Source organism: Erinaceus europaeus, chromosome 2 (genome assembly GCF_950295315.1).
Source record: "Erinaceus europaeus chromosome 2, mEriEur2.1, whole genome shotgun sequence".
Taxonomy (NCBI): domain Eukaryota; kingdom Metazoa; phylum Chordata; class Mammalia; order Eulipotyphla; family Erinaceidae; genus Erinaceus; species Erinaceus europaeus.
The window spans coordinates 51694813-51838991 of NC_080163.1; the positions used below are offsets into that span (position 1 = coordinate 51694813).

General features: G+C 38.3%; 2 pseudogenes; both read right to left on the reverse strand.

Annotated features, from left to right (window-relative positions):
• Positions 1–37195: 37195 nt before the first annotated feature.
• LOC103123320 (transmembrane emp24 domain-containing protein 4-like) lies at positions 37196–91679 on the reverse strand (annotated as a pseudogene).
• A 44081-nt stretch (positions 91680–135760) lies between these two features.
• Positions 135761–136622, reverse strand: LOC103123309 (trafficking protein particle complex subunit 1-like; annotated as a pseudogene).
• Between the last annotated feature and the right edge of the window lie 7557 nt (positions 136623–144179).

A 144179-nucleotide genomic window follows, 5' to 3' on the forward strand; every position in this document is an offset into this window, starting at 1 on the left:
TTTAATAAATTTTCTGTCAGAATGGTCTGTTGTTTTTTGTTTGTTTGTTTTGAGAGAGTGGGATGTTAAGGTCTCCTATTTTTTTGTTGCTAGCAACGTACCTTCTGAACACTTTCAGAAGCTTTACAAATTCATTGCCCCTCCACTTGGAGCACAGATGTTAGTTATAATGAACTTCCCCATCCTTACCTTTGGTTTTATTTAACCAAAATATATAAAGAGCTCAGTAAATTCAGAATCAATAAAATAAACAATCCCACTAGAAAATGTGGTGCTTGGGCCCCAGATCAAATTGATGGGGTTTTTCAGTTAACCATATTTATATACTTTTTCCATATTTGGGAGCCGCTCTCTTCCCTGATCCAGATTCCTACTCCTATTTCCAACTCTGACACCATCTCCTCAGACAATACCTTTGGCCTATCTGCATGTTACAGTACACAAGGACCCAAATTCAACTGCCCCAGTCCCCACCTGAAAGGGAAAGCTTCATGAGTGTTGAAACAGGGTTGCAGGTGTCTTTCTGTCTCATCCCCTTTTCATCTCCCCTTCCCTTTTCAATTTCTGGCTGTCTCTATCCAATAAATAAAGATAATGAAAAATTATTTTTAAAAAGAAAAAATATCAAATGGCTATGCTATGGTTATAAAAAGGGAAAATTTATAACACAATTTCAGAGTCTCTTTACCATATGAGTTTGCCGAGGGTTTTTGTTATCATTTAGTAAGTATTGCAAATTCCTAAGAAGGTATCAATACATGTATCATTCACCCAGATTATGTGAACATAAGGATTTCAGCACAACACAACTTGGAAAAATATTGCAGCACTGGACATAAAGTTCCCAGGACAGAGAATAGGCAGGCAAAACCTGACCATGCCTCTTACCAACAAACCACTGAAACTAACTCCCCACTTTCTCATGTGCAAAATGCCGTATAATTAGCAAAATAGACCTAATTGAGTTAAATGATATTTCTTTCTTTTAATTATTTGTATTTATAAAATGGAAATATTTACAAGACTATAGGATAAGATGGGTACATTTCCATACAATGCCCACCCTAAGAGCTCCATATCCAATCCCCTCCCTTGATAGTTTTCCTATTCTTTATCTCTCTAGGAGTATGGACCCAGGGTCATTATAGGGTGCATAAGGTGGAAGGTCTGACTTCTGTAATTACTTCCCCTCTGAATATGGGCATTGGCAAGTCGATCCATACTCCCAGCCTGTCAGGTGAGATTTAAAAAAAAAAAAAACTTATTTATTACTATTTATTCCCTTTTGTTGCCCGTTTTTTTATTGCTGTAGTTATTATTTTTGTTGTTGTTGTGGATAGGACAGAGAAAAATAGGACAGAGGAGGGGAAGACAGAGAGGGGGAGAGAAAGATAAACACCTGCAGACCTGCTTCATTGCCTGTGAGGCGACTCCCCTGCAGGTGAGGAGCCGGGACTCAAACTAGGACCCTTAGGCCAGTCCTTGCGCTTTGCGCCATGTGCACTTAACCCGTTGTGCTACAGCCTGACTCCTGAGATTTTTTTTTTAATTCAGTATATAGCTAGGTCATCAAGGGAATCTCCCAAAGATGTTAGTTTCCTTTTTATTTTTGTACCGATGTGGTTGAGAAGGCTGAAAATGTAGTTAGATATCCTATACTCTATAATTTCACCTATAGAAACAGTCTGTTGTGTGACAAAATATCTCCATTCTTTCACTGGAGCCAGTTCATTATGTGAGGTGACTTTAAAAGACTTTCTTCCTATAAGAAATGCTATTCCATCATGATCTTGATATTTCTCTGAATATAAAACTAATGTTTGATATTCTTCTAATATCTTGTCTTATAGTTTCACACTTCCTTTGACATAAGACCTTTACTCTGGGAAGCATTTAACAAGTTCATATCTATCATTCCACAGATTTATAAACTCTGCAATGCTTCAGTATTTTCAAAGGCTTTATTTTTAATATATACATACATGATGCTTTTATCTCTCTATATTACTTTATATTAAATTGATTCAATCATATATGAACTTGTTAAGTGTCTATTTCACTCTTCACTCAAAAGCTCTCTCTGTACATTACATGTTTTCATTTCTACCTTCCACTTGCAAAAAATTTGGTAATTGTTTCCTTAGACTCCTCCATAAGGTCAGTATTTTTAATCATTATTCTCCTTTAACCCAGAGAGCTTGTGTAGTTTGTCCAGAGTTATATAGTGAGTTAAGGACCTAATGAGACTTAAGTCCATGTCTTCCAAGTCTAGTATGGTATGCAGACACCAGAAGAAAATAATTGCAATTCAGTAAATATTTATTTAGTATTTAAAATATTTCAGGCACATAACATGAGATGGTATTGCTCTCTCCCAAATAATCTTTTTATTGATATTCCTCAAATGGCAAGTTTGCTGATATCATCTGCAAAAACTAGCTCACAAATGCTTAATTTCAAGGAAGAGAAGTCCTCTAATACATAAGAAGAAATGTGGTGAGAGGAACAATGAAGTGTGTGCATAATTTCATAGAAGCTATGTATCTGTGTATCCTGTTTTGGCTCTGGCTTTCAGAGAAGAGATCTTACTCTAGCAATGAACCAGTTGACCTAGCCCATTCATCATAACAATTACTTCAGTCATTTATTCCAGAACAATAGTTTATTTCCCTTTATCACTATTTCTTTTAGTTCTGACATGTGACATAGTAAAATCTAAGAATGGCAAAGTTATGTTCACATCCATATGCCTGTATGGTATTTAAAGATTTGATATTTAAAGGGCTTGACATTTTCATTACAACCAACCCCTATGAAATCAATTTGAGGGTCTAAAATGGCAGGCCACTCCCTTGCCTTATGTGTTAGTTAGATGTGCAGTGAAAAATATACCTTAAAGTTTATGTTGGCATTATTTCTGCAGTGTACGTCTCATTGACCAAAACAAAGCTCTTTAAAAATGAAGACAGAAAAAAGACCTGTGGTTCTCTCTTCTGCTCTGTTAAGGCAGGCTGAGGGACAACATCACAAAAAGAAATGGGTTTGAAAATTGCTGATGCATCCTTTATCACTGCAATTTCCACAAGGTTATAAAAGTCATGCTTGGATAAAATCTTGAAAGTGCCAGAGCAATGATCTAAGAAATGAATGCATATAAGCCTTCTCCATTTTAAATTACGAACAGTGGAACTGGAATTGAAATGATATCACTGCTGAAGAATCTAAAATTAAGTATATGATTTTTCTAATTTGTATACAACAGAACAGTAAATCATTTTATGGACTTTGCACAATCAGTTCAAAACACAGTTGCTAAGAACTTTCAACTTTGCTAATGTTAGTTAGAACTAGTGAGTAAGGGTCATTGCTTTTCCATAATTTTGAAAAGTGTTCTAATATACTCACTGGCGCCCAGAAGATACTTTTTTTTCTGTTTATTTCATGTGTAGGCTAAAACAAAAAACTAGGTTGGGCAACACAGTGGGACACCAGATACAGCACATACATTACAATGTAATAAGGGTCTAGTGCTCAAGTTATGGGTTTCCACCTAAAGGGGATAGGCTTCATGAGTGGCAAAGCAGTACTCTAAGTGTTTCTCTGACTCTCTTTCTCTCCTCTTCTATCTCTTTCTCTCTGCATTTCTCTCTCTCTCTCTCTCTTAAATAAAAAATAAATGTCTGCCAGGAACTGTGAGTTCATCGTGCAAGCACCAAACCCCAGAGATAACCTTGGTGGGAATTAAAAAAACAAATAATTACAATTAAAAAAACTAAGGTTTGTGTTCCATGTTTAAAAAAATTCAGGTAAGAGTTGAAAGATACATTCTTTCTCTTAGAGTCAGCTGGGAACAAATTCCTTCTGTGGAGTTCAAGGCAATTAACTTGGTCTTGACCTCTTAGAAACTGTAATGAAATATCTGCTTTAATGCTCATGTGAAAATAAGGACACAGCTACTTTTTCAAGGCCTCAGAGATAATAGCTCAATGGGTGAATAAAAGAAAATTTAATATATTTTTACCTCTTTTCTGGCTCCTTTTGGTTTATATTTCATGAGCATTGGAGTCTATAAGGGACTCAAGTGCATAATCACAGGAAGTTTACATGAAACAGAAGGAGGCAGAAGTTATAAAAATGTAGCTGTGTGTTGGGCATTATGCCAACTCCCCTGCATTGCTTGATGCTGTGGTCTATTTACATAATCATTGTTTTGCCTGAAAGATCCCCACCATGTTATCCCCTCAGGGTATTGCTAATTCAGTTAAAACCATCACAACAGTTGTTAAGGACTCTTTTACCTTCCCAGCATGACTTTTGCCTCTCTCCACCCCCTTTCCTAGCCATTTCTGTTTCCAACTTGCCACTTCCAGTTTTTACCCCACTGCTGTTCCTAGTTTTGCTCTCTTTCTCTTCCATGTCCCAACCTGCAGAAGACCTGGAGAAGGGCTGGCATGCATAGTGGGAGGTGGCCATTTTGCTAGCTACACGTGGCCTAAGTCCACTGTGATCGCACCCGACTCTGGGGTGTCCGCATCAATAAAGAATTATATTGCCACACCGCCATGAGTGCCTTGTCTCTCTCTCCAGTGAAGCTAGCCTGACAGCTGTGGAAGAGAGAATTGAATTTTTTTTTAAGTTTTACCTTAAGTTTTTTTTTAAGTTATGGAGTGAGTGACATGTATTACATAAATACAGCATATTATTAATTTTTGAAATAAAGACATTAAAAGATGAGTGTCAACTGTAATCTCATTTTTAATCAGTAGTAACCACTGATCCATTTGTGAGGGGAGATTTTCTATGTATAGTTTTTACTTACCAGTTCAGAGTCTATTCACATGGTTCTGTAATCTGTATATTCAATAATAAGATTTGATCTTAGAACAGCAGAGATGGTTTACTGTAATAAAGAAATTTCTTATAGCTGAAAAAATTGAGAGACAACAAGAGAGTATGCACTTTATAGTCTAATGGAGGATTAAGTGAAAAAAAAGAATAAGTTAGCACTATTATTTTAGACTTGTATCTAACTGCAACTATAATTGTTTATTTAACTTTTGAGAGCATAAATAGATGAAAGAATAGTTACTTAGGCAATAAACAAGGTCACATTTATTAAAAAAAAAAAAAAAAAGCTAGATCTGGCAGACCAGATTAATCCTCTAATTAATTCAAAGTCTCCTGAGGTATGTCTACCAAATACCTTGAAGGTAAAATATGCAGTATAGTAGCTACCAACCACTTAAAACTATTTAAATATTTTTAAATTTACTATCTACTTCTAAATACTGGACACATTTCAGATGATCAATAGATACATGTGTTAAGTGGCTATAGCACCATTCAAAACAGATTACAGAATATTTCTGTCATCAAAGAACATTATATTATGTTGGGATTATCTCATTAACAATAAAAATATGTTGCTTTAAGCCTACATTTTTCACTCATTTTTAATCTTCATTAAATCATATATTTTTTTCAAGATGGGAGAAATAAAGAACATCTCCCACCTCCCATTCATCACTAATTGGAAGTGTTCAGCTACTAAACTATCTGTAATACCAGAAGAACGTGTCTAGCTTTATATATCGTCCTGCCATCATTCATGAGTCTTTTTTAATTCAGGAAATAGTTGGCGTTGGATTATTCTTACTCTCATTTATCCTTGCTTAAAATTCATGGAGTTACCTGAAAGCCTCCTTGCCTGAGTAGATGGATTGCCTTGTGCTCAGTGGCATCCAAAGACAGAGGAATGCTTCAAGCAACCAATATCCCCTGTGCAAAGTTTATTGATATGAGAATACAGTTATGGGCTTCAATGAATGAGGTAAATTTTTGAAACCCTTGTTAAAGAAAAGATTTATAAAGGCCATTTCCTGCTCAAATGCACATATTCCATCAGCAGAAAGCTTTACTACATAACTCAGTGTATCTGACAGCATCACTACAAATTATCTTGACCAGTCATGTAAGAGGTGTCCAGGGAGCCAAACCACAACCTCACCAGCAGGTATGAAAAGAGTGGAATACTGACTTTGGAGGGATGGAAAGGCAGTGAGTCCATGTGAGGAATTGCCCATCAGAAATAAAAGGATGGCCTTGTCAAACTCTCATCCTCTTCCAAAAAGAGTAGGCTACTGGAACAAGCCTTTTTGCCAACAATAGGGCTTTTAAATTCCTGAGACTTGTAAAGCAATGCTATGAAGAAGGAAGGATGGAAGGAAGGAAGGAAGGAAGGAAGGAAGGAAGGAAGGAAGGAAGGAAGGGGAAAGGGAAGGGAGGGAGGGAGGAAGCCAAGGAGGAAGGAAGGAAGGAAGGAAGGAAGGAAAGAAGGAAGGAAGGAAGGAAGGAAGGAAGGAAGGAAGGAAGGAAGGAAGGAAGGAAGGGGCCAAATAGTGAAGCATCTTGTTAAGCACACACAGAAACCCACTCCTTGTCTTTTGAAGAAAGTCAGCAATGTTATTTTTATGAGTGGTCCTGATTAGTAAACAGAGCAAGGATAAGTTAGTTATGAGCAATGAATAAAATACTATTTCTTCAAATGGCCCAAGACAAATAAGGCATGGTGAAAAGAGACACCAGAAACTATCTTGGGGAAAAAAATGAGAATAAAGAATTATAACAAATAAATGCAATGTATGGATTGAGTTCTTTACTTCTTACTAAAGATTTGATAATGGTCTACAAAATTATAAGATTTCAGGGGTACAGTTTCACAATGCACCCACACTAAAGTTCTATGCCCTCCCCTACCCCCACATTAACAGCTACAATTATAACAAAGTCTTAGAGACAGCTTGGTTACAACCTTTTATTTTTTTAAAGGTCATATGATTTAACTATCTATATTCCACATATGAACAAACCCTCTGGTAACTGCCATTCACCTTCCCTATATCACTAAGCATAACCACTTCCAGTTGTAACCATCTTCTCCCAAAGGGTAGAATATTATCTTTTTTAACTGCAGAGTAATATCCCATTAAATATCTGACCCATAAGTCATTCACCTTTTTTTTTTTCAAGCACTTGTGTATTTATTTTGGACAGAGACAGGGAGAAATTGAGAAGAATGAAGAAAGAAAGATACTTGTAGCACTGTTTCACTGCTCATGAAGCTTTCCCCCTGCAGGTGGGGACAGGGAAGGTGAACCCCAGTCCTTAAGCATGGTAACATACACTCTATAGGGAGAGATACCTCCTAATCACCTCATCAGTCGATGTTTAAATTCCCCAACTATTGTGAGTCATACAACCATAAATACAGGGTTGCAAATGTCCCTCATAGAGTTTTCATGTCCTTTGGATATGTAGCTAATTATATAGCTTTCTACTTGTTGACATAGTAAAAACATCCATGGGTAAGTAATAAAACAATACTGTACTAGATGTTGACAAAATGTTACCAGTTTGTACATAGTGTGGTATGAACAAAAAAACTGTTGAGAATTGTTTTATAGATTAGCTCAAATAATCCTTACAGTTATTTAAAAGGTTCTTTGATAGCCCCACTTTAAGGATAGGGAAATAAATCACTATAAATAAATTTAAAGTCTCAGGTTAAACAAATTATATAACATCATAGAGCTAGTAATCAGGAGCTGAGATTTTAATCTAAACCATATAAAACTGAACCACTACACTTAGACAAGGTTCCCAGTGATCAAGATATCTTACATCAGGAAATAAGCATTATATAGACATGTGTCCCTTTTTACTTTATGTCATATATACATTGGGAGAGGGTTTTATTTTCAGTAAATATGCACAAAAACTGTAAAGGTAGTTTGATTTGAGAAGAGAAAGTGAAGTATAAGATAGTTGGTTTTTACTAGTTCCTGTCTTTACTGTGTTATATTTAACCTCCTACATGACTGAGTCTTATATCAAGAAGTATATAATTTAGCTCTTGAGATAATGGGGGGCATTTCTGTATACCTGTTAATAATTTTCTGACTAAAAAAAGAAAAGTTCTAAATTATTGCAATTTTTTAAATTTTTATTTATAAAATGAAAATATTGGCAAGACCACAGGGTAAGAGGGTACAAGTCCACACAGTTCCTACCACCAAAAATCTGTATCCAGTCCCCTCCCTTGATAGCTTTCCTATTCTTTAACCCTTTAGGAGTATGGACCCAGGATCATGATGGGGTGCAGAAGGTGGAAGGTCTGGCTTCTGTAATTGCTTCCTCACTGAACATGGGCATTGGCAGGTCGATCCATACTCCCAGCCTTTCTCTCTCTTTCCGTAGTGTGTCAGGGCTCTGGGGAAGTGGGGCTCCAGGACATATTGGTGGGGTTGTCTGCCCAGGGAAGTGAGGTTGGCATCATAGTTATTGCAATATTTTCAAATCAACAAATTTGAATTAAATGTACATATGTATAAACTTAATTAAAATGAAATTATTATGTTCTACATAAAAGGAGACTAATAAGTAAAAAAATAATAATATTTTAGGACTCAGGGATCAATATACAAGTGTGAAACCTACACATTCTTATAAATTTTGCTAGAACACACATCAAATAAATAACTATGTCATTTAAATATCACTTCACATTTCTACCAGGGTATGCTCTCCATGAAAGCAAGCCAGATTTTGTTCCCCAAGGTCATCTCCTGCAACTACCACCATGTGGGCACTCAATAATTATTTATTTTTTTAGTTTTTTATTTATAAAAAGGAAACGTTGACTAAACCGTAGGATAAGAGGGGTACAACTTTGCACAATTCCCACCACCAGGATTCCATATCCCATTCCCTCCCCTGATAGCTTTCCTATTCTTTAACCCTCTGGGAGTATGGACCAAAAGTCATTGTGGGGTGCAGAAGGTAGAAGGTCTGGTTTCTGTAATTGCTTCCCCACTGAACATGGCCTTGAAAGGTCTATCCATACTCCCAGCCTGTCTCTCTTTCCCTAGTGGGGAAGGACTCTAGGGAAGCAGAGCCCCAGGACACATTGATGGGGTTGCCTGTCCAAGGAAGTCTGGTCGGCATCATGCTAGCATCTGGAATCTGGTGGTTAACAAGAGAGTTAACATACAAAGCCAAACGATTTGTTGACCAATCATGGACCTAAGGGCGGGAATAGTGCAGAATTATTTCTTACATCTGTTAAATCCATCAGACTAGAGGGCATTTATCCTAATGATCCTCCCCCCCCCTTTAATCTTTACAATGTTCTATCTGTGCCTAAGTGAAGTTAGTCTCATGGTGTTTAATATGTAGCTCATTGATAAAATGTAAATTGTAGCTCTTTGATAAAATTTCTAGCAAGGAATTGGGTGGTGGCACACCCAAGTTGAGTGCACACATTACCATACACAAGGACCCAGGTTAGAGCTCCCAGTCCCAATATGTGGGGGGAAGCTCCAGGAGTGGTGAAGGAGGTCTGCAGGTATCTTATCTTTCTCTCTCCCTCTCTGAACCCCCCTCCCTCTCTCATTTTCTCTCTATCCTACCAAAATATAAATAAATAAAATAGAAGGGGAAAAAAAGTAAAGCGCTGCCAGGAACAGTAGATTTTCAGTGCTGGCACTGAACCTCAACAATAACCTTGGTGGCAATAAAAAAAATTAAATTGGGCAGGGGTAGATAGCATAATGGTTGTGCAAAGAGACTCTCATGCCTGAGGCTCCAAAGTCCCAGGTTCAATTCCCTGCACCACCATAAACCAGAGCTGAGCAGTGCTCTGGTAAAATAAATAAAAAATTAAATTAAAAAAATACTAACAAGCAGGCTTCTCTTTGATTCTTAAATGTTTTAGGGGAGTTTCTTGCTTGTTAAATATTTCATGACCTTATTCAAATTGAAGAGATATGTTAACTTCTTAGAAACTGAATTTTTAATCTCTTTCAAACTTGCTTTCTCTCCAAAAGAAGAGTCTTAGTAAAAGTCCAATATAGGGTGGCAATGGCTTCATGTAACATTTGTGGGAAACATAAGATTAGTGAGGTCTTGAGAACAGTCACTAAGTTGAAATGCCTTTTTTTTTCTTCCAACAAACTTTCTCTATGAAACCTTGACTATCAGTAATTGCCACATTTAAGGCCATCTAGAAAGAAATGGGGGCACTAAGGCTTCACTTTTCTCCCAAAAGTCAAACAGCTCATAAAGTTGGTCATTGAGTTCTTTTATGAGATAGGAATTTTCTTCCAGTCCACTTTTCTGTCTGTGAATAGGTAGGGCAGTGAAATTTCAATTTGACGTTTGAGTGGCTGCAGGATGGCAACACTAAGATGCACTCCAAAAACTAGGAAATAAGAAAGATTGAATTTTCCTACCACAATATAGAATCTACAAAAAAAGCAGAATGAAAGAAAGCAGAGTTTGACCGAAACGGAAGATAAGAGTATAGGGCACCAAAGACACACAGTTAGCAAGTTGCATAGTTCAGACTTTTTGAGCACAAGAAGCTCATGTGCCAAGTTCACATCCATTATTGCTATGATACAGACCCACTGAAATACCGATAGCTCATTATCTTCCTATAGTAGACATGGATGCAAACTATCTCCATAACTTAATGTCTAACAACTAGAAAGATCAATTCAATTTCTAGCTTTAATCATATGCTCACCAAGCAAACTGCAAATAATTATTCCGTTTCTAGTGTGCAACTCAATGGTGAAATACAAATACACTGATAAAAAGATTTTGTCTCTAAAATTTTATTTAACATAAAGTAATAAACTGTATTCTGCTCTCTTATTCCTTAGTAGTTTGTGAATTTAGTTCAATGGATTGTCTCCCCAAGACTCTGCTTTAGACCATAGCTAATTATTGTCACCCTTTGAAGGGATCTGAAGGACCATCTAGTTTCTTTAATATGAACCATTTTCTTTGTAGTGATTTGCACCTCTTCCTCCCACAAAATTAAATTGAGATTGAGTACACTTAAAATTCACTGGGTATATACTAGAGCTGCAGTGAGGTCTTTTTATAGAAGATAAAATAATTCAAATTGCTTGGACTTTTTGTCAAATCATGTTTCTAAGAGCAAAAGTGTCAAAAAATGTCCAATTTCATAGGATCATTAGTGACCAAAGAGTTCACACAGAGGTGATTTTAGTCATAGAAGAATCAGTAAATTTAATGAAGGTGATAAAAGGCTCTCAAAAAAAAACCTTTAATTGCATTAAATTCTGAGATGGGTGTTCACATTGAGTTGGATTTTCTCTCTTCGAACCCACACACTATTTGCAAGTACAAGTTCATTTTGAGGCCAATGAATTCATACAGAGCTCAAAGAGAGTTTAGATAATCACAAAACCCTTTGTGAATCAGGTCAATAAATTTAGCAGTGGATCGTTTACATCAGAATGACAGTCACCTTTTAGGTGAGTTTTGTTTTGTTGTTTTTTTTTTTAGAACACGTTCCCTTTAGAACACGTTCTCACTCCCTGGAAATCATAGAACATCCGATTTAGAACATCTGATTTAGAGATGGAGGTCAGTGCCTTAGGTTTTCTTAGATCATAAAATCTGAGAACTGGAAGGAATCTTTAGGAATCATCTAGTCCATTCACACACTCAAACATAGAAAATTTTGGGATATGAAGCAGTAGGAAGTGAAGCCAGGAGAGTTTTATTCTCAAAAGTATTTAGTTTTACATTGGAGATAGCAACTGTATATTGACTAGATTATAAAGAAAGGAAAAAACTTTTGAGGTAAGATGCTATTTCAAAGAAATCTTATCCAGGGGGCCAGGTGGTGAAGCACCTGGTTGAGCACACATGGTACAGTGCACAAGAACCCAGGTTCAAGCTCTCAGCCCCCACCTGCAGGAAGAAATCTTCACAAGTGGTGAAGCAGAGCTGCAGATGTCTCTTTGTCCCTCTCCCTCTCTATCTCCCCCTTCCCTCTCAATTTCTGGCTGTCTCTATCCAATAAACAAATAAAGATTTAAAAAATATTTAAAACAAAAGAGATTTTATACAGCGGTGAATTACTTCTACCTGTGGCTAAAATTCTGTTGGACTTATGCACATTCTTCTACTCTGTGTTGATGGGAATGTCTAACACTTATTTGGTACCATTCCTAAGATGTGAAAATATGTTCAGAGATGGAAAGGGTCTTGGCACATCACACAACTTTCATTAGTAACTACAAGACTAGAACCCACATACTGCATGTGTTTTCTGCAGTGCAATAGGATGCTTCTACACTTAAGCCACTTGTTCACAATTGCTCAGCTAACAGAACACTTTTCTCCAGATGATCAGGTGTTTTCAAAAGAGAAGAAATTTCAGTATGATAAATAACTTTTATTATAGTCACTCAGTACTTCTCAGGGGTGAAAAATAAGGTCCATATATAAGTACCAGCATTCTAGATCATAAGGAATTTGTTCACCCAGGAAACAAACAAACAAACAAAACTCTCCAATAGAAAAAAATGGGGGAGGGGAGTCAGACAGTTACATAGCTGATTAAGCACATGCATTTTAATGCATAAAGACTCTGGTTTAAACCCGCAGTCCCTACCTACAGGGGGAGAAGTTCACTAGAGGTGAAGCAATACTACAGATTTTCTCTTTCTCCATCTCTATCTCCCTTTTCCCTCTCAATTTCTCTCAGTCTTGTCAAATACATAAATAAATAATGCACATTTTTTTTAAAATCCCCACATGTACACTAGAGTTTGCAGTGAGTATCCCCCTAACACTTCCTCTCCATTATTCCAAGCTTTGGGTCCATGATTGCTCAACAATTTGTTTGGCTTTGTATGTTAACTCTCTTTTTAGTCACCAGGTTTCAGATGCCATCAGGATGCTGTCCAGGCTTCCCTGGACTGAAGACCCCACCAATGTGTCCTGGAGCTCCGCTTCCCCAGAGACCCACCCAACTAGAGAAAGAGAGAGGCAGACTGGGAGTATGGACTGACCAGTCAACGTCCATGTTCAGCAGGGAAGAAATTACAGAAGCCAGACCTTCCACATTCTGCAACCCACAATGACCCTGGGTCCATGCTCCCAGAGGGACAGAGAGAGGGAAAGCTATCAGGGGAGGGGGTGGGATATGGAGATTGGGTGGTGGGAATTGTGTGGAATTGTACCCCTCCGACCCTATGGTTTTGTTAATTTATCCTTTCTTAAATAAAAATTAAAAAATCCCCACATGTGATTCATAGATCTCCTGGGTCAAAGTTATCAGTAAGGTGTGTTAAATGTGCAAACTTCTAGACCTCATTCTACCTGCTGGTTCAGAACCTCTGGGAACAAAGCTCAGGAATCTACATAGTTCACCACTTCCATCAGGTGATTCTTATATACTCTGAGGTTAGAAAATTATCACTTTACACATACAGAGGAAGAGAAAAAAACAAGCATGGGTAAGATGATAAACTAACACCTTACATTTACAAGGCTCATAAGGCAAAGCATATCGAGATCCAACCTGGGTTAAGCAATAATCAGGACAGGTAGAAGAAGAGAAGGTAGTTCATTTGAAGATGAGGAAAATGAGGATGAGCTGACCAAATGGATTTTAAACTAAACTGTGAAAAATGGAGGAAGGAAATCCATTCAAACAAATACCCATAAAACAACAACAGCAGGTGTTCAAGAAGCACAATATGAGAGACAGGGGCGGAGATACAGAGGGCAAAATGTCATGTGTCTGCCAGTCTCATTTGGCCTCTTTTTCTTTATACAGAAATTGGGAGTAATATTACTTCATTTTTTATTCTTTTAATTATTTTGTTTTATTTATTAGAAAAGGAAAAATTGAGAAGGAAAGAGGACATAGAGTGGGCCAGAGAGGCATCTGCAGCACTGTTTCAGTGCTCAAGAAGTTTTCCTTCTAAGTGGGCTTCAATCTGGGTCCTTGAGCATTGTAACATGTATGCTTACCATGCTCACTTTCTGTACCACTTCCTGGGCCCCTACTTCATATTTTAAAATGAGTTTCACAAAATATAAAGTATAAATGCATGTATAAGTACATGATATTGTTATCATTATGCTACCAATTTTCAAAGGCATTCTCTATTTTTTCATGACGTACATAAAAACGAAGAACAAGAAAAAAATTTTCTATAAGGAACTAACTAGGTGACAAACTAAACTGAAACAATTTTAACATGCAGTATTCTTTTTGGAGATTTTATTCCTTTATTTATTTCTGCTGAGTAAATTATTAACTTGTAACTCTGTATAGGTTTCTGGTGTAGAGCTTCTTACAAAAAAAAAACAAACAAAACTATATACATCATGCCTCTCCCACCAGTCCCCATCCACTACCTATCTGCCAATACCCATTTCAAGCTCTTCCTAATGCTCTGGGGGGGTTGGGGTAGAGAGAGATAGCATTATGGTTATGCAAGAAAATTCTCAGACTTGAGGTTTAAACCCTCATACCAACACAAACCAGAGCTGAAAAGTAGTCCTGTAAAGAAAAAAAAAAAAAAAAAAAAAAGCCAGGCAGTGGTGCACCTGGTTGAGCACACCCATTACCATGCACAAAGACCCAGGTTCCTTACCACTTTCTCACCTCTTCATTTCTCTCTGTACTATCAAGTAAAATAGAGATAAAAAGTAAAATTAAAAAGGGAATCGGCGTTAGCGCAGTGGGTTAAGGGCAGGGAAAGGACCAGTGTAAGGATCCCGGTTCAAGCCCCCTGGCTCCCCATCTGCAGGGGAGTTGCTTCACAGGCAGTGAAGCAGGTCTGTAGGTGTCTATCTTTCTCTCCCCCTCTCTGTCTTCCCCTCCTCTCTCCATTTCTCTCTGTCCTACCCAACAACGACGACATCAATAACAACAATAATAAGTACAACAGTAAAACATCAAGAGCAACAAAAGGGAATAAATAAATAAGTAAATAAAATAAATATTAAAAAAACAAAGTAAATTTTTTTTTAATTAAAATTAAAAAATGGTCACTTGTAGTAGTGGATTCGTAGTGCTGGCACCAAACCTCAGTTATAAATTTGGTGGCAAAACTAATAATAATAATAACAAAAACATCTGTTATATCAGGTGATAAGATTTCATGTGTGTGTGAGAGAGAGAGAAAGAGGGAGAGAGAGAAAATATGTAGTGTTTCATTGTGTAATTTACTACATGACTTGTGTCTAAGCACCTGCTATCAGAATTTGGATATTTTCCCATATTATAGCTATTATAAATAGTACTACAATTACTATAAGGCTGCATATATCTTTGTGAATTAGTGTCTTCATATTCTGTGGAATAACATTCAGAAGTGTGTACTAGAGACACAGTATTTCATCTCCTTCCATGCTACTAGGATTCCTCGACTGGTAAATATCTCTATGGCAATATTCAGGTATTCAGGTAGCAACTTCCAATTCATCTTAGTTAATTTTCACTGATATCTGAAAAATAAAGTCTCTATTCCATTTTAGATGAGATAGACTCACAGTCATGCTGAAAAAAATGAGTAATGCAGAAAAGAAGAAAATAACAGCCTCATGGATAAAAGGACAATGTTTAAGATTTGGAACCACTGTGTCATTCTGTACTTAAGTTTACATTTTATGTGAAATACTATGATGTAAACCACATAGTAAATATTCAATCTCTGGTAAGTATTATTGTTCTCAGGAAGAAGTTTTTTGTTGTTTGTTTTTGTTTTTTTAATTTTTATTTATTTATTTTTAATTTAAGAAAGGAGACATTAACAAAACCATAGGATAGGAGGGGTACAACTCCACACAATTCCCACCACCCAATCTCCATATCCCATCCCCTCCCCTGATAGCTTTCCCATTCTCTATCCCTCTGGGAGCATGGACCCAAGGTTGTTGTGGGTTGCAGAATGTGGAAGGTCTGGCTTCTGTAATTGCTTCCGCACTGAACATGGGCTTTGACTGGTCTATCCACACTTCCAGTCTGCCTCTCTCTTTCCATAGTAGAGTGGGTCTCTGGGGAAACGGGGCTCCAGGACATATTGGTGGGGTCGTCTGTCCAGGAAGTCTGGTCGGCATCATCCTGGCATCCGGAACCTGGTGGCTGAAAAGAGAGTTAACACACAAAGCCAAACAAATTGTTGAATAATCATGGACCTAAAGGCTGGAATAATGCAGATGAAGTGTTGGGAGGTAGTCACTGCAGACTCTTGTGTACTTCTGCTTTCAGGTATATATTTTTCCCTGGTTTATGGACACGTGTGAACATATGCTCTATCTCAGGGGACCTAGTCTAGGTTTGGGGACTTTATTGGGGAGTGGACCACCTGGGATGGAATTAGAGAATACTATGAAAGGAAAGGTCTCACCCAAGTAATGAAGCTGAAGGGTTGTCATTCCACACCTGAAGTCTCTGGACACAGTCTGAGGTGAATCATGCTGGGGTGGCACTCGTGTTGATTAGTTTGCGATTGGCGAATGCAATATTATTTGATATGAATTGGGAGAAGCATGCAGGAAAGTGGGCCCCACCCTAAGGTTCCAGGGCTGGGGGAAATATAGGCTCTATAGTGGAAATGTGAGGTTCCTGCTGTCTTAGGGTTCAAGAAGACAATGGTTATTGTTATCATCACATTATTTGGTAATTGGGTTAACTTTGAAAAGTCCCTTTATTAAGGTTTGCTGTATAATACCCAGCATCTTGTATATAGCTGTGCTACTGGTTGCCTCTGTTCTACCTGGTCTAGACTTTTGAGAGAGTCAACATATCAAAAACTCAGCCTGTGTATTAAGAAGACTTAGTCTGTGTTTTAAAAAGTTCTAGACATATGATCAATTTTCCCCCTCTCATATTAGTTAAATAGTGGTTTATATGACTACACTTTAATAGGAGTGTACATAAACACCATTCCCACCAACAAAAGACTGTGTCCCATCAGACACACCCACCCACCCCCTGTTTTTGTTTTTTAAGGAACTTTGACAGCAAAGTCTACTCAAGACAACTAGCATCAAAACTGGAAAAATGAACCATTAAGGTCTAGATTTGTTTTACAGTGACTACAAAGGGAACTCAACTGGTAGAGGTTAGGACTTTTGATGTCTGAAATTTCTGGTTTGAACTCTGCCATTGAACTTACTGGAGAGGTGTTTTTCTTTGTCTGTCTTTGTGTGTGAAATTCTGAATCTTTAATATGAAATAAAAATTCAAAAATGATATTATTTTCTAAATAATTTTGAAAAAAACAACAAAAGAATAGACATGATTTTTCTGTTATACACTGCAAAAATACCCTAATGTAGAACTGGGGGAAGAACACAAGAGTAACACAACCAGAGGTCCCAAGTTCAATCCCCAACAACATTACCATATGCCACAGCTAAGTAATGCTCTTAAATCTATCTAAGACTCTCTCTGTCCCCTGTATTTCCTCTCTCTAATAAATATGAGCATTTAAAAACTTTTCTACTAAAAAGTCTGAGTGTGAAACAACCAGACTGGTAAACAGTTTCTTTTATCTCCTGTCACTCTGGACCTAAATGTCATTCATACAGATCAGACCTATCCTTGGACTAAGACAATTTTAGATGAAAAACACTGGCTTCTATTTTCTGGTATTTCTATAATAAACTTATATCAACTGTACTATAAAAAGTTGATTTAAAAGTAATAGAAGAAAAGGAATAAAACTGGCTTCAAATAAAAAAAGTATTTCTTTTTCTCTGCTCTCCTAGAAATATAGGTGAATGAACTTTTTGAAAAAGTGGGTACAAGATAAGTCTGGTAAGATTTTTTACTTATTTGCAAGAAATAAAAATAAAACCATATGACAAGATGGATTTAATTATATGCTCTAATCAATATCTACCCTCTATAGAAAATTCTGCTCAGTCTTAACTATAGTGCCTCATGTTGGTTTTTGGTTTATGACAACCTATAAAAATTTATCAGAATAAATTAGAGGAACAGGGCAGCCTTTTTGTCAGAGTATAGTCAGATAGAAATCATCTGCCAAATACAGTGTTCCTTCCTTTTTCAAGACCCCCAAAACATTGCCACCATCTGACTTGCAAGAATGTTCACTCTTATAACAATCTGTGCAGAGAGAAGGCAGTGTAATCAAGGAAAATCCCTACCAATTTGGCTCCTTTCCTAAAATCCATCTGTGTATAACAACTCCCCATGGCAACTGTAAAGTCATCAGCAACCAGGAGAGTTGCTCAGGCTAAAAGAAAACTCAAATCACTGAATTGAGAATTATAGGACAATAACATCAGACTGGCCACAGAAGATTTAAAAGCATCCAAGTTATAAAACATAGAAAGAAAAATCTTGTGTTATTTCATGCTTATGAAAACTGACATACCTACCAACGTATGCCAGTTCCCTGCCCCTTTCTTTTGTTTCAATATAAATACCAAGCAACACAAACGAATTCTGTTTCCTAAGATTGTTTGCTAACTGAAGACTAGATTAGTTAGATATCTGAAGAGCAGGAGGGAAAGGGATACTTAGTCCCTCCACGGCTTTAAAATTTCACTGGTGGGGGTCAGGGCGGTAGTGCAGTGGGTTAAGCCCACGTGGCACAAAGCGCAAGCAAGGACTGGTATAAGAATCCTGGTTCCAGCCCCAGCTCCCCACCTGCTGGGCGGCGAGGGGGTGGGGGGTGCTTCACAATCAATCGGTGAGGCAGGTCTGCAGGTGTCTATCTTTCTCTCCCTTTGTCTGTCTTCCTCTCCTCTCTCCATTTCTCTCTGTCCTATTCAACAACAATGACAGCAATAACAATAATTTTAAAAGGCAAAAAAGGAAAAATAAATAAATAAAAGCTTCCAGGAGCAATGGATTCAAGACGCAGGAACCGAGCCCCAACAATAACCCTGCAGGCAAAAAAAAATTGAAAAACAAATTTTGTTGACATGGGAGTCAGGCGGTAGCACAGCAGGTTAAGCGCAGGTGGCGCAAAGCGCAAGGACCTCTGTAAGGATCCCAATTTGAGCCGCTGGCTCCCCACTTGCAGGGGAGTTGCTTCACAAGCGGTGAAGTAGGTCTGCAGGTGTCTTTCTCTCCCCATCTCTGTCTTCCTCGCCTCTCTCCATTTCTCTATGTTCTACCCAACAATGACTACAACAGTAAAACAACAAGGGCAACAAAAGGGAACAAATAAATATTTTAAATGTTTTCATTGGCCACAGGAAGACAAAGCCAGGTATCACAGAGTTTTTTTTTTACACTGAAACCTTTTGTTCAACTGTTGGGAAAATAAGCCTCTCATCTTTCCTTCATCATCCTCCCAACCTCAGCTTACTGATCTTGTCATGCTCGCTATTTCAGGGAAGAGCATTTGTTCACAACAGAGACCTGAGATAATTTCTGTTGCTTGCGTCCTCTAAATACTTATCACTGATTTTTACTTCTGTTCACACCGCCACCATCACTAACACGGTCTCTGCCCAGTCAGCTCTTCATTTCTTTCCTGGATAGCTGTGGCTGCATCTATAATTTGGCTCTGCCTCCAGTCTTTCTCTCCTGCCTCAACCTGTACCTCCTCCTCAGTCTAAAAACCATAGCAATGCTTCTTTAATTATCATATTTTAATGGCTTTTCCACCATACTCTAAATAAAGTCACAGCGCTGAAGCCACATCTTTTCCATGCTCCCACCACATCGAATCTCATTTAATTCCTCATGCACACCAGGCTTTTTCTCAAGTTCCCACACTATGTTCCTCTGCCCAAAATATTCTCCAGCCCCCTCTTCACCTGCTAACTCCAACTCATCATGAATTTGCAGCTTAGTTATCATGTTCTCCAGAAAACTTCCCTGACCACTTCATTACATGCAGTTAGCATTCCTATTATGCTTTCAAGATTCTTTTTACTTCTGTAACAAAGCATTTGCCTTACTTTATTATAAATGTTCCTGTGGTGTTTGTCTTCTCAGACTGCAAGCATTATTGTAGCAAGGTATCAAAGCTATCCTGTTAAATCTTACATCTTAACTCTTAGGAAAAGTTCAGGAATAAGTGAATAAATTTAATGAATTATCCAAAATTATCAGTGACCTGGTATTATAGTATATTTAAGCTTTTGTAGTTTTGGCTTTGTGAAATTTAGGAGAGGTTTAATCGCTAATGTTAAGTGATTCATTCAGTGACTATTATATTAAATGTTTGGATGCAAATAATCACTGAATATTACTTTATAGTAAAAGGATAGTGTGTTTCATTGCTTAATCCAAGAACCTATCCTGGCAGTAATTTTTATAACTTCATTTTTAAAAAATGAAATTATGGAGAGTCAGGCTGTAGCTCAGAGGGTTAAGCACACATGGTGCAAAGCCCAAGGACTAGCGTGAGGAATCCAGTTCAAGCCCCCGTCTTCCCACCTACAAAGAAGTCACTTCATAGGTGGTGAAGCAGGTCTGCGAGTGACTATCTTTCTCTTCCCCTGTGCCTTCATCCCCTCTCTCCATTTCTTTCTGTCCTATTCAACAACAACGATATCAATAAAAACAACAATAATAACTACAACAATAAAAGACAACAAAAGCAACAAAAGGGAATAAACAAATACATAAAAAATGAAATTATGTCCTTTCTTTTTTAATTTCTTTATTGGGAAATTAATATTTTACATTCCACAGTAAACACAATAATTGTGCATGCATAACATTTCCCAGTTTTCCATATAACAATACAACCCCCACTAGGTCCTCTGTCATCCTTTTGGACTTGTATCCTCCACCCCCACCCCCACCACAGAGTCTTTTACTTTGGTACAATATGCCAACTCCAGTTCAGGTTCTACATGTGTTTTCTCTTCTGATCTTGTTTTTCAACTTCTGCCTGAGAGTGAGATCATCTCATATTCATCATTCTGTTTCTGACGTACTTCACTTAACATGATGTCTTTAAGCTCCAACCAAGATGGGCTGAAAACAGTAAAGTCACTGTTTTGTTTTGTTTTTTAAAGTCACCGTTTTTAAGAGCTGAGTAGTATTCCATTATGTATATATACCACAACTTTCTCAGCCACTTATCTGTTGTTAGACACCTGGGTTGCTTCCAGATTTTGGCTATTACAAATTGTGCTGCTAAGAACATATGTGTACACAGATCTTTTTGGATGGGTGTGTTGGGTTCCTTAGGATATATCCCCAGGAGAGGAATTGTAGGATCATAGGGTAGGTCCATTTCTAGCCTTCTGAGAGTTCTTCAGACTGTTCTCCACAGAGGTTGGACCAATTGACATTCCCACCAGCAGTGCAGGAGGGTTCCTTTGACCCCACAACCTCTCCAGCATTTTCTATTGCTACCTTTTCTGATGTATGACATTCTCACAGGAGTGAAATGGTATTTCATTGTTGTCTTTATTTGCATTTCTCTAACAATCAAAGACTTGGAACATTTTTTTATGTGTATCTCAGCCTTGTGAATCTCTTCTATGGTGAATATACTGTCCTTGTCTTCTGCTGATTTATGGACAGACTTATTTGTTTTCTGTGGTTGAGTTTGGCAAGCCCTTTATATATTTTGGTTATTAGCCTTTTGTCTGATGTATGGCATGTAAAGATCTTCTCCCATTCTGTGAGGTATCTCTTGGTTTGGGTAGTGTTTTCTTTTGCTGTGCAGAAGCTTCTTAATTTTATGTAGTCCCATAGGTTTATACTTACCTTAGTCTTCTTTGTAATTGGATTCATTTCGTTGAAGATATCTTTAAAATTTATGCATAAAAGTTCTGCCAATATTTTCCTCTAAGTATCTGATAGTTTCTGGTCTAAGATCCAAGTCCTTGATCCACTTGGAATTTATTTTTGTGTTTGCTGAAATACAGTGGTTCAGTTTCATTCTTCTGCATGTTTCAATCCATTGTTTCCAAGACCATTTGTTGAAGAGACTCTGCTTTCCATATTAAATACTCATTTGTCAAAGATTAGATAGCCATAGATGTGGGGACTTACTTCTGGGCTCTCAATTCTATTCCACTGGTCAGTGTGTCTATTCATGTTCCAATACCAAGCCATTTTTATTACAGTGACCCTATAATACAATTTGAGATCTGGGAGTGTGATGCCTCCAGTTCTGTTCTTTGTTCTCCAGATTGTTTTGGCAATTCTAGGTCTTTTCTGGTTCTGGATAAACATTAGTAGCATTTGTTCTATTCTCCTAAATAATTTGGTTTGGATCTTTATGGGAATAGCATTAAACCTGTAGATGGCTCTGGGTAGTATATTCTTTTTGATGATGTTAATTCTTCCAACCTATGAACATGGAATAACTTTCAACTTCTTTGTGTCTTTTTCAGTTTTGTTGAATAGTGACTCATAATTTTCTGTATACAGTTCTTTCACTTCTTTAATTAGGTTTATTCCTAGATATTTTATTGTTTTTGTTCTTATAGTAAAAGGAATTGATTTATGGATTTCAACTTTTTCTAACTTAGTGTTTGCATAGAGGAATGCCACTGACTTTTGAATGTTATTTTTGTAGCCTGACACCTTACTGGATTTCCTGATGATTTCCAAAAGCATCTTGCTGGATTCTTTAGGTTTTTCTATGTATACTATCATGTCATCTGCAAATAGGGAAAGTCTGACTTCTTCTCTTCCAATCTGTTTGTGTTTAACTCCTTGCTCCTGCCTGATTGCTATGGCAAGAACTTCCAACATTATGTTGAATAATAATGGTGATTGTGGGCAGCACTGTCTAGTACCTAATCTGAGTGGAAATGCTTCCAGTTTTTCACCATTGAGTATCATGTTGGCTGTAGGTTTGCTATATATAGACTCCACTATCTTCAGGAATTTTCCATCTATTCCCATTTTTTGTAGTGTTTTGATCATGAAGGGATGTTGCATTTTGTCAAAGGCTTTCTCTGCATCTATTGATATGACCATGTGATTTTTGGTCTTGCTTTTATTGATGTGGTGGATCATGCTGATTGATTTACATATATTAAACCAACCTTGCATGTCTGGGATAAACCCCACTTGGTCATGATGAACAATCTTTTTAGTATACTGCTGTATCCAGTTGGCTAGAATTTTGTTCAGTGTTTTAGCATCTATGTTCATCAGAGATATTGGTCTGTAGTTTTCTTTTTTGGTTGTGTCCCTGTCTGATTTTGGTATCAGAGTGATGTTGGCTTCATAGAAGCTGGAAGGGAGTAGTATTTCAGTGTCTTCAATCTTCTGGAAGACTTCTAAATGTAGATGTATTAACTCTTCCTTGAATGTTTTGTAGAATTCATTTGTAAAACCATCTGGTCCAGGACATTTATTTTGGGGAAGGGTTTTGATAACTGTTTCAATTTCATTAGCTAGATGGGCCTGTTTATATTATCTAGTTCCTCTTTATTTAATTTTGGAAGTTCATAGGTATCGACGAAATCATCCATTTCTTCAGGGTTCTTTAGCTTGGTGTCATATAGTTGTTCATAGAAGCCTCACATGATATGTTGAATTTCTGTGGAGTCTGTTATGATATCTCCTCTTTCATTTATGATCCAATTTATTTGCGTCTTTTCTTTTTTTGTTTTGTGAGTCTGGCTAAAGGTTTGTTGATTTTATTCACTCTTTCAAAGAACCAACATTAACTTTCGCTGATCTGTATGATTTTCTTATTTTCAATGTTATTTATTTCTGCCCTAACTTCAGTGATTTCTGTCCTTCTGGTTGCTTTAGGGTTCCTTTGTACTTTTTTCTAGGTCCTTGAGGTGTACAATCAGGTTGTTTATTTGTTCTTTTTCTATTTCCTAATGTGTGCTTGTATGGCTATGAACTTTCTTCTCAGTACTGCCTTAGTTGAGTCCCAAATATTTTGATAGCTTGTGTCTTCATTTTCATACAATAGGTCTCTGTTGTTGCTTTCAGTATCTCCAAATCTCTTTTTGAGATCTCTAACTTCTATTTTAGTTGTCTCTAATGCATCCTCAATCTTGCTAATTCTGTCTTCAGCCTCATTTAATCTATTCTCTCTCCCCTCTTCATATGGTGCTTTCTCTAGTAAAGTTACAGATCTTAGATATAGGCTAGGGCCTTCAGGACTGGGTACATGTATACAAATATCCTTAAGTTAGGAGCAACCATGTACCTCAAAGTAAAAGTGCTTATATCCCGGGGGGTTCCCAGAAGATGGCGGACTGAGAAGCTGCTAGTGGCTTGAGCTCTGACCACATCTTCTGGAAACTGTAGAATTTTCTGCCTTTAGTAGGCCAGTCAATAAGGGGTCCTAGTGGTGACACCAAGGATGTGACTATAACTTAATTTGGGTTAAAAAATAGAGTAGAAAAAAAAGGAACAATTTTTTTTTTCTTTTAAAATTATTAATCACACATCCTCCCCCCCCCCCAACCAGTCCCTGGGGACCAGCTCCTAGCAGGCTCCCCTGCTGAGCTTCTTTCTTTACCAAGATTCCTGTCCCACCAGGGTGTATCATTAATTCTAAGTCTATACCCTTCTGAAACCTCTGGCCTTTTTTCTTTCTAAGTAGCCAAAAAACCCCACCTCACCCCGCATAGCTAATTAAATAATTAAAAATAAGTAAATAAAAAAACTCTTTCCTTTCACTGCTCTTTTATGACTATTCTTTTTCTTATCTTTCTTTTTTCTCTCTCTCTTTCTTTTTTCTTTCTTTTTCTCATTCTTGTCATCCTTTCTTCCTTAATCCTACAGCGTGCAAAGCCACAGGCCCCAACACCACACCACCAAACAGTGTGCTTTTTTGAATTCACTGATACACATTTGGGAATTATTTTGGGGAAGAATTCTGACTCAGAGTAGACTCTCATTGCGAGTATCTTTGCTCAACTCCCCTTCCTCCTTTAGCTACTCCTAAAATATACAGTGGATAGTAAATTTCTGTAACTGTCTATTTCAGCTAACCTTGACTAGTCCTGAGGTGTTTTTTTTCTCTTTCTTAACAATCAGCTGCCTCTGATCACGAGGTTTGAAGTAATCTGGGTTTTTTTTTTACTCTGCTCTATTTTATTATTAATATTATATAAAGGCATATATCTTCCCCCCTTTAGGTTGATCAGAATTAACTCTTAGGGTATCTTTCATTGCTAGGATAGTGGGCATCTTATCTATAGTGAGAGGAACTTCTCTTGTTACTCCTACCTCCTCTACAGACTGTCCCCTCCCTCTTCCTCCTAGCTAATTAAAAAAAAATTAAATTTAATTAAAAATAAAGTAATCCAAAAAAAAAACTTTCCTTTCACTACTCTTTAATTACAGCTCTTTTTCTTATCTTTTCTCTTTTTTCTCTCATCTCTTTTTTCTTTTTTTATCTTGTCATACACTTCTTCCTTCCTTCTTTACCTTTCTGAATTTGTGAATTATTTGGGGGAAGAAATATGACTCAGAGTGGACTCTATGTGTGTATCTCTGCTCTAGTTCCCTTTCCCCTCTTGTTACCCCTAGAATATACAGTGGATAGTAGATTTGCATAGCTGTCTATTCTTGCTATCCCTTCTTTCTTTTCTCTTTCTTCTTCACTGGGATTTGGTTACTATTTTTTCATGGACTGGAAAAATTGCTTGGCTAACTGGTAACGATTAAATTGCTTCAATACTTGCTTCAGTTGCTACTGTAATTCCTGAGATTGGTGAGTGAAATTGTCATAAAGGTATTTAGTATAGTGTTGCTTGTATTCAAGACACAACAACTGAGGAACAACAGAGCATAAAAATAAGAAACATATAAATCAAAAAAATGGGTAGATCAAAAACAAATAAACCTGCTACTACAATGAATGAAGACAAGAGCCCAGAAGAAACTACAAATCAGACAGAAGTAAACATAGATAAGAAAAGTATGCAAGCAATAATAAACTTATTAATCACAGAAATGAAAACAACATTGGAGGAAAGGAATGGCAGTATTAGGGAAACAACAGTTGAGACCCCCAAGGAAAATACTGATTATATTGAGGCAATTAGAGAACTGAAAGCTGAAATAGCTGTAATGAAGAAAAAAGCTGAGGCAAGGGAAAGCAGACTAACAGAAGCAGAAAACAGAATTAGTCAGACAGAGGATGAGTTAGAGAAAACTAAGAAAGAGGTGAAAGAGCTTAAAAAGAGATTGAGAGACACTGAAAACAACAACAGAGACATATGGGATGATCTCAAAAGAAGTAACATTCGTATAATTGGCCTGCCAGAGGAAGAAAGAGAGGAAGGCGAAGCAAACATTCTAGAGGAAATAATAGAAGAAAACTTCCCAGACCTGGATAACAGAAAGGACATCAAGATTCAAGAGGCCCAGAGAAGACCAAATGGAATCAACCCAGACCTGAAGACACCAAGACACATCATAGTCACAATGAGAACAAGTAAGGATAAAGAAAGGATCCTAAAGGCTGCAAGAGAGAAACAAAAAGTCACATACAAGGGAAAACCAGTAAGATTATCTGCGGACTTCTCCACTCAAACTCTAAAAGCCAGAAGAGAATGGTAAGAAATCTATCGAGCCCTGAATGAAAAAGGGTTTCAACCAAGGATAATATATCATGCTAGATTTCACTCAAACTAGATGGAGGGATCAAAACCTTCTTAGACAAACAACAGTTAAAGGAGGCAACCACCACCAAACTGGCCCTGAAAGAGGTTCTAAAAGACCTCTTATAAACAAGAACATCACTATAATACTTGTAATATATCAGAGCAAACAAAAAACAATTTTTTTGAACAATGGCACTACAATACATTAAATGCATAATATCAATAAATGTCAATGGCTTAAACTCACCCATCAAAAGGCACAGAGTGGGGGATGGATCAGAAAATATAACCCAACCATATGCTGCTTGCATGAATCCCACCGGTCACAACAAAATAAACACAGACTTAATGTGAAAGGATGGAAAACTATCATACAGGCTAACAGACCACAAAAAAGGGCAGGAACAGCCATTCTCATCCCAGACAAGATAGATTTTAAATTAAATAAAATAATAAAAGATAGGCAAGGACATTACATAATGATTAGAGGTTCAATCAGCCAAGAAGACTTAACAATCATTAACATCTATGCACCCAATGAAGGGCCATCTAAATATGTCAAGCACTTACTGAAAGAATTTCAAAAATACATCAATAGTAATACAATAATAGTGGGAAACTTCAATACCCCACCCTCACACTTAGACAGATAACAAAGCAGAGAACCAACAAAGACACAAGAGAATTGAATGAAGAGATTGACAGACTAGACCTCTTGGACATTTTCAGAGTCCTTCATCCCAAAAAACTGGAATACACCTTCTTTTCAAATCCACATAACACATACTCAAGGATAGACCACATGTTAGGCCACACAGACAGCATCAATAAATTCAAGAGCATCGAAATCATCCCAAGTATCTTCTCAGACCACAGTGGAGTAAAACTAACATTTAACAACAAACAGAAAATTATAAAAAGTCACAGAATTTGGAAACTAACAACATACTCCTTAAGAACCACTGGGTCAGAGACTCACTCAAGCAGGAAATTCAAATGTTCCTGAAAACAAACGAAAATGAAGACACAACCTATCAAAATATTTGGGACACAGCTAAAGCAGTACTGAGAGGGAAACTTATAGCCATACAATCACATATTAAACACCAAGAAGAAGTTCAAATGAATGACCTTACTGCACACCTCAAGGACTTAGAGGAAGAGGAACAAAGGAACCCTGAAGCAACCAGAAAGACAGAAATCACTAAAGATAGAGCAGAAATAAACAACATCAAAGATGAATGAAGCTAAATGTTGGTTCTTTGAAAGAGTAAACAAAATTTACAAACCCCTAGCCAGACTCACCAAACAAAAAAGAGAGAAGACTCAAATTAATAGAATTGTAAACAATGGAGGAGATATCACAACTGACACCACAGAAATCCAGAGAATCCTGTGAAACTTCTATAAAGAACTACATGGCACCAAGCTAGAGAGTCTGGAAGAAATGGAACAATTCCTAGAAGCATATGCCCTTCCAAAACTGAACCAAGAAGAACTACAAAATCTAAATGCACCAATCACAGACAAATAAATTGAAGCCGTTATTAAGAATCTCCCCAACAACAAAAGTCCTGGACCAGATGGCTTCACAAACAAATTCTTCAGAACTTTCAGAAAACAGTTAGTACCCATACTTCTTAAGCTTTTTCATAAGATTGAAGAAACAGGAATACTCCTTTCCACCTTCTATGAAGCCAACATCACCCTGATACCAAAAGCTGATAGGGACAGAACAAAAAATGAAAACTACAGATCAATATCTCCGATGAACATAGATGCCAAAATATTAAACAAGATCTTGGCCAACCAGATACAGCAACATATCAAAAAGATTGTTCATCACGACCAAGTGGAATTCATCCCAGGAATGCAAGGCTGGTTCAACATCTATAAGTCAATCAATGTCATTCACCACATCAATAAAAGGAAAGCCAAAAACCACATGATTATCTCAATAGATGCAGAGAAAGCCTTTGACAAAATCCAACAGCCATTCATGCTCAAAACTCTACAAAAAATTGGAATAGATGGGAAATTCCTCAAGATAGTGGAGTCTATATATAGCAAACCTACAGCCAACATCATACTCAATGGACAGAAGATGAAAGCATTCCCCCTCAGATCAGGGACTAGACAGAGCTGTCTACTGTCACCGTTACTCTTCAACACAGTATTGGAAGTTCTTGCCATAGCAACCAGGCAAGAGAAATAAATTAAAGTAATACAGATTGGAAGTGCAGAAGTCAAGCTCTGACTATTTGCAGATCATATGATAATATACATAGAAAAACCTAAAGAATCCAGCAGAAAACTACTGGAAGTTATTAGGCAATATAGCAAGGTATCAGGCTACAAAATCAATGTACAAAAATCAGTGACATTTCTTTATGCATACACTAAATCTGAATTAGAAAACATCCAGAAATCACTCCCATTTACTGTTTCAGAAAAATCAATCAAATTCTTAGGAATAAAGTTGACCAAAGAAGTGAAAGACTTGTCTGCTGAAAACTATGAGTTGCTACTCAAGGAAATAGAAACTGATACCAAGAAATGGAAAGATATCCCATGCTCATGGATTGGAAGAATAAATATCATCAAAATGAATATTCTCCCCAGAGCCATATACAAATTTAATGCAATACCCATCAAAGTTCCACCAAGCTTCTTTAAGAGAATAGAACAAACACTACAATCATTTATCTGGAACCTGAAAACACCTAGAATTGCCAAAACCATCTTAAGGAAAAGAAACAGAAATGGAGGCATCACACTCCCAGACCTTAAACTATATTATAAAGCCATCATCATCAAAACAGCATGGTACTGGGAAAAAAAATAGGCACACAGACCAGTGGAACAGAATTGAAAGCCCAGAAATAAATCCCCACACCTATGAACATCTAATCTTTGATAAGGGGCCCAAATAATTAAATGGAAAAAGGAGGCTCTCTTCAATAAATGGTGGTGGGAAAACTGGGTTGTAACATGCAGAAGAATGAAAATGAACCACTTTATCTCACCAGAAACAAAAATCAACTCCAAATGGATCAAAGACCTACATGTCAGACCAGAAACAATCAAATACTTAGAGGAAAACATTGGTAAAACACTTTCCCACCTACACCTCAAGTACATCTTTGATGAATCAAACCCAATTGCAAGGAAGACTAAAGCAGAAACAAACCAATGGGACTACATCAAATTGAAAAGCTTCTGCACATCCAAAGAAACTATCGCACAAACAAAGAGACCCCTCACAGAATGGGAGAAGATCTTCACATGCCAGACATCAGACAAGAAACTAATCACCAAAATATATAAAGAGCTCAGCAAACTTAGCACCAAAAAAAGCAAATGACCCCATCCAAAAATGTGCAGAGGATATGATCAAAACATTCACTCCAGAGGAGATCCAAAAGGCTAACAAACATATGAAAAACTGTCTAGGTCACTGATTGTCAGAGAAATGCAAATTAAGACACACTAAGATACCACCTCTCTCCTGTAAGAATGGCATACATCAAAAAGGACAGCAGCAACAAATGCTGGAGAGGTTGTGGGCACAGAGGGACCCTTTTACATTGCTGGTGGGAATGTAAATTCTACAGCCTCTCTGGAGAGCAGTCTGGAAAACTATCACAAGGCTAGACACGGACCTTCCATATGATCCAGTAATTCCTCTCCTGGGGTTATACCCCAAGGACTCCATAACACCCAACCAAAAAGAGGTGTGTACTCCTATGTTCATAGCAGCACAATTCATGATAGCTAAAACCTTGAAGCAACCCAGGTGCCCAACACCAGATGAGTGGCTGAGAAAGCTGTGGTATATATACACAATGGAATACTATGCAGCTATCAAGAACAATGAACCCACCTTCTCTGACCATCTTGGACAGAGCTGGAGGGAGTTATGTTGAGTGAGCTAAGTCAGAAAGATAAAGATGAGTATGGGATGATCCCACTCATCAACAGAAGTTGAGTAAAAGGATCTGAAAGGGAAACTAAAAACAGGACCTGACCAGATTGTAAGTAGGGCACCAAAGTAAAAACCCAGTGGTGAGGGGTAGACATGCAGCTTCCTGGGCCAGTGGGGGGTGGGAGTGGGTGGGAGGGATGGGTTACAGTCTTTTGGTGGTGGGAATGGTGTTTATGTACACTCCTAGTAAAATGTAGTCATATAAATCACTTGTTAATTAATATGAGAAGGGGAAAATTAATTGTATGTCTCGAGGTTTTTCAAAACACAAACTGAATCTTTTTAATATATAGGCTGTGTAACTGATATGCAGACTCTTTCAAAAGCCTAGACCAAGTAGATCAGAAGCATCCAATAGCACAGCTATATACAAGATACTGGGTACTGTACAGCAAACCCTAACAAAAGGACTTTTCAAAGTTAACCCAATTACCAATTAATGTGATGATAACATTAACTATCGATTGTCTTTTGGAACCCTAAGACAGCAGGAACCTCACATCTCCACTATAGAGCCTCTACTTCCCCCAGTCCTAGAACCCTTGGATAGGGCCCGCTTTCCCATATGCCTCTCCCAATCCATATCAAATAATATTGCGTCTGCCGATCACAACCTAACCAACGCAACGATTGCCACCTCAACATGCTTCAGCTCATACTGTGTCCAGAAACGTTATGTGTGGAATGACAACTCTTCAGCTTCATTACTTGCGTGAGACCTTTCCTTTCATAGTATACTCTGATTCCATCTCTGGTGGTTCACTTTCTAACAAAGTCCCAAAACCTAGATATACACCAGTTTCTGTGAGAGAGAGCATATGTTCACACGTATCTGTAAACTACTGCAAAATATATACCTGAAAGAATAAGTACACTAGAGTTTGCAGTGAGTACCCCCTTAACACTTCCTCTCCACTATTCCAAGCTTTGGGTCCATAATTGCTCAACAGTTTGTTTGGCTTCGTATGTTAACTCTCTTTTCAGTCATCAGGTTCCAGATGTCATCAGGATGCCAGCCAGGCTTCCCTGGACTGAAGACCCCACCAATATGTCCTGGAGCTCCGTTTCCCCAGAGACGCACCCTACTAGGGAAAGAGAGAGGCAGACTGGGAGTATGGACCGACCAGTCAACACCCATGTTCAGCAGGGAAGCAATTACAGAAGCCAGACCTTCTATTTCTGCAACCCACAATGACCCTGAGTCCATGCTCCCAGAGGGATACAGAATGGGAAAGCTATCAGGGGAGGGGGTGGGATATAGAGATTGGGTGGTGGGAATTGTGTGGAGTTGTACCCCTCCTACCCTATGGTTTTGTTAATTAATCCTTTCTTAAATAAAAAAGAAAAAAAAAGAATTCTTCAAAATCAATATATATATATATGTATATATATATGTGTGTGTGTGTGTGTGTGTGTTTATATCCTGCTGTGATTAGACTACTCCAATGAACTCAGCATGCAAGTTGAAAGTCCTAAAGAGAGCTCCATAAATAGTCTAATTAAATATTTACTACTTAGGCCTAGACACCTCCTCTCATACACTCTATCTCACTTCCCTTAATCATTCTCTCTACTCAATCAACTACCAAAAGAAAGTAACATATATCTCCTAATCTCTTCTGACAACATCAGCAATCCTGTCATCCTTTGATAATCTTTAGAAGAAACACTACAAACAATTGACCAGAAGAGGTACTGGCAAAAAATGTATATAAACTAAAGGAAAATTATTGTCCCTATGACAACCTTTATTAGAATCGTCAAACATGTAAATGCAGTACAACTTAAGGTTAACTTAGAGCCCACTAAAATTCTAGTATATTACTCCCTATCTTAAGGACAGACCCCATAAACTTAAGACCAGTTTGGATATAACATGTGACACTCAGCATGTTAACATCTGGGAAAAAGTCAAAGCTACTCAGATAAAGAAAAGACTACAAAAGTTGGGTAATAGAAAAAGATTGGTTCAATTAATGATGGCCTTTTTGGTTAGTATGAGGCCAATTTATAAGCTGAGTCCCTACTCAGGGAATCCTTGGATGCCAAGATAAAAATGATGGGCCTAGACCACTAGTAGATCCCACTGTCCACAATCACTGGTCACTTCCATCAAGGACATCATCATAACCCTTTTGTGGGCCTCTTTAGGACTTTGCACTCACTATAAAGCAACAATGGTAGGGACTGCATCAGTCTATGAAGGCAGGCTGGGTATCCTACAATACCATTGCAGAAAAACTGGTCCTAAAATGAGAGCAGCTTAGAATTTTCCCAGCTGTGACCATGGACTGACAGGGACATGGGGCTATATAGGCTCCCGTGCTAAATATAATATATACAGTAATTCCTCACCACTTCATGCTTTGACTTTCATGGCTTCACTCTACTGCAGTTTTTTCAAATATATTCATTAAAAAGTTCATCATTCCATACTCCCAGAAGGTTAAAGAATAAGAAAGCTATCAAGGGAGAGAATAGGATACAGAGTTCTGGTGGTGGGAATTGTGTGGAGTTGTACACATCTTATCCTATAGTTTTATGTGTTTTTTTTTAAAAAAAAAGAAAGAAAGAAAGAAAGGAAGAAAGAAAGAAAGTAAGAAAGAAAGAAAGAAAGAAAGGAAGAAAGAAAGAAAGAAAGAAAGAAAGAAAGAAAGAAAGAAAGAAAGAGAGAAAAGAAAGTTGATGAAAATAGTGAAAATGATACAGCATATGCTTGGTTGTCTGAATCAGTTATACACTCCTGTATTTCAATTAAAATTAAAATGACTGTACGTATGGACTACAGGCCAATATATTTGAGCAACCCTGCAAATACTTTAAGACCAGAAGTGGCAGATCCACCCCCCCTTGTGTGTGTTTGAAATCTGGTGTGGTAAAACCAAGTCAATCAGTTTCTCTCACATGTGCATCTACATCACTACACAAGGGAAGCATCTTTGCTCTTATGTCTGCAGTTTCTGAGAACCTTTGTCTAAGCCCCACAATGGCTCCTAAACCTGCTTCTTCTAAGCCTTCTGACAATGAAACTAAGCACCAGAATAAAATGCTTACCATCCAGGAGAAGGTTAAACTTTTGTATATGATCAAAGATGGCAAGAAAATTATGGAGGTTGCCCACCGTTACTACTTGAATGAGTCTACCATTTGCTCCATCCATAAAGATGAAAAGAATATCTGTGCAAAGGCTACTGTCTCTTTCAACAAGTAAGCAAAGTTAAAGGGATGTTATTTCATGTCTAAATGGCCCTAATAAAGTTAAAAACTGTATTTAGAAGGTCATAAAGAGGTTTTCTATGTTTTACCTATGAAAATATTCAATTTATAAATAAAAAATCCTACTTCATGGAAATTCACAAATCATGGTAGAGTCTGGAACTCATTAACTGAGATAAATGAGGACAACTGTATGGACCCTGGATCACACTGATGGAGTAAACAGTTATTTGAATTTCTATATTTTATTCAAGTTTGGGAGTTACTCTCTACCCTAATCCAAATATATACATTCTCAACTCTGACACCATCTTCCCAGAAAATATTTTTAGTTCACCTTCATGTTAGCTATCAAGCTCAAGCAAAAACTATGATAGTCATGGACCCCTAGGAATATGGATAAAATGGACTTCTTAGCTTCTGTCCACCCTAAGATTCCTGTTCCCATCTGCTCTACTCCTACTTTTTGTTTCCTGTTTATTAATCATTTTGTCCCACTTTATATCTTGCCACCTTTCAGCCACCAATTTTCAGAAGCTACTATGATTCCATCCTGACCTCCCTAGCCAGATGACCTCACTAATGTGTCCCAGAACCTTATTTCTCCATAGCCCTACCCCACTAGGAAAAGTTAGAAACAAGCTGGGAGTATGGATCGACCTGCCAACACCCATGTCCAGCAGAGAAGAAATTATGGAAGCCACACCTACTTTCTGCACCTCATATTCCATACCACACAAAGGGGTAGAAATGATAGTGGAAAATAACCAGAGGGCTCTGAACTCCAATTCAATCAAGATCTGGAGAGAGGAGAGAAAAATAGGAAGGACATTTTGAAGTAGAAGTAGGTGGTGGAGGTGTGACTTAGAAAAAGAATATATATATATATATATATATATATATATATATATATATATATAGAGAGAGAGAGAGAGAGAGAGAGAGAGAGAGAGAAATGATAGTCAACCTTGGGAAAACTACCACAGTTTCCAATGGAGGGAATGGGGATAAAGAACTCTGGTAGAGGGAATAGTGTGGGATTATACCCTTATTATCTTATATGTTTTTTAAATCACTAATGAAACTTAAGAAAAAGAAATAAATATGTGTTCTATTCCAGATTTAAATATGGGATTTGGCACAAGACTATCTGACCCATGTAATTATAGTTCTCATTTGAGGTCAACTATCAGGGTAAGTATGAGAAAAATGGATCCAAACAGAGTGAACCTGATGACTACTGATGAAAGCATATGATTCCTTCTGAGAGGGAGGTGGGAGAAAACACTGCATCTCATCTAGTAAATATTATTTATTGTTTAATTTAGGCTTTCTGGTGTCTACAATTACCCAGAGCCATATACAGATAATGCAATACCCATCAAAATCCCACTCAGCTTCTTTAAGAGAATAGAAAAAAAAATCACAATCATTTATCTGGAGCCAAAAAACACCTAGAATCACCAAAACAATCATGAAGAAAAGAAAGAAATGGAGGCATCACAATCCCAGATCTCAAATTATATTATAAGGCCATAAGCATTCAAACAGCCTTGTATTGAACAAAAATCAGTATGCAGACCAGTGGAACAGAACTGAAATCCCCATGCTAAACCCCCACACCTATGGACATTTAATTTTTGATGAGGTGGCACAAAGCATTAAGTGGAGGAAGAACTCTTCGATAAATGGTGCTGGGAAAACTGGATTGAAACATGCAGAAGAATGAAAATGAACCAAAGGACCAAAGTCCTGGATGAGAGACCAGAAACTATCAAATACTTAGAGGAAAACATTGATGGAACATTTTCCAACCTAAACCTCAGAGACATCTTTGATGATACAAACTCAGTTGCAAGGAAGACTAAAGCAAAAACAAATCAATGGGACTACATCAAATTAAAAAGTTTCTGCACAGCCAAAGAAACCACCACACAGCCAAAGAGACCCCTCAGAGAACATGTCATATGTGTGTGTGTGTGTCTCATGTGCCATACATCAGACAAGAGACTAATAACCAAAATATATAAAGAACTCACCAAAATTAGCAACAAAAAAGATGACCCCATACAAAAATGGGCAGAGGATATGAACAGAATATTCACTACAGAAGAGATCCAAAAGGCTAGCAAACAAATGAAAAATTGTTCCAGTTCACTGATTGTCAGAGAAATGCAAATAAAGACAACACTGACATACCATCTTACCCCTGTGATAATGTCATTCATCAAAAAGGACAGCAGCAATAAATGCTGGGAAGGCTGTGAAGACAAAGGAACCCTTCTGCACTGCTGGTGGGAATGCAAATTGGTCCAACTTCTGTGGAGAGCAGTCTGGAGAACTCTCACAAGGTTAGAAATAGACCTTCTATATGACCCAGTAATTTCTCTCCTAGGGTTATATCCTAAGGACTCCATAACACCCAACCAAAAAGAAATGTGTACACCTATGTTCATAGCAGCACAATTCATAATAGCTAAAACCTGGAAGCAAACCAGGTGACCAACAACAGATGAATGGCTGAGAAAGCTGTGGTATATATACACAATGGAATACTATACAACTATTATGAACAATGAACCCACCTTGTCTGATTCATCTTGGATGGAACTAAAAGGAATTATGTTAAGTGAGCTAAGTCAGAAAGACAAAGATGAGTATGGGATGATCCCACTCATAAACAGAAGTTGAGAAAGAAGAACAGAAAAAGAAACTCAAAGCAAAATCTGGCTGAATTAGGAGTATGGCACCAAAGTAACAATCTCTGGATAGAGGGTGAGGGTAGATGTTCAGTTTCACTGTGGGGGGGGGGGGGAGGATGGGACATAGACCTTAGGTGGTGGGAATGGTGTTAATATAAACTATTAACTTTTTCTTTTTTACTACAACATGTTTTATTTCACTGAAAAAGTCTATAAAGAACCAAATCTGGTTCCCACAAAGAGAAAATTTACCACCTCTTAAATAAAGGTTCAGGGGAGAGAGGGGGCTAGGTGTGTCCTGCCAGGGTGCTGGCTCTGTCACTGTCTACCTGGCACTATGAGGTCCTGTGTGATGCAAGTCACAGATGAACCAAGATGCTCTCTTTGACCTTCTGGTCCACAGGGAACTGCCATCATAATGACCAGAAACATGTGGATATACAATGCAGAGGGGGCTGCATTGTTGTTTGTAGCAAGTCACAGAAAGAAAATATACAATTTATCAAAAAATAGTTCTAATGCATAGAAAAACATTTCAGTTGACTTGGGTCAAGACCTGCCCTTGTTTTATATTCACAAAGCCACTGAGTAAACCCAGGATTGGTGGTGGGAGCAGTTTAGGAGGGGCTCTTCAGTGGGATATTTCTGTTAACCTGTATTAAGTAGACTGAGAAAAGTCAAAAGAGATTTTTTTTTTCATTTGCTTATTTTGTGATGGGATGAAGGGGAATTACAAGAGGTAAAAGAAGCAAAACTCAGACTAGTGATCTACATCCTTAAGAACCGATGTGAATAAGTGACTGGTCTGAATAGTGTCCTCATGATACCAATGTAACTTAACATATTTTTTTCCATTTTCTTTTTCCTTCAACACTTCTTTGTGGATAAGGTTTGCCAGAAGGCAGAAAGTCTCAAACCATGGAAGTGAAAGAAGGGAAGGGTGAGAGAGGGGACACTACACCAACTTCTTGACCTCAAAGAAACTTTTGAGGTGACGCATCTGCCAAATGCCAGTGAGGATGAGGATGACCAGAGCACTCGCTGTTTGTTGCTCTCACTGGTCAGCTGGAAGTGCTCTTCACAGTACCTTTGGTAGTCCTGCTCCTTCTGGATCTGTTCCACCTAATCAAGCAACTGGCAGGCTTGGAGCTGCAGCTCTGTCAGTTTATCCTTGGCAGCAATCTCTGGGTAGCTGTTGGCATGCTCCCCTGCTGGGGAATTATGCAGATGCAGTCACATCTGCCAAGCTGTCCCCTCAGGCTTTGCCACTTCCCACAATATTCTCGCAGTGTCTTTTTCAACTAATCCTGTCCCGACACGTCACTCCTGGTTGTTGCCCTATAAAGCCCTTCTTCTTCCACCCCTCTTCTCTCTTGCCCACTTTTCACATTGGTGATTAGACGCAAGGGAGGGTGGTCCAGGAGGCGGCCATTTTTGGCTAGCTCCACATGGCCCGAACCACTACACTCTCACCCAACTCTGAGGTGTCTGTGCAAATAAAGATTTGTGTTCTCTCTTCACTCCGGATCTCCTCTCTCTATTCTCTGCGGCACAGCCCAACACTCCCCAACCTGGATGTCTAGGTGCACACACAGTCTGCCTCCAGCAAAGAGCATCATCTTGGTAGAGTTGAGTGGAGGCAGATCTGATAGTCCCCGGGCGTGTGGGAGGTGAAAGTGAAGCAGCTCTCAGGGCCATACTGGTGGGACAGCACCACCTTGTCTTCGGGGTCCTTTACTCCACATGCATGATAAACTCCTATTAACTTATAGTCTCACAAATCACTATTCAATCAAATGTTTCAAACTCTCAATACACAGACCATAGCTTTAAGTATATGTTCCTTCAATCTAAGCACTTAAGACTTCAAATTGGCAATCAGATTGAATTTTAACAGTGGGATCAAATTGTTAATACATTTCTTTTTTTTAAGTATGAATACTTTATTTTTTATTTTTTAAATATTTATTTTTATTTATATTTTATATATATTTTATTTATATTTTATTTATATTTATTATTTATTTTAAATATTTATTTTATTTATTTATTCCCTTTTGTTGCCCTTGTTGTTTTATTGCTGTAATTATTATTGTTGTTGTCATTGTTGGATAGGACAGAGAGAAATGGAGAGAGGAGGGGAAGACAGAAAGGAGGAGAGAAAGATAGACACCTGCAGACCTGCTTCACTGCCTGTGAAGCGACTCCCCTGCAAGTGGGGAGCCGGGGTTCGAACCGGGATCCTTATGCCGGTCCTTGTGCTTTGCGCCACCTGCGCTTAACCCGCTGCGCTACAGCCCGACTCCCTGTTAATACATTTCTAATAATGACTTGTTCTTTGAATATTGACTCTCCTAAAAGCTTAGACCAGGGAGAACAGAAGTGATTGGTGCTGTTCCTTTATAAGATACAGCTATATGTAAATAGCATAAAATGACATAAATTATGGTGAGGTTTGTATGCTACAACAAATACAAAGAATGGGGTTTTCAAAGTTAACCCAATTGCCAAATGATTCAGTTATAGCAATAGCCTGCTTTCTGGTGTTTTTTCCAACTATGACACCATTTCCCCAGACAATAACTTAGGTCACCTGCATATTAGATTTCAGGAGCAGGCAAAAACTAGTAGAGTCATGGACCCCTTGAATATACCTAAAATAGACCTATTAGCTTTTTCCAAAACAGAGACCCCAAATCTTCATCTGAACTATTCCAGCCTTTAGGTTCATGATTAGTCAACAATTTGTTCTGCATTATATCTTTTTCAGCCACCAGGTTCTAGATGCTGTCATGATGCCAACCTGACTTCACTGGGCAGATGACCCCACCAATGTGTCCTGGAGCCCCACCTCCCCAGATCCCTGTCCCACTAGGGAAAGAGAGAGGCTGGGAGTATGGATTGACCTGTCAATGCTCATGTTCAATGGGGAAGCAATTACAGAAGCCAGACCTTCCACCTTCTGCACCCCATAATGGCCCTGGGTCCATACTCCTAGAAGAATAAAGAATGGGAAAGCTATCAAGGGAGGGAATGGGATACAGAGTTCTGGTGGTGGGAATTGTGTGGAGTAGTGCCCCTCTTATCCTATGATATTGTTAATATTTCCATTTTATAAATCAATTTTTGAATAAATAAATAAATTTTTTAAAATGTTAGTTCCAAAGGCATAAGAATGTATTGAAACATCAGTGAAACTGATGAAAAGGAAGCATGGTTTTCCTTCTTTAAGGAGCAGACCATAGAAATAAATAATACAAAGAGACAGCACTTAAGTAACTGAATGACTCAGAGGTCACTTCTGCATTTGGAAAATAAGAATCATTTCTAACCCCAAGATTAGATGTTTTAAAGGTGACAGAAGCAGCAACCAGCCTGCAGTGGCTAAGGGCAAGAAGAGTGAGAACCACTTTCAAGGAGCAGGTTGGCAAGTCTCCCAGGCATCTCTTGCTTTGAAATTTCACTGACCTTAACAGTCCAACCCTGTTGTAACTAAACAATATATGTGATGGAGCTGTCTTGTTAGCTAGCACTGCTCAAAATGGATCTTTTATAATCAGAAATGCTTGTTTTGGGGGGAAAAAACAGGCAGTTGCAGAAATTAATTGTTGTCTGAATTTCCGAGAACTTTCTCTATCCCCCGTAAGAACTTTATTCAGGATGACCAGCAACGATTTAAGAGTTACATTTACAGTTCCTAAAAGGAGACAATAAAACCTTGATGAGGTCTTATTAATTGTTGAGTCATCATCAGGAATAGTGAGTGCTAAGAAGAATTTGGTGTAATTCAAGCAGTACAGAAGCTGTCTAGGTATATATTAACACGGTCTTTCATATTTATAGCTCTAGAAAGCTTATTCCCAGCATTATCTTATTAACCTTCAAATTCCCCTTGGAATATAAGAAGGAGATAAATATTTGACCCATTATATAAATGGAGAAATAGAGGTCCAAGAAGAAAAAGGTATTCTTTGCCCAGAGTTCAAAACAGATTTCTGAGCATGATTTGGCAATATGTTGTTTTACTGTGCAACAAAGTAAGATCTGGACCAATTGCATCATTTATGTTGGACATAATTTTTAGAAATATAAATTCCTGGAATCCTCTTCAGATATTCTGATCTGTTTCTCAAAAAATGGATCTTTAATTATGAATTGAAAACAAAAGTGTACTTTTATTGAACAAGCTCTAGGTGACAGGTATTTTCTCATGACACTAAACAATACCAAAAATCACAATAGTGTTCTTGCCCTAAAGGAGTTCTAAGAGACTTGTATACCACTGTCATCTCTTCTCACCTCCCTAAATTTGGGACAGCACTAGTATATAGCCTAGCTGGCTAGATTAGTGGTACAGTGGACAGTTACCCAATGCTAGTCTCTTTATTTGACCTCTCTATATAAGTGACATGAAGATACAGAACCTTTAAGTAGTAAGTGACAAAAGATACAGTTGATTAAATAGAGTTAAAATTGAGGGTAGTAGCCATAATGAGTAATACTGAAAAAAGCCAGCAAAGGTACTCAAACAAGAAAGATAGATGAGAGAGAAACAGAGATCAATGAGCCTGAGAACCAAAGAAAGAGGTTTTAGCCTTTTACAATGTTCAATTGTCCTCAAAGCCATGCTGCCAAAATTCCATTTGATTCTCTACACAGTTACATATATTGGGATTGTATCCAGAGATGCCAACCTAGAAATGTCAACCTCCCAACCCTAATAATCTGGTGGGACCTTTCCAAACAGATGGGACTACCTAGTTCCAATTCAGATGGTTCTTTCTTTAGCAAAAGTATAGATCCTAGATATAGGCTAGGGCCTATGTGACTATTCAGATGGTGCTGTCTTTAGCAAAAGTATAGATCCTAGATATAGGCTAGGGCCTATGCGACTGTGTACATGTATACAAGTACCCATAAGTTAGGGGCAACTAAATATCTAAAAATAAAAGTGCTTAATAGTCCTCTGTGATCAGATTTAGAACTATTTAGCTCAGTAATCTAGTAGAAAAGCCTAAAGAAGGCACCATAAATTCACTATTCAAATATTTATTACTTGGGCTTAGACACCCTCCTTTCATACCCACTACCTCACTTCCCTCAATCATTTTATATACTCAACTAATTACACAAACTATTAATAGGAATTACTAGTAAGCTACATTTTCCTCTCCTCTCCCCCATAAGTTACATCTTCTAATCTCTTTTGCCAGCATAAATACTATTATCATCCCTTGATAGTCTTTAGAAGGAACACTATATACAATTGGCCAAGAGATATACCAGCAAAAAACATTTATCAACTATCAACTAAGGACAATTATTGTCTTTATGACAATGTTTATTAGAAACACCAATCAAGTAAATGCAGTAAAACTCAAGGTTCACTTAATCCCACTAAAATCCTAGTATAATTTCTATCTTGACCCCAGTTTGGATACAACAAACCAGCCTCAAGGCTTTAACAACAGGGAGAAATCCTAAGCTTGTCAGGTAAAGGAAGGACTACAAAAGCTGGAAAAGGGCAAGAGATTAGCTTACTTAATGATGGCCTTTTTGGTCACTGTCAGGCCACTTCATCACCTGAGGCCCAGTTAGAGAATGCTTGGGTTCCCCCATAGGATCAATGAGCATATACCTATAATAGATCCCTCTCTCTTCCATCAGGGATGTCGCTTCCATCAGGGATGTCATTATAAGCCTTCTTATGGGTTTCTTCGGGACCATAACTTTACTATAAACTGGCAATGGTAATTAAGCAAATCCGACTCACTCAGTTCCATTCTTTCCCATGCTAATTTAGATAATCACCTTCTAGCCAGTTGTTCAAGTCAAGAATCTTGAGATCATCCCTCTTATTTGACTGTTGTATCAATACTGTCTCTTCTATCCCCCTCTGTAATACAAGACCTTCATTTACTATTTATGGAAAGCCCAGATATATCCCTTTCTCAGTCCTCGCCCTTAAGCCTGACCACCCTCCTCTCCACCAGACACCACCATCCCCAAAACTTGTTTCTGCCCAGAAGTCATGGAATCCTTCACTCCTCCCTCACATTGAGCTCTCTGATAGTCCCCTCCCTGGTCCTGACTTACCCCTGTTTGTAGATGGAACTCCCTGTATTGGCCCTCAGGAACAAAGACAGGCTGCTTATGCAGTAGTAACCTTAGATCAGACCTTACATATCTCTAACCTTACATTTGGTGGCCAGAGGATCCTTGGGTTCAGTCTCATTATAGGCCAAGACTGGCTCTTCAAAGCCATTGTGTACTAGACCTTCTGATGGCAAAGAAAGGGAGAATCTGTGTTTTCTTACAAGAAGAGTGCTGCTACTATGTTAATGAATCGTGTCTAGTCGGCAGAATCTCTGGACCCTCACTAAGCTGAGCAAAGACTTCTGATCCAGCTATCTCTCTACTGTCTTCCCCATGGGGTGGTTTCAAAACCCATTAATAACCTAAGTCCTTCCACTGGTGTGTCCTCTACTCCTAATTTCTTTGCTTTTTCTTTTTGCTCCCTACTTTATTAGGTTCACTATGACCCGCATTCAAGAGATATCCAGAGTTAAGGTCAACCAGCTTCTCCTACACTCTTACACTCCCCTGCTGGTAGCCCCCACCCCCAGACCTATTCTGATCTTTAACCCCCACCTCATGTCACCTCCATTCATCAAGAAATAGCCAGAATGACCTCGATGCCCTATATAAAGGTCAGAATGATAGGTCTGGGAGGGCCTGGCCTTTGAAGACATCTAAGGCTAAAAACAGCCATAAGAATGTGGACCCTGCCAAAACCAGTCCATCCCTGGCATGCTTGCCAGGGATCAAAGGGTCAGCAGTCAGCCCTGGAATGTGTGCAGGAGGCTAGCAATTTCGCAAAAACCACAGACCCACCCACTGAACTCTCACCTAAATTCCTTTTTTCCTTGCCTATAAGAATCTCACTCAAGTCAGCCTTAGTGCAGTGGTTAAGTGCACGAGGACCCATGTAAGGTTCCAAGTTCCAGCTCCCGGCTCCCCACCTGCAGGGGAGTTGCTTCACAAGCAGTGAAGCAAGTCTATAAGTGACTATCTTTCTCTCCCCCTCTCTGTCTTCTCCTCCTCTCTCCATTTCTCTCTGTTCTATCCAAAAACAATGACAACAATAAAACAACAAGGTAAACAAAGGGGAATAAATAAATATTAAAAGAAAAAAATAATTTTCCTATCTCCCTTCCTGTGGTCCAGAAAGTGGTGCAGTGGCTAACTCTTAAGCATGAGGACCTGAGATCAATCCCCAGCAGCACATGTACCAGAGTGATGTCTGGTTCTTTCTCTCTCTTCTTTATCATTAATAAATAAATAAATAAAATCTTTTTTTAAAAAATAAAGAATCTCCCTCCCCTGATCCTGGGTGTGACTTCACAGGCCCCCCCACTCTCTCTCAGCACCTGTGAACCTCACCCAGGAGCAGCCAGATAAAGCCCTGCTTGATAATATTCATGGCCTTACTTTTTCTATCAGGTCCCTTTTGCCACCGACCAAACCTTACAGCTCCTAGCCATGACCACAGAATGTGAGCTCAGACCTACAAGGGATGCAGAAGTTACATAGGCTCCTGTGCTGAATATGGGCCCCAGATCAAATCGATGGGGTTTACAGTTAACAATACTTGCATACTTTTCCCATATGTAGGAGCTACTCTCTTCCCTGATCCAGCTTTCTAGTTCTTTTTCCTACTATGACACCATCTCCCCAGATAAAACCTTGGGTCCACCTGCATGTTGTCTGTCAAGTTCAGGCAAAAACTAGTAAAGTTATGGGCCCTTTGGAATATACCTAAAATAGACCTACTAGCATTCTCCAAAATAAAGACCCCAAATTTTCATCTGTAACATTATTGCCTTTAGGTTCATGATTAGTCAACAATTTATTCTGCTTGATATCTTAACTCTTTTTCAGCCACCAGGTTCCAGATGATACCATAATGACAATCTGAATTCCCTAGGCAGACAACCCTACCAATGTGTTCTGGAGCCCCATCTCCCCAGATTGCTGCCCCACTAAGGAAAGAGAGAGACAGTCTGGGAGTATGGGTCAACCTGCCAACATCCATGTTTAGCAGGGAAGCAATTAGGGTTAGGGATAAAGAATAGGAAAGTTAGCAAGGGAGGAGATGGGATATGGAGTTCTGGTGATAGGAATTGTACCCTTCTTATCCTGTGGTCTTGTCAATATTTCCATTTTATAAATAAAAATTTTTAAATAATTTTTAGCTCAAAAAAACCTCTCTTTAGTAAACGGGAGAAGAAAGGCTGAGGATACAGTCTAATTACAGTGGTATCCCAATTATACCTATCTCTATCCCTCTCTTTCTTCTTGAGTTCAATGAAAACAAGAAATGTGACTCACTACTATATATGGCCAGAATCATCTACCACATATCCCATACATAGTCGATGCTTAATAATTTTTATTGAATATGTTTTCTCTTACCTCGAGAAGCTTATACCCTATTATAATTTCAATAATTATTTTTAATATCACATATGCTTCAGACTCAACTATTATCTAAGAGAAAATATTAACTTTAAACAACTAGCAGCTAATAACTTAGAATTTGTTTCTGCAAAGCCTGGCATACTAATACAGGCTGTCAGCCAAGGAACCCAGCAGAGTTGTGCTTAGCAACCAGCCCCTTTGCTATCTATTCTGGTTAGCTATGTCAAAAGTTATCCTAACTTCATTCAATCAATGGATTCATGTTGTGAAAGAAAGATACCGCAAAGATATGAAAAAGTGGAATCAAAGATATGTGTGTTCAGCATCTCTAAAACCTGTTTCTCAATGCCTCCCTTCTTTCCCAGGGCAGCCAGGGTTACACTGCACTCTTGTTTACAACCCACTTGGGAGGGATCTGTTAAGCAGAAGGAAGGTGTTTTTGACCTTCATCTCCCTGGAAGGAGAAATATAGAACAGCTGTCTGTTTACCATTCTGACCTCATTTCCATGACATCGAAATACTCATTTGGGAAACATGAAAAATAGCACTGATTCTTTTTTTCCCCAAAGATGTTCTTAAAGACAATGGACCTTTGGTGAACTGGAGGATTACTGTAATTGCATGGTCACAAATGTCCACTAGGTAGAAATGGAAAGATGCTCAACCCCTCAAGGAAGGAATAAAGTCCATTGCACAATTTATTTATTTATTTATTTATTTATTCATTCATTCATTCATTCATTCATTTTTTTCAATGCCATTGCTTCCACAAGGTTTTTGGCTCATAACAGAGAGATAGAGAAGTGTCTACGTACAAGTATATGTAATCTTCCTCCAGAAACAACTAAAGCTAAGATTAAGATATTAAGGAGAGCAGCACCTTAGTTGATTTGAGTGAGCCCTGGCTGAGCCAGACCACATCACTTCCCCAAGTACAGCGTCCTCTGAGAACTTTATCAGTTCACATATTCCTTAAAGCCTCAATGAAAATGGAAAGAAATTCTAATGTTCTTACTCAATTAATTAACTAATGCCATAAGTCAGTCTTGATCTAAGAACTAATAGTGTTTAATGTCAGTTTGAACTGGAAGACAACATAGTGATCACTGAATCCTTGGCCCTCATTAATGTCAGTTTGAACTGGAAGACAACATAGTGATCACTGAATCCTTGGCCCTCATTAACAGTGGAGGAGAATTAGCCCTACAAGAAGAGAGTAACCTAAGGACATAGCTATTGGCAGAGAAGGAATAAAAGCTAAGATGGACTCCCTTGCTCAGTATTTTTTTTTTTTTTACACCATAGTACATGGCCTCTTTGACTCATCTTGAAAAGAGACAGGGACCAACAGAAGTTGACATCAATTCAAAATAGTGTATCAATGGCTCCTGTGGCCTCTTAGTTAAGCTAGGCACTAGAAAAACACAGAGACAGAAACAAGAAATGTTGGTGAGAATGTAAGGGGAAAAAGGAACCATTTTACACTACTGGTAGGAATATAAGTTGGTCCAACTCTTATACAAAACAGTCTGGAGATTTCTCAGGACACTAGAAATGAATCTACCCCATGACAGAGCAATTTCTCTCCTGGGAATTTATCCAAAGGAAAAAAAAAAACACCTATTCCAAAAGATCTATGTATATCTATGTTCATAGCACAATTTGTAATATACCAAATTTGGAAGCAAACCACATGCCCATTAACAAATGAGTGGCTAAGAGAATCATGGTATATACACACAATGGAATACTGCTCAGCTATTTAAAATGATGAATTGATCTTTCCCTCATCTTGGATGGAACGTGAAGGAATCACAGAAAATGAGATAATCAAAATCAGCACAAATACTGGATGATCTCATTGCTAGGTGAAATTTAAAAATCATGAAAAGAACAGGAAAAAAATAAAAATGAAACTTGGATGTGGTGAACTGCCGCAAAATAAAGAACTCTTGGGAAGAAAGTGACAGGACAAAGCAGAGAGGATGCTGAGTTTCTGGTAGAAAGTGGTGAAAAAGGTCCTAAGGTGTGTGTATATGTTGGGTGGAGTGGTGACAGTCTTTCAGATACATATTATGGAAATATAAGAAATTGTACTCCTGTGTAAACAATTGTAGTATAAACCATTAAGCCCCATTAAAATGATTTTTAAAAAGAGAGAAACAAATAAAAATATAGGTATCTGTCACTACCTTCAAAGAAACTAATTTCAGACACAAAAGGTATGTGTTTCTGAAGAAACGAAGTATTAGAGAATGAATGAGAAGTGATTGTTAGGGGGGTGTAGGTTTGTTGTTTGCTTGTGTTTCTAGGTAATGAAAATGTCCTAGAGTTAGTGGTAATGGTTGTAAAACTTTATGAATAATCTAATAACTATTGAATTATGTATTTAAATGGTGAAAGTTCCAGGATAAGCAAAGCATTTCATTTTTTTAAATCTGTGTTCCAGTGATTGCTAGTGGACCATAATTTAAAAGCAAGAGATGGATTGAAATTCTAAATAGAAAAGGCCAGCTAACAGGTGCCAATACTTCATGGAAAAGACAGAACTTAAAGAAAGGTGGTATTTAAGTAGGTTGGAATGACAGTACCAAAGATATGAGTGCAGGCATTAATAATAGAGATGGTCTGAGGAGATAGGAATTATGTCAAAGGGTTGTCTTCATATATCTTCACAGTAGGAAAAGACATTACAAGACAGATTGCTTTTGCAAATCTTGTTAACATGAAGTAACTCCAGGGCGAGAAGGTGGTAGAGCTCTGCTTGTATGAGACCTATGTTTGATCTCTAATACCACATAAAAGTGTCAAAAGTGTTGCCATGGGCTTTCTCTTTGACTTTTAATTTTAAAAAATTAACTAAATGACTCTAGAATAGTGCTGTAATGTTATAGTTGTAGCTATTACAGCTGTAATTTTTCCAGCAATTCCACAAACAATTCAATCTGAAAACTATATAAATGAGGGGACACATTTTAGTTCTGAATATCTTCAGTCAGGTAGCTGATGAGTGTACCAAGACAAAAATCTTCACAGAATTTTTTGAGTAAAGAGAATGATATATAGTTTAGGTGAAGACTGATTTTAGAGCTATAAAGCAGATACTTCAAGAGGAGTTAAGTGACTATACTGTCATACAATGTAAATATATTTTAAGTTATAGGGTAGGGGAGTCAAAACTAATCATCTAGTTATAGCCTATGAAGGACTGACTCCCCACTACAGAATCCAAAGAATTGTTTAAGGAAAGAAGAACATTTATGGACATGATTTATTTGCCTATCCAGAATACAGTCCCTCTTATTCACATTTCATTTCCCTGCTGTAGGTTATATGGCTCACAATGACTCCAGGGGTGGATATCTGATTCATGCTTGGCCTATGATTTGATTCCCCACACCTTGGCCACAATTCAGTTATGGCCATATGCTTCAAGTCAGTGTGCCATCCTGTAGCTTTTGATCATCCACTTTAGGAGAGAAACATCTTTTTGTACAGAGATTTCTAACCCTACAAATAAAACTATCCTAGAGTTTCTAGGACTCTTTCATAGAAAGGATCACCTGATAAAGGAAGTCAATACAGGCCCAAGAAATGGAGAATCAGATTTTTGGTCACCTGATCTATGTCCCTGGATCCAAGCCTATCTGAAATCAGTGCCTATGTGGAAAGGTCCACTGTCTGGGAAATCCAGGACATTATCTCCTGTTGGTATGCATGAGATCCCTTCTGTTTCATTTGGTTTAAATCCCCCCCTGCTTAACACTATTCTATTTACACAACCACTGCATTCTATTTACATAACCACTGTTAACAAGCACCTCCCTCCAGGGCATTGGTGGTTCAGTGATAGGATTCTCGCCTGCTCCACCCTCTCCTTGTCACACCCTGATCCTCTCCTTGTCACACTCTGATTTTCACCAGTCACTTTTCTCTCCACCCTCTCTATGTCACATCCTGTTTCCACCCTACTTGGCAAGTATATATAAAGACAGCATTGTGAGTTTTAGGGTACTTGAGTTTAGCTTAGCTTGTCTTAGATTGTGCTGCGTCCTGCATGAATAAAGAGATACTGCCTACAGCTCAACCATGAGTCCCTGGTCGTCTGTTACCCGCCCATGAAGCCAGCCCAGTGAAAACAACATAACCCGTCGAAAACAACAATCTCCATGAGAGTCTGAGAGGATAGACCCTGAGCCCCCTCTTCACAGGAGGGGCATCAGACAGGTCCCCAACACAACAACCATGGCTGATGACAGAATTTTCCAGGCCAGGGACTTTCCTGTACATGCTTCCTCATTCCCTTTGAACAAAGGCCATGAATTACCATACATGGCCAACTGAAACTCACTGCAATTACCCTGGTCTTGCTCAACTACTCCCTCACCCCCTGCCCTGAGGTGCTTGTGATTTACCTTAAGAGAGAAGCCTGCCTATGCACGGTGAGCTCATGATCAGATCTTATATGGTAACTTCACCTGATAGGTCTTGACTTAACCCTGTATTGTGTGTGTGACTTGATGGTTATCTTAACTTTCCCTAAGTATATATACTTGCTTGTACTCCCAACAAATGAACTGTTCCCTGAAACATTTCCCAGAGATGTGGTCTCTCTTTCTTCACATGTTCACCCCTGTCCCTTGGGTCTTCTCCTTGCACATCCCAGGCTCCACCTCCATCTTTGTTGCCAGTGGCCAGGGAGGCAGAGGACCAAGAGAGAACCACAAATGCCCTTGATTGTTCAGATAACTGAGCCAGTGAATTCCTTTCTTCCATAGTCATTGTCACCTGCATTTCTATCACTTTCAATAAAAAGTCATAATAAATGCAACATCCACTACAACCCTATGTTTCCAGATGAGGAACTAAAGTCCAGAAAGGGATAAGAATTTAATCAAACCAGTTTTCATAATAGCAAATAGTTGAATCTAGGTGCACATGTAAATACTTTGATTTTGGTCTATTATTTTATTCCTGTCAATAAACATTCATTTCAGAAACAATTAGATGGTCATAATCCATATGTCATGTACAAGCAAAAGCTGTGGTTTACTTGCCTAAAAGTTCATATTTGCCTTCTGCACACTGAAAAGCATCAGCAAACATAACATAATCTCCTGTTTTATTAGTTTGAACTTCAAACTCCTAACTACAGGTCTCACATATCTGACTGGTTTGACCCTTGACTCTCTTGCAACCCCATTTCATAAAGCACTCTCTTTCAGTCACTATGCTACAGGCACCCTGACATTCATTCAGGTCCTTGAATGACCCTCACTCACTCTGTCCTTCCCCCAACCATTGTGTATGTTCTTCCCTCTGACTAAGATGCTCATTCTACACTCCTAGCACAGCTGGATCCTTCTCACATCCAGGTGTTACTTCCCGAAACACAGGTCCTTCTCCTAACACACTTTAGCTCAGAGGTTTTATTTGTACCTGTGGTCATTTGGATATTTATAGCACCATCCATGAGCCATACCAAATTATCAACTGAAATATTAGCACTTAATGCTGCTATCAAAACAGGGGGGAAAAAACTCCTAGATGTATTTAATTTCAAGTCTTGCCTGAGCTTGCTTTGACCAAATGATTTGATGGGCCATTATATTGCCTGCAGGCTGGGATGCCCCTCCCCCATTTTAATTCTGTTTCTAAAATTTTAATTGTATTGTATTTTTACTTTACTCACTTATTTACCTGTTTATTATCTCCCTCCTAAGCCATCTCTGCAGACCACTGTTAAACCCCAGTGCTTGGCACTAGGAATATATTAAATAAATACTCTGGTTGAAGGAAGGAAAAAAAGAAGTTCCCCTTTCCTAATTCAAACTTACAACTTCCTCAGAAATAGGCCTTTATCTTCTTTATCCCCAATATCCCAAAGTCTCACAGTGCTTCCATTACCTCTTAGAAAACCACTACAAGAGCATTTTGAACATTAAGACAGCAGTGATTTCCCAAAGTCATTTTCTAAACCTAAATTGGTTGGCAGCTCATTTTCACCCAACCTGTATCTAGCAAAGTTAGGCAGGTGGCTCCATGCTCCAGTTGCCAGTGGCGATAAGGCCTAAGTGACTGAATTGCCCTTCCGGGTGATTTACCCTGTTATTGTTTTGACATAGCATCATTATATTAATTCTGACATTGGCACTGCTTGCTGCATCAAACCAAGTGTCTTTCCTGCCAGCTTAAATAGCTAAATATTATATTTTAGCCCAAGTCAATTGTATATCTCAAAAGCTAAGTCTTGATAAAAGGTGTATTTAACTTCTCATGTATTTCAGACAATTGCTAAATCAGTAATGCAGGCAGTGTAAGCCAAGAAGCTTGGTCATGTCTAGTCATCTGGCAGATATATCAACTCTTTAATTTACCCAGCCCTTGGTAGGATCCTTTATGGTTGTAAGAGACAAAAATAAATGGTTCAAACAAAAATAGAAGTTTACTGGGTCATTTAACTAAAAACTCCAGGATAGCTATACCTGCATACAGAATTTCAGATGATGTCATCCTCAATTCTCTGCATTCACTTCAAGGCTTTCCATGGTGGCAAAATGGCTGACAGAATTCCCAGGCCTACATACTAGTAAGTCTAAGTGAATGTGTCCATCTTTAAGTTACATTGGCTGTGACTGGATCCTATAGCTATCCATGAAGCAATTACTGTGTCTAGAAGGATATAAACCTATAGAGATATAAACACTCAGACATGACTACTGTGTGATCACATGATTTTGCTTTTACCACCCAAGAGCTTTGAAACAGAATAAAATCTACTTGAAGTTTAGGAAGAGAAGAGGGGATGGATTATTCCACTGAGAAATTAAATACAGTTATGAAAAAAATGGTTAATTGGTTCTAGACTACTACAAAATCAACAGATTTCTGCTATATACCTCAAGTCACATGGCCTATGAAACATTCTCACAATGATGGAAACTGAAAAATAACTACAAAAATACTATTAAACCTCTGCCAAACAAGAAAAATGAAGAGGCAAGAGATCACAGAATACCAATGACTGAGTAACTGACATATTCTTAATTAATTCAGTCTACAAATGTACTTCTGGATAAGCTACTTTTTATCTTACTAAATGTGCTACATACTCACTCTTCATATCCACCAGGGGAAAAAAAAATCTCAGGGCTTGGCTAGAGACAAAAAGCAATGCAACCAGTATCAGCACATTGCTATTCCTCTGAGAATCAATAGAAATAATACTAAAAATGAAAAGTGGAAGAAGAAAGGAGAAATTCTTTCATAAATAAATATAAACTTTTTAAACTATTTTCTTCTATGGATTGATATTGGGGAAGCTTAGAATGTTCCTACTCATGACCACAGAATGTGAGCTCAGATCTACAGGGATGCAGAGGTCACATAGGCTCCTAAGATAATTATGGGCCTCATACCAAATCAAATCAATGGGCTTTACAGTCAACAATATTTATACCCCATTCCCATATTAGGGAGCTACTCTCTTTCCTGATGAAGCTTTCTGGTCCTTTTCCAGCCATGACATCATCTCCCCAAACAATAACTTGGATACACCTGCCTATCAGATTTCAGGCTCAGGGAAAAAAAAATACTAGCATAGTCACAGGCCCTTTGGAATATATATATAAATAACTAAAATATGCCTACTACCTACCTACAAAATGGAGGACCCCCCAACTCTTCATCTGCACTATCCCAGCCTTTAGGTCCATAATTGGTCAACAATTTGTTTGACTTTGTATGTTAACTCTCTTTTCAGCCACCAGGTTCCAGATGCTAGCATGATGCCGACCAGACTTCCCTGGACAGACAACCCCACAAATGTGTCCTGGAGTTCTGCTTCTCTAGAGAGCATCACCCTACTAGCAAAAGAGAGAGGCAGGTTGGGAGTATGGATAGACCTTTCAATGCCCATGTTCAGTGGGGAAGCAACTACAGAAGCCAGACCTTTTACCTTCTGCATCCCACAATGACCTTGGGTCTATACTCCCAGAGGGATAAAGACTAGGAAACAGAGGAGAGGAGGGGATATGGATATCTGGTGGTGGGAACTGTGTGGAGTTGTACCTCTGTTATCCTATGGTTTTTTCAATGTCTCCTTTTTATAAAAAAAAATTAAATGATTACAGAAATAGTTTATCAATGTGAATAACTGACATCACTTTACATGAATAAAGAAATCATGTCTTATCTTTAAAAAAAACTATTTCCTCTATGACTATAGAGCATATAACTTTCATAGATGAAGCTGCAGTAATAATAATAAATAACATAATAGCAGTAGTAAATAAACAAGTCTTCATTTCTCCTAACAAGATTCAGAGCTATGAGGATAATTATAAGAGTCAAGATAAATTCGGGGCTGGGTGGTGGTGTACCCAGTAAAGAGCACTTGTTACAGTGTGAAAGAACCTGGGTTTGGTTCCCACCTGCAGTAGGGGTATGTCACACATGGCGAAGTAGTACTGCAAGTGTCTTTCTTCCTCTTTATCTTTCCTCCCCTTTCAATTTCTCTCTATCCTATCAAATAAAAAAAGTTTTAAGAAAAGGCCATTGGGAGCAATAGTTTATCTGGCAGTCAGGGAGCCCTAGTGATAATCCTGGTAGCAATAAAATAAACAAAATTAATAAATAAGTAAAAATAAAATTAAAATATCAACTTTATTATCAATAAACATTATGCTGGATAAAATGTGAAGTTTATTAGACAATTAAATCAATAGTAAATTCATCTTATTATTCCACAGACTTACCCAGTTTTATCTTCTGGTAATTCCGGAGCATATAAGGCCTCTCCCTTGGAAGTCTGTTCCTTGAATACTTGTAGACAGAAAGGAGATACACAGAAGGAATGTTTTCTGTTAGCAGAGTTTTTCCCAAAAACAAAAAAAGGAAAGGGTCTAATCAGTGCTTAGATAATTCTCCCAAACTCACCAGTCAAAACTGTCACTTTTAATAAAGTGAAGAATGAAAGAGAGGCCAAGTACACCCTAGTAAAGATCTCTCCACATGGAAGAAGCATAGGCAGTAGAATGTTCTCTGTGTCCCAGAAGATAGTATGATCTGTTGCAAGCCAACCATCATATTTCAACTATTATTCCTAAACGCAGACCTTAGACCACTCAGCCATCCTGACACTCAACTACTCTTCCTATCAGTGGAATTAAGATGAAGAGAGAAACGTATTGAAGATTTGGTTATCCACATCTATTTTCAATGACTGAAAGATCAGTAAGAAAATAAGCCTTTTCTCTTCATCACCCAAATAATTAGACTAGCCATTATGCCATATAAACTTGCTTCAGTGGGAATTTATAAGTCCTGCATTATAATAATGATTTTATGTTCTTTGCCATATATAAAACTAAGAAGATTATAGCATGGAAATTCATATGTCACTGAATTCTTTTCTCTTTTAAGTTTTCCTCTTAGTCAGCTGTTTTCTTCAGGGGAAGATGGTGCTTGCTGTTGCACTTTGAGAGTATTCCTATACAAAGTCTACATGATAAATAATGATGAAGTCTCAGCTACTTAAGTGTTTTCTTACAGCCAGCTACTTTTATTTATGAAGAATGTTGGGCAGACCATCATAGTCCACATGTTAGCACAATATTACTGTTAAAGAGGAGGAATCTGTTCACTGAGGAGAGGTTGTTTCACACTGTCCCTACCTTAGAGGCAAGATTTATTCATCCCACTGGAATTGGCATGTATTTTATTGCTACCATCATAAAGGAACATGGCAGTTTTTTTTACTTTTGGTCTATTGCTATTTGGAGATTTTTCTGATATGCATGCTTCCATCATGAAACTTCAAAAAAAAAAAAGCCATAAAAATTTTATAAAGGTTAGCAATTAGATCGTTACATCATCACCTAGAACATCAAATAACATCCTCACCAGTTATGACCCATTATAGTGGTGAAAATCCCAGACTGCAAATCTGTCAAGATTAGGTTGTATCTAAGCAATGCAACTTAATAAAGTTCAAATAACTTGCAAGTAAGACAGACTATCAAAGTGGCTAAATTGTTCATCTCATTTTTATGGATGTGCTAATAAAAGAGGAAATATTCAAGGGTGGAGCCAAGATAGTGACTTGGAAACAACACCTAGTGTGAGCTCCAAAAAAAAGTGGCTTACAACCTGGGATTCTTTGGAGAGGGTAGGGTAACTAGTGAAAGGGTGAATAAAGGCTGGTCAGGGTGACACCAAAAAAGAGTCTTATAACCCACTCTTGGGCTGGCAAACAGAAACCAAGTGGACAAAGAAAGGAAAATCTTTGGCTTCACTATTTTTGAACTCAAGCTCCCCCCACCACCACCCCAGAACCAGCCCCACTGGCGGCTGGCCAGCTGCTCCTAGCAGGCTTCCTGCAGAGCTATCTTCTTTACCAAGATTCTTGGAGCAGCAGGAGTGTCATCCCAAGCCTTTTTCTTTCTCTCTCTCTCTCTCTCTCTCTCTCTCTCTCTTTTTCTTAGGTGGCTGGAGCTCTATTGAGTGACAAAATACCTAACCAATCAGAGCTTCAGCCCTGCCTGGGAAAGACTACATGGAGGGTTTTTTTTTTATATACTTCTTATGATTGGTTGTCTTTGCTCAGGCTGTGTGCAGCCAATCTGAAGTGGTCCAAGTTATAGACTGACTGTTAGGGCTTTTAAATCTATTTTATTTTATTATTACTATTATTATATATGCATGTTCCTTTTCCCTCCTCTTCAAGTTGACCAAAATTAACTGTTGTTGTTTTTACATTGATAGGTGACTGAGTGTCTATCTACTGTAAGAGGAACTTGTTTCTCTCTCCCTCTTCCCTCCACTCTCCTTTATCTCTCCTCCTAGCTATTTTTAAAAAGCCTTTCTTTCCACTGCTCTTTTCTTTTTTCTTTATTTATTCTTCTTTTTTCCTCCTTCTTTTTCTTTCTTAATTCACTGACACTCATTTGTGAATTATTTTTTGTGTGAGGAATATGACTTGGAGTAAACTCTCTGTGTGTCTGTCTGTCTTTTCTATTTTCCTTACTCCTCTTGCTATCTCTAGAACTTAATAGTGGAAAGTAGATTTTCATAATTGTCTACTCTTGCTTTTCATTTTTTCCTTTCTCTTTCTTTTTCCTTTGGTTTTGTTTGCTATTTTTTCTCAGACTGGAGGTGTTGTTTGGCTAATTGGTATTGGTTGATCTGCATCAATCCTTGCTTTAGTTGGTATTGTCATGTCTGAGGTTGTTGGTGACTGCATCTGTGAAAAGTCTTTAGTATAGCATGGCTAGTACACAATACACAACAACTGAAGAATGACAGAACAGAAGAATACAAACCACATCAATAAAAAAAAATGGTTAAATTAAGAGCAAATAAAACTGCTACCACAATGAATCAGGACAGGAGCACTGATTCTCAAACAGACATGCTGGGCCTAGACCTCTAATAAACCCCTCTCCCCAATGTTATCAGCCATCTCTATCAGGAACAACACAATAGAACCCTTTGTGGGCCCCTATAGGACCTTGTCCTCAACTTGTATCAACAATGGTAGAGAAAGTTCCATCCTCTGAAGGAAGGATAAACAACATACTCTATGTTCCACATGAAGAAGATGGTTCCTGAAATTGGGGCAGCTTGGAACGTTCCTACTCATGACCACATAATGTGAGCTCAGATCTATAGAGATGCAGAGGTCACATAGGTTCCTAAGCTAAATATGGGCCCCAGATCACATCAAATCGATGGGGTTTAGACTCAATAGTATTTAAACACCTTTCCCATTGTGGGACTATGTGAAAGCTTGGTAGAGCTTAGGGAAGCTCCCCACATCCTCAGATGGAGGTCTGGAAAGACAGCCCTCTTGTTAGCCTCTCTCCTTAGAGATGAGCCAAGAGGGAAAAGTCTTGCAGACTCAGCTCTCCCTTGTTAGACTCTCAAGTTCACGAAAAGCCTACATTCTCCCCCACTTAGTTCCCCCTGCTGTCAGCCAAATGGTTGCCTGCTTTAAAGTTCTTTTACTCAAAGTTCACACATACACTTCACCTTTTGATCACAGAGGAAGAACACATCCTGTCACACACTGAAAAGCCCCCAAAATCTTATTTCCTGGTGGTCTTTGATGTCTCAAATGCCTTTGGATAATTAAATGCCTGCATCAGGAAACTAATTGTTCTGAACTTTATGTATTGCATCAACTATTGTCATACCAAGCTGACCTTTAAGAAACTTGTAATTTATGACATATTTGAAGAGTGTTCTTTGTTTAAATCTCTATATAACCCAACCCCACCACCAAATAAATGGAGCTGATGGAGTCAGGGAACATAATTCAACAAGTAACACCCTCCAAAGCAAAAGTTCTCACAATTTTCCTGCTATGACAAATGAACAAAATATTCACACAGAAAAACACTCTTGTGAATATGTCTTCACATAAACCCATTTCTATTCACATTCTTTACCTCTCACTTATCAAAATATTTTACATGACTACTTTTTGACAATAAAACTATTCATACACTTCACATTTATAATGATTACAACAACCCTAACATATATATATGTATATATATATATATATAATGACAGCATCATATATATATATATATATATATATATATATATATGACAGAATTACATGTCGACAGTGTTTTAATCCACACTATTCCCACCACCAGAGTTCTGAATCTTTACTCTCCCCACTACCATCCACCACAGTTCCCCTAAATTTTTATACATGGGTCAACCATCTTCTCTACAACTATCTGTCCATATTAATACATAGTTGCCCATTCTTTCTCTGATTCAATCCTCTCTTCCCCTCTAAGCCACTCATAACATCATAGCTACCCCCATATGTCTCCTTTTGCTTCTCTCTCTCTGGGTGCTGATGGAGCTGTAGTGCAGAGTCCTCTTATCTTCATCCTATCACTTTCCCCCCACTGAGAGTAGGTATCAAGGTTGTTTATGGGGAGCAGAAGGTAGGAGTTCTGGCTTCTATAGCTGCTTCTCCACTGAGTTGTTTTTTATAGATTTAGTAGTACCTACTTTCTTTTATGTCAGAATCAATATACTAGTGAGTCATATTAACACTATTTCAAAACATATGCAGGACCTATGTCTGGGTTTGTCTTCTTCCTTTTACTAATCCAGTCACTACTACTTTTGTTATGGACTGTGAAAGCAGCTCCCTAAGGGACCATACTTAATCAATCCCTTTCTCACCCCCTGCCACTTTAAGACAATAGCCAGAGTAATTCTCTACAACAGAAGTGTTATATTACTCTTCTGCTAATCACTTTTCCATGGTCCTCTCATTATACCAATAGAAAAACTAAAGTCCTTGCAGAAGCTCCAAGGTGCTACATAATCTCATCCATTACCCCTCTTCCTCTCCAGTAATCATTTCTCTTACATTTCCCTGGCATTCCTTAAATATTCTGCATGGATAAAAAGAAGAAAGAGAAAAACAGAATTCAAGTAACCGGGGAGATCATTCTTACCTCAATTCCTCATCAATGTATTCTAATACTTAAAAACATAAAAGCTGATTCTTCGCAAATATTAATTTTTTAATATCAAACCCCAGGTTCAAATACCAGTTCTATGACTGTAACTATGTAACTATGTAGCTATGTAACACTGGGTGCATTAATTATTCTAATTCTGATTTAAAATTCATCTCTAAAATGGATATAACTATGTTACCCAATCCACAGGATTACTTTTGAAGATTAACTGAATTAATACACAAAAAGCACTTAGTAAATGGTATCTGAGACTTATAGAGTGTTAGCTGTCATTATAATAATTATTTTAACTCTGAGAGGTATGAACTTTGGATCATTTCAAACATGTAATTATTTTTATATTTCCAATAATTTTCCAATCTCCTCTTGTCATTCTCAATGCTAAGGAAGAATTCATGGCTTCTTTGGTTTAGTTTAAAAGGGAAGGGGTTGATCTGTTTACTTCTTGCCTTCTTATTGGGACCTAATAACCTCAAGGAATGCATATCTTGTCTTAGTTTCTATATAATGATGCTGAGTAAAATGCCTTCATCTCCAAGAGAAACTTCCTTAAGGCTGGCAGACCCCCTTTTGCAGAAGCAATTCAAACTTTGGTGAAATATACTTTGTAATTACTCCTCTAGGAAGAATGCCATGACTATGACCTCTCAGTTCATCACCATCTCTCTTCTGGGCACCCATCCTATTACTGTGCATGTATCCACTTTGTAACAGATTACCCTCCCAAGGACAAGGAAATATAGAGGACATGTCAAGGTGTCAGGCTTTGGGGGACCTCTTTCCTGGGCACAAACTCCTGGCTTACCCACTCTGTTGTGCACCAGATGCAGGGGCCTAAGAGAATGTTCCAGGGCAGCAGGGTGGAGCCGTACAGATCTCTCTCTATGCCTGATGCTAGTGTCATGGCGTCAGAAGACCCAGCGACCTGTCTCATGGGCAATCCGTTTATTGAACAGCAAAGTAGGTTTATAAGGGGTTGTAGGAGGAAGCAAGTTATCCATTCCATATATGGTTTTGGAGAAGAGGGACAAAGAGAAATAGGAAGTTGAGAAAAGATCAGAGCATCTCTAGTAAATGTTGAACAAGGGGTTTAGTTGATAGAAGGGATGAAGGAAGTAGGGTTATCAATGACTAGCAGACAGAGAGGAAATAGATCATGTAGGATTAGAAGGGCCAGAGTGGGTTGATCAGTAAAGAGGATATTCTTGGTTATAGTTTGACAGAGCAGAATAATGATGTGTGGGCCATGTGTGATCAAAGAAGATGGACTTCTATTAACTTCTGCGTAAACAAAACAACTGGTTTGAGAACAAGGAAATGGGCTGCATGCAGGGTCCTTTGTGAAGCAGGGAGGCTTACAGAGGAGACATTTCCTGGTGGTCTTTTTTCCTCCATGCTCAATCTCAAGTAAAGAGAGACTAACAAGAAAGGTCATGCCATCAGACTCCCGTTTTTAATAGGAGGTCCCACACCATGTTCAACAATATCCTCATAATTTCCCTACATCAAGGCACCTTTTGAAGACTCTACTCAATCCAGGGAAAAGTTTCATTTCCTCCCCATCCAAGCAATATGAATAGGAGCTGTAAAATGCATACCTCTCCCCCCACACACACATACGTAATTCTTTGTAATACTTTATTATCTCTCTACCATCCCTTTTTTCAATATTTCAGCAGTCTCAGGTACTCCATCAGCTCAGCTTTTAACAACTTTCAGACAGAAGATAATGTCTATCAAATAATTGGATAAGGGAATGCCTCAGGTACTCTCAATTTGGAGAAGGGTTGTGTAGTAGCCTACATAAAATTTGTGCTTCATAGATAAAGAGGGAGAGTAGAAGAGATTGATATCCCACATACCTCTGCATTACCTCTGTGGTAGACTGAATATTGACTCACCAAAATGCACATGCCCCACCCCAGGAATTTTGAATATTATATATTTAAGGCAAAGGGGAATAAAGATAATGTAAGGAATTGAACATGTTAATCAGATGACATTGAAATAGTGAGATTATTATGTTTTATCCAAATGGATCCAATGTCCTTGTTTCAAGAACAAAGTAGAGAGGTTAAAAAAAAAAAAAACAAAGACACAGAGATTATAGCCTGAGACTATCTTAACTTGATGTTGCTGGCTCTGGAAACATAAGAAGTCGTGAGATGAGGAAATGAACTCTCATAATAAATTGTATTCATCACCTGCAAAAGCAACCCTATAATTTACTACTACTCTCTTCCTACTTCCCCCAGTCACTCTATTCCCTGGACCTCATCTTCTGTCTCAATGAATAAATCCATTCTGGATATTTCACATAAATAGGATCAAAGACTATGCATGTAGTCTCTTATGTCTGAGTTCTGCTTAGCACTTAGCAACATGTGTTCAGAAGTCATCCATACTACAGCATATATAAGAACTTCATTTCTTTTTACAGATGAAAAATATTTTATGTTGTATGTCTATGTCAATTCTTTTCTATTTTTTTTAACATTGTTCCAGCCCAGTTTTTTCAGGAAGGGAGGGGAAGAGAGTAACAGAGACAGATGCACAAACAGAGAGAAAGAAAGAGATCACAGCACTGAAACTCCCCCCCCACACACACACACATGCACATACACTGCCATGGGAGCTGGGTGGAAATCTGGGTCAGCCACAGGCAAAGCAGGCAGACTTCTATAGGAGATATCTCACCAGCCCACTAATATCTATAAGTTGGTGTATGTGGAGGGGGGCATCTTTTTCATGGACCTTTGAATTTAGCAATTAGTAGCTATATATTTCTGTGATTTTTTTTTTATGGGTCAGGGCATCATACATGCACAATGTCTCCTGTCCCGGGTTGCTTCTTCATTCAGATAAAAACAGGGAGCAGGAAAGACACACAGCACCACAGTTTCCCTTGTTGTTACAATATTCCCAAGTGGTATTAAGATTTGAAGCTGGGCTGCACACATGAAAAGACATGCAGCCTGCCCAAGGAACCATTCTTTTGGTCCTGATCATTTTTCATGAAGCTCTTGCAACTAGAAAATAAAGACAACATTGTTTACTTGCATTTTGCTCAACAAATAAACAACAGAACTAGTTGAATGAAAGAATAAGCAAATACTGAACTACAGGAACCTGAACCATCACCACCACACTCCACCCCGCCCCCACCCCACCCCGCAAATGGAAGTAAGGGAAGAAGGGCAACTCTTCTTCTAGATGTAGGAGTTGGCCCTGCTCTCCATTCACTCAGGGACTTTTTCCTCAGTAGTTATCCTCAAATTCTGCAATTTTAAACTTTGGGTATTCTACATTTTGTGCACTATATCAGCTTAGCCAAAATATATCTGGACATCTTGGTTTTTCTGCCATTAGAAACCTCATCCAAAGAGAGCAGAATTATGAAAAAAAAATCCCACTTTGTCAAATGCTAAAATCATGTCTTCATGTAAACATGTAGTGTGTAGAGTGGCCATGGAAAGGCAGGTACAACCACCCAACTTACTTCAGTATAGCACAAATGCTCCCCAACATCTCACTTTAACTCAGAAAATATGCAAGGCTTTTTAAAAAATGTTATTGGGGGGAATTAATGGCTTATAGTATAGTCTTTAACACAAAGGCACAGCCTCTCATTTCCCCTTGATTGGTGTCTAGGAGACACATCAGAACCCTAGTGTCCCTTCACACTCTCCCTTCTCCTCCTTCCCAAAGTACTTTGCTTCGGTGCAAGACACACACCTAGTCCAAGTTTCACGTATGTCCTCCCTTACTGTCCTTTCTTCTTAAGTTCCACCTATAAGTGAGATCTTTCAGTGCTGTCTTTCTCTTTCTGGCTTGTCTCACTAAGCAACAGCTTGGTGGAGAGGCAAGTAGTGGGAGCACAAAGCAAGTCCAACTCCAGGCTTAGGCTGCCAGCTTTTCATGCAAGCTCAGATATATCTAGTTCTCTGTTTTATCTGGAATCAAAGGTAAATGTGGCCAAGTTGGAAGAACAACCACAGCCTGCTGTGCAGAAAGATATGTGAAGGCAAAACCTTTGCCAGCAGAAAAGAGGAAAGAGACTGTCCTGAGCAGTTCCTGCTGGGGAAAGTAGTTTGGGCAAATGAGAGTGGCCTGCTGTTAAATGCAGACACAGTGTTAAGACACTGGTGTCTTGCTATTCTTTTTTATTTACTGAAGCTACAACACTTCATACTTTTGATACAGATCACAGTACAACACAGTGTGAAATGTAGCCTGGGAAAAGTCTTAGTGATACCTAACCATGTTTGAGTGCTTACTATATTAAGGGCACAGCATGAAGCACTGTCTACATGTCAGCTTACTGGATCCTCATAACTAGACTAAGAAGTAGATTTTTATAATTAGCCCCACCTTTTAAATGAGGAAGCCAAGGGTTAGGAACATTGATCTTGATGATTAATTTCTGCTAATTATGGTACACTTGGGACTTGATCCCGGTTATGTCTCATATTTTAAACTCCCATGCTGAAAATGTGTTATTCAGAAGACCTGGTTCCATTACTTCTAAACAAATAGCAACTAGTAACAGTAACGACTGCCTCATTTCATTGTTCTGTGCATCTATCTTTTCATTTATAAAATAGGGAAATTAATATCTTCTCATCCTTATACATGTGTGAAGATGAAGTTGGAATATACATTTTAGAGGGCTATGAAGACACTACAGAAACTCAAGGAAACATATGTAACACATGATTGTTATCATAAAAAATCTTTGTAATTGACAATTTAAAAACTTTCCAGGGTGGAAATTACTATACACATGTATGATCCACATAATTTTTTACTTTGAATGGGGAGGGTTTCTCTAATTAAATTTTGAGAGGAAGAGGTACTTAAGGGTGCTACGTGGTTCTGATATGCCATCTTAGCTATTCCTGATTCAATTCATCAGTTTTAGTGCCCTTGGTAAGAGAAATAATGGTGCACTGCATTTTTCTGGTCCACTGGAGTTAAAGGATACTGTCAAGCCATGACAAAAGGAGTCAAGTGTCAGATTTTTCAAATATGTAATTTAACTGTGTGGTCTGTATCCAATAAAATCATTTTAAAAAAAGTAAATAGACTATTTCCAGAGACAACAGGCCTAGTCTGTCAACCCTCCAGCTTCAATACTCTGATGAGACCTTTAATAGCTCATAGGACTCCTTAGTTCCATTTCAGGTGGGACACTTCCTAACAAAGTCATAGAACCTAGATATAGACCAGGGCCATGAGACAGGGCACATATGCACATGTGAACATGTATGCATAAGTTGGGGAAAAGTATATACCTCAAAGTAAAAGTGCACAATAGTTTGCAGTGACTCAATAAGTACAACAAACAAGAAGAAAGACCTAGAAAAGGACACCAAAAAGTACTTAATCAAATATTTTCTACTTACACCTATATACCCTCCTCACCTACTTCCTATTTCAATTCTCTCTACCACTCTAAGCCTATCTATGTCAGATAAAGTAAGAACTACAGAAGATGGATAAGGGCAAGAGACTGACAGACTTTAATAATGCCCCTTTAGGTCACTACCAGACTACCCCATCATCCAGGACTCTAATCAGGGAATCCTAGGGTTCCCACACAGATATGATGGGACTAGACTTCTTCTAACCACCATCACTGGTCATCTCCATCAGGAACAACATCATAAATCCTCTGTGGGCCTCTATAGGACATTGCCCTTAATGTAGAACAACAACCGTAGGGACTGACCCACTCTCCAAAGGGTGGCAGGGTCAACATACTCTGCCTCTTGAGGTAGGCTGGTCCTGAAATGAGTGCAGCTTAGAATTTTCCTACCTATGACTGTTGGTATGCTTCTAAAACCCCTTCTGTTTCATTGGTTTAATCCCCCCTGCTTAAGACTGTATGCTATTTACATAACGACTGTTAACTAAGCACCACCCTGCCTGCAGGGCATTCATTTAATCCCCACTGGTTCATGTTGTCTTTTTGCTCCGCCCCCTCTAGTACACCCTGATTTGCACCAGCCACTTTTCGCTCCACCCTCTCTACGTCACATCCTGTTTCCGCCCTACTTGGTGAGTATATATAGGATTGTGAGTTTAGTTTAGTTAGTTTTAGTTTAGCTTAATTTGGCTTAGATTGTTCTGTGTTCTGCATGAATAAAGAGATACTGCGTACCACTCAGCCATGAGTCCCTGGTTGTCTGTCTCCCGTGCGTGAAGCTACACGGACATATGACCATGGAATACAAGCTCAGACTGACAGGGATACAGAGGTTAAATAAGCTCCTGTGCTAATTCAAATAGACATGGGCCTTAGGTCATATATATGGGGTTTACAGTTAATGGTATTTTTATACTTTTCCCATATTTAGGAGCTACTCTCTTCCCTGATCCGGTTTTCTAGTCCTATTCCCAACTCTGGTGCCATCTTTCCAGACAGTACTTTTACCCACCTGCATGTTAGCTGCTGGTTCAGGCAAAAATTAGTAAAGTCGTGGGCCCCTTGAAATACAACTAAAACAAACTTCCTAGCTTCTTCCAACATGAAGACTCATCTGCTATTTCCTTACCTTTAGGTTCCTGATTATTAAAGAAATTGTTCTGCTTTTTTTTTTTTTGCACAGAGATAGAAGGAAATTTTATTTTTATTTTTTTTATTTAAGAAAGGAGACATGAACAAAACCATAGGATGGGGGAGGTACAACTCCACACAATTTCCGCCACCCGATCTCCATATCACATGCCCTCCCCTGATAGCTTTCCCATTCTCTATCCCTCTGGGGGCATGGACCCAGTGTCATTGTGGGTTGCAGAAGGTGGAAGGTTTGGCTTCTGTAATTGCTTCCCTGCTGAACATGGGTATTAACTGGTTGATCCATACTCCCAGTCTGCCTCTCTCTTTCCCTAGTAGGGTAGGTCTCTGGGGAAGCGGAGCTCCAGGACACATTGGTGGGGTCTTCAGTCCAGGGAAGCCTGGTCAGCATCATGATGGCATCTGGAACCTGGTGGCTGAAAAGAGAGTTAACATACAAAGCCAAACAAATTGTTGAATTGTTCTGCTTTTTATCTTAATGTTTTTCTTTTTTTTAATTTTTTTTAAATATTTATTTATTCCCTTTTTGTTGCCCTTGTTGTTATTGATGTTGTTGTTGGATAGGACAGAGAGAAATGGAGAGAGGAGGGGAAGATAGAGAGGGGGAGAGAAAGACAGACACCTGCAGACCTGCTTCATGCTTGTGAAGCGACTCCCCTGCAATGGGGAGCAGGGGGCTCAAACTGGGATCCTTCCGCTGGTCTTTGCGCTTTGCGCCACGTGCGCTTAACCCACTGCGCTACCACCCGACTCAGTATCTTAATGTTTTTCATCCACCAAGTTCCAGATGCTACCATGACACCAACCTGACTTTCTGGGGCAGATGACATCACCAATGTAACCTAGAACCTCACCTCCCCAGAGTCCTTCCCCACTAGTGAAAGATAGAAAAGGGCTGGGAGTATGAATTGACCTGTCAAAGCCCATATCTAGCAGAGACGCAATTACAGAAGCCAGACTACATCCCATAAAGATGTCTGGTCCACACTTTCAGAGCGATAAAGAATAGGGAAGCTTCCAGATATGAGGGCGATCTGGGTGTGACATCTGTCACCCTATTGATCGCCAAGGTTGATTCGGTTGATCTGTCTGGCTAGGCGGGTGTCCACTTCCTCCCTCACTGCTTCATGTGCGTCCCTCCCGAAGCTGCGCGCTGGGTCAAAGAGGACGGCCTTCCCGAATAGAGACGGACCCTGCTAGAACCTCCAAACAAGCTCTCAAGAATAGGGAAGCTTCCAATGGAGGGGATAGGATTAGAAAGCCTGGTGGTGGGAATTTCATAGTATTGCACCCCTTTTATCCCACAATCTTGTCAATCATTATTAACTCACTAAGAAGAAAAAAAACACTGAAAATAGAAAAGTAAACAGAGTTACCTAAGATCTTATGTTTTTGAGTGAATGACAACAGTAGACAGTAGACTGCAGATGACAGTGGAGTGCAGCCCACTCTACTCCCCATCCTATTGGTGTGTATAGATTCATCTAAGGCATTCAGTCAAGAAGTCTAACCTAACTCATAGTCCCAGTTCCAGATATCTTATATCTTCTATCTTATTCTAAACTTATCTAAACTTAGTTTCTCAGATTAGACACTATACCAGTGACCCTTTGTAAAATATCAAGTCGAGTTATTATTCTGCTATTGAAAATAGAGAATGTATCTTTAATTTTTCAGTATTTTATTTATTTTAAGGAAAGAGATATTAAGAAAAATAAATAGAGACAGAGCTGTTCTGCTCTAGCTTATGGTGGTACTAATGATTGAACCTGGGGCTTCAGAGTCTCAGGCATGAAAGTCTATTGCATAACCACTAATATCTCCCCAACTTGAGAATGTCTCTTTATAAGACTGATAACTCAGTGACCAAACATCAGAGTTGGAAAACACCCAGATTCTGTGTAAATCAAGCACTCGGTCCTACATTTGTTATATGCTGGCCACATATATTAATCATCTCCATGTTGTTCAGAAATGTCCTGTGAAGTCAGGTACCACCCTAAACAAAGAGTGTTCTGCATTTCAAGAGTGGAGATGATGTCAACAGACTATCTAGAAAATTAATCCACCAACAAAAATCAAGAAGAATATTAGCACAAATGTTATAGTTACTACTTGAATAACAAATTCTTATGTTAAATCCAAAGAAGTGATAATTAGTCCAAATATAATTAACACTGAACTTGAACTCCTGGATCTAACCATAGTATTACTGTATTCTCCTACCACCAGCTGAATTTCAATGTACAAGATGCCTGCATGAAACGTGCCAAGGACTTTCCCATTGTTCTTAGAAAATTTTCAGTGTTCATATATATAGGAAACATTGACAATACCATAGGATAAGAGGGGTACAACTCCACACAATTCCCACCACCAGAACTCTGTATCTCATCCCCTCCCCTGATAGCTTTCCTATTCTTTAACCCTCTGGGAGCATGGACCCAAGGTCGTTGTGGGATGCAGAAGGTGGAAGGACTGGCTTCTGTAATTGCTTCCCTGCTGAACATTGGCATTGAAAGATTGATCCATACTCCCAGTCTGCCACTCTCTTTCCCTAGTATGGTGGGGCTCCGGGGAATTGGAGCTTCAGGACACACTGGTGGGATTGTCTGTCCAGGGAAGTCTGGTTGGCATCCTACTAGCTTCTGGAACCTGGTGGCTGAAAAGAGAGTTAACATACAAAGCCAAACAAATTGTTAAACAATCATGAACCTAGAGGCTGTAATAGTGCAGATGAAGAGTTGGGGGGTCCTCCATTTTGTAGATAGCTAGTAGGCATATTTTAGTTATATTTCAAAGGGCCCATGATTATACTAGCTTTTTTTCCCTGAGCCTGAAATCTGATATGCATGTGGATCCAAGTTATTGTCTGGGGAGATGATGTCATGGCTGTACAAGGAACAGAAAGCTGGATCAGGGAAGAGAGTAACTCCCAAATATGGGAAAGGGGTATGAATATTGTTGACTGCAAACCCCATCTATTTTATTTGGCCTTGGGCTTATATTCAGCTTAGGATCCTATTTGACCTCTGCATCCCTGTAGATCTGAGCTTACATTCTGTGGTCATGAGTGGAAATATTCCAAGCTGCCCCAATATCAGACCCATCTTCCTCAGGTGTAGCATAGAGTATGTTGTCCAGCCTCCCTTCAGAAGATAGAACATTCTCTACCGGTGTTGATCCAAGTTGAGGGTAAGGTCCTATGGGGGGTCCATAAAGGGATCTATTTTATTGTTCCTGATAGAGTTGACCGGTAACAAGGCGAGAGGGCCCATCATGTCTGTTTGGAAATCTCGGGACTCCCAAAATAGGGCCCCAGCTGATGGGGTGGCCTGATAGCAAATAAAGAGTCATCATTAAAGTATGCCAGTCTCTTGCCCTTATTCAGCTTTTGCAGTCCATGCTTGGTTCACTTCCTAACAAAATCCCAAAGCCTATATATAGACCAGGTCCCATGAGATAGAGCATATGTTCACATGTGTCCATAAATTAGGGCAAAATATATACCTGAAAGCAAAGGTAAACAATAGTCTGCAGTGAGTCAGTATAAAGTTCCTAATGAAATAGTATCTAATTAGACTTAGTTACCCTTCTCACCTACTTCCTTTTACAGTTCTCTCACTCACTCCAAATTTTCGGTATTCTAAGTACGCATTACGAAACCCTCTATAATCTGGATGCTGTCTTTCTCTCATGCTTCATATCTTATGTTCCCTGTCCACTATTCCTCCTCCCACTATTCCCCTTTCCTACCATTCACTTCTACCACCATGACATTACCAGACTTGTGTCTTTCCTTTTCTTCAAATAACCCTTTTCTCTCCCTAATATACAACCCCTGACTCACACTTGCTTAGCCAACTCCAACTCTTATTTCTGATCATTATCCTGTGTTACATACAAGCTTCCTAAGGCTGGTGTCTCCCAGGCCACACTTCAGTACCAAATAATACCCTGTTCTCTTTTTACTGGAATCAGTATGCACTGTCAATATCATCGTACACATGTCCAGGCCACAACACAAGCCAATAATAATTTATTTATTCTTCCCTTTCATCTTCTGAGTGTCCCATATGGTGTCTAGTATTGCATAGAACCTATATTCATATTTATTTTTGATGATTTAGATGTGCAGGTCCATTCTGTCTCCACTTGGCATCACACTGAGGTAAGATGGTATCTCTGGGGAGCTTTGTGGTGGTACAGTAGGTTAAGCACATATGGCAAGAAGTGCAAGGCCCGGCATAAGGATTCCAGTTCAAGCCCCTGGCTCTCCACCTGCAGGGGAGTCACTTCACAAGTAGTGAAGCAGGTTTGCAGGTGTCTCTTTTTCTCCCTTTCTCTCTCTTCCCCTCCTCTAGCCATTTCTCTCTGCCCTATGCAACAACAACGATAAACAACAAGGGCAACAAAAGGGGAAAAATAAAATAAAAAAATAAAATAAAATGTTATCTCTGCAGTCAGACAAGCCCCTTGCATTTCTTTAACCTATCCCAAAACCTACTCTATGACCCTTGTTACTGCACAATGGGTATTTGGTACATGCATGCTAAATCTCTTTCTTCCTGAGTTCATGCAACAATAAAGGTTGAAATCCTTCATTCCATTTATGTGAGTATTAGGCTTCAGCAGTTAGGATAAATGTGCTTAATATAAATGAGTATTAATTATTCTGCCTGTGTGGTACAAAGCCTCTAACCAGATGGGAGAGCCTGAGGGTCGCTTGAGAAGATACTCCTGTGATTTTACATTAATCTAAGAATTCAAAGAAAACCTGAGTGTTCACCTGTGTTCTGTACAAGATAAATTGAGGGTCAGTCACGCACCACATAGCCAGGGAAAACATCATTATTCTAGTCATTATTCCAAGCAGCAAATGTTATTGCTCAGCAAGGCATGAGAGTCCTAGTGTCCCAGTTATCTTTTTTCTACCCAAATTGCCCAATTCAAATTAGCTGTATCCAGTGCAACTTAAATGAAAAAAAAAAAAAAAATTCTGCCTGTCAAGTTTCTCAGCTAAGTCGACAGCCTCCACTTTGTGGTTATGATCAGTAGCGAGAAATAATATACATAATGTTTCAGTCCTATTACTGTGTTTATGAGTTTTTAGGGACATGGTCCAAGAGGTAGTGCAGCATATAGAGTGCCTGATTTGCCTACATGAGGGCCTGAGTTTGAGCCTAGCATTGCTTATGCCAGAGTAATATAAATAAACAAACTTAATTTTAAAAGAGTAAGACAAGCTAGGGGGGCTTAAGTGTAGCTCAACAACTGGATCAAAGGACTCACATGTTTGAGGCTCCTAATTTAATACCTGTTATCAAATGTATCAGAGCCAGAGTGGTCCTTAGTAGATCCATGAGCAGGGCACACCACATGCCCCCCCTTTATTACCATAGATGAAAAGCTACAAGTTTATGACTCAACACCATGATCACATAATAAAATGTGCTTAGTCTCCCTATATGAATAAAAAAAAAAATTGTGGCCTAGAGACATAAAATTTCCCATGCATTAGGTCTCAACTACACAAAAAGAAAAGTTAAGAAAAAAGAAAGAGGGGAGAAGGCAGGGCAGTTGGGGGAGGGACGGTGACAGCACACCCTGTTAAGGGCACATAGTATGAAGCCCAGGGGACCAGGGAGGAATTCAGGTTCAATCCACCACTCCTCACCTGCAAGGGGAATATTTCTCAAATGGCAAAGCAGGTATGCAAGTGTATTTCTCTCTCCCTCTCTACTGTCACCATCTCAATTTCTCTCTGTTCTATCCAATAAATAAAAAAAAAAAAAAATGTCAGCCAGTAGCAGTGGATTCATAGTGCCAGCACCCAACCCCAGTAACTCTGGAAGCAAATGGGGGCTGGGTGTGGTGGAACACCTGGTTGAGCTCAGATGTTACAGTGTGCAAGGACCCAAATCAAGCCCCCAGTAGCCACTTGCCGGAGGAAAGCTTCACAAGTGGTAAAGTAGGACAACAGGTGTATTTCTATCTCTCTCCCTATCACTCCTTCCTCTCAATTTATGATTGTCTCTGTCCAATAAATAAATAAAGATAATAAAAAATACTAAATCATTGTTTGAAATGATCAGCTTTAATAAAAAAGGGAGGTGAGGGAGAGAAGGAAGGAGGGAAAGAGGGCATTTATTTTTCTTGAAGAGGCCTTAATTCAGAATCTAACACAAAGTTTCATGTCTGTTGACAGTTTGTTTGCTTAATAACCTATTGTAATCACATAGTAAACTCATATTTGTAATTTAATGACTTTCATATTCCCCCAAGAAGAATATAAGCTCCCTCTGGCCATAGGGTGTGTTTTATGCAACTCATTCATCCTCTCATCACACCACAGGGCATATGATAGGTGCCAGACACACCGCATTTTAGAAATGGAAAGAAAGTTTGATCACTAAATCCAATCCTTAATATTACTGATGAGAAACTTCAGGCTCAGTTAAATAGTTTGTTCAGGTTCAACCATACCTATGGTTAAAGAGTCAGAACCGTAACCACAACGTTTGGGGTCATTACTCAGTATCACTAAATAATACTTCTTGTCTCTGATCTCAAGGAAAGAATCTGTGATACAAAGAGAAACAGAGTGAAAACTAAATACAAAATACACACATGTATAATCTCAGTGACATCACTGGATTTTGTAAAGGACAATAGTTGATCTAGCATCAGGTTAATGCTATGAATAACTTAAATGACTGGTGAACCATTATCCACAATTGGAACACTGTGGACAATAAAGCAAAGATACAGTCAATAGCCAGGGAACACCTAAGAATATACCGATCCAGCTACATCACTGTCCATTATCACCTGCAAACATCTCTCAACGTGTGGGTTAAAATTGGCCTCTCCCTGATGTCACGGAGCTAGAAGAAAAGTGTAAGACAATTCACTATTTATTCAGTGTGTGATGTTTTTGTGAAAACACTTCTCTTCAAAGAACACAGACTTATGTTATTCTTTGTGGCAATGCAGTTTACTTTCAGCCTTTGGGATCTGGTGGCTGGCATGTTTTATACATCAGCAAGTATTAGAAAGAGGCTGATGTCAGGTTGACTTTCTCCTCTCCATGCATCTTCAGTTAACATCTGCTGACAGAGCATATACTCATGAAAAGAGAGTCATAAAATTCAGCTCTAATTTTGCAGGAGATACTAAAATATATTTTGGGGGGCAACACAGAATTTAGACTTAATGATGTTTACCAAGGAACATAAATAGTAAAGTTTGGCTTTTCTATATTGCTTTGTGAAAGCATGATACTTTATATTCAATTTCATCAGCTAATTTTTATAGGTTCCTATTACACAATAATAAGATACACCAGGAGAGAGTTACAAACAGTCCAGTCTTATCCTATGTTTAGTTACAACCTAACTGTAAAATGTCATTTCCATTTCCTAGATTCCCAAGTAATTATCTCAAATTCTCCCTGGATGACTCAACTGTCTCATGAATGAAAAAAAAAAAAAGCTTTGAAGATAAATTAATTTTTTCAGATCATTATGGTATCACTGAGTAATTTACTTTGAAGTATGAGAGCAAATGAGTAACAAGGAATATTTTGTTTCTGTCAAACTAGCAGACACCAACTTAAAAAACAAAGGAAAAAAGTATTTATAGTGATGATTCTTGCCTAGTTTCTAATTTTCAGGCACAGGAAGAGAAAAAAGGAACATTATGTTTCCCCTCCATCAGTCCCACTGGTGTTTTGATACTTTCTCGTGACTGTGGGTGTTGGTATGGTTCTAAAAACCCCTTCTGTTTCATTTGGTTTAAATCCCCCCTGCTTAACACTGCATTCTATTTACATAACCATTGTATTCTATTTACATAACCTCTGTTAACAAGCACCACCCTCCCTCCAGGGCATTGGTGGTTCAGTGATAGAATTCTCACCTGCTCCGCCCCCTCTCCTTGTCATACCCTGATTTTCACCAGTCACTTTTCTCTCCACCCTCTCTGCGTTGCATCCTGTTCCCACCCTACTGGGCTAGTATATTTATAAGGACAAGATTGTTTGTAGTTTTAGTTTAGCTTAGCTCGGCTTAGATTGTGCTGCATCCTGCATGAATAAAGAGATACTGCCTACAGCTCAACCATGAGGTCTGTTACCCGCCTGTGAAGCCAGCCTGTCGAAAACAACATGTGGGACAAGTCTTGTAGTCACTACTAATGTTCTCAATGCCATTATCTTCATCACAACCTTTTGTTAAACACTATTTGTTATATGTCAATCATTATCTTATTTACCCCTGTGTTACCTTACCCAATGACATAGTCATTTTTTTCTATAAACTAAATAGATTTTCAGTTAGAATACCAAAACTGTGCTGAGAGAACTCAGTGGCAAAGCATAGGACTTACAGACATGAAGTTCCAGTTTAGGATGAGTCCTGGCATCTCATCTGCCAGAGCAAGTAAGTACTCAGCTCTCCCTTTCCCTCTCTCTCTCTCTCTCTCATAAAAATATACCTAGATAAATCTTTTTTAATGAAATAAAACTGAAGCTGAGAGATGCTGAGATACTTCTAAAATGACTTAGTCACTTATTCATAATTCAAACCCAAGACAAGATCCTCACCATCATTCCACATATTCCACCTGTCCAGCTACTTGGGATTAGAGTCTTCAAGTTTTATAAACTCACCCATGTAGCCCATCTCTCAATAGACTCCTTCCCTAAAGACATTATCTTCCAGAGGCCTGCCTTTTCTTTCCCATGAGAAAAACTTTCATTTCCCTCTATGTCTTCAATACCATTGCTTTTGTTCCTAATATTCTAGTGTATTGATGATTTATTAAACCCTTAATTCAGCCAGAGATGTCATTTTTACATGTATACACATATGTATACAGAGGAAGCCATTATTGCAAATCTATCTCTAATTGAAAAGATTTCAATTATTTCAATAAAGTGGCATCAAAAATAAATAAATGAGAGTGTGTGTGTGTATTTTAAATTGGAGTGGATTATATGACAACCTGTCCTGCCTCTGAAACAATTCTTATTATTCTTATCTCTATGTTTCTATATTATCACAACATTTGGAGAACAGTATGAATAATCCTTCTACAAATGAAATTTTAAATGCTTTATGGCCCAATACCACTCCTAGGCTTATATCCAAAGTATATGAAAACCAAGCAATTACAGAAACTGGACCTCCCATCTTCTGCATCTCATAAAGATCTTTGGTTCATATTCCCAGAGAGATAAAGAATAGGGAAGCTTCCAATGGAAGGGATGGGATATAGAACTCTCATGTCGGGAATTGTATCACTCTGATCACACAATCTTGTTGATCATTATTAAATCACTAATAAAAACTTAAAGACTTTAATTCAAAGGGACACATGCAAACTTTTTTTTATTCATAGTTGCTTTATTTACAATTTCCAAGGAGTGGAAGCAACCTAAATGCTCACCAACAGATAAACTAATGAAGTTAGTGGGCATATGGAATACTACTCTGCAACTTAAAAAGATAATTTATTTCCTTTGGGGCAGAATGGATGGAACTGAAGATGACAATGCTTATTGAGTAAAGAGGTAAAGAACAACTATCAAATGGCTTCATTTATACATGGAATATAGGATATCTAAATACATTGACTTTCAAAATTAAAAAAAAAAAAAAAGAAAAAGTGACCAAACTGTCTCTAAGATTGTGTGACATCTATGCTGGTCATCATGGAGGTGGGGGGGTGAGTGTTTACAAAGCTTTGTTATTGGGTGCAGTGTGTAACTATAACCCTGTAGTCCTATAACTTTTTTTTTCTTTTTTATTTAAGAAAGGATAAATTAACAAAACCATAGGGTAGGAGGGGTACAACTCCACACAATTCCCACCACCCAATCTCCATATCCCACCCCCTCCCTTGATAGCCTTCCCATTCTCTATCCCTCTGGGAGCATGGATTCAGGGTCACTGTGGGTTGCAGAAGGTAGAAGGTCTGGCTTCTGCAATTGCTTCCCCGCTGAACATGGGCGTTGACTGGTCGATCCATACTCCCAGTCTGCCTCTCTCTTTCCCTAGTAGGGTGGGTCTCTGGGGAAGCAGAGCTCCAGGACACATTGGTGGGGTCTTCAGTCCAGGGAAGCCTGGCCGGCATCCTGATGACATCTGGATCCTGATGACTGAAAAGAGAGTTAACATACGAAGCCAAACAAATTGTTGAGCAATCATGGACCCAAAGCTTGGAATAGTGGAGAGGATGTGTTAGGGGGTTACTCACTGCAAACTCTAGTGTACTTCTGCTTTCAGGTATATATTTTGCAGTAGTTTACGGATACGTGTGAACATATGCTCTCTCTCACAGAAACTGGTGTATATCTAGGTTTTGGGACTTTGTTAGAAAGTGAACCACCTGAGATGGAATTAGAGTATACTATGAAAGGAAAGGTCTCACCCGAGTAATGAAGCTGAAGGGTTGTCATTCCACACGTGAAGTCTCTGGACACAGTCTGAAGTGAAGCATGTTGAGGTGGCAATCGTTGTGTTGATTAGGTCGTGATCGGCAGATGCAATATTATTTGATATGGATTGGGAGAGGCATACGGGAAAGTGGGCCCTATGCAAGAGTTTCAGGACTGGGGGAAGTAGAGGCTCTATAGTGGAGATGTGAGCTTCCTACTGTCTTAGGGTTCAAAAAGACAATCGATAACTTTATAAACCATAACCAAATCACTTGAAATATAAAGAGAGGGCAAAATGGTAAAAGGGAGGGGAGGTTGTAAGGAAGATGGAGAAAAGACCACCTATTATCTTACTTCCAGTTTATTATTATTATTATTTTCTTTTGTTGCCCTTGTTTACTGTCATTGTTGTTGTTATTGTTGTTGTTGCTATTGTTGTTGGATAGGACAGAGAGAAATGGAGAGAGGAGGGGAAGACGGGGGGTGGGGGGAGATAGACAACTGCAGACCTGCTTCACCGCTTGTGAAGTGACCCCCCCACAGGTGGGCTCACACCTGGATCCTTATGCCGGCCCTTGCACTATGCACCACGTGCGCTTAACCCAGTGCACCACCACCTGGCTTATTATTATTATGCATGTTAAGTGTTGGTTGTATTTTTATCCATTGAGGAAAAAGAGAGCTAGAGAAAGTGAGCAAGTATGTATAAACAAGACAAAGAAAAAAAAGCAACTTTTACATGAATACCTACTGCCAGCTTAGAACTTGACTCTATTTTTAATTTCTTTATTGGGGAATTAATGTTTTACATTTGACAGTAAATACTATAGTTTGTACATGCATAACATTTCCCAGTTTTCCATATAACAACACAACCCCCACTACGTCCTCTGTCATCCTTTTTGTACCTGTATTCTCCCCCTACCCACCCCAGAGTCTTACTTTTGTGCAACATGCCAATTCCAAGAACTTGACTTTTATACCTGACATTATATCATAGACACCACCCTTATCTTTTATAATCTGAAGAATCTTAATTTTTTATGCTTGCATATATCTTAATGGCTTTCACCTACTAGTAAGCATCAGAGGTTGTTTGCTACCTATTTTCTAAATCTCATTGAAAACAGTGTCTGGAAAATGCTGTTGCATTAAACTCTTTGTCCTCATCTTTGATTGCTCTTTCTGAAGTTACCCAAGGTGCAGTTTAATTTTAATATTTTGATACATATTCACACAAAAGAATAAAAGTTAAAAGAGTCTTATTTACAAAAATGTTCCTGAATGTATGCATTTGCTAGAAGCACTAAATATCGATATGATCACTTTTTTTCATTTTCCATCAAAGCAAATAAAAATCGTACCCCTCCCCTTTGCTTTCAATGAAGTGTATTTTATTGCTAGAAATGTTACATTTTTCCGTGAATTTAGAGAAGACGTATTTATTTTGATTCAAGTTGCCCACTCATGATTTTTGCTCTTACTGAGATTTTCATCTTTGCATGACTAATTTTGTGAGATTCAGATGTATGACCATATTTATTACACATATTTGTGCTTCTTTTATTATTCTATTCATTGCTCTTACATCATGAAGTTTTTTCCCACCCCAAGATCACATACAAATTTATTTACATTTCCTTCTGGTATTTAGGGTCTCATTTTTTTTTTTTTTCCTCCAGGGTTATTGCTGGGCTCGGTGCCTGCACCATGAATCCACCGCTCCTGGAGGCCATTTTCCCCCCTTTTTTTTTGTTGCCCTAGTTGTTGCAGCCTCCTTGCAGTTATTATTGCCATTGTTGACGTTGCTTTTGTTGTTGGATAGGACAGAGAGAAATGGAGAGAGGAGGGGAAGACAGAGAGAGATGGAAGAGAAAGATAGACACCTGCAGACCTTCTTCACCGCCCGTGAAGCGACTCCCCTGCAGGTGGGGAGCCGGGGGCTCGAACCGAGATCCTTAGGCCGGTCCCTGCGCTTTGCGCCACGTGCGCTTAACCCACTGCACCACCGCCCGACTCCCTTAGGGTCTCATTTTTATATTAAAATGTTTAGTGCACTTGCACATTGCTATATGGTTTTATATAAGGGTATAATACTTTTTGCTCAAACAATAGTTTTCTTTTAAACTGTTCTTTATTTGTGATTAATAGTGGTTTACAAGATTGTAAGACATACCTACCACCAAAGTTTTGTGTCCCTCACTCTCCAAGAGATCACTTCTATAGTTTTCACAAAGTCTTAGAAATAGTTTGTTTGCTCCTGTTTTTTTTTTCAAGGTCATGTATACATTCTCTAGATTCCATATGAGTCCATCTAGCATTTGTCTTTCATCTCTTTTTGCAATAAGCATAATCACCTCCAGTTCAATGCATCTTGTCCCTAAGGGACCAATATCAAATATCATTTTTGTTGTTTTTGCCGTTGAGTAGTATTTCATTGAGTATATATCCCATAACTTCTTTAGTCAGTCTTCTGTCAGTGGGCATTCAGGCTGATTCTACTCTTTGGTTATTATGAATAATGCAGCTATGAACACAGGGGTGCATATGTCCCTCTGAATTAGTCTTTAGGTATCCTTTGGGTCCTAAGAGTGGTATTGCCAGATCATAAGGTAATCTCATTTTTATTTATTTAAGGTATTTCCATAGTCTTCCAACAGGGCTGCACCAGTTTGCATCTCCTGCCCCAGAAAAACAGCTGAGTAGCTTTTACTCCACGACCTAGCCAACACCTATCATTTCCTGTTTAAACCAGAGGTTTTTATAACCAGTTTGTGAGTACCTCACCTGTCTCTCATTATTTTTAGGTGTGTTCCTTACTATGTGTGAAATTATAATATAGACAACATGAATTATGTAATAGGATTACAAAGGTGTTTTGAATTTCCTTTAGTAGAATCCTACAGATTAGCAGATGTCCTTACTACTCTTGTCTATTATAACAGTCACTTCCTGAAGAGGTCTCTTCTGATTAACCAATAAAAATCATCCCTCCCATATTCAGATATTCTCTATTCTTTCACTCTATTTTGTTTTATTATAAATTTACCACAATATAATATTTTCTTATTTATGAATGTTTATTCATTATCTCTTTCAGTAATATGAATGCTCAAGTAGAGCCAGGACCTTTTCTGTTTTGGTCACTGCTATATTCTCAGAGGCTGGAACATGGTATAAGTCCATATTTATATGTATACCAATCTTCCTGAATTACTGAAACACTAAAAAGCATCCTGAATCTGTTGAGCAAATTACCCTCATTCTTTCCTTTATGAAAAGTGCCTTTATCATTTCAGAAAATATTTAGCATTATTTAGTCAGATTACTTGTCTCACCTATTATTAGTCAGATTACTGTCTCACTCCACATCCCTCCCTGATGAAAACACTGAAATGAGGTTAAACCAGTAAATATAATAGAAAAGAACTGATACACTTCAAAATGAAGAAAATCACTTTCTGACCATTTGGTTAAGGATAGGTGGAGAAGTAGGAGAACATTGAATTGTTAAGAGTTTTTAGAAGATAATTAAAAAAGTAATCTGATCCCAGGTCAGGCAAAATACCTCACCTGGCTAGTGTGCTGCTTTACTATGAACATGGCCCAGATTCGAGCTTGAATTACACTTTACTGGAGAAAGGTTTGATGCTGTGGTATCTCCTCTCTCTCTCTCTCACTTTCTCTCTCTATCCTTCCCCCCCACTCCCTCCATGAAAGAAAAAAAAAAAGACAGATTAGTGCAGATAAACCCTGATGACAGCAAGAGAAAAAAAATTAAAAGAAAAATATTTGATCCCTAAGGTGATAGAACATGAATCTAAAATGACTTGTTTGCTACTTCTTTAAATATGAATTAGAGACCTCACATTGATTTGATTATAACATTACAGCTGGTGTTGGCTTGTCTCCTCCCCCCACTTTACAAAACACCCTAGTAAACAAATATCTGTATCAAAACAGAGGTGAGAATAATAGAGAGAGAGAGAGAGAGAGAGAGAGAGAGGTGGAGAGACTATCTCATAGTACAAACAAAAAAAGTAGAAATTCAGTATTTTTCAGGCAAAGTGGACCATGGAGAGTAATAATATATGTCATTTGAATGTTGGAATGGAATTAGTATGTTTGTGGCAGCACCATGACACTGATTTCATGGCACTTTGCTGAAAGACTGGGTCTAACTGATTACTAAAAAGCTGTTGGGAATTTTTTCCCTGTTGAAAAATCACAGATACTATACCAAATACTACGAGGTAGAAAAGCTAAACATACTGAGCTTGCTACATAGCAAACACTCCCAGGAGCCTCATTTCTTTTTTTGGGGGGGATTAATATTTTATAGTCACCAGTAAATACAATAGTTTGTACATGCACAACATTTCCCAATTTTGCACATAATAATACAACTCCCACTGCATCCTCTACCATCATGTTCCAGGACCTGAACCTGGCTCACCCCCAACCCCAACTCCATTTCAAGTTCTGCTTAGTTTTTTCTTTTATTTTCTTTTTTATTTATTTATAAAAAGGAAACACTGACAAGACCATAGGATAAGAGGAGTACAACTCCACACAATTACCACCACCAGAACTCCGTATCACATCCCCTCCCCTGATAGCTTTCCTATTCTTTATCCCTCTGGGAGTATGGACCCAAGGTCATTGTGGGATATGCAGAAGGTGGAAGGTCTGGTTTCTGTAATTGATTCCTAGCTGAACATGGGTGTTGAAAGGTCAATCCATACTCTAAGCCTTCCTCTTTCTTTCCCTATTAGGGTGGGGTTCTGGGGAATTGGAGCTCCAGGAAACATTGGTGGGGTTGTCAGCCCAGGAAAGTCTGGTTGGCATCATCTTAGCATCTGGAATTGGGTGGCTGAAAAGAGAGTTAACATACAAAGCCAAACAAATTGTTGAATAATCATGAACCTAGAGGCTGGAATAGTGCAGATGAAGAGTTGGGGGGGTCTCTGTTTTGTAGATCTCTAGTAGGCATATTTTAGTTATATTCCAAAGGGCCTGTGGCTATACTAGTTTTTTTTTTTTCCCTGAGCCTGAAATCTGATACGCAGGTGGATCCAAGTTATTGTATGGGAAGATGATTTCATGGCTGGAAAAAGGACCAAAAATCTGGATCAGGGAAGAGAGTAGCTCCCAAATATGGGGAAGAGGTATAAATATTGTTTTATAATGGGGAAGAGGTTTAAATATTGTATAAATACTGTAAATGCCATCCATTTGATGTGATCTGGGACCCATATTCAGCTTAGGAGCCTATGTGACCTCTGCATCCCTGTAGATCTGAGCTCACATTCTGTGGTCATGAGTAGGAACTTTCTGAGCTGCCCCAATATCAGGACCCATCTTTTTCAGCTGTAGCATAGAGTATGTTGTCCAGCTTTCCTTAGGAGGATGGAAAATTTTCTACCATGTTGCTCCAAGTTGAGGGCAGGTCCTATAGGGGCCTACTAAGAGGTCTATTTTGTTTTTCCGTACAGAGATGAACGGCAACAATGGAGAGAGGGATTTATTCAAGGTCTAGGCCCATCAAGTCTGTTTGGCAATCTCAGGACTCCTTGAATAGAGCACCTGCTGATGGGGTGGCCTGATAGTGACTAAAGAGTCATCATTAAAGTATGCCAGTCACTTGCGCTTATTCAGCTTTTACAGTCCTTGCTTTGATAAGGTTAGCTTTGGAGTGAATGAGAGAAGTGTAATAAAGTAGGTGAGGAGGGTATCTAAGTAGACACTATTTCATTATGAACTTTATACTGACTCACTGCAGACTATTGTGTAATTTTGCTTTCAGGTATATATTTTGCCCTAATTTATGGAGACATGTGGACATAAGCTCTATCTCTCAGGACCTGGTCTATATCTAGGTTTTGGGACTTTGTTAGGAGGTGAACCACCTGGAATGGAATTAGAGAATACTATGAAAGGAAAGGTCTCACCTGAGTAATGAGGCTGAAGGGTTGACATTCGATTCCTGATGTTTCTGGACACAATCTGAAGTGAAGCATGCTGAGGTGGTACTCCTTAGGTTGATTATGTTGGGATTGGCAGATGCAATATCATTTGTTATGGATGGAAAGAAGCATGCATAAAACTGAGCCCCACCCTTGCAGTTCCAGGACTGGGAAAATATAGACTTTATAGAGTTAATGTGAGGTTCCTGCTATCTTGAGGTTTAAGAAGGCAGTAGGTAGTTATTGCTATAATCACATTATTTGGCAATTGGGTTAACTTTGAAAAAATCCCTTTGTTAGGATTTGCTGTATCATATACAACATCACCATAATTTATGTCCTTTGACATTATTTTTATAGCGCTGTGACACCAGTTGCTTCTGTTCTCCCTGGTCTAAGATTTTAAGAGAGTTAACATATCAAAGACTGAGCCTATGGTCTGTGAATTAAAAAGTTTGAGACATTCAATAAATTTTCCTCTCTCATATTAATTAAATAGTGATTTATATAACTACAGATTAATAGGGGTGTACATAAACACCATTCCCACAACCAGAAGACTGTGTCCCATCTCATCCTCCACCCTCCCCCTGCACCCTATGAAGCAGAACATCCACCCTTATCCTCAACCCAGAGTTTTTACTTTGGTAACCTACTCCAAGTTTTTTCCATTTTGATCTTGTTTTTCAACTTCTTCCTGTGGGTGAGATCATCCCATATTCATCCTTCTGTTTCTGACTTATTTCACTTAACATGGTTTCTTCAGGCTCCATCTAAGATGGGCTTAAAATGATAAAATCACCATTTTTAATAGCTGAGTAGTATTCCATTGTGTATATAGACCACAACTTTCTCTGCCACTCATCTGTTGTTGCAGGAACTCCATTTCTTTTTTTTATTTTTTATTTATTTAAAAAAGGAGATATTAACAAAATCATAGGATAAGAGAGGTACAACTCCACACAATTCCCACCACCAGATCTCCATATCCCATCCCCTCCCCTAATAGCTTTCCTATTCTTTATCTCTCTGGGAGTTTGGACCCAAGGCCATTGTGGGATGCAGAAGGTGGAAGGTCTGACTTCTGTAACTGCTTCCCCGCTGAACATGGACATTGACTGGTTGATCCATACTCCCATCCTTCCTCTCTCTTTCCCTAGTAGGGTGGAGCTCTGGGGAATTGGAGCTCCAGGACACATTGGTGTGGTTGTCTGTCCAAGGAATTCTGGTCGGCATCATGCTGGCGTCCGGAACCTGGTGGCTGAAAAGAGAGTTAACATACATAGCCAAACAAATTGTTGAACAATCATGGACCTAAAGGCTGGAATATTGCAGATGAAGTGTTGGGGGGTACTCACTGCAAACTATTGTGTACTTTTGCTTTCAGGTATATATTTTTCCCTAGTTTATGGATACATGTGAACATAATGCTCTATCTCACAGGACCTAATCTATATCTAGGTTTTGGGACTTTGTTAGAAAGTGAACCACCTGGAATGGAATTAGAGAATACTATGAAAGGAAGGGTCTCATCCGATTAATGAAGTTGAAGGGTTGTCATTCCACACCTGAAGTCTCTGGACACAGTCTGAAGTGAAGCATGCTGAGGTGGTACTCCTTAGGTTGATTAGGTTGGGATCAGTGGACGCAATATTATTTGGTAAGAACTGAGAGAAGCATGAAAGAAAGTGTCCCACCCTAAGGTTCCAGGACTGGGGGAAATATAGGCTCTATAGTGGAAATGTGAGGTTCCTGCTATCTTAGGGTTCAAGAAGACAATAGATAGTTATTGTTATAATTACATTATTTGGTAATTGGGTTAACTTTAAAAAATCCCTTTGTTAGGGTTTGCTGTATAATACCCAGCATCACAATAATTTATGTCTTTTGACATTATTTGTATATAGCTGTGCCACCAGTTGCTTCTAAGGAACCCCATTTCTTACCAGAGGTATTTGTTTAAGCTACTTACTTGACCAGTGATCCCATAAGCATTGTTTTTACGTATTTATAAAATGGAAATATTGACAAGACCATAGGATAAGAGGGGTACAATCCCATACAATTCCCACCACCAGAACTCTATATTCAGTTCCCTCCCTTGCTAACTTTCCTATCCTTTATACCTCTGGGAGTATGGACCCAGGATCATTATGGGGTGTAGAAGGTGGGAGGTCTGGCTTCTGTAATTGCTTCCCCTCACACAAGCATTTTACTCCTACATTCAAACCATTTCCCTCTGTCTCCTTCAACTCTGAAGTGCAGACCAAATCTCCTCCGCTTGTTATTAAACACCACTTGGCATTGAAAGCTGCCAAACTATGGCCTCTAGCTACTACATCTATCTCAATGTTTGATACACAGCCCTCTCCTGTTGTACCTCTTCCTAAATTCAGTACACACATAATAAATACACTCTGAGAAGGAAACTTCTCCAGAAGAAACAGCAATACCATCTGGAAAAATACACATCTAAGCTTACTAGAAAATAGTTCATAAACTAAATACAACGTGATTTGCAGTAGCAAAATACTAAAGTAGAAGAAATCATTGTCCTCTAGTGTAGAACTTGTTCTATCTAACCTAGAGTATTCCGTATCTATAAAAAACGAGTGGATCTTATCAACTGATATTACTATGGAGTGACCACCACAATAAAAAGTTAAGTGAAACAAAAAAGCTAGAGCCAAGTACATAAAGTCTACTACCATTCTATAAGAGATAGGGCAAGATAAATATATTTACATAGCTAAATTTTTAATGAAAAACATACAATATCATAAAAATGTTAAATTAATTTTATAAGAATAAAATAGGATTAAGGGATAAGAACTGTCATATGACATGTTTAGCCATGTTTTATAGTTTTACATAACATATGTATTTGGATTATTACCAAATATCTTTAGTATAAAATGAAATTTTTTAAATTGACAGAAAAATTAGAAAGGAAAGATAACTGATTTTGAGTTTTGGCATGACAACAGAGAAAATAACTATGTAAATTAGTCACAATATAAATCAGGAATTTTACTAAATAATTTCAAGTGGAATACAGCCTAAGAAAGGATTGAAATTCACTTTTTAATAACCACATTATTGGCAGTATTGTTGGGAATCTTATTCTGAGAGCATTGTAAATAAATCGCATGACTAAACAAAAAAAATATTGTTGGTCTTGAGAGATAAAATGTCTAATATGGAAAAGAAAAAATGACATAAGATTAATAAGGTAAAGTAAAAGTCTGTGGACCTGAATCTGAATTAGCAACTTCGGCATATTTGTTGTGTATTTTCTCTTTTGAATATCATATTCCCAAATTTGTATATTGAAAAGGCAGAAACAATTATAGTCAGAAAACACTGTAAATACCATTTTCTATAGAAAATGGGCTTCTTTAGAAATCAGGCTCCTGGGAAGTCAGACGGTAGCTCAGTGGGTTAAGAGCACGTGGTGCAAAGTGCAAGGGCCAGCTTAAGGATCCCAATTTGAGCCCCCAACTCCCCACCTGCAGGGAAGTCGCTTCACAGGTGGTGAAGCAGGTCTGCAGATGTCTTTCTCTCCCTCTCTCTGTCTTCCCCTCCTTTCTCTATTTCTCTCTGTCCTATCCAACAATGATGACATCAATAACAACAACAACTAAAAAACAAAGGCAACAAAAGGAAAAATAAATATTAAAAAATTTTTAAAAAGAAATCAGACTCCTTAGAGAAATTGATAAATACAACTGTATGAAAAAAATTCTATAAAATGATCCTGAAACATCTTGTTATCAATTAACCTATGAAATATTTTAAGGTGGTTTCACAAGGATTCAGGAACAAATCTGAAGAGATATTTACTGGTCAAAGTGGGGGCAATTTGAATCCTAATTGCAATAAATCAATGAGACACTGACCTGCGATTTAAAAGATGATATTGTGTCTTCCAGGGCAAAATAGATAAAACTGAAAATGATTATGTTTGCTGAAATAAGGAAGAAACATAAAGACAACTACCAGATGACTTCACTGATGTGTAGAATATAGAGAATTTAAACATATGAACTTTGTGGTGGTAGATGCTGTTGGAACTATATCCCTACATTTTAAATCTGTAAACCATTATTAAATCACTGTGTGTGTGTGTGTGTGTGTGTGTGTGTGTGTGTGTGTGTGTGTGTATACACATATATGTGCAATAGTTTTAATTTATATTGAGTCGGAAAAAGAAAATCCTAAACCAACTTTGGATACTATGGAACCAATTAATTAGACGGGAAACTAATGAAAAAGAGCTGTATCTCAAAGTAATCAAATATGCAGCAACTTGTTTGGGAATAAGAGAAATCCAAAACATAGAAATCTTACTTGAAAAAGCACCTACTTTCTCAACCAAAATATATCATGAAAAAAATAGCATATAAACTATTTGATTAAAAGAAATTTGGGAAGGACTTGGCACTGGAAGAAACTTCCAGTGCTTTGGTGTCTGCTCTGTCTCTCTGTCCCTATATTGGAATGAAAAATGCAGGCCAAGACAATGAAATCGTGCATGAATGAGGCCTCAGCTTTAAAAAAGAGAAAATTTAAACAGGGAGGCATGCCATCTAATTATAATCCATGGCCTTATTTAGGTGCTGATTCAAATAAATGGTAGAAAATAAAAAGAGAAACTGAGAAACTTGAACTGTAATACATTAAATATTTTAGATTTGTTAGTGATTTTGTGATCATATTTGTAGTGAATCTTTATCTTTTAGATATAAAGTAGTAATATTTTTAAATGATATATACAGCATTTACTTCAAAATGATTGAGTGTTGGTAATTAGAATATAGAAGAATAGCTATAACTTTCTTATTCTTAAAATTATAGAGGCTACAAAATAGTTTACAATACAATTTTTTTAACTTTATAACTTCAGTCCCCACCTAAAAATTAATCACTAACAAATAATAACTTCCAAAAAGGCACCAGTAAAGTTATTTGTAGTCATTATAAACATAAAAAAGGTATAGCTATCTTCCTTCATCTATATTAACAAGAAGTTTAGTTTTTTCATCTTCACCACCATCTGTTCCATTTTGGGTATATTAGTATATATCTAGTACATGATGCATTAATAATAAACAATATCAATATTTTATTACAATTATAGAAATATAACTTACATTTGACTATTTTTTCCTTCCTTTATTGGGTAGTTAATGAAGTTAGTTGAGTTGTTGACACATAAATACAATCTCTCATCTCCCTGTAGTAGCTTCATGAGTGGTGAAGCTGTGTGACAGGTCTCTCTCCCTCTCTACCATCTCAGTTTCTCTCTGTCTCTATTCATAAATTAATAAGTATTTTAAAATGTGCACTTATCAAAAAACACATAAAATATTTTTCATATGCATATGCAACTTAAATTAACAAATCATATAAGGATAGGCACCAGAACAGTAAGAGGAATTATTTATAAGTAGTAAGGCTGTAATAGGAAGTTAAGCTTATTGTATTTTCTTTTTTATATATATTTATTTTTTATTTATTTTATGTTATTGCCCTTGTTGTTTTATTGTTGTAGTTATTATTGTTGTTATTGATGTCGTGGTTGTTGGCTAGGACAGAGAGAAATGGAGAGAGAAGGGAAGACAGAGAGGGGGAGAGAGACACCTGCAGACCTGCTTCACCGCTTGTGAAGTGACTCCCCTGCAGGTGGTGAGCCGGGGACTCAAACCATGCCAGTCCTTGTGCTCTGCACCACTGTGCTTAACCCGCTGCACTACCACCTAACTCCCGTTTATTGTATTTTCTAATTTTATACAATAAAGGTATCTGAGTTCTCAACAAATAGCAAAATTTGAGTGCTATGCACACACACACACACACACACACACACACACACATTCAGAGCCAGAGTCAATAAATGGCACATGATATGTCAGTCATGTTATTCAACTGTCACTTAGCTGTACCATTTATTCCTTGAGCACGAAATTTTTTTGACATGTTAATTGATAGTGACACCAAAAAAGAAAGCAGTCTTTGTGTTCAAGAGGAAAAGGTAATATGGATGCAGGATAGAAGCAGCAAATCAAAGAGCTAGAAGTCATTATAGACAAGAGAAAAAAAATTGAGAAGCTAACAGGGTTCCATCTTAACCTGATTTTTACACACATCCATTAACTTCACAAATTCTCCCTTAACACCTCAGTGGACTAGAAGTCACTATTATAATATATGACTCAATTTGACTCTTAATGGTCCAAGAAGCTAGTAGAAAAATAAGAGTTTAAATTATCATATCCTGATTGGATCTTCTAGTTTGCACGTTACTATGCCAAATCTTCTAGTGAAGACTGCTTACAAATCATACTCACCTAGTGTCCCTGTCTCCCTGAAGATATAGCACTATCAAAACTAAGTTCCTTTCAAGATAATCAAGTAGTAATAATTTCTATTTCATTTAGTTTGTCCTCCATTTTCTAGTGATTAAACTAGACCACTTACTTTCTAGATATAACACTAGACCATTAGCTTTCTTGATTTATGCTCTCCGTATCACCACCTAAAAGATAAATTCAAATAAATGGTGCTGGTAATTGTATTTTCCAAATAGTTTTTCTCTCACCATGTATTCAAAAAGTCTATATTGGGTGAGAGGAAAACAGAAGGATTAAAAGACTGAGAAAATAAAGGAAAAAAATACAAAATAAGGGAGGGAGAGAAAAAAAACTCAATTTTTTAAGATTATTAATTTAATTCTCCTTGTCTGAATTAATCAGTTAATTACTTCAAATCAATCTGACTTTACTCTTTGATTAACTTTACAGGAACAAGATTACTAGTTTATTGTAAAAAGGATAACATTTTAGTCTCTGTTTCACAGACAGAAAGCATAAAGACATTAATTGGATTTGGCATTTGTTCTGGAAGTAAAGCTTCATAGCCACACTTTACAGTTGCTTTCCCATACTAAATCAGCCAAATTATTAGGGGACTATTTTTCTTTAATTCTGAAACCCAGTTCTTTTTTAATTCTTTTTTTTCTTTTTAACCATTTTATGTATTTATTACTGGATAGAGACAGACAAATTGAGAGGGGAAGGAAGAGGTAGAGAAAGAGAAAGAGACAGAGAGACAGAGAGACACTTGCTCCACTACAGTCCTCCACTCTACCAACTGAGCTATTGAAGGCCTCGCTCAGAGAGACACTTGCAACCCTGCTTCATGACTTATGAAGTTTTCCCTCTGCAGGTAGGGACCAGGAGCTTGAACCTGGATCTTTGCACACTGTAATGTGTGCAATTAACCTGGTATGGCACTGCCTGGACCCTGAAACACAGTTCTTATTTGAAAATTAGGCTATTGTTCTTGTTCCTGCTCAGGCTCTAAAAGTACCCTTCCTGCCAACAGCACATCACTAACTATTCAAAAGAATCAATAAATGGGGGATAGAGGGGGCTGGGTGGAGCACACTTGGCCTGAAGAGAAAGGATCCTGGTTCGAGCCCCCAGGTCCCCACCTGCAGTGGGGTCCCTTCACAAGCAGTGAAGCAGGTCTGCAGGTATCTATCTTTCTCTCCCCCATCATCCCCTCCTCTCTCGATTTCTCTCTGTCCTGTTCAACAAAATAGCAATGACAACAATAATAACAACACAACAAAGGCAACTAAATGGGGAAAATAGCCTCCAGGAGCAGTGGATTTTTAGTGCAGGCACCAAGCCCCAATGATAATCCTGGAGGAAAAAAAGAGAGATTGAGAGAGAAAAAAAAAAATCAATAAATGCAAAGAGCAATTCCTCCAAGAACTCCTCAGATGTCTTCCCAGTTAGGAGTATATACTAGACAGACAACACATAAACATCAGAATTAGTCTGTGATATAAAGCCCCAAATTCTCAAAATGAGGAGTCAAAGAGAACAGAATACAGTGTGCTATACAACTTATGAAACAGTTTGTGGGCCTTAAGTATACCTGGAGAAGCATAATTAAAATGTTTCACAGTAAAAAGTTGCTCATTAATGGCTTGTCCTGGTTTGAGTCCCAACATTTCTTTCTTCAGTGATTAGTCATTTGTCACTGCTCTGTAGTCCACTGAGAAGATGGATGACAAACACTAAATGCAAATTAAGGGCTCCATATGGTCAAGAATACTACATAGAAGAAAACATAAGCACATTAGTACAGTTAACCTTGCTGAACATGAGTAATTAGAAACTGCAAGCTCAAATATTGATATGAAAATTAAATAACTGAATTTAGGTCAAAGATTTCTTGATCTAAGAAAATTCATGACATTTTATTAACTTATAAGACTTCTATAAATAATCTTTAGACAAATTAATAAGTATATCAGCAATTGCCAGGCTAGCATGGGGGTGCCTCTTCCTGGGCGTGTACTCTCTGGGTTGGAGAACTAGACCAGAGCCAGCCTGGACTGCTACTCACTCAGCAATGTGGGAGAGATGACGAATGAACTCATGGTGGAGTGGCAATGCAATGTCTTTATTGATCATAGAGCCAACGCTTTTAAACAGTAGACCCGGAAGTGGCAAGTCAGAAATGGAAATGGCTAGGAAGGGGGTGGAGAAAGGCAAAAACAGGCTGGAAAGGTAGGAACTTCCTTAGCAACTGTTGTGAGGGTTTTAACTGGTAAGATTAATATTATCCTGCAGGCAGGGAGGGTCTCAAGGTAGAAAGAAGATAGGTCAAAGGAATGGAATGGATGGGCATCTCTCAGGCAAAACAACAATTGTGTTAATAGGCCATAGTATCAGGAATGCAGGGTGCTTTGTGAGGTTCCTCACAATTACCCAACATCTCCCCCTTTCTTTTCATCTAATGGTCATAGTATCAGGAATGCAGGGTGCTTTGTGTGGCAGGGAGACTGATAAGATGGGGCAGACCTTTGGGGTTACTCTTGTCCCTCCTTGCTCAACCTCTCAGTAGAGAGAGAGAGAGACTAACAGGATAGACAGAATCCTCAGGTCAAACCCTGCCAAGCTAAACCAAATCCTCACAATTTCCCAACAAACAATTATGTGTAAAAACTCTAATACTCATTTTCACTTCTTTGAAAAGGGAGTTATAAGTCTTACATACCTGTAGGTTTCAAGTTATGTCAAGGCATAGCTACCCCAACTAACTGATGTATTTTTTTTCTAACTGACTGCTGGTGCACTCTGCACTAATGCATTAACATGATTTAAGATTGAGGAATATCAAGATTCTAATATGGTAGAAGAAAGCAATAGAAATTTTGCAAATAAGAGTAAGAAATAAGGTTAGAAAATCAAACTGAAATGATAGTGGAGGAAGCAATTCAGTGACATTTTATACTATTCTCTAATTTAACTAATGTTACTAAATATTTTAGAAAATGCATGATAGGATAGAATGTTACAAAAAACTGTTCTGTCATCCATGTTTAGGGTAGACTATAAGGAGAAACGATCAGAAACCAACCAAGAGTTAACTTCTCTGCTATAATAAAGACTGGAGACAAGTAAAATATTTGTACTAAATTGAACCTAAAAAAATATAAAAGGAGATTGCTTATAAAATGAAAGAATGTAAAAGTTGGGTATTTGAGCTCATTTCAACAAACATAAATTCATTATTCCACACTGTTGTGGCATTTCAGCACTTTAGTTAACAATATTTAATGAGACTCTGTGTTTGAAATTTCTAGGCTCTGGGGATACAAAAATAATCTAATCAAGTATATTCTATCATTTCAAATAGCTACATTCTACTAAGAGAGAAAATAGTAAACAAGAAAAAAGAACAGATACTCTAGTGGTGGGAACAGTATGGAATTATATCACTATTATTTCATAATTTTGTAAATAAATATTAAATCACTAATAAAATAAAAAGAAGAAAAACATTAATTGCAATCTGTAATAAATGTAATGAAGCAAAAACTCTGAGTGGAAATATCTATGTTATTAACAAAGGGATTTTATTCATGAGAAATTCAAAAAATAGTTCACTATAGACCATTAGAGGATCCACACATTACCATGAGCAAGGAGCAGAGATCAAGCCCCTGGTCCCCACCTGCAGAGATGAAGATTCAAAAAGAGTAGAGCAGTGTTACACATGTTTCTCTTTCTCCCTCTCTCTCCTCTTCTCTACTTCTTCCTGTGCTGTGCAGATGTCCCCTCAGGGTAGTGCCAGTTCCCACGAGAGTTGGGACATTCTCGAAGGGCCTGTTTCGCCATGTTGTCCCCTCAGGCTAGTGCCAGTTCCCGTGAGAGTTAATACGACATTCTCGAAGTGCCCTTCCCAACCAATCCTGTCCTGGCTCGTCACTCCTGGTTTTTGCCCTATAAAGCCCTTCTTCTTCTGCCTCTCTCTCTCTTGCCTGCTCTCTTGCCTGTTTTTCACATCGGTGAATGGAAGGGTGCAGCCAGTAGCAGGAGGCGGCCATTTCGGCTAGCTCCACGTGGCCCGAACTGCTGTGCTCTCACCCAATTCTGAGCTGCCCAGGCGAATAAAGAATTGTGTTCACTCTGCTCCGGATCTCCTCTATCTTTCTTCCATGTCGCAGCCAACATTCCTGTCTCCAACACCAATGGGTTGTTTTGGTCTACTCAATTCAGTTACGATATGAATCATTTGCCTCACCAATCCATAACTTCTGGGTGATGATGTTTTAGGGGTTCTTCTCTGTCACTCGTTTATCACGCTCTTTATATGTGCTCAGTTAGTACAAAAGTGAAACAACAAATAAATAAAGAGGTCAGTTGAGCAGGTATCCAGTGACCACAACAAAAGTTTTCTTTCTGCTGATTTAATCAGCTGTTTAAATTTTAGGGGGGAGTGGAATATGGGACTTTCTGGTCCTATTACATGATGGTGGATGAAGAAGTAGGCTGGAGGTAAGAGTGTTTTACAGAAAATTGACAAGACCAAAACAACCCAAAAGCATGGTGGAGAAACCTAACCTGAGGCTTGTGAATTAAATCAGGGGTTCTGGATAAGAAATAAAGCGAGCCATTGCTCAGCACCACTCCCTGATTTCCCACAGGATCAAAACTAATCTCTAATTAAAAGAGGAAACTCCTCAATTTGTATTCTGAAGTTTATCATCAGTTATTGATTATCAAATTTGAGTAAGCAATAAAAAAACAACCAGAAGAAGCAAAAAAATACCCCCCCCCGATTTTAAATGTTTGAGTAAAACATAATCACATGAAATGTTTAAAGAAAATGAAGTATCAAAAGAACAAGCCCCAGAAATATTTTTTAAATATATTTGTTTCATTGAAAACTGAAAATTACTGAGGAACTGAAAGAATAAAAGCCAGAATTAATTGTCAGGATTACTACATGGTATGATAAAGAAACTGAAGCTATGGAACAGCTAAAAGATATTCAAGGGGGTTCCGTGTAGTAGGTAGTGCACCAGGTTAAACGCACTTAGAGCCAAGTGCAAGGACCTGCACAAGGAGCCTAGTTCAAGCCCCCAGCTCCCCAAGTGCAGGGGGTCACTTCATAAGCAGTGAAGCAGGTCTAAAGGTGTTTATCTTTCTCTACCCCCCCCCTCTCTCCCCCTCCTCTCTCAATTTCTCTCTGTCCTATCCAATAACAACAGCAGCAACAACAACAATGGGAAAAAATGGCTGCCAACAGCAGTGGATCCTTAGTGCATGCACTGAGCCCCAGTGATAACCTTGGAGGAAAAAAAATTCAAGGTAGAATTTAAAAATTAAATATTTCTAGTTAGAATCTCAAAGAACAAAAAGTATGTTTCATGAGTTGACAACTGAAGATGTCAAATTACTAAGTAATAAGGCTACCCAGTTTGGAAAAAAACCTTCTTATTGAGGATATTTTTAACTAATTAAATATCTGTGAAAACTCCAAATAGTCCCAATGAGTTAATAAGAGAGTAGGATATTACTGACATTAGAAAATAAGAGGCATGTATCTAGACAAGTAGGGCTGGTAATCAGGTTCACTTTTGCACACACTTTGGTGAACCAGACAAAGTAACTGAGAAACCGAGTTGCACTTCAGTTCAGTAACTTTGAGCTCTCTGAGATAAAACTGAGGTTAAATAACTTAAGGATGGATGATGTTAGACAAATACAGGTAGAAGAATGAGAAAGTTAGGAAAAGAATAGCAACAAATAATGATGTTATTAAGCAAGGCCCTACTATAGGAAACATAATTCTACTAGGAACTATAGACTAGTGTAGACTTTGTGATCAAAAGTTATTTTAATCTGAGGGAAAGAGTTGGAGTGTTTAGAGACCAATCAGCAGCTTTCATTGGTTTAATATGACTTCAATGAAATAATTTGTCTTCTAGAACAGCTGACCTGCCATGGATTTGGAAACAGAGAAAGTCTTCAGGTCTTCCCCTGTGCTGCACTACTATGCAAGTTGCTACACAGTGGAATACTCCTCGGCCATAAAAAATGGTGATTTCACTTTACTCACCTCATCTTGCATGGAACTTGAAGGAATAATGCTGAGTGAAATAAGTCAGAAAGAGAAGGATGAATATGGGATGATCTTACTCATAGACAGAAATTGAAAAATACTACCATGACACTGGCCTGCCTGCCTTTCCTGGACAGATGAACTCACCAGTGTTCCTGGAACCACACCTCCCCAGAACCCTACCCCACTAGGAAAACACAGGGTATGGATCAACCTGCCAATGTCCATATCCAGCAGAGAGTAATTACAGAAGCCAGACCTCTGACCTTCTGCACCTCTCAGAGATCTTTGGTCCATACTCCCAGAGGGGTAAAGAATAGGGAAGCTCCCAATGGAAAGGATGGGATTTAGCATGCTGGTGATGGGAACTGTAGGAAATGTATTCCCTCTTATCCCACAATCTTGTCGAACATTATTAAATTACCAATAATAATTTTTTTTTGAAGTTGAAAAGTAAGGAAACACAAAGCAGAACTTGGACTGGGTTTTTTTCTTTGTATTGCACCAAAGAAAAGGACTCTGGGGTAGGGAGAAGGGTTCAGATCCTGGAACATGATGTCAGAGGACCTAGAGAGGGTTGAATTTTTTTGTGAAAAATGAGAAATGTTATGCAAGTACAAATTACTCTACTTTGTTTTTTATTACTGTACTTTATTGTTGACTATAAATCATTAATCCCCCTGATAAAAATTTTAAAAAATTGTTTTTTAAAAAAGAGATCCCTTGGGAAGGGATGTAGATACTGGTAAATGATGCATAAAACATAATGGCATGGCTTTAAAAGGTATTTAGGGTAAGAAACCAAAAATGCCTGTGTTTCTACACATTTCTGGCACCTAAATATTGTACCTAGAGCTGAAAAAGCTGTAATAGAAAATGTTTAAAATACATTTAAGATTTATATTCTTCTCCTCATGGAACTTAGAAGGAAAACTCAGAGTTCAGCAAATACAACTGGTATATATCTTAAGAAAACATCCTTTACTTTTGCTGAAACTTATTGTAGAAGGAATGGTCCCTATTCACAGTAAGGAGCATGACAATGAAAATAAGATCCATTCCATCCTGGCTCAAAAAAAAAAAAAAGACACATTTGACAGATGTAATATCAGCCTAGAACTTAAATTTTTCCACATATAAATCTTCTAATATTATTACCAGGAAACATAAAGTACAGGAGATAGATAGTATGTGACAGAGCTAGCAAAAGTAGCAGGCAGCAGAAGCTGACTCACAAGGCCTTGGATAATGGGGTGAACACACAGAGATAAGTATTTTTTATTATGGAAATAGTAGTCAAGCATCACTATTTTCTTAAATTGACATAATAGGGGTCGGGTGGTGAAACGCCTGGTTGAGCGCACATGTTATAATGCACAAGGATGGGGAGGGGGTGTTATTTATTTATTTATTATTTAATAATGATTGACAAGATTGTGGGATAAGAGAGGTACAACTGCATATAATTCACCCCATAAGGATCAGGGTTTAAGCCCCCAATCCCCACCTGCAGAGGGAAAACTTTGCAAGTGGTGAAGCACTGCTGCAGGTGTCTCTCTGTCTCTCTCCCTCCCTACTTCTCACTTTCTAGCTGTCTCTATCCAATAAGTAAATAAAGGTAATTTTTGAAAAAGAAGTCGATATATTAAACATTTTAAAAGTAACAAATGAATATTCTACAACTGAAACATATGGATCTGAATAAAAGAACTATTTTGACAAGTGGAAGAGCAGATTAGACAGATGTGAAAATAGAACCAGTGAAGTGAAATATGTAGAGAAGATAAAATCATTCAAGCACAGGACATCAAAAGCATGACAATACAAAAAGTTAAGAGATAGGCTGGGCAGTGACGCACCTGGTTGAGTGCATGTTACAATGTGAAAGGACCAGGGTTCGAGTCCCCAGTCCTCACCTGCAGGGGGAAAACTTTCCAAGTGCTGAAGCAGTGCTGCAGGTGTCTCTCTATCTCCCTCTTCTCTCTCAATTCCTGGCTGTCTCTATCCAGTAAATAAATATAATTTTAAAAAATTTAAAGTTATGAGACAGAGAGAATATAGTGAGCTAGGTTGACAAATATAAAGTTGGAGTACCAAAAAAAGGAGGAGAGAGAACACTACTGAGCAAAAAAGTGAAACACAATGCTGGATGGTTTTGCTTAAAATTAAGACACACAAGGTATTTAAGAAGTAGCCAAATTCTCTCTCAGACTTGGTAAGAATTATGATGGATTTGGGTAGTAATACTATGTCCCTGTAATTTATAGTGCTATAAACCATTGTTTATTTAATCACTAATAAAATAATAAACATTTAAAAACAGCACCTATGAATTTTTTAGGACAAAGAAATATGACTAGCCATGTATTCAAAGAAATCAACAAAATTAAATTTACTAAACAGGATACTTCATTATGCCACACTGAAACTAACAAAAGGAAAAATCTTGAAACAAAATCATCAAAAAAGTAAAAGATACACTGGGAGTCAACTTCTCAATAGCAGCAATGCTTGAATGATTTCTTCAGTGTGGTGAAGAAAATGACTGCTCAGAATGCTCAGACTAGTGAATATATATTTTAACATGGTAATAAAATAAAGACATTTTCAGACAAACACAAGCTGATAGTGTACCACCAATAAATTATAACAGAATTCTCAAGAGTAATCTCAAACATAAGAATAAGTATTACAAATAAAAAACCATAAATGCAGGAAAGGTGAAGAAAAAAGCTAACAATACATATTTATTTGTATTGTAATTAAGTATTAAGTTATTAGGTAATAGTACAGAACAATAACAATGAATTAATCTTTAATATACATACACAGGACTCAGAACCACAAATCATACACAAATCTGAAGCCTGTTTAAGATGCAGGCTAATTGTGAATTCCACTGACTGTATATACATGTTATGAATCCAAATACAACTGAGACAAGTAATGTTGCCTTGAGAAAACTTAAAACATTATATTTGCTTGTGGTTTGAGTGGTGGACAGATACAAACAACTTCGAGGCCTAGGAGGTGCTAGCACAGTCGATATGGAGCTGGACACACAAGTCTGAAGTCCCAAGTTTGATCCCCTCAATGGCATATGCCAGAGGGATGCTCTGGTTCTTCTATCTTCCTCCCTCAATTAATATATTAGTAAAGAAATGGCTATTCAAGAGTGGGAAATGGTCATTTTTTAAATCCTGGTGGGGGGAGTCTTTTGTTATTCTAATTAGAATTTTGGGAATTGGCTGTGTGCAGAAAACTTAATGTTCGTAACTATAATTCTCTTGCCTGGTTAAGCAAATCTTTAGAATGAGCCAATTAGTGCACTGAAGGAAAAACTTTCTGAAAAACACTAATTTTCCACTATTGCTGGCAAATGGAGACTTCTGGTTGTTCAGAATGAAAACAATAGATTTACCATTAACACTCTATATGTATTATACAATTAAAAGGACTTTAAAGTGATATTTCTTGACTTTCCTTCATCTCCCTAACACTTTATGTTGACTCTACCTTGAAAATATATTCAGAACCATATCTCCCCCCCACCCCCACCATGACTGCCAACACAAACTTCTGAGCTGAAACCACTGTCATCCCTCTGCTGAACCAAAGCACCTTACATTGACCTTTGACCATTTCTCACCCATACCAAGGCTCTTCTCAAATTTCATTTATAGCACGTCACTCCTCTAATCATCCCCCATAGTCCCCCCAACCCCGCTCCAGCCACCATTGATGTCTCATCTCAGGTAGAATAACACCCATGTCCCACATGACCAAGGTCCCACACTACCTCTTCGGCTTCACTTCACCTACTAATGCCTACTGCACCAGCCACACAGACAGACCCCTTTGCTTGTCTTTCATACATGTAAAGCACACTCCCCCTCAGGACCTTAGCAGCGGTTGCTCAATAGCTATTTTTGAAAAATGGGTCCCTGACAAATAGTGATAACAATGCACTATAATCCTGTGTTTAGGATCTATCCAATTCTGTGTGCCTGCGATGTAATTTTTTTTTATTCTATCATTTCTGAAGTGAATAAGGTGATATTTTCCTTTTGAAGAATCTTTGCAAACATTTCACACACCACTGAAAATCTATATTTGCATTAATCGTATACAGCATTGCTGAATTATCCAAATATACTTTGTTTATAGGGCAGTCAGACAATATTCAGGTGTCCTATTAAATACATGTAGATATCAGTCTCTTAGGTCCCACTCACAACATACTCATATTCATCCCCTTCCTGCAAAGAAGTGTTTTCTTTATTAAGTATTCTTTCTTGAGAAGTGTGAAGGATTCTAAAGAAATGTATTCTTAATAAGATTTTGAATGATCACCTGGGCTTAGAGGAATAACCTCTTGATCACAGTCAGTTCCTCCTGTTCTTTAAGGATTAACTAAGATCTCCAACTATTAACTGAATATTTTATGGGCAGAAAATGGAAATGGAAGACAGGAGAGTCATAATTTAAGTCATGATCTGGCTTCTTGATTAAAATGGTATTAAAAAGTAGTATAATAATCCACCTCAGCCCACATGCGCAGGGTTGCTGAATGATTATAATTACCTCCCAGAGAATAAGATAAAGGAGTGTGAGCCCAGCACAGCTTAGAGCACATACAGAAAGTCAGTAGGAAGTCAGAAGAGGAGCAAAGATAGACCTGACAAACAAGGAAAATTTGTGAACAGGGAAATGTGTGAGGATTAAAAATCAGTGTTCTGGGAGTGGGGTGTAGCACAGCGGGTTAAGTCCATGTGGCGCGAAGGACAAGGACTGGCATACGGATCCCAGTTTGAGACCCGGCTCCCCACCTGCAGGGGAGTTGCTTCACAAGCGGTGAAGCAGGTCTGCACGTGTCTTTCTCTCCCCCTTTCTGTCTGCCCCCCCTCCATTTCTCTCTGCCCTATCCAACAACAACAATAATAACTACAACAATAAAATAACAAGGGCAACAAAAGAGAAATAAATAAATAAATATAAATTTTTTTTAATTAGTGTTCTGAAATAAAATCTACCAAAATCATTAGGTCAGCAAGCTTCATTCCATGTGTTACTCACACAGATGATGGGAATCCGACATGACTTCTAACATCTGTTCCCTTGAGTCAGGAATTCTGAGATAACAGAACTGTGATTAGGTCCCAGAATCTTTGAAACAAGTGTCAAGAAGAGATTAAAAGGCCAAAGAGATATCTCACTGGAGATGAATCCTGCATTGTTATGCACAGTACTACATAGGTGATGCCATGGAACTAGGGGAATATCTAATGCTTTAATTTGCCATCCTGCCTGCCTACCTGCTTGCCTGCCAGCCTGCCTGCCTGCCTGCCTGCCTCCCTATATGAATGAAAAACCAACCTGGGAACAGTGGCTTCACACTTGTGCAAGTTCCCAACTCTACATGACAGAGACAGAAGTTTGTTCTAGAACATAAAGGTAATGGGTTTAAGAGAACATGTGTGTGAATGGTCTGGTGAGCCTAACCTAACCAAGTAAGGATTTATACATAGTCTGAGAAATTCAAAGTGAGGGTGAGAATTTGCAAATGGGTCTTGATGGAACAAACTGGTATGAAAAGGAGGTCCTGGGTCATGTATGATGGGAAGTCTCTAGGAAATGAGGTAGACCACACTTAGAAATCATCAAGAAAGCAAGAAACCTTAGTTCTTTCATTTCAAGGAGGAAAATTCTGCCAACAACCAAAGGAAGTGTATTTTTCCCAAGTCAGTCCTCCTGTGAGCCCATGTCCTTGAGGATGCAGATGACCCATTAGTTCATACCTGAACTCCTGATCCACAGACACTTTGACATAATAAACTTGTATTTCTTTGGGCCATTCAGCATATTATAATTTGCTATATAGAATTAAAAACCCCAATACACCAGTGAAACAAGCTCCAGAATCAAGTCACTGATGATCTAGTAACTGACCTTCAGGTCCGTTGTGTTTTGTCATGACCTCTAACATGCCCCAGGTCTTAGATTTGAGTCTGTCTCAACATGAATGGCAAACATTGGTTTCTCTCTCTCTCCAACGTCAACTACAGCAGAAACAGCAAAGATAAACTACTCTCTTCAACTACAGCAGAACCAGAGAAGATAAACTACTTGTTCACAGGATCAAGAAAAGTAGTTCCATGCATCTCTAAGGAATCTGTAGGACTGCTCAATTTGACTAGGATATCAGGCAAGCATTGAGTTGGGAAGTTTTGTACCAGCACACTCCAATATCAAACTGTTTGCTATTCTGATTTCCTAGGGGAACAAGTAAAAGTTCACAAGTGTATTCAATCGCTGTCAAATCAGAGCCCTACTTTTATCTCCCTGAAGCAGATGCTACCAGCTTTGTCTCATTAAAGTAAATGGGTACTGTTTTTCTTCCTTATTTTTCACATCTATGGGCAAACAGAGATATCTTAGAAAGAAATGCAACCATTTCTGTAGTAATTTCGTGAGTTGCTTCCTGGTATTCAGCTAACTGCGCACACGTATGCAGAAGCTACATTCCCACCATCACTGTAGACAGAGACTGCATCTCTATTCTCCTTCCACTAGAAAAGAACTGATGTAAAAGCACTGCCTAAAGTGAGATAAATCACATTACCCACCCACACCCCCCATTAAGCACATCCCAGGATGAGACAATGATCCAGCAAAAAATTGGAAGAAAAATAAATACAGATACATGTGCATGGATAGTTGTGGCAGCCCCAAAGTTGGCTTTCTTGTTTCCTCAGTCACCACTCTTCAACCTGCTGGTTATTTTTCTTAAATAGCATTTAAATGGTTAATGTGCATAGCCTGTCCCTCCATATGCAAGAGAAACAATGCTTACAATGCTTCTGGGCCCTACAGATAAAGCCCAGACTTTAGCACAATTTACAAGCCCCATTATGGCTACCTTCATTTCTCCAAACTCTGACATCTTTCACTTAGTGCTCTACCAATTTTGAACTAATTTGTCTCCTTAAGATCCACCATGATCTGCCTCATTCTCCACTATAAAATACACTATTTCTTCTACTTAACATATTCTTACTCTACCCCTTTCACCTGACTAACTGACTCATTCTCTCAGATATCAGATTAGAGTAACTTCCTGTGGAAAGAATTATCTAACACTTCTCTCTCCCTCTTTCCCTCTTTCTCTCTCCCTCTTCCTCTCTCTCTCTCTCTCTCTCTCTCTCTCTCTCTCTCTCTCTCTCTCCTGTGAACTAAAATACCTGACAAGGTATTTTGGCATAGGGCAATGGAAGCACTCAGCCTCCTTAACAGAATTGATGATTCATGGGTCTCTCATTCTCTCAGTAGACTGGGAACTCAAGGATGTTACTGAAATCACTGCTTTATTGACATAACAGTATCTGGCAGAGAAAAATCACTACATAAATCTTTCTGAGAAAAGGAAGAGACAAATCAATGAAGTTCTTCCTTTAAGGTATACTTCTCAAACATTCTATTTGCATATTCAGTGTCTTCCAGTATCATACTTCAACCCATTTTCCTAAACTCGTCTACAATATTCTTCCAAGCTTTGTAGCATCTAGTCAGACTGAAATCATCTCCATTTTTGCCATCCATTTTCCACTCAGTCCTACCTCTGACCCCTCAATAAGAATATTACCTGCCTGTAGAATTTTTTTCCTTGTCATGTCCACAAAGACTTACTTGATTCCTCCTGATGCAGAATTAATTTCTGTGCCATACTTACCATTACAGCATGATACTTATATAATTTTTTTAGTACTTTGCAGTCTTGCTTTGGGCAATTTATATGCCTATCTCTTCAGCTGAAAACAAATTCTTTAATAACAGCCACAATCATCATAGAGCCTAAATTGGTTCTCAACATATACTTAACAGTATTATATAACACTGTTTTATATAAGATAATTGTATGTTATAATGTGATTCCAGGATTAAATAGTATAGTAGTAATAATAATAATTTTAAAATAACAATAGCCCAGTAGATATTAACTGTATGTCATGCCCCAAAATTTGGATAAAAAGGGTTTGTATCATTTTATTGAGGGGGTTAATAATCTACAAAACAGTTGTTGACCATGGGTAGTCTGTCATCTCCCCATGAGAGGTATCTGGAGGTATTTGCAGAACATTCTCACCACCTAATTAGATCTTTTTCCACCATCATGCACCTAGTTCCCAAGATCCTCTCCATTCTTCTCCTTTCCCTTTCCTTCTCCCTCCACTCCCTATCACCCAGAGTTTTCTGCTCTGATGCAATACACCACACCCAGTTCAAGTTTCACTTTGTGTTTTCTCTTTCTGTCTTTATTTCTTAAGTTCCACCTACAAATGAGATCACCTAGTATTTGTCTTTCTCTTTTTGGCTTATTACACTTAATATTATGTCTTCAAGTTCCTGTATGAAAGTTTTTATTCCTTCCTATAACATACTGAAAATTATATGGTGGATATTAGTATCTCCATTTTACTAATAAGGAAATTAAAATTAATTATTATTAATTTATAAAGATTAAAAAGTGAATAAGTTATAGATCCAAGATTTGAAGGCAAATCACTCAGTGCCTGACTTCTTTCCATGAACATTGTATTATATGCAGTGCAAGTCTAAAATTAGTTTTCACTATATCAATAGTTTAAATATCCAAAGAATTTCCATAAAATATCATTATGCTTGAAATGAAACAAGCCAGGCTGGGGAGACAGCATAGTGATTATGTTGGTTACGCAAATAAACTTACATGACTGAGGTTCCAAAGTCCCAGGTTGAATCCCCAGCACCACCATAAGCCAAAGCTGAGCATTGCTCTAGTAATAAATAAATAAATAAATAAATAAATAAATAAATAAATATAAAATAAATATATAAATATATAATAGTAATAAATAAATATACAAATGAAGAAAAGAGAAAAGAGAGAGAGAGAGAAAGAAAGAAAGAAAGAAAGAAAGAAAGAAAGAAAGAAAGAAAGAAAGAAAGAAGACGGAAGGAAGGAAGAGATGAACCAAGCCTACAAAGTTTCACAAACAATTTTTTGGGGGGTGGATTGTAGGAGTGGGATGTCAGGATCATGTCTACCCTGGTTTATAGGTCACAGGTAATAAATGGCATGAAAAAGAGGTTTGCTGGGCCATTAGACTCAGCTTTGTCAGAAATCTATTATCTCGCTTACATGTATGTCCAGATCTACAAACTGGCACTAAAATAAAAGCTTTTGCTTATGTGGTAACTGAGCCATGAGTGTGGACATTCTACCTGAGGAATTCAGGAAATAGGTAAAAGGATCATAGAAAACCACACAATAGCAGTGTGGGGTGTGAATTAGTATTTTATTACATTTTGTTCAGCTATTTTCCCGGTAGGTGGCATTATGCTGACCAGTTTACATCATTCTCTAATTCATATAACTCAATATATAAGTTTTACTATATCCAGTTTAAAAATTAACTGACAGAGTTATTAAATAATTTTCACAGGTCACTTAGTTAAGAAGTAGAGGAGCCATAATCAAACAGTGGTCTAGCTCCGTAATCCACACATGACTATTTTGATATAGTGTTTCCAGTATCTATCTCTGTCTACATCCTTTACTGCCAACCAGTATTATCCCATCGTGCACCTAACGAGTATGCTCAGAATTGCTCTGTTTCTGACTAACTTTTCAGAATAAAGCAAAGAGAGCCCCCAGGCTCATCAACCCAAATAATTTCTCACTCCAGAGGTATTCAAATCCCGAAGCAACTTTCCTAAGCATCGGGGTGTTTGTCCTAAATTCTGACCTATTTCCAACTTGTGTAAAATTACATTGTCTTTCTAATTGCCCTTGGGTGTTCTGCTGGGTGAAATCATCTCCCAGCTTGTCCTCAACTACTGAGCAATGTTGCTAGGCAGCTATTAAACAGCTGTTTCTACCCACTAGAAGAGGCAGATACATATCTAAAGGGAGTGTGAATATTCTTTCAGAGTTTCACAGCTTAAAATAACAGAAAAACTGCCTGGGAGCTCTTTTATGGCTAAGGATTCCTAACTTTGAAGATATACACTCTTGAAAAGTTATCCCAGAGATAAAATTACAACTGCAGAAGTATTAGTAAACTTAAAGCATTTTAAAATGTAAATTTCCCTGAAGGTGAGATGATCATCTGTTTCCCCTTCCTAGGCTATTCCTATTGGCTTCAAAATCTACCTTTTAGGAGTAGGCGGTAGTACAGTGGTTAATGATCATCTGTTTCCCCTTCCTAGGCTATTCCTATTGGCTTCAAAATCTACCTTTTAGGAGTAGGCGGTAGTACGGTGGTTAAGCGCACGTGGCACAAAGTGCAAGGACTGGTGTAAGGATCCCTGTTCCAGCCCTGGCTCCCCACCTGCAGGGGAGTCCTTTCACAAGTGGTAAAGCAGGTCTGCAGGTGCCTATCTTTCTCTCCCCCTGTCTGTCTTCCCCTCCTCTCTCCATTTATCTCTGTCCTATCCAACAACCACGACATCAATAACAACAATAATAACTACAACAATAAAACAGCAAGGGCAACAAAAGGGAATAAATAAATAAATATTAAAAAAAAAGAAAAAAGGAAAGGCATATAAGGAAAAAAGATCAGGAGGAACACAAAGACAGTGACAGCAAATTTAGCACAGGTTCTGTTTTTAGAGAAAATACATATCATGGGGACAGACAACAACAACAGCAGTAACTACAGCAATAAAACAAGGGCAAAAAAAGACAGTAAATAAATAAATATTTTTAACAATCTACCTTTTGTCAAGACTATCCTGAGAATTAAATGATGAAGTAAATGCTCAAGGTAGGAGATAACCAAGTGGAGAGTAAATCTTTAACTTTTATAACGGAGTTTGAATAAAGGCCACTAAGTCTCAAACTAGAGTTTAGATTCAGATACTCTTCTCAACAGAATTATTTTCCACTAGATGCAGCTTAGAAGCTAATCATAAAAGATAAGTCCTAAAGGTGTCCAGATGCACTACAATATTCATACTAGCAACTAACATTTATAAGTGTTACATAACAGTAGTTCCTATCACTGCTACCATTTTACAGGCTAGCAAATGTAATCTCAGAAATTCCCAATACATGTCAAGAGTCTCATGCTTAGAAAAAGATGTAGATGAAATTCATTTTCAATATTGTGTTTTCTCTTTGGAAAATTCCCAAGGACATGTCCAGAATCAGGGTTTTTCTTTGTCAACAATAAAAATAAATAAGACAGTTCTCAGAAATGAATCATGCACTGAACTATTGGGGGGGTGGGTATTAAAGCGAAATGAATAATAACCATTGAGAGAGAAGCCAGGTATAAAAAGGAGATAAAACATAAGGACCTAGACGATACTTCAAAATTGTCAAATTATCGACACTGTTGCTGTCATTGCTATTATTACTGGTAGTACTAGTACAACTACTGTGATGTGATTAGGATGCCTAGGAGATACTAAGCTCTGTGTTGTTGCTCCATGATATGTCCCTCATTCAATGGGCACTAAAATGTACTTTGGCATTTGTGCTCTGTATATGTGATGACGGAACACACTATTACTGTATGTTCAAAGCAGCTGTTAACCTAAGATAACATAGTCCTCCTGCCCTCACTCCCACACACACAATCTCTCTCATTCCTTTGTTGAATTTTCACCAAGTACTTATCACTATTTAACTGACTTATTTATTAGGGTCATGTGGTATAGCACCTGCCTGAGTGTACATACTACAATGTGCCGGGAGTCCAGCTCAAGCCCCCAGATACCACCTGCAGGGGGGAAAGCTTCATGAGCAGTGAAGCAAGGCTTCAGGTGCCTTTCCTACTTTCTTTCCCTCTCCATCTCCCCATGCTCTCTCTATAGCTCTCTCTAACCAATAATATATAAATATTTTTTAAATAAATGATCTATTTATTTGTCTGAATGTTTACTATCCATCCCTCCCCTTTAGTGTGACATGTAAACTCTGACAGCATAAACTATATCTGTCATTATATCTCCAGAAACTTGACAATAAATATTTCTGAGTGAATAAAGAAAAGTACATCAGACTTGACAGGAGGCAATGTAACATGAATGATTTGTCTGGGAGCAAGGTGGATTCTATGCACAGCAACAACAAAAATGAAAGGAACCTAGAATTTGTCTATATTTCTATATCTTATCATGATGTGGTCTCTAGAATGATAGTATAAAAAAATTTTTTTGCTCTCCAGGTTAATCTAACTTTATTGATGAATCAAAATTTTACAGTAAAAAAATCTCATTTGTCAGTACAATATAATGAAAATTATTTAAATATCGGTGAAGGGTAGATAGCCTAATGGTTATGCAAAGAGACTCTTATGCCTGAGGCTCCGAAGTCCCAGGTTCAATCCCCCATACCACCATAAACCAGAGCTGAGCAGTGCTCTGGTAAAATAAATAAATAAATAATAATTTTAAATATACAAAATGCTGGGTTAATAACAGACATATATTGGAAACAGAATACTAGACTTGAAATTCAATGTGGTACAAATATAATTTCTCCACAGCAAAGACCCATGTATCACAACAGCATGAAGGCCTAGTTCATATTAGCCTAGATCAGACATCTCCTTAAATTACATAATTAGGTGTATACCTATAACTTCAATTGTACATTATGAGACTTATTATATACAATGACAATATAAATTTTAAAGAGTATATATCCTTTTCAATACCCGGGCAGCTGAGAATAGAAAAGTCCTACCCTGCTATCCAAGCTTGTACCATAATAAGACAGGAAATGACACTGCTCAATATTTCCCATTCCTTGGTACAGAAGCTCACACCAGCTTGAGGTTAAGCCAGTTCAAATGTGGCTAAGGAAGTATTTTAGATATTAAATGATGTTCTATCTTGGCTTATGCTTTAGACATACGAATCTACTCTTCAAGAGAATTAACTGTCAAACAGGAAAATGATAAATAACGGAAGAGGGTTATCTCAACCACAGCCACTATGATACATACCTTGCCATGCATGAGACTGTCCAAGGCAAGGCACCATATGGGAACACCACAGAACCAGGGGAAGGGGAAGCCCTACAGATTGGGAAACAGTACTGTGTTGTGTTTTGTTTTTTTTTTAATCCCCTTTTCAGTGAATCTCAATCTCCATACCTCCCTCCCTCTCCCTCTCCCTCTCCCTCTCCCCTCTCTCCTCTCCCTTTCCATCTCTCCCTCTCCCTCTCCCCTCTCTCCTCTCCCTTTCCGTCTCTCCCTCTCCCTCTCCCCTCTCTCCTCTCCCTTTCCGTCTCTCCCTCTCTTCTTTTCTCTCCCTCTCTCATAGAAAAAATGAAAAAGCACATGTAAGGCCAAGGCAAAACAATAAGTTTATTAATTAAGATGGTAAGTTTACTTAGTAAAAGTAAAACAAGTTTACCAAGCAAGAAAGAGATTAGTCTTTCCAAAATTATTTAACTCCAACTTTAACAGATCGCCTGTGAAGGTCCCTATATAGATTTGAAATTATTCCTAGTAGTTAAATAGGAAATTATTTCTTGCATAAAACTCTAAATAGATACATTTTTTTCACATAACATGAAGATGTGAAGGAAGACATGTAAATATTGTATATGGAATGTTCTAAGGCACATGCCTTGACATATATGTGATCTAGGATCAATCACATGCAATACAGGGAAGTACAAAAGCATCAGAAGAAGCTTCGATGCTTTTGTGTGTGTGTGTGTGTGTGTGTGTGTGTGTGTAATGGTGAAATTATGCATATGCAATAATATAGAATACAAAAAAATACATTTTATCCTCTATGATAAATTAAGTACTCTTTTTTATATTTCTGCGTACTCTCAACATCTTGATAATAAAGTGACTTTAATCTCCCAGGCCCCTCCTATATTCTACAGTTTCAATGAAACAACTGTTAAAGAAGTCAGGTAGCAAGCTACAGTCACATACCCAGTATGTAAGAAGCAAATTGGTTAACATTTACTGATTTCTCCTGTGTGCCAGGTAAAATGCTAGGCACTGAAACTTCTGCAACAGTGAACAATGTCTGCAAAGAAAATAAACTAAACACAGAAATCCAAAGGTGTTTTTGAGCATAGCTTTCTACCGATAGTTCCTGTAACTTAAAAAAAAAAAAAAAAAAAAAGATGCTGGGTTTCCCGGAAGATGGTGGACTCAGAAGCTGTTAGTGGCTTGAGCTCTGACCACATCTCCTGGAAACGGTAGGATTTTCTGCCTTTAGTAGGCCAGTCAATAAGGGGTCCTAGCAGTAACACCAAGGAGGTGACTATAACTTAATTTGGGTTAAGAATTAGAGTAGGAAAAAAGGGGAAAATTTTTTTTTCTTTTAATTTTTAAGCATATCTCCTCCCCTTCCCCCCCCATAACCAATCCCTGGGGACCAGCTCCTAACAGGATCTCCTGCTAGGAGCTTCTTTATTTACCAAATTCCTATCCAACCAGGGAATATCATTCATTCTAAGTCTATACCCTTCTGAAACCTCTGGCTTTTTTTCTTTCTAAGTAGCCAACCCCCCCACCTCACCCCACATAGCTAATTAAATAATTAAAAATAAATAAATTAAAAAGAAAACCTTTCCTTTCACCGCTCTTTTATGACTGTTCTTTTTCTTATCTTTTTCTTTTTTCTCTCTCTCTTTCTTTTTTTTTCTTTTTCTCATTTTTATCATCCTTTCTTCCTTAATCCTACAGCTTCCAAAGCCACAGCTCCCAGTCCCCACACCACCAAACAATGTGCTTTTTTGAATTCATTGATACACATTTGGGAATTATTTTGGGGAAGAATTCTGACTCAGTGTGGACTCTCACTGCGAGTGTCTCTGCTCAACTTCCCTTCCTCCTTTAACCACCCCTAGAATATACAGTGGATAGTAGATTTGCATAACTGTCAATTTCAGTTATCCTTGTCTAGTCCTGAGGTTTTTTTTGTTTTTTTTTCCTCATTCTTAACAATCAGCTGCCTCTGATCACAAGGTTTGAGGTAATCTGGGACAGGGTTTTTATTTTATTTTATTTTACCCTGCTCTGTTTTACTATTAATATTATATAAAGGCATATATCTTCCCCCCCTTTAGGTTGATCAGAATTAACTCTTAGCATATATTTCAGTGCTAGGGTAGTAGGCATCTTATCTATTGTGGGAGGAACTTGTCTCCTTAATCCTACCTCCTCTACAGACTCTCCCCTCTATCCCCCTACTAGCTAATCAAAAAAATTTAATTTAATTTAATTTAAAATAAAGTAATAAAGAAAAAACTTTTCCTATCACTGCTCTTTAATTACAGCACTTTTTCTTATTTTTTCGCTTTTCTCTCTCTTGTCTCTTCTTTCTTTTTCTTTTTTTTTTTTTATCTTGTCATACAATTCTTCCTTCCTTCTTCTTTGCCTTTCTGAATTTGTGAATTATTTTGGGGAAGAAATCTGACTCAGAGTGGACTCTCTATGTGTGTATCTCTGCTCTAGTTCCCTTTCCCCTCTTGTTACCCCTAGAATATACAGTGGATAGTAGACTTGCATAACTGTCTATTCTTGCTATCCCTTCTTCCTTTTCTCTTTCTTCTTCACTGGGATTTGGTTACTATTTTTTCACGGACTGGAGAAATTGCTTGGCTAACTGGTAACGATTAAACTGCTTCAATAGTTGCTTCAGTTGCTACTGTAATTCCTGAAATTGGTGAGTGAAATTGTCATAAAGGTATTTAGTAGAGTGTTGCTTGTACTCAAGACAAAACAGCTGAGGAACAACAGAGCATAAAAAAAGAAACACATAAATCAAAACAATGGGTAGATCAAAAACAAATAAAACTGCTACTCCAATGAATGAAGAAAAGAGCCGAGAAGAAACTACAAATCAGCCAGAAGTAACCATAGATAAGAAAAGTATGCAAGCAATAATAAACTTATTAATCACAGAAATGAAAACAACATTGGAGGAAAGGAGTGGCAGTATTAGGCAAACAACAGTTGAGACCCCCAAGGAAAATACTGATTATCTTGAGGCAATTAGAGAACTGAAAGATGAAATAGCTGAAATGAAGAAAGAAGCTGAGGCAAGGGAAAGCAGACTAACAGAAGCAGAAAACAGAATTAGTCAGACAGAAGATGAGTTAGAGAAAACGAAGAAAGAGGTGCAAGAGCTTAAAAAGAGATTGAGAGACACTGAAAACAATATCAGAGACATATGGGATGATCTCAAAAGAAGTAACATTCGTATAATTGGCCTGCCAGAGAAAGAAAGAGAGGAAGGGGAAGCCAACATTCTAGAGGAAATAATAGAAGAAAACTTCCCAGACCTGAATAACAGAAAGGACATCAAGATTCAAGAGGCCCAGAGAAGACCAAACGGAATCAACCCAGACCTGAAGACACCAAGACACATCATAGTCACAATGAGAAGAAGTAAGGATAAAGAGAGGGCCCTAAAGGCTGCAAGAGAGAAACAAAAAGTCACATACAAGGGAAAACCCATAAGATTATCTGCAGACTTTTCCACTCAAACTCTAAAAGCCAGAAGGGAATGGCAAGATATCTATGGAGCCCTGAATGAAAAAGGGTTTCAACCAAGGATAATATATCTTGCTAGAATTTCATTCAAAGAAGATGGAGGGATCAAAACCTCCTTAGACAAACAACAGTTAAAGGAGGCAACCATCACCAAACCGGCCCTGAAAGAGGTTCTAAAAACACCTCTTATAAACAAGAACATCACTATAATACTTGCAATATATCAGAGCAAACAAAAAATTTTTTTGAACAATGGCACTACAATACATTAAAACCATAATATCAATAAATGTCAATGGCTTAAATGCACCCATTAAAAGGCACAGGGTGGGGGGATGGATCAGAAAACATAACCCAACCATATGCTGCTTGTAAGAATCCCATCTGTCACAACAAGACAAATAAAATAAAAATAAATAAAATAAAAATAAATAAATAAATAATATAATAAATAAATAAAAATAAATAAAATAAAAATAAATAAAATAAAAAAAAAATAAAGTGAAAGGATGGAAAACAATCATACAGGCTAACGGACCACAAAAAAGGGCAGGAACAGCCATTCTCATCTCAGACACGATAGATTTTAAATTAAATAAAGTAATAAAAGATAGTCAAGGACATTACATAATGATTAGAGGATCAATCAGCCAAGAAGACTTAATAACTATTAATATCTATGCACCCAATGAGGAACCATCTAAATACATTAAGCACCTACTGAAAGAATTTCAAAAATACATCAATAGTAATACAATAATAGTGGGAGACTTCAATACCCCACTCTCACATTTAGACAGATCAACAAAGCAGAGAACCAACAAAGACACAAGAGAATATAATGACAAGATTGACAGACTAGACCTCTTGGACATTTTCAGAGTCCTTCACCCCAAAAAACTGGAATACACCTTCTTTTCAAATCCACATAACACATACTCAAGGATAGACCACATGTTAGGCCACAAAGACAGCATCAGTAAACTCAAGAGCATTGAAATCATCCCAAGTATCTTCTCAGACCACAGTGGAGTAAAACTAACATTTAACAACAAAAAGAAAATTATTAAAAGACACAGAATTTGGAAACTAAACAACATACTCCTTAAGAATCACTGGGTCTGAGACTCACTCAAACAGGAAATTCAAATGTTCCTGGAAACAAACGAAAATGAAGACACAACCTATCAAACTATTTGGGACACAGCTAAAGCAGTGCTGAGAGGGAAACTTATAGCCATACAATCACATATTAAACACCAAGAAGAAGCTCAAATGAACGACCTTACTGCACACCTCAAGGACTTAGAGGAAGAGGAACAAAGGAACCCTAAAGCAACCAGAAGGACAGAAATCACTAAAGTTCGAGCAGAAATAAACAACATCGAAAATAAAAGAACCATACAAAAGATCAATGAAGCCAAATGTTGGTTCTTTGAAAGATTAAACAAAATTGACCAACCCCTAGCCAGACTCACCAAACAAAAAAGAGAGAAGACTCAAATTAATAGAATTGTAAACGACGGAGGAGATATCACAACTGACACCACAGAAATCCAGAGAATCCTGTGAAACTTCTATAAAGAACTATAAGCCACCAAGCTAGAGAGGAAGAAATGGAACAATTCCTAGAAGCATATGCCCTTCCAAAACTGAACCAAGAAGAACTACAAAATCTAAATGCACCAATCACAGACAAAGAAATTGAAACTGTTATTAAGAACCTCCCCAACAACAAAAGTCATGGACCAGATGGCTTCACAAACGAATTCTACAAAACTTTCAGGAAACAGTTAGTACCCATACTTCTTAAGCTTTTCCATAAGATTGAAGAAACAGGAATACTCCCTTCCACCTTCAATGAAGCCAACATCACCCTGATACCAAAAGCTGATAGGGACAAAACAAAAAAGGAAAACTACAGACCAATACCTCTGATGAACATAGATGCCAAAATATTAAAAAAGATCTTGGCCAACCGGATACAGCAATATATCAAAAAGATTGTTCATCACGACCAAGTGGGATTCATCCCAGGAATGCAAGGCTGGTTCAACATCCATAAGTCAATCAATGTCATTCATCACATCAATAAAAGGAAAGCCAAAAACCACATGATTATCTCAATAGATGCAGAGAAAGCCTTTGACAAAATCCAACACCCATTCATGCTCAAAACTCTACAAAAAATGGGAATAGATGGGAAATTCCTCAAGATAGTGGAGTCTATATATAGCAAACCTACAGCCAACATCATACTCAATGGACAGAAGCTGAAAGCATTACCCCTCAGATCGGGGACTAGACAGGGCTGTCCACTATCACCGTTACTCTTCAACATAGTATTGGAAGTTCTTGCCATAGCAATCAGGCAAGAGAAAGAAATCAAAGGAATACAGATTGGAAGGGAAGAAGTCAAGCTCTCACTATTTGCAGATGATATGATAGTATACATAGAAAGACCTAAAGAATCCAGCAGAAAATTACTGGAAGTTATTAGGCAATATAGCAAGGTATCAGGCTACAAAATCAATGTACACAAATCAGTGGCATTTCTTAATGCAAACACTAAATCTGAAGAAGAAGACATCCAGAAATCACTCCCATTTACTGTTTCAGCAAAATCAATCAAATACCTAGGAATAAAGTTGACCAAAGAAGTGAAAGACTTGTCTGCTGAAAACTATGAGTTGCTACTCAAGGAAATAGAAACTGATACCAAGTAATGGAAAGATATCCAATGCTCATGGATTGGAAGAATAAATATCATCAAAATGAATATTCTCCCCAGAGCCATACACAAATTTAATGCAATACCCATCAAAGTTCCACCAAGCTTCTTTAAGAGAATAGAACAAACACTACAATCATTTATCTGGAACCTGAAAACACCTAGAATTGCCAAAACCATCTTGAGGAAAAGAAACAGAAATGGAGGCATCACACTCCCAGACCTTAAACTATATTATATAGCCATCATCATCAAAACAGCATGGTACTGGAACAAAAATAGGCACACAGACCAGTGGAACAGAATTGAAAGCCCAGAAATAAATTCCCACACCTATGGACATCTAATCTTTGATAATGGGGCCCAAAGGATTAAATGGAAAAAGGAGGCTCTCTTCAATAAATGGTGCTGGGAAAACTGGGTTGTAACATGCAGAAGAATAAAATTGAACCACTTTATCTCACCAGAAACAAAAATCAACTCCAAATGGATCAAAGACCTACATGTCAGACCAGAAACAATCAAATACTTAGAGGAAAACATTGGTAAAACACTTTCCCACCTACACCTCAAAGACATCTTTGATGAATCAAACCCAATTGCAAGGAAGACTAAAGCAGAAACAAACCAATGGGACTACATCAAATTGAAAAGCTTCTGCACATCCAAAGAAACTATCGCACAAACAAAGAGACCCCTCACAGAATGGGAGAAGATCTTCACATGCCATACATCAGACAAGAAACTAATCACCAAAATATATAATGAGCTCAGCAAACGTAGCACCAAAAAAGCAAATGACCCCATCCAAAAATGGGCAGAGGATATGAACAAAACATTCACTACAGAGGAGATCCAAAAGGCTAACAAACATATGAAAAACTGTTCTAGGTCACTGATTGTCAGAGAAATGCAAATTATGACAACACTAAGATACCACCTCACTCCTGTAAGAATGGCATACATCAAAAAGGACAGCAGCAACAAATGCTGGAGAGGCTGTGGGGACAGAGGAACCCTTTTGCATTGCTGGTGGGAATGTAAATTGGTCCAGCCTCTGTGGAGAGGAGTCTGGAAAACTATCACAAGGCTAGACATGGACCTTCCATATGATCCAGTAATTCCTCTCCTGGGGTTATACCCCAAGGACTCCATAACACCCAACCAAAAAGAAGGTGTGTACTCCTATGTTCATAGCAGCACAATTCATAATAGCTAAAACCTGGAAGCAACCCAGGTGCCCAACAACAGATGAGTGGCTGAGAAAGCTGTGGTATATATACACAATGGAATACTATGCAGCTATCAAGAACAATGAACCCACCTTCTCTGACCCATCTTGGACAGAGCTAGAAGGAATTATGTTAAGTGAGCTAAGTCAGAAAGATAAAGATGAGTATGGAATGATCCCACTCATCAACAGAGGTTGACTAAGAAGATCAGAAAGGGAAACTAAAAGCAGGACCTGACCAAATTGTAAGTAGGGCACCAAAGTAAAAACCCAGTGGTGAGGGGTAGACATGCAGCTTCCTGGGCCAGTGGGGGTTGGAGTGGGCGGGAGGGATGGGTCACAGTCTTTTGGTGGTGGGAATGGTGTTTATGTACACTCCTAGCAAAATGTAGACATGTAAATCACTAGTTAATTAATACGAGAGGGGAAAAATCAATTGTATGTCTCAAAGTTTTTCAAAACACAAACTGAATCTTTTTTATATATATTGGCTGTGTATTTGATATGCAGACTCTCTCAAAAGCCTAGACCAAGTATATCAGAAGCATCCAATAGCACAGTTATATACAAGATACTGGGTACTGTACAGAAAACCCTAACAAAAGGACTTTTCAAAGTTAACCCAATTACCAAATAATGTGATGATAACATTAACTATCGATTGTCTTTTTGAACCCTAAGACAGCAGGAAGCTCACATCTCCACTATAGAGCCTCTACTTCCCCCAGTCCTGGAACCCTTGGCCCACTTTCCCGTATGCCTCTCCCAATCCATATCAAATAATATTGCATCTGCCGATCACAAACTAACCAACGCAATGATTGCCACCTCAACATGCTTCACTTCAGACTGTGTCCAGAGACTTCACGTGTGAAATGACAACCTTTCAGCTTCGTTACTCGGCTGAGACCTTTCCTTTCATAGCATACTCTAATTTCATCTCAGGTGGTTCACTTTCTAACAAAGTCCCAAAACCTAGATATATACCAGTTTCTATGAGAGAGAGCATATGTTCACACGTATCCATAAACTACTACAAAATATATACCTGAAAGCAGAAGTACACTAGAGTTTGCAGTGAGTACCTCCCTAACACTTCCCCTCCACTATTCCACTATTGGGTCCATGATTGCTCAACAATTTGTTTGGCTTTGTATGTTAACTCTCTTTTCAGTCACCAGGTTCCAGATGCCATCAGGATGCTGGCCAGGCTTCCCTGGATTGAAGACCCCACCAATGTGTCCTGGAGCTCTGCTTCCCTGAGACCCACCCTACTAGGAAAAGAGAGAGGCAGACTGGGAGTATGGACCGACCAGTTAATGCCCATTTTCAGCGGGGAAGCAATTACAGAAGCCAGACCTTCTACCTTCTGCAACCCACGATAACCCTGGGTCCATGCTCCCAGAGGGATAGAGAATGGGAAAGCTATCAGGGGAGGGGGTTATGGAGATTGGGTGGTGGGAATTGTGTGGAGTTGTACCCCTCCTACCCTATGGTTTTGTTAATTAATCCTTTCTTAAATAAAAAAAAAAAAGAAAGAATATTCTTTCTACCGAAAAAAAAAAAAAAAGATGTGTATGTGGCAACTGTTAGAACTATGAGTATAGGATGTTGAAGTGGAATAAAAGTAAAATCATAAAACACAAGTTTGTTATAAGGTGACCCCACACCCCCCATTAACACAGCTCCTCATTCTTCCTGGGTTAGTACATGGCATGGATTTACATTTCCCTATGAGCGGCACAGAATACACAAATCAGTAAATATGTAAAGGAGTTACAAATTACTTGTGAAGAAGAAAAAAACAGGAGAGTAGTAGGGTAAAGACTAACTGGGATGGGAGCTGAGAGATAGCTTACCTGATAGAGCCTGTGCCTTATTTGCAAAGACGGAATTTTTGAGGCAGAAGCACGAAGACTTGAGAAGATCTCAACGTGTTGAACTATGCATGGAGTGGAATAAAAAGCTGTGGAGTGCCACAGAAGAATGGGGCTCAAGTTAGAGAGGACCAATTTCTTTACAATATCATTTTGTATTTTGTTGATATGTTTCTAGGCAGTAAATGTCTTCCTCTACTTTTTTATTTGTTATTTGGTACTAATAGTTTGTTATAAGATTAAAATGTATATTTCCATACTACATTCACTACCAAAGTTCTGTATCCTCACCCTCCCACCTCCCAAAGGTGACCACCATATTATTCATAAATGTTACAAACAGTTTGCTTACGTCTATTTTGTTTGAACCTTTTTTTATGGCAAGTTCATGTGAATCAGATCTCTAGATTCCACATATGAGTGAAACCATCTTGTTATGGTCTTTCAACTCTTTATTTATTTTGTTAAGCATAATAACCTCTAATTCATCCATTTGGTCCCAAATGACACAATGTTATCTTTTTTATTGCATAGTATTCCATGGAATATATATCCCATAACTTCTTTAGCCAATCATCTAACGATGGGCTAAAAAAATTAGGCTGCTTCAACTCTTTTTCTATTATGAATAATATAGCTATGAACATAGGGGTGCATATGTCCCTTCTAATTATTTTTTGAGTGCCCACTGGATAAATGCCTAAGCATGGTATTGCTGGATCATAAAGTAATTCCACGTTTATTTGTTTAATGACTCTCTGTATAGTCTTCCAAAGGGACTGTGCCAGTTTATACTCCCAGCAGTGAAGCAGTTTCCTTTTCTCCACAACCTAACACCTGTCACTTTCTGGTTTGTGGATGTAAGCCATCCTCTTGGACGTGTGATGGTATATCAGTATATTTTTAATTTGCATTTCTCTAATGAGATGTAAATTGGAGTCTTTCTTCATGTGTCCATGAGCCATATGTATCTCTTCTCATGAAAACTGTTTAGTTCCTTGGCATACTTTTTTATTGGGTTATTTTCACTTCTTTTGTAGATTTGTACCAATTTTGTATAGACGTGTGATATTAGTCACTTGCCTGGTGTTGATGTTCAAATATCTTCTTCCATTTACTGGGTTGCCTAGTTACCCTTGTGTAGTTCGCCTTCAGTATGTAGTAGCTTTTTAGTTTCATGTAATTCCATTTATTTACTCTTGTTTTCACTTCCCATGCCCAGGGAGTTGAGCCTCCAAATACATCTTTGATGTGAAAGTCCTAAGAACTTTCACCAATATTTTCTTCCTATAAAATTTAGAGTTTCTCGTCTAATATCTATATCTTTAATTCATTTTGATTTGACCTTTGTATTTCTGCTTCACCCATTATAGTATCTCCTTTCTCCTTTCTGAGTGATTTTATCATAGCTCTCTCTCTTTTTCTCTTAGTGAGTGTAGATAATAGTTAATCTATTTTAGTTATCTTTTCAAAGAACCAGCTCTTGGTTTCATTATTCCTAATGGTTTTTGTTTTCTATTTCATTAATTTCCACTCTGATTTTAACTATTTCCTATCTCCTGCTGACTATTGGATCTCTTCGTTGCTCCATTTCTAATTGGTTCAGTTGGGTTCTTAGAAGGTTTACTAGAGATTTCTCCTGTTTATTTTGATGTGGACCTGTATTGCTATGAACTTTCCACTCAGGGCTGCTTTTGTTGTATCCCATAGGGTCTTATAACTGGTTTCTTCATTTTCAGTGGTAACAAGATAATTCTTAATTTATTTTTGGATCTCCTCAATCACCTATATATTGTTCATAAACATGTTGTTTAGTCTCCAGACCTTGGGACAGTATCTTTTCTTTTTCTGGTTGATTTCCAGTTTCATACCATCATGGTCTGAAAAGATGCATTTTATAACTTTAATATATACCTATTTGTTTAAGATGTCTTTGTGGCCAAGCACATGGTCAATCCTTGTGAATATTCCATGTGTACTTATGAATAAATCCCATTTCTTTTGGGATGGAAACTTTGTATATATAAATGCTAGGTCTATTTCATCTATGGTTTCATTTAAGGCTGTTATTACCCTACTATTTTTTTTGCCCAAATTATCTGTCTCTTGCTGTGAGTGGTGTGTTAAAACCTCCTGCTATTAACCATTAATCCCTCAATAAAGAAGTTTAAAAAAGAAAAGATCTCCTACTATTATTGTGTTGCTGTCAATGTGTCCTTTTAAGTTCAGTAAGTATTTGTTTTACATATTTGGCTGCATTTGAGTTTGGGGCATATATATTTGTAATGGTTATATCTTTTTGTTGGAATGATCCTTTGAACACTGGTTAGTATCCTTCTCTGTCTCTGCTTACTTCCTTTAGCTGAAAGTCTATTTTATCTGGGAACAGAATAGTTGTCGTTGCCCTCTTTTCATCCTGTCACATCATACCCACTATCCTTTGATACTAAATATACAACAAAAAATGAAAACTACTAAAAATTATGTATTAAATAAATCTTAGTATCTTACTCACAACAGCTCTCCTTCCTCTACCTTTGAAAGTCCTATTCATCCTTATGTCTCAGATCAAATACTGCTTTTTCCAGGACACTCCCCAGCCTGCCAAACTTAAATAGTCATGTTCCAAATGCTAGAAATATTGGGTTAAAAAGTGTGTGTGAGAGAGGGAAATTCATATGTGGAGAAGAGTAAAAAGTATTATCTAAATGTTGTACTTAGTCATTTGACAGTTTTATTTGAAACAAAAAAAAATGCAAGGTATTTTCTTTCCTGCATTGCAGTGGCAGGACAGTTTTGTAGCTAAAAATCTTTTATTTATCCTTTTTTGTTTGAGAAAATGAGCCCGGTGTCTGACAAGCACTAAATTAGATATTGGTAAAAGCTTGCCATTAGGGTGCCAATTAACAAGTGTCTTATAGCTACTCAGTCAGGACATGTAATTGATATATATGCTTGCAGAATTCTGCAGACATCAGCTTGGTAACTCAAAAAAAAATCTATTATTTTCACTTTCTGTCATCAATAAAAATCATAATTAAAAATTTTGTTTTTCTTCTCATATGAATTTCTCTTTCTAGAAAATAATTATAGTGCATTTGCATGAGGCTGGGTGCTCAGAGGTCACATTTAGAAGTCCATATTGTTCCACCCAAAGACTAAGGGTAAATATAAATGACCAAAGAAGCAATTCAAAGAACCTAAGTTGGAGAAGAGAGTGTCTTGCAGACACCTATTATAAGGAGATGAGGAGGTTGTACCTAAGTATCAACAACTGCATTGTAAACCATTAATTTCCCAGTAAAGTAGGGGGAAATGTGAGAGGGGAAAAAAATGTTTTACAACATAACAAAAAAAAAATCTATCAGGAAATGCACTTATTGTGACTTCTTTTTCCCCTTTGACCAGCATTTGCTGTGTACTGTGTACAAAGCACTGTGATAGTTTCTATGGGCTCTGCCTTAAAAATAAAACTGTAGTTGAGCTGGGAAGACTGTATAATGGTTCTGCAAAAGACACTCCTGCCTGAGACACAAACTTCTCAGGTTTAATCCTCAGCATCAACGTCAGCCAGAACTGAGCAATGCCTGGTCTCTTTGCATCATTCTCTATATATCTCTCTCATAAAAATAAAATATTTTTTAAAAACAAAATTTTAGTCTAGCATATCAAGAAAAATAACATAAAAGGTATAAAGAGGAGTGAAATGAAAATAGAGATTTCTTTTGTAACTAGGGCTAGAAAGAACAGACTGCAGAGTTCCAAATGGAAATAAAGTGCTAGCCTTAATAATGTTGACTTGGTCTTTCAGTTGACTTGATCAATACAAAAAAAGTGTACTGATAGTGACAACTGTGTATTAGCTATCACGCAAGATACAGTGATGAGCACCTTATATATTTTATTTCATGTCTGCTTATAAAACCAGCATGGGTATTATTACCTCATTTTGAAGATAACGAAGCTGAAAGTTCATAGAAACTAAGTATTTTACCTAAGGATTGACTACCAAAACCAAGAATCACAGGATTTTTCTGGGAGACAGCAGTTGAACTTTGGAATCAAAAGAAGAGAAAAGTCCTAGAACACAAGCCTTCCCCAAATTTTTTCTATTTCTTTCCTAAATGAAGGTATTGAATTCTATCAGTGCCACCACTGCTACAAGCTGCAAAACCCAAAGTCTACTCTAGAGCTGGACTGTACATGGATTTCTTTCCTGTTCTGATTCTCCTACACTAACTCCCAGGCCCTCTTCCTAATTCTCTAAATAAAAATATAACCCACAATGATCTTGGGTCCATACTCCCAGAGGTTTAAGGAGTAGGAAAGCTATCAAGGGAGGGGTTGGTATACAGAGGTCTGGTGGTGAGAATTGTGCAAAGCTGTAGCCCTTCTTATCCGATGGTTTTGTCAATGTTTCCTCTTTATAAATAAATTTTTTTTAAATGTATATGCAACCAAACCTCAGGTGATTTATTTGCCTGAGGCAATAACTCCAAACACCCTGTTCTCTCTACTTAAATATTTGATAAATGCCTCTCTGCTTGATCTGAAAGGTCCCTTTTGTTTGAATATTCACTTATCTGATAGTATTCTCTTTTGCATTCATATCAAAGTCCATAGCCCTATGTGTTATTACTAGCATAGGAATTATTATCAACTCATGTCACTGTTAAAAATGTGTTAGTCGGGAGTCCAGCGGTAGTGCAGTGGGTTAAAGCTCAGGTGGCGCAAAGCGCAAGGACCAGCATAAGGATCCCGGTTCAAGCCCTCGGCTCCCTACCTGCAGAGGAGTCACTTCACAAGTGGTGAAGCAGGTCTGAAGGTGTCTATCTTTCTCTCCCCCTCTCTGTCTTCCCTTCCTCTCTCCATTTCTCTCTGTCCTATTCAACAACAACAACATCAACAATAACTACAACAATAAAACAACAAGGGCAACAAAAGGGAATAAAAAAAATGTGTTAGTTTAGGAGGCTGGATGTTGGCACACCTGATTGAGCACACATGCCGGAGGACCTGAGTTCAAGCCTCTGGTCCCCATCTGCAGAGAGGAAGTTTCATGAGTTGTGAAGCAGGGCTGAAGACATCTCTCTTACTCCCCCTCTATCTTTCCCTTCCCTCTCAATGCCTATCTCTATCCAAAAAAATAAGTAAAATTTAAAAATGAAAAAAAAAAAATATATATATATCCCAAAAGTCAATCTGAGAAGCAAACTTTCTATATTCTAGTACTGATGGGAAAAACTGGAAGAAAATAAAATATTTTTTTCAATTGCTCTAGAAATAATAGCAGTGCTTTCCAATGACTCCTTAAATAAAGTATTAATGAATTTCAGAACCAGCATCAGGCCAACTGGTGCCAATAAAGTTCTACATAATTTAGTGTTACACTGTCAACTATGAAATATCTTTGGGCAACATTCTACGTTTCTTTTGAATTGTCAGAAGGGATACAAGCAGGAGAAGGAACAATATCAAAAACACCAATCTAAAAAATGTATCTTAAGAGTTTAAATAAAACTGTGTGTCTATGTATGGGATAGACACACATCTAAACTAATTTATTGCCTCCTAAAATATGTATTCTAACTGTACATTTATAGACTTAGAAAAGTACAAAAAAAACTTTTAGAAAATTTGTTTCTGTGGGAAACAAAGTGTTAGATAGCTAACATTTAAAATTGTCTTCTGGGGGCTATGGAGCAGCAGCAGCTGTGTTTCTCTCTTCTCCCTGGGGTCAACTAGGAATATCAAAGGAAATCACCTGGGATAGCAACAAGACAAGACTAGAAAGACTTCAGGAACCCACCTAGTCACCTATAAGTGTAAACCCATGTGGCTCGTGGACAGAGAGGAGCTTAAGCAGAGATTGAGCAGCTGGCAACCATCTGGCAGTTTACTAGTTGAGGCACAACCTTCACTCGGTTTTGCCAACAGAAAGACTGCTGAATGGAGGAGAGGACTACCCTAAGATTCACTAAATGAAAGTGTGAGTCTCCATTGCTACTGTCCTCAGAGGCTGGAGCAGCAGAGAGGAGGCCCTGTGCTGACATCCTGAGGCAGAGAACTGAGCAGGAAACTCAGGAGAAGATCTACACCTCAATGGGCTAGCAATGGGGCTGTGTGGTGGGAGCCTTTCCTCACTGTTCTCCTGATGAGAACATGGTGAATAATTGCCTCAGAACCTACAGACCATAAATGGGACTTGTTTAGAAACTCACAGGGTTCAGCAGTGCTGCATGGCTTTGGCAGAGAAGATGAATTGAACTCAGAGCTTTGGATCCTTGGGGTGTGAGAGCCTCTTTGCATAACCACTGTTTTATCTCTCTCCAACACTATTTTATCTCTTGTTCAGGAGTGCATGATTAAGCTAAGAAACCTACTTATAGTATAAAAACCTTCAAACTCCCATAGCCTACAGGGAAGAAAAAGAACAAAAGAGGCATTAACAGCCACTGTGCTCCAACTCAGGGACTGAAATAATACTGAAACAAGTGTTAACTTCCACAACTGTGAAATCTTTAAGTAACTTACTTAGACACAATTCAATCCAGGTAAGAGTGATCAGTAATTTGAAAAGTACTGAGAGAGAGGCCTCATAACATATTAAAGAATGATTAAACCAAGAAGAAGAAATATCGAAGAAATGAACAAGGATAAAAGTACAGCTAAAAGCCACAAGCTAAAACAGTATCAGAACAGGATAACAAAATAAATGAACTACAGGAACAGTAGAAGGTAAAAAGAATAGAATAAATGAGGCTCAAGACAGAATGAGCAAGATCGAGGACAAATTAGCGGCAACTAAAAAATAACTAAGAGATCTTAAAAAGAGATTCAGAGATACTGAAAACAAAAACAGAGACATATGGGATAACTTTAAAAGAAAAAAATGCACGCATTATTGGCTTACCAGAGGAAGAAAGAGAGGGAGGTGAAGAAAGCATTCTTCAGGACATAATAGCTGAAAACTCTCTAGTCTAGACAACATCAAAGACATTAAGATTCAAGAAACACAGAGGGTCCCAAAAAGAATTAACCCAGACTTCAAGACACATCCTATTTAGAATAAAAAGGAATAAGGAAAAAGAAAGGATCCTGAAGGCTGCAAGAGAAAAACAAAGAGTCACCTACAGAGGAAAACCCATAATCTTAGCAGCAGACTTCTCCACACAAACACTACAGGCCAGAAGAGAATGGCAAGATATCTATCGAGTGCTCAATGAGAAAGGCTTTCAACCAAGACTACTGTATCCTACTAGACTGTCATTCAGACTAGGTAGAGGCATCAAAACCTTCTTAGACAAGCAACAGTTGAAAGAATCAGCTATCACCAAGCCTGCCATAAAAGAAGTTCTGAAATATCTCCTAAAACAGTCAGACCACCATAAATATGCCATATGTTAGCACACCCTAAAATCTACAAGAATGGCATTAAAATATCTTCAGTCTTTGATATCAGTAAGTGTCAATGGCCTGAATTCACCTATTAAAAGGCACAGAGTAGGAAGATGGATCAGAAAACACAACCCAACAATATGCTATCTACAGGAAACCCACCTAAATCAACAAGACAAACACAGATTCAAAGGGAAAGGATGCAAAACTATCATACAAGCCAGTGACCCACAAAAAAGGGCAGGAACAGCCATTCTCATATCTGACACTATAGACCTTAAAATAAATAAAATTTTAAAAGATGAGGATAGACATTACTTAATGTTCAGAGGATCAGTCAATCAGGAAGATTTAACAATTATTAACATCTATGCACCCAATAAGAATCCATCTAAATACATCCAACATCTACTGAAAGACCTACAGCAATATATTAATAGCAGCACAGTCATAGTAGGGGACATCAACACCCCACTCTCTCAGCCTGACAGCTCTTCCAGGAAAAAATATATTTAAAAATGAGGGAGTTAAATGTGGAGATAGATAACAATTCAACCCCCACTAGGTCTTCTGTCATCCTTCTCCAGAACCTGTACTCTTTCCCCCTACCTGTCCACCCCAGAGTTTTTTCCTTTGGTTCAATACACCAACTCCAGTCCAGTTTCTGCTTAGTGTTTTCTCTTCTGAACTTGTTTTTCAACTTCAGCCTATGAATGAGATCATCCCTTATTCATCCTTCTGTTTTATCTTCAGATATTTTTTAAAAAGGATTTATTTATTTATTTGAGAGAAAGAGAGAACAAGATCATCACTCTGGCACAAGTGATTCTGGGAATTAAATTCAGGACCTTGTGTTGATTATCCACTGTCTCACCTCCTGGATTGCTTCAGGGAATGACATTTCATATAATGTCCTAACTGAAAGATGGATAATGGCTATTTAAGTGCTACAATGGAAAGGATTCTGTGGTTAAGTGTGAGATCAGTAGCAAGAACATAGTGATCAATTAATAATGTCTGTCAGGAAGCAGGTTAGTGAGAAGAAGCATGTCTGCCACACATTTTTCATCATGGATTATTGGTTCTCCAATTAGACAGAGGCCAACTGAGAAAGTTGGCCTTTCTTCCTTCCTTCCTTCCTTCCTTCATTCCTTTTTTTCTTTCTCACCAGGTATTTCTAGGGGCTTGGTGCCAGTACCACAAACCCCTCACTCCTGGTGGCCATTTTTTCCTTTTTTTCTATTTTATTTGATAAGACAGAAAGAAATTAAGAGGTAAAGGAGAGTTAGAGAGTGAGAGAAAGGTACACATCTGCAGACCTGCTACAGCACTTGTGAAGTGTCCTCATGCAGGTTGGGAATGAGGGCTGGGTCCTTGAGTACGGTTGTGTACTCAACTGGGTGCCTCACTTCCTGACCCCTTCTGGTTTCTTCATGTATTAAACATCTCTCGGCATGTAGTATGTATATAGATTTGCTGATTTTTTTTTTACTAAAGCACTGCTCAACTCTGGCTATTGGTGGTGCTGAGGATCAAACCTGGGACCTCTTACATGCAAGTCCTGTGGTCTATCACTGTATCAACTTACAACCTTACAGATATGCTTATTCTGTTTCCCTGAACCTTAATCTGGAATTCCATGAGAATCAGAAGTCATCATTTTAAATTTCACCATAGAATGCAGGAATAGAATCTGGACATGGGAAAAATGTCAGAGAGATAGGGATATAGAAAGGACATTGGGGCCAAGAACATGATAGTTAAAGACGTGGTTTGGATGTAGGAGTGTTGTGATATGGAATTATGTTCATGATATGACTCCTGGGATGTGTGATAGGGCAGTGAAGGAAGTAATTTGAATTATCTAGGTATCTACTGACTCATATAGTGAAGTCATTCTCTAAATATTTCCAGGTAGTGGAAATTGGCTATGTGGAAAACTAAGAAATGTTATTTATGTACAAACTATTGTATTTACTGGCGACTGTAAAACATTAATATAGGCTTTAAAGAGGAAGCAGGAGGTTCCTGCTGTCTTAGGTTTTAAGCCTGTATTTCCCCCAATCCTGGAACCTCTAGGGTGGGACTCACATTCCTGCATGCTTCTCTCAATTCATACCAAATGATATTGCATCCACCAATCCCAACCTAATCAATGCAAGGAGTACCAACTCAGCATGCTTCACTTCCGACTGTGCCCAGAGACATCAGACATGGATTGTCAACCCTTCACCCTTATTACTCAGGTGAGACCTTTCCTTTCATAGTATTCTCTAATTCCATTCCAGGTTGTTCAATTCCTAACAAAGTCCTAAAACCTAGATATAGACCAGGTCCCATGAGATAGAGCATATGTACACATGTATCCATAAATTAGGGCAAAATATATACCTGAAAGCAAAAGTACATAATAGTCTGTAGTGAGTCAGTATAAAGTGCATACTGAAATAGTGTCTACTTAGACTTAGATATCCTCCTCCTCACCTACATCCTATTACACTTCCCTCACTCACTCCAAAGCTAATCTTATCAAAACAAGGACAGCGAAAGTTGAATAAGGGAAAGTGACTGGCATACTTTAATGATCACTATTTAGTCACTTTCAGGCCACCCCATCACCCTATTCGGGAAGTCCTGAGATTCCCAAACAGACATAATGGGCCTAGACCTCGAATAAATCCCTCTCTCCATTGTTACTGGTAATCTATATCATCTATATCAGGAACAACAAAACAGACCCCTTTGTGGGCCCCCATAAGACCTTGCTCTCAACTTAGATCAACAACGGTAGAGAATGTCCATCCTCCAAAGGAAGGCTGGACAACATACTCTATGCTACACCTGAGGATGATGTTTCCTTATATTGGGGGAGCTTGGAACGTTCCTACACATGACCACAGAATGTGAGCTCAGATCTACAGAGATGCAAAGGTCACATAGGCTTCTAAGCTGAATATGGGCCCTAGATCACATCAGATCGATGGGGTTTACAGTCAACAATATTTATACATCTTTCCCATATTTGGGAGCTACTATATTCCCTGATCCAGCTTTCTGGTCCTTTTTCCAGCCATGACAACATCTCCCCAGACAATAATTGCGATCCACCTGCATTTCAGATTTTAGGCTCAGGGGCAAAAAAAAAAAAAAAAAAAGGAAAATATAAAAACTAGTATAGCCATAGGCCCTTTGGAATATAACTAAAATAGGCCTACTAGCTATCTACAAAATGAAGACCCCCTCCCCCCAACTCTTCATCTGCACTATTTCAGCCTTTAGGTTCATAATTAGTCAACAACTTATTTGGTTTTATATATGAACTCTCTTTTCTGACACCAGATGCTAGCATAATGCCAACCAGACTTCCTGGACAGGCAACCCCACCAATGTATCCTGGAGCCCAGCTCCCCCAGAACCCTGCCCCAGTAGGGAAAGAGAGAGAGAGGCTGGGAGTATGGATAGACCTGTCAACACCCATGTTCAGTGAGGATGCAATTACAGAAGCCAGACTTTCCACCTTCTGCATCCCACAATGTTCTTGGGTTCATACTTCCAGAGGGTTAAAGAATAGGAAAGCTGGGAGTCGGGCGGTAGCGCAGCGGGTTAAGTGCACATGGCACAAAGCGCAAGGACCTGCGTAAGGATCCTGGTTCAAGCCCCCGGCTCCCCACCTGTAGGGGAGTCATTTCACAGGTGAAGCAGGTCTGCAGGTGTCCATCTTTCTCTCCCCCTCTGTCTTCCCCTCCTCTCTCCATTTCTCTCTGTCCTATCCAACAATGAACGACAACAACAATAACCACAACAAAGCTACAACAACAAGGGCAACAAAAGGAGGAAAAACGGCCTCCAGGAGCAGTGGATTCATGGTGTAGGCACTGAGCCCCAGCAATAACCCTGGAGGCAAAAAAAAAAAAAAAAAAAAAGAATAGGAAATCTATCAAGGGAGAGGATAGGATACGGAGTTCTGGTGGTGGGAACTCCATGGAGTTGTACCCCTCTTATCCTATGGTTTTGTCAGTGTTCCCTTTTTTATAAATAAAAAAAAAAAAGAAATCCAATAGCTATGTGATTAAAATCCAGTTTCAACATTTCCAGATGTGTATTCCAAGTAGTTTACTTTTTTTAAGGAAAAAAATCTTTTGATATAAAAGATAAAATCACCATTTCTAGAATATATCATGAGAACTCTTCATTAATCAACATTTACCAAATACTTATTCTTAGAGTCAGAAATGCCTTTACGAAGTAATAAGGTTTGACATGACTTTAATACATTAATGGTATGACTGGCATTTATTAAGTAAAATAATGCTATGATTGCTAATACTTCCAAGCTGGTAATTCCAAAGAGTTAACTTTCTAAATAGACCTTTGTGGGATTATTTTTCCCAGATAGGTTGCTTCTTTAAATCTCACTTACTGTGGCTAGAGAATAGGTAGAGCACAGGACTTACATAGCTAAGGCTCCTAGTTTGGTCCCTCATATCACATATAAATACTCTCTCTCTCTCTCTCTCATGAAACGTTAGCCCCTAAAGTAAGAAAAATCTCTTTAAAAAAAAAAACCTGTCCCACTTTATATCTTACTACATTTCAGCTACCAAGAAGTTGCAGATGCTATCATGACTCCATCCTGACTTCCCTGGGAAGACAACTCAACCAATGTATCCTGAAACCTCATTGCTCCAGAGCTCTACCCCCACTAGGGAAAGATAGAAACAGGCTGGGAGTATGGATTGACCTGCCAATGCCCATGTCCAGTGGAGAAGCAATTACAGAAGCCAGGATTCCCACCTTCCCTACCCCCAAAACAATTTTGATCCATACTTCCATTGGGAGAGACATGGCAGGGGGAAGATGAACAGAGGGCTCTGAACTACAACTCCATCAAGAGCTGGAGAAAGAAGAAAAAAATGGGAGGGACATTTGGATGTAGAAATAGGTATGTGTGTGACTCAGAAAGGAAGATAAGATGAAGACAGAAAAAAAAAGGGGCAAATATATGCCAGTATAGACAGATAATAGTAGAAATAATAGTTAACCCATATCAGCAATCTTAGAACTGCTGTAGCTTACAACTAGAGGAATTGGGGATCCAGAACTCTGGTGGTGGGAACGGTGTGGAGTTGTACCCCTGTTATCCTGTAATTTTATAAATAAATATTAAATAAATAATAAACTTTTTAAAATAAATTAAAATTTTAAATTGGGAAAAAATGCTCTTAGTCACCTCATTAGTAAAATTAAAGAAATTACTAAATACCTCTCATTGAGGTTGAGGAATGCAAATAAGATCATGGAGAGGACTGGCATATTACTGTTGCTTGAAAGATGGTAACTCTTTTTAAATAAGTTACTGTGTATATTTTTTCCACCAGGGTTATCACTAGGTCTTTGTGCTGGCACAACTCCACCACTCTCAACAACTAGTTTTTCTTTTTCTTTCTGATTTTGTGTTTAATAATGGAAGAGAAAGGAGGTGGGGCACAGAAGAGAGACATCTGCAAAATTGCTCCATTACTATTATGTGTAATTCTATTAAAATTTCTAAAAACACAGATATGAAAGAGAATTTGAAATCCCTAGCCACTGCTCTGCATTAGACCCACTTTTCCTTAAAACAAATAACTGGTAATTCTTTTCTTTTTTAATGTTGTTATTGGGGGATTAATGGTTACAGTCTACAGTAAAACACAATAGTTTGTACATGCATAACATTTCTCAGTTTTCAACATAATAATTCAGCCCCCACTAGGTCTTCCTCTGCCATCATGTTCCAGGACCTGAACACTCTCCTACCCCCTACCCCAGAGACTTTGACTTTGGTGATATACACCAACTCCAGTTCAAGTTCTGCTTTGTGTTTTCCCTTCTGATCTTGTTTTTCAACTTCTGCCTATGAGTGAGATCATCCTATATTCATCCTTCTCTTTCTGACTTATCTCACTTAACATGATTGCTTCAATCTCCATCCAAGATGAGGTAAAGAAGGTGAAATAACCATTTTTAATAGTTGAGTAGTATTCCATTCTGTATATAGCCCACAACTTGCTTAGCCACTCAACTGTTGATGGAAACCTGGGTCCTTCCAGGTTTTGGCTATCACAAATTGTGCTGCTATGAACATGGATATACACAAATCTTTTTGGATTGATACTTGGTTCCTTAGGATATATCCCCAGGAGAGGAACTGCAGGGACATAGGGTAGGTCCACATCTAGCCTTCTGAGAGTTCTCCAGACTGTTCTCCACAGGGATTGAACCAATTGACAATTCCACCAGCAGTTCAGGAGGGATACTTTGTCTCCATAACCTCTCCAGCATTTGTTGCTGCTACCTTTTCTCATGTAAGACATTCTCACTGGAGTGAAGTGGCATCTCATTTTTGTCTTTATTTGCATTTCTTTGACAGTCAATGACTTGGAAGATTTTTTTCATATGTTTGTTGGCCTTTTGGATGTCTTCTTTAGTGAATATTCTGTTCATATCCTTCCCATTTTTGGATGGGTTCATTTGTTTTTTTGTTGTTGCTGCTGAGTTTGGTGAGCTCTTTATGTATTTTGGTTATTAGTCTCTTATCTAAGGTATGGCATGTAAATATCTACTACCATTCTTTAAGGGGGTCTCTTTGTTTGGGTGGTGGTTTCTTTTGCTGTGCAGAAGCTTTTTTTTAATTTCTTAATTGTGGAATTAATGTTTTACATTTGACAGTAAATACAATTTTTTGTACATGCATAACATGCAGAAGCATTTTAATTGGGTATGGTCCTATTGGTTTCTTTTTGATTTTGTAATTGGATTCATATCATTGAAAATGCCTTTAAAAATTGTATGGAAAAGAGTTTGGCCCAGATTTTCCTCTAAGTATTTAATAGTTTCTGGTCTAACATCCAAGTTCTTGATCCATTTGGAATTTACTTTTGTGTTCTGTGAAATATACTGATTCAGTTTCATGCTGCTGCATGTTTCAACCCAATTTTTCCAACACCATTTGTTAAAGAGACTCACCTTTCCCCATTTAATAGTTTGGGCACTGGGTATTCTTTTTATTTAAGCAAGAAAGAGTGGTCTGGGAGGTGTCACAGTGGATAAAGCATTGGGCTCTCAAGCATGAGGTCCCAAGTTCAATCCCCAGCAGCAAATGTACCAGAGTGATATCTGGCTCTCTCACTCTCTTTCTCTCTCTCCCTCCCTCCCTCCCTCTCCTGCTCTTCTCATATATAAATAAAATCTTAGAAGAAAAAAACATTTTAAAAAGCAAGCAACCCCCCCAACTAACCTGGTTATAATAATTAACTATTGATATTTTAACTCTAAGACTATAAGAAACCCCTTGCATTCTCTTTAAGACCCACATTTCTCCTAGTCCTGGTACCTCTAGGGTATGTTCATACTTCTTGAAATTCCTTCTCTATGATTTCTTAGTGCCATACCAATTTTGTCGACTTCAATCAAATTTCTACTGGTGCTGCCATCCCACATTATGGTGCTATTGAAATCCTCCTGTGGACTGTAACCAGAGATACCATCCTGAGAAGTCAACCTCACAACTCTTTAAATCTGGTGAGACCTTTCCTAACACATAGGACTACCTATATCCAAGTTAGATGGCACGCCATGTAAATAAGTAACAAATATCAGATTAGGCTAGGGTTTAGGGTACTGGATATAGGTGTAAATGTATCCATTAACAAGGGGCAATCGTATAACTCATAGTGCTCAATAATGGCTGAAGTTCATAAATAAGGCATCACAAATTCTTTAATTGATTGGATTTAGACGAAATTAGAAGGATAGCCTAGCAGAAAGGCCCAAAGAAGATAGATCCCAAAAATCTAACTCTGGTTGGGCTCAACAGGTGATACTCAATGCCTAAACAACTGAGAAATAATCTCTAAGACAATCAGATAAAGAGAGGACTAAAAAAGTTGGATAAGGCCAAGAGGCTGGCCCACCTCACCTGTTCATCTGGGACCCTAGTTAAGGAATCCTTGGATTTCCATACACATAAAATGGTCCTTGACCTCTAAAGGGTCCCTCTCTCCACTACCACTAGTCACTTCCATAAGGAACAGCGTCTTGTAGGCCCTCCCAGGACCTTGGCTCTACCATAAAGCAATGATGGTAGGGATAGACCCCAAGAAAGGCTAGGGCCCTGCCACTTGAAAAAGACTGGCCCTGAAATGAGTGCAGCCTGAAAAGTTACTCAGATGTGAACATGAGCTATAAACTCACCAACAGAGACTTAGAGATTACATAGGCTCTGGTGCAAAATATATAGATGTATTTACATATGGGCCCTGGAGCAGGTGGATAGAGGTAAATAGTTAATTTTAGCCACAAAATTTTTTTTCAAGAAAGGGAGCTACTCCCTGCCCTAATCAAACTTTCTAGCCCTTTTCTCTACTCTGACACCATTCTCTCAGACAATACTTTTATCCAACCTCAGGCTAGCTACTTGTTGGGATATTGTGCAGATGTGGTTGAACATTGGCAGGGCCCACAAACCACTATATTTCCATGCAAGTATTATTTACATATCCCCACCACATTATCCCCTCAGGGTGTTGCTAATCCTGCCAGCTTTCTACCTTCCCAGAATGCCTTTTTCTTTTCTCCACCCTCTTCCCTAGCCAATTCCGTCCCAACTTACCACTTCTGGAATTCTCCTATAAAAGTCACTTCTGTTTCCACTCTTTCTTCTTCCCTCTCTCTCTCTCTTTCTCTTCCGGTTCCCGACCTGGAGAAGGGCTAGTGTGCATAGCAGGAAGTGGCCATTTTGCTAACTCCACATGGTATAAACCTGCTGTGCTCACACCCAACTCTTGAGCATCCACATCAATAAAGAATTATATTACCACGCCGCCACAAGTTCCTTATCTCTCTCTCCGGCGAAGCTAGCCCTGCAGCTACTAAACTCAAGCAAAACTACCATACTTGCATGCCCCCAGAAATATGCCTAAAATGGTTCTCCTAGCTTTCTTCTACCCTAAAATCCCTAATCTCATCTGCTCTGATCTTACTTTTTGGTTCCTGTTCATTGACCATTTGTCTCAACTTAGATCATGACACCTTCCAGACACCAAGTTACAGGTGCTACCATGACTACATCCCCGACTTCTCTGGGCAGACAACCTCAACAATGTGTCCTGGACCCTCACCTCTCCAGAGCTCTGGTCCATTAGGGAAAGATAGAAACAGGCTGGGAGGATGGATTGACCTGTCAACACCCATGCACAGTGGAGAAGCAGCTATAGAAGCCATAACTCCTACCTTCTGCTCCCCATAAACAACCTTGATCCCTACTCCCAGTGGGGGAAAAGTGATAGGATGAAGATAAGAGGGCTCTGAACTCTAACTCCATCAGCACCCAAAGAGAAAGAAGGAAAAAGAGAGGGACATATGGAGGTAGCTATGATGTTATGAGTGGTTTAGAGGGGAAGAGAGGATTGAATTACAGAAAGAACGGGCAACTATGTATAAATATGGATAGTTGTAGAGAAGATGGTTGGCCCATGTCTACAACTTAAGGGGAACTGTGGTGGATTGCAGTGGGGTGAGTGAAGATTCAGAATTCCAGTGGTGGGAATGGTGAGGATTAAAACCCTGTCAATAAGTAATTCTGTAATGTAAAAATTAAAAAATTAAAAAAAAAAAAGCAAGAGCAAAACTTACTGAGAAACAGAATGAGGGGTGGGGAAATAGCATAGCACTTATACAAAATACTCTCATGTGTGAGGCTCTGAGGTCCCAGGTGCATACCCCAGTACCACCATAAGACAGAGCTAAGTAGTGCTCTAGTCTATCTCTCTATATATCTTTCCCTCTATACATCTCTTTCTAATTAAAAAATATACATATTTTTACCTCTGCATCCCTGTAGATCTGAACTCACATTCTGTGGTCATGAGTAGGAACGTTCCAAGCTGCCCCAAATTACAGAAGCCAGATCTTCCACCTTCTGCATCCCACAATGACCTTGGGTCTGTACACCCAGAGGGTTAAAGAATTGGAAAGCTATCAAGGGAGGGGAGGGGATACAGTTCTGGTGGTAGAAACTGTGTGGGGTTGTACACCTCTTATCCTATGGTTTTGTCAGTGTTTCCTTTTTATAAATAAAATAATAAAAATATTTTTTTAAAAAAGCAAGAAACAGAATGAGAGGGGTCTTCACAAAATCTCAGACCTTTTCATTCAAGACCTGCGTTCCTTAGTACATGGTCTCTGGTTCTGTTCCATAAGGGATGACTCTTCCTTAATTAAAATGCAAACCTGATATGATTCTAAAAATCCTTTCTCTGATGGATCTAAGGAAAACAGCTACTCTCTGCTATGAAGGGTAGGGTGAGACAGGCTACTTCTCTTAACTCCAAAGCCATTCAGGTTCTTGCTTTTTAAATCTATGTCTTCGAGCCAGTAGAGTCATTGCCTGACAGTGTCGTTTCTCCAATGAAAGCTTTCACTGTAGCCTTTAACCCAACAGGCCTTGAGGTACCTATGGGAAAATCTCTTTGATGGGTGTATGGAACAGCTCTGTCTCCATTTATTCCTTTGCTTTCAGTTTAGCACTCCCTCTAGGGCAGTAACTCCAGAATGGCTTTTCTGAAGTGGACTCATGCTACTAGAAACAATCCTGAGACCCATAACTTATTTCACAGCAGCTGCCAAGGATCTGTCAGATGGCAGTTCTTAACAGCTACAGGTCAGATTTAAAGCTGTGACCTTAAGGAAGCGCACATGCTTCACATCCCATTAAAAGTAGCTTGGGCTAGACAGTGGCCCCCATGGACTCCATCAACCTTGTTTGCATTGCTAGGCCAAGGCTATTGCTTGCATTGAGAAAACAGGAAAAGTTGTAGTTTCTCTTAGCAACTGAGATTGCACACAAAATATTTTTGCTGCTTGACAAACACTCATCCGTTGTCTTCTACAAGTAAAAAGAGAAGCATTTTTGTTCTATGATACAACCTAAAGAATCTAAAGCAAAGATCAACCCAAGAGAATGCCAATCTCATCATAGCATCTATTTTGACATCTTCCTTCATGGTTTGGAGTAGCAGGTAGGTTCCACCCTGATAGGCAGTGTTGAAAAATAATTCAGATTGACTGCCTGGGACTGTGTGCTAAGAATACTAAACTGGGAAGATGATTGGTCAATTAGCAATGGCTGTCCTAGATGCAAGATTAGGAAGAGACAGCAACTATGCTATGTATTTACTGGCTTCAGTCAGTGAATATTTTCTTTCCAGAGAAGCTATAGTAGCCTTCAAATCAACCTTCCCACCTACAGATCTCCACAGTGTAAAGCAGTCACCATTCTGCCACCATAGTCAGTGATGAAACAAGCACATCTATCCACATCATTCATTCTATGGCTAACATGGTCCAAGGTCCTAGTAGGGTGCATAAGTAGATTATCAAACTCCTATCCATCTCTCCAGACATGTCTTTCACCACTTCTTACTAGGACAATATGCCCATCACCCCAAATTTCTCCTATTCTCTAAAATGCCTCTCCTCTTCATATATCATGCTGTTTGTCTCTGAAGTGGCTTCACCAATCATACTAACTGTAAAATTTTACATATCTTGCAAAGTTCAATGCAAGCATTACTCTTTTTTTTTTTTTTTTACCATAGCACTGTTCAGCTCTGGCTTATGATAGTGCAGGGGACTGAATATGGGACTTTGGAGCCTCAAGCATGAGAGTCTCTTTGCATAACCATTTGCTATCTCCCCTACCCCTCCTTACTCTCTCCATTCAAGATATCCGAAGATTTTTTTTTATTATTCATATGACTGGTAAGGTGACTTTTATATCACAGTTTTATTGAAGGACCTTTCATTGCCACAGATAATAATTCAAGCTGGCTTAAGCAATAAGAAAAATACCAAAATAATGCTTTTGAAGAGAAAATACTATATCCCCATGTTAATGAAAAGTTTGGAGAATGTCTTCACCTAGGACTGGATCAAGATGTTCAGATGATGTCCTCACAGCTAATTTCTTCATTTCTGGGACATTATTGTTTGTGTTGACTTAAATTTCAGCTTCTCCATCCACAAAGGTTTTTTTTTCAGATAGTTCCAATGGATATCCCATAATCAAGATATTATTATTATTATTATTATTATTATTATTATTATTATTATTATTTTGCCTCCAGGGTTATCGCTGGGCCTCAGTGCCAGCACTATGAATCCATTGCTCCTGGAGTCTATGTTTTCCATTTTGTTACCCTTGTTGTGGTTGTTATTGTTGTTGTAATAGCTATTATTGTTGTTGAATAAGACAGAGAGAAATCGAAAGAGATAGGGAAGACAGAGAGAGGGAGAGAAAGATAGACACCTTCAAACCTGCTTCACCACTTATGAAGTGACTCCCCTGCAGATGAGGAGCTGGGGGCTCAAACTGGGATCCTTAGCCAGTCCTTGTGCTTTGCTCCTTGTGTGCTTAACCCACTGAGCTACCGCCCAGCCCCTTATGTTTTGTTTTTTATTTTTTTTTTTTGAGGATGACAAAAAAGTTTATTTTGTATTTCTTTCAGTTAGGTAGGGGATAAAAATGGAGAGAGAAGGTCTGTTTTTGAGGTTTAGGGAGTTCTGCTGGCTTCCTGTGACAAAGAGCACCAGGGTTGGTTTAGAGTTGTTGCTCTGAAAGGGCTTCTGGAATGTTGGGGGGTTGGCAGTGGAGTCCTAGAGAGGTTTAGACAGGTACAAGGCAGGTAGGAGTTCCTTGAGGGGTAAGGCAAGGTGTTTCCATCATCCAGCCCTGGCAGAGAAGGGCAGAGCGAGGATGTAGGAGTCCAGCAGGGAGTGGAAGAGCTCACTTTGCACAATTTGGCCCAGAGGACACAGAGGCTTGTTCACAACCAGCTCCACATACAGCACACTGTAGATGTGGTTTAGCACATCTCAGGTAGGTCCCATAACCAAGTCGGTGTTCATGAAAAACCTTGATCCTCAGGGGCATTTCATAGTAATGGCTAGTTTGGAATGAGAGGAAGACATCTTACTGACAAACGAATGGATAGAGAAGAGCATCCCATACATCAGCTTGTAAGCCTTCCTCCTTAGGGATCCTCCCTTGCTTCTTGTGATGCCATTCGCTGTAATGCAGACACACTCCATTTGGGTCGAAGAGATATATGTTATAGATAGTCATCAGAACTTCTACTAGAGCTTGTCACTAGATATTTCCAGAAGAAAGTTTTAATGGTCCATCTTGCATCGTATGTCCATGCTTGGATCACTTATTGTGATCTGGGACACGAAACTGGCTAATTTGTTCAGGCCTGATCATATTCCATCCCAGAAGTAGAAGCCATGAAGAACCTTCATCCAAATTATGAGAAACGACAGTAAGAAAAACTGGGTTCACCAATGGAAGACTGAGTATTATTGCCAAAAAATATATAATAAAATTAAAGAGTATATTCTAGAAAGGGGTAGTATCACATCTATACATATGCACAAATTGCTAAATTTTAAATTTATATTTCTCATTCTCCTGGCCCCCAAAACTCAGACCATCTCACCCACCCATTCATAGCACTCAGCAGCAGAGCCTTCAAAGACAATATAAAGACAAACACTTTCCCTTAACTCTTTGCCAGTGTATAGGAGCTCTATTTCAGCCCCTTGGGTGCATGGTTATTAATTGTCTGTGTTTAGTGAATATTTCCTCATTCTGTGAAGCAATTTATGAATCTTGGTGCAGCTTGCAGAGACAAGCATTTCTCGAGTCCTTGCTTGACAAGCACAGAAGGGAATTTATGTGAAGTGTTCTGTGATATGTATTATGTTTACTTGCTAATGAAATTTATTCCAGTTTTTGTGTTTATTTATAGCACTCTTATTCAGAACCCATGCAGTCATTTTAAGATGTCTTATATGTGACCAACTTAAAAATAAACCCTCTTATTATTACAATAAAAGATAAGAGTGCTAACATAGATAAGAAAAGATTTTATGAGTGACAAAAGACAAAAAGAGGGAATAAGAAATCTCTAGTTAATATAGACATGTATGCATTGTACCTGAACTTATATTTAAAATCACTATTTGATTTTTAAGCTCTATATGCAAAGGGAATCCTTGATGACTCATGATTAATCTGTGAAAAGTCCAAAATGCTTGACTGAATATTAGGCTTCAAATTAATAGCTCTACTAAAGGTTTTTCCCCTGTAAGTTCACAAAGCATCCCATTCTGGACCTGATTCAGTAGAAAGCACATAGGCCTTCAATTTTAAAGGCATGTATTAAATTATATTTGACGTATTCTGGTTTATTGTTAAGCAGCACTATGATTTGGGAGTTGGCACAGCTGATAAAGTGTTATACTCTCAAGCATGAATCTCTGAGTTCAATCCCCAGTATCACATATGCCAGAGTGATGCTTTGGTTCTCTGGCCTACTCTCTCTCGTGTATGCAAGCGCACATACATACAACCTATTTTAAAAGAATAGAAAACAATGTGTATGGGGCTGGTTGGTGCCATACCTGGTTGAGTGCACATGTTACAATGCTCAAGGACCAGGGTTTGAGCCCCTGGTCCCCACCTGCATGGGGAAAGCTTTGTGAGTAGTGAAGAAGGGCTACAGGTGTCTCTCTGTATCTCTCCTTCTCTATCACCCTCTTCCCTCTCAATTTCTGTCTGTCTCTATCCAATAAGTAAATAAATAAATAAATAAATATAATTAAAAAATAAAAAGAAAGCAATGTGGACAAAAGTATTTCTATTTTTTAAAAAAATATTTTATTTATTTATTAGTGAGAAAGATAGGAGGAGAGAGAGAAAGAACCAGACATCACTCTGGTACATGTGCTGCTGGAGATTGAACTCAAGACCTCATGCTTGAGAGTCCAATGCTTTATCAACTACGCCACCTCCCAGATCACATGACAGAAGTATTTCTACATCTACTATGAAGCACAGAATGACACTAATGCCAAAGAGAAATTATTAAAATGTAGACACAGTTATCTAATGACATTATTTTATTTAGTAAATCTTTCCAGAGTTTCTTTGTACTAGATAATGTTCTTGGAACTTTACATACATTACTCATTTAATCTACGTAATAACCCTTTGACATAGGTATTAATATTATTCCCATTATTGATGAGGAAACTGAGACACAGGGCCATTAAATGGCTTTCCTAGGATTTCACTGTGAGTGGTAGAGTCATCAACACAGAACAGCCATGTGACAGTACACTCAATGCCTCTGACCATGTAAGAACTATTTTTTATTCCTTGTCCAATATAGTGGTTTTGGAGTGCGGCAAGTCTATGTTCAAATTCCTTCTCCTACCTATTGACAAGTGACTTGGGAAAGCTTTGTGATCATTGAATTCCAGATTTTATCTGAGTCCCAGCTGTTATTATGAGCATAATAATTATCATTTAATCTCCTGCTACATGCTTACCCTCAGATGATATCTTTCCTCCTGCTAACACAAATATGCTAATTTCAAGTAGCCTCAATCACTATGTGATACAGATTTCTGGAATATATTCAAAGAAAGGCAAGTGTCTAGATATCAGTCAGTGAATTCAGATAAAAGCAAAAAAAGAAACAGGGCCAGTATTTCAGGTTTTATACTCAAAAGTAAGTTTTAGCTTTGAATCATCCAATTTATTTTGGGAGTGTCAACCTAGCTTATGAAGTGTTGCTGTGGTCCAAAAGTCTTATTAAGATTTCAGGAAAAGAAGAATGAGGCTATTGATCTGCACATTCAAAAAATATCTAAGTTGCTTCAGTGTTCCCTTGAGACAGAGTAAGTGAATAAGTGTTGCCAAGATGATCTTCACATAGTGGTTGCTGTATATGTGCAATCCTTCAACAAAATATAGGGAAACTACAGACAAGGGCAAGATTCTGGATCCAGTTACCACCCAACTGGTGTTTTCTGACAACCTAGAGGCCAAATCGAATAAACTGCACAACCAATCTCATTGATTACATTGTAATGAATGTAAAAAGATGTAAAATGTAATGATGTAAAAAGATCAGAATATCTTTATAAAAAATAAATAAGGGTAGAAACAAAAGGTATAGTGATTTACTTTCTTTCAAATAATCACCTAAGCATATGAAGTCATATGTAAGCAGATCTCTCTCTCCATCTCTGCCTCTATCAAAAAAAAAAAAAAAAGATCATTCATATCTCTATTCCTGAGTAAATTATTTATCAAAAGGAATGGCATTACCTTTCATCTAAATTAGGCATATGGACACAGATGGCACTAAAAAATAGTGAATTATGAATACTGGATTGGAAATAATAATAGGGGGAAAAGGCAGATTGGGTGTTGGCTATTAATCATTGCAAAAAATAATGCTAATAAAAGGAAATCCAAAATGTGCCCAAAGTCTTCAAGGGAATATTATACCATAAATAGGTTTAGACCTTCCTGTCTGAAACCCTTTACTTTAATGTCACCATTCTAGAGGCTTGAAAAAAGTCCTGTTAGTGGGTTATCTTAGAAAACAGCATTTTTTGGTAGTGCATAATTATGTGGGTTATGTCTAAAAACAACTACAATCTTTTTCAGTCCTTAAAATGTGGTATATGGCCAGGAGCTGGCTCATACAGTAGAGTACGTACCATACCAAGTTCAAAATCCTGAGTTCAAGTTGCTGTACCACATGAGAATACCATGACTAACACCAGGTCTCCAGAGATGATAGTCCAGTGCTGAGATACCTCTTCTTCTCTGCTTTCTTTCTCTATCCCTATTTCTAAAATAAAACATTAAAAAATTTGAGTCTTCTCTCTTTTTTGTTTGGTGAGTCTGGCTAGGGGTTGGTCAATTTTGTTTAATCTTTCAAAGAACCAACATTTGGCTTCATTGATCTTTTGTATGGTTCTTTTATTTTCGATGTTGTTTATTTCTGCTCAAACTTTAGTGATTTCTGTCCTTCTGGTTGCTTTAGGGTTCCTTTGTTCCTCTTCCTCTAAGTCCTTGAGGTGTGCAGTAAGGTCGTTCATTTGAGCTTCTTCTTGGTGTTTAATATGTGATTGTATGGCTATAAGTTTCCCTCTCAGTACTGCTTTAGCTGTGTCCCAAATATTTTGATAGGTTGTGTCTTCATTTTCATTAGTTTCCAGGAACATTTGAATTTCCTGTTTGAGTGAGTCTCTGACCCCTTGGTTCTTAAGGAGCATGTTGTTTAGTTTCCAAATTCTTTGTCTTTTAATAATTTTCTGTTTGTTGTTAAATGTTAGTTTTACTCCACTGTGGTCTGAGAAGATACTTGGGATGATTTCAATGCTCTTGAATTTATTGATGCTGTCTTTGTGGTGTAACATGTGGTCTATCCTTGAGTATGTGTTATGTGGATTTGAAAAGAAGGTGTATTCCAGTTTTTGGGGGTGAAGGAGTCTGAAAATGTCCAAGAGGTCTAGTCTGTCGATCTCTTCATTTAATTCTTTTGTATCTTTATTGGTTCTCTGCTTTGTTGATCTAAGTGTGAGAGTGGGGTATTGAAGTCTCCCACTATTATTGTATTACTATTGATGTATTTTTGAAATTCTTTCAGTAAGTGCTTGACATATTTAGATGGTCCTTCATTGGGCATACATCAAAAAGAACAGCAACAACAAATGCTGGAGAGGATGTGGGGACAGAGGAACCCTTTTACATTGCTGGTGGGAATGTAAATTGGTACAGCCTCTGTGGAGAGCAGTCTGGAAAACGCTCAGAAGGCTGAGACCTTCCATATGATCCGGTAATTCCTCTCCTGGGGTTATACCCCAAGGACTCCATAACACCCAACCAAAAAGAGGTGTGTACTCCTATGTTCATCGCAGCACAATTCATAATACCTAAAACCTGGAAGCAACCCAGGTGCCCAACAACAGATGAGTGGCTGAGAAAGCTGTGGTATATATACACAATGGAATACTATGCAGCTATCAAGAACAATGAACCCACCTTCTCTGACCCATCTTGGACAGAGCTAGAAGGAATTATGTTAAGTGAACTAAGTCAGAAAGATAAAGATGAGTATAGGATGATCCCATTCATCAAGAGAAGTTGAGTAAGAAGATCTGAAATGGAAACTAAAAGCAGGACCTGATCAAATTGTAAGTAGGGCACCAAAGTAAAAACCCTGTGGTGAGGGGTAGACATGCAGCTTCCTGGGCCAGTGGGGGGTGGGAGTGGGTGGGAGGGATGGGTCACAGTCTTTTGGTGGTGGGAATGGTGTTTATGTACACTCCTAGCAAAATGTAGACATATAAATCAGTAGTTAATTAATATGAGAGGGGGAAATCAGTTGTATGTTTCAAAGTTTCTCAAAACACAAACTGAGGGAGTCGGGCTGTAGCGCAGCGGGTTAAGCGCAGATGGCGCAAAGCACAAGGACCGGCATAAGGATCCTGGTTCTAACCCCGGCTCCCCACCTGCAGGGGAGTCGCTTCACAAGCGGTGAAGCAGGTCTGCAGGTGTCTATCTTTCTCTCCTCCTCTCTGTCTTCCCCTCCTCTCTCCATTTCTCTCTGTCCTATCCAACAACAACAACAACAATAATAACTACAACAATAAAACAACAAGGGCAACAAAAAGGGAATAAATAAATAAAATAAATATTTATTAAAAAAAACACAAACTGAATCTTTTTAATATATAGGCTGTGTATTTGATATGCGGACTCTCTCAAAAACCTAGACCAAGTAGATCAGAAGCATCCAATAGCACAGCTATATACAAGATACTGGGTACTGTACAGAAAACCCTAAAAAAAGGACTTTTCAAAGTTAACCCAATTACCAATTAATGTGATGATAACATTAATTATCGATTGTCTTTTTGAACCCTAAGACAGCAGGAACTTTACATCTCCACTATAGAGCCCCTACTTCCCCTAGTCCTGTAACCCTTGGATAGGGCCCACTTTCCCGTATGCGTCTCCCAATCCATACCAAATAATAATGCATCCGCCGATCACAACCTAACCAACGCAACGATTGCCACCTCAACATGCTTGACCTCAGACTGTGTCCAGAGACTTCACTTGTGGAATGACAACCCTTCAGCTTCATTACTCGGGTGAGACCTTTCCTTTTATAGTACACTCTAATTTCATGTCAGGTGGTTCACTTTCTAACAAAGTCCCATAACCTAGATATACACCAGTTTCTGTGATAGAGAGCATATGTTCACACGTATCCATAAACTACTGCAAAATATATACCTGAAAGCAGAAATACACTAGAGTTTGCAGTGAGTACCTCCCTAACACTTCTTCTCCACTATTCCAGCTTTGGATCCATGATTGCTCAACAATTTGTTTGGCTTCGCATGTTAACGCTCATTTCAATCACCAGGTTCCAGATACCACCAGGATGCTGGCCAGGCTTCCCTGGATTGAAGACCCCACCAATATGTCCTGGAGCTCAGCTTCCCCAGAGACACACCTTACTAGGGAAAGAGAGAGGCAGACGGGGAGTATGGACCGACCAGTCAACGCCCATGTTCAGCGGGGAAGTAATTACAGAAGCCAGACCTTCTACATTCTGCAACCATCAATGACCCTGGGTCCATGCTCCCAGAGGGATAGAGAATGGGAAAGCTATCAGGGGAGGGGGTGGGTTATGGAGATTGGGTGGTGGGAATTGTGTGGAGTTGTACCCCTCTGTATGGTTTTGTTCATTAATCCTTTCTTAAATAAAAAATTTTAAAAAAAACATTAAAAACATTAAATCACCTAGGACAGGCTGTCAAGTATTTCTTTGTTTTTATCACTGGAGTTTCATAGCTACAGTCTGTCTTTTATAGATAAAAAGACAGAAACAGAGATAAAGAGATGGAAAAGCACCACAGCAATAAAGCTTCAGTGTAGTGGGAATTGGGCTTGAGCCTAGGTTGTACCCATAACAAAGCAAGCCCATTAATTATCCAAGTGAGTTGTCCTGCTGACACCAGTAGTGGTATTGTGCATGCAATAGCTGTTAAATTGCTTCCCAAAAGTGTATATAACTATTCTTACTCATATAACTAACAAAAGTGCAAATAACTATTCTTAATAAATAAAATGTAGTGAGGCCTAGTAAACAAATAAGTGATATTATCTACATACAACTAAGGGTTTGATTTCTCCATTCATAAAGTAGTGTTATCTTCATATACGATCTATGTACCTGAGTTGGTTGAAAACCTAAATATGAGTTGTTCTGACACAAAATGGGGATGACACTATTTATCTAACAATATTTCAAAGATATTCAACAAACTAATATACGTCAAACATTTTACCTGGAAATTAAGCTATTATTAAGAAACCAAATTTCATTTTTGGTGATTTTTTTATAATTTCTTTACTGGGGAATTAATGTTTTACATTCAACAGTAAATACAATAATTTGTACATGCATAAAATTTCCCAGTTTTCCATATAACAATACAACCCCCACAAGGTCCTCTGTCATCCTTCTTGGATCTGTATTCTCCCCACACAGCCACCCCAGTCTTTCACTTTGGTGCAATACACAAATTCCAGTACAGGATTTACTTGTGTTTTCTCTTCTGATTTTGTTTTTCAACTTCTGCCTGAGAGTGAGATCATCCCATATTCATCCTTCTGTTTCTGACTTATTTCACTTAACATGACTTTTCCCAAGATCTGCTGAAAATGGTGAAGTCACCATTATTTATAGCTGAGTAGTATTCCATTATGTATATATACCACAATTTGCTCAGCCACTCATCT